The following is a 144179-nucleotide window of genomic DNA, read 5'->3' as shown; positions in this document are numbered from 1 at the left end:
ATAAATGTGGGGAAAACAAAATTTATGGTTTTTTCCAGAAAAAAATCTATACGTAGTAGTGTACAACTTAATGGGGTAAACCTAGAACAAGTTGACACGATGACGTATCTGGGGGTCACTCTGGATTGCCGATTGTCCTGGAAACCACAAATTGAGACCCAGCACCTAAAACTGTCCCAACTCACTGGTTGCCTTTTGCGGGAGCAAAAGAAATCGATCACCAAAAGGGTTGCCCCGGCTTTACAAATCTACGATGTTAAAATCAACGCTGCGACATTGTACGGGGCAGAGTTATGGGGCTTTATGGATCTCTCAAGTTTGTACAAAATCCAGTGCAGGTTCCTTCGTAGTTTGGTGGGACTCCCCCAATCAACACCTCTGATCCCTCTTTGCCATGACATGGGTTGCCGTCCAATAACAGATATGGCACGCTACAGAGTAGTGTCCACCTGGAGGCGTTTGTGGACCACGGAGGAGTTGTCACTTTTTGCAAAGGAGGTATCTGAGGTAAAGGCTATAGGGGGCTCAGAGAGAATCCCATGGCTACAGATGGTGAAAAAGACCCTGGTTGATATGGGCCTTAGCCACCTGTGGTTCTCGCCAGATATTAGTAATTTTCCCTCAAAAAAGGATTTTAAGAGTCTATTCTGGGCCTCTATCCGCTATTCCCTGGTCCAGGCATCCGGTTCTGAAGATCTGACAGGGCGTTTTTTAAGATTTAAATTGGATCCGGCTCGGGAGTTATATTGGGATCTTATTTCTAAGCCCCTAGGGAAAAAATTGTATCATCAATTTCGGGTGGGCACTTTACCCCTCAATTCCTTCACAGCAACATGGAATAATAAAACTAGTAATCTATGTAGCCATTGCTCTGGGTGTAAGGAATCAGAGGGACATTTTTTGTTTGTTTGCCCGCGATATAGTGAACCCCGTTCAAAGTGGCTAAAACCCATTTTTAAACGTATAAATTGCAATAAATCTTTAGACGCAATATGGGTTTTAAAAACAAACACAACTGATTTTATTGTGATATGCTTGGCTAAATACCTAGGTTGGGCCTGGGTAATCAGATCACGCAGGAATCATACTGCTATCTGACAGAGTGTAAGCTGCATAGTGCCCACCATTAAAACCTGTTAAACCCACTTTTAGAGCTTTTTAACTATTATGAAATGTTATTATATTTGAAATATTTAATGTCTTGATTATTGTCGTTGATGGTTTAATAACCTTTTAACCTTGGACTTAAGTTGGATGTACATTGTTGATTTTATAAATATGTAAATGTATTGCTAATTTGTCTTTTATGATTTCAATTATCAAAATAAAGACATTAAAACCTGAAAAAAAAAAAAAAAAAAAAAAAAAAAAATAAGTTTGTCTGATTCGTTATTAGTCTGTGCAATACTACTGAGAGTGGCTGAACCGAACAAAGGAGGGTTACTCAATAATTTCTTGATATGGTCTTCGCTATATGCGAAAGTTTGATCTTCTGACATGGTAGATAAATGCTCGAATGTTCAATAATTATCACTCCACACATGACATTCAAAAATTCCGACTCATTCTCTGCATATTCACAAACAAACCAAAATTAACAAACAAAATGAATAAGAAAGGTGAAACGGAAAAAGTGAATCTAATTAAGAAAAACTGGCAAGTGATAACAAAGATACCACTTGTCGTGACAATGACGCACTGAAGCATCTAATTCAAAACCTCGCGAGCGTGCGCCTGCTAATTTAGTAGAAAACAACGAGGGTTTGGCTTACGCGCAGTAAGGCTACGCTAAATTTATAGTCAACAAAATAGATGCCAGTACTGCCCAACAACTCAAAAACTCAACAGAACAATGAGCTATAAATTGCTCATTTCTACAGACCACTCTTTCAGTCAAAGAATCCATCTCATGAAATGATTTCATTTTTAAATGCACCTTTGGTGTTTTTTTCTTTTTTTCTTATTTCTAGTATTACAAAAAGGATTGGAGATATTTGGCTTTTTACTCAGTCCAACATATCTTTCATTAATACATAGGAGAGGGAGAAGGACCCCTAGTGCTAAAATTTAAAAGAGAATGTTTGAGGGGTAAAAGAGGAAGGTATTTAAGGGTGAAGAAAATTAACGTGATATTATTCAAAAAAACACTCAACTGTTACATACAAAACTACATTCAGACAGACAAAAGTGAAAGGACTCAAAAGAAAAGAAAAGGAAGAAGTAAAGTGTATGTTGAAATGCGGTGGCCCTGCACTAGTCCTATTTGTAATGGCAGGTGAAACCAACACAACTAAATTGAAAGAGATCTTTTTTGTACAATCAGCAATTAGACCATCAGAAATGTTTCCATTTCAACAATAATACAAATGATTGGCCTAAAAGTTAAGGTCAAAAAGGTTGACGCGTTTCGAATCCCCAAAAGTCGTGGGATTCTCCTCAGGACCATGTGACAGTGAATCTGAAAAACATAAATTTAAAAACCATACTATCAGTCATATTCTCAGGCAACTCTCAACTTAAACATTCAGTCCAAAACACACCCAGATCGTACCTGAACTTCTACTAATGCATTGTCTGTCAAGGAGCTGTGGGAGAAGGAAAAGGAAGCTGTCAGCTTTTAATAATCATGTGTGATGCCTTTAAAGGAATGAGAGGGCTTTGTACTCACTGAATAGCTTCTTGAATGGCCTCAAAGGGCAGCTGTAATCTAGTCACGCATTGGAAAATCCGGCGTTTAATGACGCTTTCGTATCATTTCTGAAAAAATGACAAAAGGGGTATGTAAAGACAAGGGGCTTAGCTATTCGTGCTTCCAACATGTCCGGTCTTTGTTTATTGAAAAAAACATTTGAATGTGCAAACTAGATGCAGATTGGGCATCTCGTTACGTGAGGAGCATCGCGAGTGGGGTTACATATCTTTGTTTTAAGAAACAGGTTCCTGTGGTGCGAGAACACTGCAGTTTACTTCGCCTGGCTACACTCACTATTGAATTGTGGAAAGTTGCGCAGAGTGCATGGTAAATGAAATACGGCAAGTGCTTGTATGCACGGGAAAGCTGTAAAGGATTACGCGAGCCCTCAATGCACATAACATATGTTCTAAGTTATATTTGTTAAGCTTTATTTATGCAAAAATATTGTTTTAAAAATAATTATTTTTACGTGTGTTTTTATGGTTGATTTAATTTTAAATTTTGATATAATGTTGTTTGTGTCTATTTTTTGTTTATATGTTTAATATTTAAAAATATTTTAATATTTTATTTAGTCATTTATGGCATTTGAATTTAGTATTTGAGTGCATTAACTATAGCTATGCTTTTTATTTGTTGGCAATGCTATGTTGGTATTTGGGTAGTGTTCTACATATATTAATGTGCTTACATTATTGTGCATTTCTTTATTTTTAAAGTAATTTGTTTGGTGGTCGATATTTGTGCTTTTTTGATAAACCATAGGATGATGATATTTTTGTCATCATTATTTTTTGGAGGATAACTCTATATTATTGTTCTCAATATTGTGTCATACAATTTGGACTTGGATAGGAAGAAAAATAGCAATTAAACGAATAAAAACTATATAATAAAGTACTAATAGTTTCATTTAAACTATGCTGTGACATATTGGAAATTTCTTTTCATGGATTTGTTGTTTTAAAGCAGTTAGGGAGGGGGCAAAATGTGCTGTCTGTAAGGAGAAAAACCTGCTATGACTATTTGGCACAATACACTCAAAAGTTTGGAACACCATCCGAAAAAAATTCCCACAAATGACTGAGAGCTAGTGGTCAAAATAGAAGCTCATTCTCAATGTAATTTTAAAGGCAGCATGTCTTCAGTAACGACGCGTGAGCATTCTTCCTCGTTGTTACCCTATGCTTTCCGTTATGTGTTAGCAACTGTAAATTCTTTATGTAGATTTGTGTAATAACTGAACTGTTTGATTCTATTGAATGATGATTGATTATGAACAGTGATTATAATTGTAAACATAAGGACTAAAGGTATTGGAGGCAAAAGGTAGAATATTTCCCTTTTGGTGGCAATAGTTCTCTTACATTAGCATCTTGAGAAACCGATTTCAAGCAGATAATCCATTGTTGAACTTGATATGGTGTAAGTTAATGTAGAAGTATATCAACATTAAAGAGAACAGCTGGTTCAAATGCCCCTACCACAATAAAAGAAAATTCAGATCAACATATATGGCTATACCTATTTTAAATAATGTAATTAAACATTTATTTTCTACGTTTTTTTTTTAGGTCTCTATCTAAAATGAAAGCATGTAGATAATCTCCCAGTACTCACAGCTATCAAAGCTAAAGACTTTTATTCCAAGCCCCCATCAGTAAGGCAACAAACAGCATCTAAACCCACTGAAAGGCTGTTAAACACTGCACAAATCCTTTCCTATAACTCACAATCCCTGATTCAGTTGATTAATGCAATATCACCAATCTCGTCTTCATCAAGAAGATCAACAAAATCAGATCCAAGATCATTACTATTTCCACAGGCCTCCCCCCCAATTCAGGCACTCCCGCTCCTCACCACCAAATAGACCTCCTTTAATTCAGTCTCAATATTTGAACTCTCTCATGGCAACCTCTTATGATGACTAAACCCTCCTTTCTTCTTCTATCTTCAAATTCTTCCATGGAAATACCCGTACATCACTTCTTCACATTGTCACTGCCTCCCTAAGCCAAGGAATATCTAAAGACACCTTTAAGATAGTTCAGATCCTTTCTCTGCCTAAAAAAGCATGCCTGGACCCAGCCAACCTCACAACTTCTGCCATGTTATCCTCCTTACATTTATAGGAAAAATTGTTGAGAAAAAAGTTACCACCTAGTTACGGAGCACATCTGCATCATTTATATTCTATAGGACTACCAATAGTGCTTCAGACCACTCTGCAGTACTGAGACAGTCACAATCCAAGCAGTTAGTGACTCCCTCATTCTCAATTATATGAATGACCCAGTTTGACCTCTCTGCTGGGTTAAATATAGTCAACAATCTATCTTCCATGATCAACCTACGACCATGTGTATATTTTCAGGCATTCTCTTGAAATGGTTCAAGAACTACCTCAGCAAGCATTGCCAGATCCGGTTAAATAGGTGGTTCCGGAAGATCATAGACATGCCACATCTCCTGTGGCATATCACAGGGCTCCTTCTTTTCTCCCATCATCTTCAAAATCTACATGGGATCTCGGGAAGCCATTCAAGAAAACATCACAATAGGATCCATCAATACACAGATGAAATCTGTTGTGTCCTCCCCTGGTCTGGAACATGCAAATGGCCATGCCGCATACCGAGCTCTGTAACACACATCTTTTTCTCTTCGACATTCAACCATTAACTGAATGCAGTGAGTCATAAACTTTATTGGCTAGACCCCGACACCCCCAGAGACCTCTCAACTGATTACAGAACTTTGTAAGGTGTTCTCCTAGGACCACACAGGTCCTACTGAACATCATCTCACAACACTACATCTTCCCCTTTGTTAAATAAAAAGTACAGACAACATATGTACTTTAATTAGGTTTCCTTTCCTCAATGAGTTGTCGAGGTGCTCGCACCGATCTTCCAGATCGATTCATAGGAGGAGTAACATCAAGAAGATGCTTCAAATGTGATTATTGTCTCGTAAAGCAATTTCTGGGATGTTGAGCAGTCACTATATCTCCTTTACTTGTCACCACTCTCAATGGATCAGCAGCAAACGCAGCATCAATCCTGTGTTTTCTTTGTTGTTTGCTAGTACAAGGTCTTCTTTTTCAAAAACCGTGTCCCAAACACATCTGCACTTATATGCATATGCCTTCATCTTACTTTTGCAAAAAGTGACTGCAACACAAATCTCATCATTCTCCATTACTCAGCTCATGGTGGTAGCTTTTTCCCAAAAGGCTCTTCCAAACAGCAAGGTAGCAGGGTTTTCACCTGTTGTAGAATGGGGAGTTGACCAATTGACACGTAGGGCTGGGCATAAGGCTGACCTGATATTAATTTGGCCAAAGGTGTGCTTTTCTGAGGCTTGACGTACAAGCGATTAAGAAAGTCCTTACACTCACAGCTGTTGAAGGGTGTACCATTGTCAGATTTGAAAATGGAGGAAAGACCCAACACTGCAAACATATCATCCAGCCTCTCAATGACTTTTTCATGGGTGGTTGATGACAAATCTTCTACTAAGAGAAAATGTGAGTACTCATCATTAACAACCATGAGATGATGTCCGTTATTTAAGGATCCAAAAAAAACAATAACATTTTCTCCCGTACTGGATGCTTTCAGTTCCTTCTTGAACTGTTCATCATGGCAATAAAACCACAATCGAGAGGGCTCTCTTGGTGGCTGCAATGCCACAATGTCCTTTGCCTGCCAGTTCAATGACTTGTTGCCTTAAGCTCTCAGGTCTGAAAATTCGCGAACATCTTGGTACAATGCCTTCATGGGTGATGCAAAGTTCTCCCAGCACATTTTTGAATTTTTTGTCTGTGAGAGGTCGAATATGTTTTCTCCATGATTGCGTTGCAATGATGTCCTTGAGTGGGAGAGTGTATCTGTGTTGGTAGCAGTAATGATCTGCTCAATGAATAGAGCTGCCGGGGTGATAGACTGTACCATGAAATTGATATATTTTACAACTGCTTTAGATATTGCACTGTAATAGCATTTTTGAGAAGTAATCTGTGGGATTTTGATACTTCCCTGGCTTATGCACAATAGTGTATTCATACTCTTGCAATCGCAGCCCCCACTACTCAATACTAGTGGATTTCTGAAAATGGTGAGCAACACCTGGTAGTCAGTGACAAGGGTGAAATGCTTTCTGTACAGAATCACATGAAAATGTTCACAAGCCCATACTACAGCCAGGCTCGCTTTTTCCGGCTGAGAATAGACACATTCAGTCTGAGAAAGTGACTCAATTATGCCACAATGTGTCTCTGAGCATTTAGATGTCCATTGTGTTGAGCAAGGATCGTACCCAAATCCAATGGGCTTGCATCAACTATGATCTCAGGACCTCATCTACAGGTAAATAACAAGGTGCAAGCCATTTAGCTGCGCCCTGCTGCATCTCTTTCAAAGCACAGGGATGCATCATATTAACAACAGTACAATGCATCCCTGTGCTTTTCCTTGTGCTGGCACACAATTTCCTGCCACGCACTAGTGCAGGCACCCTTGCATCATTTTGCAAGAGTGACTGCTCTGCGGAGAGGATTTTTTGTGTGCAGGAGGGAACACCTTTCTGCACAAAAACAATCATTAATGGCAAAATGCGGCACTCATAGAAAGAAGAATAAATGAGGAGAAATAAAACAATTTGCCTTGTTGCACCATTCCTACACCTCCCCTGTGGAGGTGTACAGTCCTGATGCATTCCCAATTTCACAAAATGATGCAAATCTGGGAATGCATATTTCCATGGATGTTGCATGGGAACACCCACAGCACTACCAATGGTACTTCCCTTTCATGTAGAGGAATGCATGAAAGGTGCCCATATTTACAAGGCCATGCAAAGTCACGCAGGGTGACTTTACATCGCTTTATAAATAAGGGAAAGCCCATGGCTCCACTGGTGTTAAAAAATACTAATAAACCATTACAATGAAATTGTTTATAATAATAAAATGGAAAATACTTTGCTTTACCATTCCATGACTATGGGGGTCATTACGATGGTGTCCGTCCGCCACCGTAGGGGTGCCTGGGACCGCCCACCTGCAACGCAGCGGTCCCGCACACCAGATCAGGATGCGACCGCCACCGTTGCTGTTGCATCTTGCATGGTTAACATTGGTGCAGGTGCTGCTGGCTGCAGCACCCGCCGCAATGCTAAACATGCAGGTAATGCTTTTCACTGCACAACACAGCAGGTACCTCCCACCCAACACAAGGGGAGCCCACAACGGGCCCCCGTATGCATTCTCCGCCAGCCTTTCCATGACGGTTTACCCGCCATGGAAAGGCTGGCTGCTGCCAGCATCCTAATCTGGCAAATGGTGCCTGCTAGGCACCGCCACCATTTTACGGGTGCTGGCCTCTCCACCAGGCAATCGTAACGATTGCCTGTGGTGAATCCGTGGCAGGCCGTCTTTGCGCCAGCCTAATTTGTGGTCAGATTTCCCCCACCATCATAATTTTTCGGTAGAAAATTGCTTTCCGATGGTGGAGGGCCTGCCACTGCACTGCTGGCGGTGGCGAGCCTTCCGCTATAATAATGACCCACTATGTTACCCAAAAATTTACTATATTTTAAAAATGTATATTATAAAATAGTATGTATAAAAAAATATTGTTTGTTTAAAATGTACACACACAAATTGTATGTTACAAATATGTTATGTTTTGTAATAAAATATTAATACCATAAAATGTATGATTATTATTGATATATTTTAATAAAATTTCTAACTTAATAAAATACAAAGAATTTAATAGTGTATGAAAATATATATGCTTTCACATAAGGAAATGTTAAAAACATATATATATATATATATATATGTACTTATTATTATATACATATAAAATATTTGTATTATAAATAATAATAAAAAATCCTGTATAAAATTTCCAAATAAAATAAATTCTGAAAAAAATGAAAATAATACTCCCCAATTAAAATCCCACAAACAAAAATAACTACACTCAACAAATCTACTATATAATAAACCATAATAATGTACTATTCCAACTGCAAATCCAAATAAACTCAGGGAAAGTGCTGGATAGTAAACCATAAGAAGTTACTATTCCAATTCCAAACCCAAATAAACTCAGGGAAAGTGCTGGATAGTAAAACATAAAAATGTACTATTCCAACTCCAAATCCAAAGAAACTCAGGGATAGTGTTGGATAGTAAACCATAATAATTTACTAGTCCAACTCCAAATCCAAAGAAACTTAGGGAAAGTGCTGAATAGTAAACCATAATATTTAACTATTCCAACTCGAAAAACAATTTAACTAAAGGTAACAAATAAATACACACCCTCCCTATATTATTCTTTCAAACCAAAAAAATTAGGTTCTTATAATTAAAATATGTGAATATTTTGTACTAATTAAAATTAAAAATAATTTTTAAAAAACATTGTTAACATTTACTATTTTTAAATTGTCTATAACTTCTAAAAATACACAAATAATGAAAAAAAGTTACAATTAATTTTAAATATCTAAAAAATAAATGAATTTCAAATTATTCATAATAGTTATACATATGTTATTAAATTATTTATCTACATTTTTAATTTACTCCCCACCCTTATCCCTTATAAAACCAACATCCTGCTCCTAAAATATATACAAATGTAATCAGCATTTTTAATTCACTCCCCATCCTTATCCCCTATAAACCTAACTTTCCTCTCTAAAATATATACAAATTGATTTTTTCTATAAAAATATATTCAGCATTTTTAAATTACTCCACACCCTTCTCCCCTGTAAACTCAACATCCCGCTCCTAAAATTTATATTAAAATAAAAAATAAACATTGACCATAAAAAAATGATCTGTACATTATAAATTCACTAATAAAAATGTCATTAAAATACAAAAAATATATAAAATTATAACATTTAGAAACCACAAAATTGATATTTACTACATCGATATTATTACCTTTGATATTTACAATTTCGATATTTCTAAAAATATTAAAAACAATATTTTTAACATTGATATTCTTGCCTCGATATTCTTGAATGTCAATATTTTTGAGTAAATATTCTTTCCCTGCACCATTCAAGGGCGTTGTACAAGCTAGAGTGGTGCTTTGACTCGACATATGTCAACTGTAGACTGGTTCCTGGAGTGGAGGCAGCTTGCTGGACCATGGTAAGCTGTCAGAGGGAGTAGTCTTGTTCCTTCAGGACACTTATCACTGACTCATCATCAGTTGTCCCATCCTCTCCAGCTCTTTAGTGCACAAATGACCACACCACACATGGAGCTCTGTAACACACATCTTTATTCATCTGCATGCAACCATTTACTGAACGCACTATGTCATAAACTATATTGATCACACCCAGATACCGCCCAACTGATTACGTAACTTTGTAAGGAGTCCACCAAGGACCACAAGAGTCCTACTGCACACGATCAAACAACACTACAATATTAAAATATACTTATTCCCACCTCAAACACATCAAATCTTGGATATCATCAAACTTCCTGAAGCTAAACTCTACAACCATTGAATTCCTCATGTTTCACACCAGCATCAAATAACTCCCGATTTAATACTGGGCCCCCAGCTCAAACCTACCAAGCATCACCCTCATAGCTGAGAGAACAAGCAAAATCTCCTGGATTCATCGTAGGCACAGACCTCGCTTTCGTGCAATACATTGCAAAGATGATAGCTTGATTTAAACTCTCCCTTTTGAAGAAAATACTACTATTGCTGCCGAAAGATGACTTCAGAATAATCTTATGACCACTTGTCCTGGACAGAGGCAAAACCCTGCTAAGCTGTTGCTCCAATACCTCCCTAGAAGCCCTAAACGGTATCCTACCTGCACTTTTATGACTCATCAAGTGCTCACAGTAATTCAACCACATAAACTCCACATTAAAATACCTAAAGCTGAAGTTATAATCTTCTTCAAGACGAGTTGCATCACTTATAAAGCCCTCAACAAGAAGACCAAAGCTTACCTAGCATTAACCTAGACACATTAAGGGGAAACACTTGATCAAAAATGGAGACAAAACATTGAAGAACTGAAGAACCAGAGGTAAACTACCTCTGTTCATGCAACCAGGATTGCGGCCAGCATCCCTATCGGTCTCAGATCATCACCAACTCTACTACAATTGAGAACAATTCTAAAGACACAACTCTTCCAAAAGTAGTTGCACTGACTGACAGCCCCATCTTGACCTTAGTCTGATAAGTGTATTTTCCCAGTGGCAATAGCTCGTTCTAAAAATCCGTTTCTCTCAACCTAAGCTGATGCTAGCAAAGTCAAAACATAAATACATGCAAACTCTTCCAAGTTACTATGGGGCTCATTATGATGGCGGGCGGAACTGAGTCTGCCCGCCATTGTTGCGGTGTATGGGACCCGCCGCCAGTCATGCATCGGTCCCACCACACCAAGGGCTCCATTAGGATGACGGGCGAACTTTGCCCGCCCGTCATCCCATCGTAAATCGGGACCGCCCGCCATAAGGGCGGGGGTCCCGGGGGTGCCATTAGGATGTGCCCGCCACAGTGGTGGGCACATCCTGTATTTTCAGCATTGTGGCGGGCGGTGGTCTCTGCACCACCCGCCACAATGCTGAAAATGCACTTTAACATTGTCATATGCAAAGCAGCAGGCACCGCGCGGTGCCTGCCGCTTTGCAAATGACAATGAAGGGGGGTACCACAGGTACCCCCACGTGCACCCCCCACCTGTACTTACCTCTGGGGGCCCGCAGGGGGCCCCCAGAGGGAAGACCGCATGCCTTTCCGTGGCGGCATCGCCGCCGCGGAAAGGCACTGCACACCACTCATCTTAATATGTCTGGCGGTGTCTATTAGACACCGCCACCATATTATTCCTTTTCCGCCCTGGCCGCAAGGCGACCGGGGCGGAAAATTGGCGGGCGGTGTTTCTCTTCGTTGTGGTCCCCCCCGCCATTGTAATGTGGCGGGGGAAAAGGGTGGCGGGCGGGCATTTCTGTCGGGCGGATCGCCACCGCCACCATGGCGATCCGCCCGACATCGTAATGGAGCCCCAATTACGATGTGCCCGCCAGTATGGCGGGCGTATCCCGTGCCATTAACATTGCGGACGGTGCTGCTGGCTGCAGCACCGTTTGCAATGTCAATATGGCATGCACTGCATTTCCCTGTACCACGCGATGCCGGCTACATAGTGCTGGGGGTATCATGGGTACCCCTCCAGTGCACCCCTCCTATACAGAGGGGGGCCCCCATGGGCCCCCGATTTCATTCTCCGCCAGCCTTTCCATGGCGTTTGCACCGCCATGGAAAGGCTGGCTGTAGCCAGCATTGTAATAAAGGGGGACAGTGCCTGCTAGGCACTGCCACCATTTACATGCTCCTTTCAGCTCCACCAGGCAATCTTGACGATTGCCTGTGGCGGAAGGGTGGCGGTCGTTCTTTACGCCTGCCATGCTTGCTGAACAATTCCCGCCGCCATTATAATGTGGCGGGGGAAAATGCCAGCCAGATGGCGGAGGGCCCACCAGCGCACGGCTGGCGGTGGCGGGCCCTCCGCCATCCTAATAAGCCCCAATGTTACAGTGAAGCGCAGAATGAATAGGTAAAAGGCACTAGCTTTGGCAAATATATTTCTGTGCAAAACATTAATAAATACACTTTCACCTAATTATGACCTAGAAAGAGAAACTAATACTGGCACATAAAAAGATGTTTTCGCTATGCATCTATACATTTCTTAACTTCGATAAGTGCAAAGGAGTAGGAGGCAGCTGCACAATGGTTGAACTGAAGCACAACCATTCCGAAAGAATGCTGTATAAGACGTATCACAGCTGCAACCATTTAGCATTTTCGACGGGTGCCGGAAGGGGCCCCATGAAAAGCTCCATAGATTGCACAGCCTATTACACAAGGGGCTGTTAGTCACATAAAACTATCACAGGTCAAATGAAAGGTCTCACTGGTGGGTTGAGTAAGGCTTGTGCTTGATGGATTTAATTCCATGCTGACACAAATGCATCAGCTTAATTCATGGCTTCCAGTTTTTGACAGCTGGGTGGTAAATCATTTTGTCATATTCCATGGAGAACAAAATTAAATGATGCAGTACTTTCACTCAGAGCCTTATGTTAAGGTCTGTTGATGCGTTTTGTGAATTTTGAATCTTAAGTTTTTAAATAATGCCTAATAGTTTCTTGATTCTTTCTTGGACCAAACATTACGTGTGGGTATTTTCACTATTTGTCAAAATTACTCGGTCAAACGAGTTTTTTACTAAAAATAAATCTTCAAATTAAACTCGAATTGTGAAATGTTTTAAATTGTGGGTTTATGAGAGTAAAAAGTGTATTTACATTCTGAAGAACAATGACTTGGACTACATGCTGTAGGGGCGTAAGTGGGGCCATGTGCACGCTTTGGAGTACATGCTGTGATCAATGGTGAGTTGATACAAATGTGATGTACAGGCCCCTGGTGCATATGCTGCAATATGTGGGTCTTTTATGTAGATACTGTAATATATGGGCTTTTGGTCGTCAGGCAAAGGTGTCGCAAGAGTATTGTGGGCTGCAATGCAGATCAGGAAAATGACCCCCACCCTCAGGTATGGCAGTGAAAGACAAATACAATTCCTGTGCAGTGGACCCCTCTCACCTCTTGGTCTCGGTACCACCGCATCTGCTACACTCTGCTGCACTATGCTACACGTTGCAGACTGAGATGTGCACACTTTTTTCCTATTAAGAGTGAATTATAGTTTTTTGCCACAGAAGGTATGATCTATGGACTCATTGGATATGTTGTATGATCTAGGGGGGCCTCTATGAACATGAGGTGATGGATTGGCTCTGTGTATACATGCTGTGTTGCAACAGGACATAAAGTGAAGACCCGTCATGCAACCGTTTTATGTAAGGAACTTGGTGACAGATGTACTAAGCATTGTCCATGTCACAAATAGTCTGATTGGGTGTTTAAGTCCATTCATTGGCGTTGTCCTATTCACAAATTCCATTTCAGCAGTCAAAAAATGTTTCTGACTTTTGAAATTGGAATGTGAATGGATGCGGATTACCAATTCACTTTCTAGAAGGGGCCTCATGAAGCAATACCCTCCAAATTCTGACTCAGAATCCAATATTTCAATGTTTTTCAAGTAAAATCTGCTCTCAAAACACTGATATTTCACTGATACCTCAAAGGAGGTGGTAACCCATTCGCAAAGGGAATGTTTAAAAACTAGTTTGTTTAAAAGGAGGCAGTGGTCCAGGCGACTGCTTCCTCCTCTTAAACAATAAATAAAATGTTCTTTTTTAAACATTGTCTCATTTCCTCTGAGAAAAACGGAATGTACTTGAAAAAAGGTTTTGCTTTATTAAAATGCAATTACAGACATGATGGTGTTTTGACGCCAGCAGGCCACTGTCTCTGTTATTACCTTCGATCAGGGAATCAGAATTTGCGACCTATTAATATATAGGTTGGTTCTTAAAAGTATTTACTGGTCGTTTAAATACTGGTCACAAATTGTGATAGCATTGTATAACAAGTAAATAGTACATATTGGCCCCTTGTCTATGTTTACTATTGCTGAAGCAGGAATTATCCTACAGATATTAATTCCAACAACTACTCAAAGTGAACAGTCTGACCGGACTTACTAGAGTCTAAAGCTGCAGCTCACTGACCAGACTAAATAAGGACCAGAAAGGTTTAACCCCTTCGGTGCTCATGACAAGACCAGCTCGTCATGAGTCACGGTGGAGCTGTGCTCATGACGAGCTGGTCTCGTCATAACGGTGTCGCTCTGCCCACATGCAGTTTATTACCCACCTGTGCTGGTGAAATTAATCAGTGGGTGGGGTTGTGACGAGACCAGGCCGCCATGAGCACAGCTCCATCGTGACTCATGACGACCTAATCTCGTCACGAGCACTGCGGCGTCGCGCTCACCCCCCCGCACCAAGGTGGAATTACCCCCGCAGGGAAGGGGTTAACAGTTCTAGTGAGTACAATGACTTCATAATTTTCATTCTCTATTGTCTTCCTGAAAGGATGAGTATTGCCAGACATGAAACCAATGCTTACATTCCGAGAGATTCACACCTCTTCTGAGGTTGTTATGTATCTAGGTCGCTTATTGCCCCCAAAAAGTCATTATGTCATTCAAATTCAGGCCGGATTTCTTCTTTCGGCACCATCTTGAACGTATTTACATTCGGTTATAGCTCAGACAAGATGAAAGACTTGTAAATACTGCCTGTAAAAAGTGTTTCTATACTTTTATCAAACCTCTCCTGTGCATTTTGCTAATACGTTCTAAGGCCCCTATTTAGTAAACTTTGAGGTAATAGAGCAAGGAAAGGTACTGCGCTGCTTTGCGTCAAAGGAGGAGAGCATCATGATATGGTGCAGTTCTGATCTCTCGTAGTGCTGGCGGATGTCTGGCTGCCTAGGGCAAATGTTAGCACCCTTGTGCCATGACCCAAGGGTGACTCCATTGTGGTCAGCAGTGCTTGTGAGCCTGGGGTTGCCGGTGGGTCCCATAGTCCCACACTTTTGGGCCTGGTGTGGGCCAGCTGGCACTTATTTTTCCATATCAGATATTCCCCAAGAGCAGGAAAGAAGAAAGCGCACAAATTGGAGACAAGAAGGAAGAGAAGATGGAAAAACTGTCGAAAAGGGAGAAAGTAGGAGCCTGAAAGAGTGAGATAAAGGGCAGGGAGTGTCCAGCAATGGAATAATGAGGCATGAAGTGGATTCAGGACTATGCAGCCTTGGTATTTGCCACAGAGACATTTATTGAAATCAGCCACTGTCTTTTAAGCAGTGCTTTTGGCACTGGCACTCATTATGATACAAATTAATCACAGGACTGGTCAGAATAGGTGATCAGGACAGTTTTTGTGTAGGTAGGGATACATTCCTGCACACAACCTTTTCTCAGAAGCTTATTCCTTGTGTGCATGCATGCTGCAGGATGCAACAGACATGCAAAGAGAAAGTAACAATGAGAAATAGACATATTTCTCCTCAATAAACCTGCTCAGGTTAGGTGTGCATTTGTAGTGCAAACCCATTTTTACTGACTTTAGTAAATATGGGTTTGCTTCAAAGTTCATGGGTAGATGCATTGTAATGCCCATTCGACTTCCATGTAACTCCTCCCCAGTGCCTTGTGTTTTATTTTTGTTTTTTTTGCAAAGCCACACAAATCAGGCTTTGCAAGGCTTTACAAATCCCTAAATATATTATGTTCCGTGGATGCACCAAAAAAGTAGAACAACCCTGATGAAAAATCTTAGTAAATCTGGGCCAAAGTTGATAGTTTTTCCCACATTGTTATTACTTACTCACTTCAGTAAAAAATATATTCTGACTCTTGTGGCAGCAAATAATTTTCTTTTTACTTATTTTTAAATCAGACAATCCACACTGTGAAACAACCTTCACATTATTTTTTAAAACTTTAGAGTACAGTCTACATGCTGGGGAGGTTTGCCAAACTATAAGTAAGATATTTATTGCATGGAGTGGATAGAAGCCCAACAAAAGTAATAAAGTCACTGAGATATTAGCTCCAGTCAAAGGTTTCGGTACTTTAAACGTAATTTCAACCCCTGGTTGCTCTGGCACAGAGTAGACTAGCTTAACTTGAAGAAAATTATAAACGATTTAGAGGTACAAAACTGATTAAAACATCAAGGACACACCACAATAAAAAAATACTCCAATTTATGAGAATAAAGTAAAATGTAATAAGCGAAATGACAAAAACTAAATAAGGGGAGCAAGAGGTTTATTGAAAGATTTAAGTGAAAAAAGTACAAAGAAAACTAAGGTACTAACGAAGTACATATCAATGAGTGACTGGGATCAAAGCATGATATCAGGTCTACCGCAGAGTGCCAGTGGCAAACACATAGGGGTCTATTAGGATGGCAGTCGGGAAATGACCCCAACCGCCATGGTAGCGGAAAAAGACCGCCCGCCAGGATAATGGCATAATCGCCGGTCCAATTAGAGTGCTCTGCATTCGAAATCCGACCGAGGCTCGCAGCCTTTAACATTGCGGCGGTTGCTGCTGTGATTTCAAAATGAGCATGTCCTGCATATCCCTGCACCTGGCAGTGCCTGCCACCTGGTACAGGGACCCCCAGTGCACCCACACCCCCGCCCAACACATTGGGGGCCCGCAATTGGCCCCTGGAAACATTCTCTGAATGCCTTTCCTTGGTGGTTCCAAAGCAGAGGAAAGGCTGGCTACCGCCGGCATCATAATCATGCCAGCGTAGCTTGGCCCTGCAATTGCCCCATTTTAGCGGTCCAGCTCCACTCGCCAGGCAGGCTTGCAGACTGCTACAGGCAGAGAAGTGGCGGGCGGAATTACTCACCGCTGCGATCATCACCGCCATGCTAATGTGACTGGCGGTTTTCCGGGTTTCGATCGCGGACAGATGTCCGGCCCGGCTGTTGCCACCGCCAGCCCAGCGGTGGCCATCCATCCACCATCCTAATCGACCCCATAGTCTCAGTAATGGAAGCTGAAATCCTCCATCATGGCAAGGTTGCAGACTGTATCCTAAAAGAGTAACAAGAAGCTGATAGTCATTGGTCAAGGTGCCACTAAGCCTGTTGTTTTGGGAGGGTAACGTCCCAAGTGGAAGAATTTGAATTTCATGCCCAGAGAAATCTCTCTCTGGTCAGACATTTTTGGTGCCTTCGCTTGGTCAAATTTCTTCGTTTGGACTTAGAGGCTGATTTAGAGTTTGGCAGATGTGTCAGTCTATCACAAATGTGATGGATATCCCCTCCACTGTATTACATGTGCCATAGGAAATATTTAACTTGTAATAGGGCGGATGGGATATCTGTCACGTTTGTAACAGTAAGCCATCTGTCAAACTCTAATCAGGCCCTTAGTCTCTTTCAGAGTGCTTAATACTCCAGGGGGACAAGGTTGCAGGCTGTATCCAAATGTGTGTTCCACAAGTCCAGATACCATCTTGCAGAGACCCCGGTGTAATAGATTTTCTGATGCAGAGAGGGCTCCAAGTGGGGCAAATTGTTTCCTTAGCACAGCAAGGTCCAGCCTTGAGCAGATTGGCTTGGGTGTTTGGTACTGATACGCTGGAGTTCTGGAAGTCCAAACATGTTTTAATTCCCAACTTTTCAGAGGTGTTAGGAGAAGTCCAATTAGACACAGCCAGCTCCTCAGGAACAGCATTTGGGTGACTAAAACTCACTCGAGCAGAGCTCACCAGTTGAGTCAGCTCAGGACAAATTACTACTGTATAGTTAGATACTCCATGGAAAAGACTTCTTGCAGCTTGCTGTGTCTCTGAAGCCACAGAGGAGGGAAGCCAACCTACTCTTGGAGTCCACTTGTTCTACTAGATAAAACTGGGAACAGGTACAGCCCTTCAGGTCCCCTCACAGGTCTCAAATAGCAGGTGCAGTCATTCTTCTGATCTTCCATAGGTCCAGACAGTGTTTCAAGGTGTGTGCCTTGGAGCATCAGCTAGGGCATTGGGTGAATAATGTGGTAAAGGTTCCCATAGAGGCAACTCTACCCTCTTTTGAAGCTGTTCTTGTTTGCTCTACTGCAAAGAATCCCACAGAACACTTTACTCCCAGAGACCAAGATGAGGATACCCTTCTCCCCCTGTGCAGAGCCTGTGTGCCCACCCAGTGGTGTAGCCAGAGTAATAAGCATTTACTTGCTACATGGTAACTCAAAATCAGTTGTTACTGTGCCTCTCCTCCCCAGGCTTTCATGTCACCCTGCCAAGAGGAATAAAGGCTGGCCTACACCAGGTGTCACATGACATATACTTGTAACAGGGCAGACCCTTCCATTTGAAGTTAATTAGGTTCCTTGGCCCACACCAATTCGTCTTCCTGCAAGGGTGAAGAAAGCACCTTCCTATGCCTGGGCCATGGCCCCTCCTCTGGAAGCAGTTTCCTGCATCCTTAATGTCAAGCACTTGCTGGACATCTGGTGAAGAATGAATGTAAATTGGCTTACTTAAATTTCAGTCAGGAAAAAGGTAACTTTCCAACAAGTTACTCTTACTACATATTTGCAAATCTAACTTCACCAATCAATTGGGTTTTTAATACATATTAAAAATAGTGACTTCTTTACTTTTCTAGCTGGCCCCAAACTCAAGATAGCAAATTAATAATATAGGGGCATATTACCAAGCAATAGCGATAATTATCGCTATTGCTTGGTTAGAGACAAAAATGTACTGCTGAGCTGAGGCGATTTTTACCGCAAATAAACCTTGGTATTACCAAGCTTTATCGCAAATGCGATAAAAATCGCCGCAAATGAATGAATATCGCTGAAAAGTCAGCGATATTCATGCATTACCGAGCTAATGCTGTTAGCCATGTTATCCACCTCCCATTGGATAACATGGCTAAGAACTGCTCAGGGCAGGTGTTAGCTTTTGGAGATATTCACGCTTAGCGTGATTATCTCCAAAAGTTGGTAATAGGAGATAGCGATGTTAGCGACTGTTTCCAGTTGCTAACATCTTGGCACGCCCACTTTGCATGTCATTGGTGATAAATATCACTGACATGCAAAGTTGGGCCCAAGATGGTCGCTATCTCCTACTAGCTGCCGCTAACTGGTGTTAGCGACAGCTAGGTAATAGGGAGATGATTTTATCTCCGCTTTCTTGGCTTTTAAAGCCAAAAAAGCAGAGATAAACCCCCTTGATAATATGCCCCATAATCCTTACTCTAGTTTTCTCCTAGGGCTGCCAAGACTTTCCATAGTGAAAATGAGTTTTGAGGGCTTGTCACTACAGAAACATGATGACTTTAAATTCCTACATGTTCCATTTTTAAATAATACGCACCCTCCCTTATGGGCTACAAGAGCTACAGCAGGATGACTTATTAATATTCAAAAGAGATTTTTTCCTCCATCAAAAGTGTTATTTTGAAAGGCGGGTCTACAGGGTTAAACAGCAGCAGTCAGGTTACAATGGTAGACTTAAAGCCATGTTTCCTTGCCACAATAGGGGATGCCACAATAAGTGATGCAGTCCACTGGTAACATTTAACTCACTATGTCATAGGTGTATTTTCCACACCACATACTATTGCCTTATAAGAAAGTTAAAGAAGCCCTTTAGGAGGTAGAAAATGTAACCATGTTTTAGGGGGTCACATTACAAGCACTATGGCCTGGACAGCAGTATCTCCGTAAAGAGAGTAAAAAAAAAAAAAATTAAGGCAGCATCATTCTAAAACCAGCATTGGCAAAGCCAAAAGGTCTAGCTTTGGCAGCCAAACTTTGGCAATTCTAGTTTTATTTTAGCATGATTTTTGCAAAATGTTATTGTTCTGAAAGCTTCTGAGGCCTCAATAAATTTATAAAAAAACAAAGGCTAAAGGAAATAGGTAGGAGCATATGTATTAGCCCCTTGCACTGTCGGAGTGCCACTTTTGTGAAACAATGGTGGCACAAACTACATTATCAAATCTATGAGGTCACATAAAGCCACTTTGTGCGGCTTTGAATGGCCTCGTAGAACTGGTGTAAGACAATGCAGTGCATATTGCAGTGTTGCCTTACTATTCAGGAAGGGGCACTTTCCCGCACAAAAACAATCCCGAGAGGTTTTTTCCGCCATATCGAGGAGGAATAAACGAGGAGAAATAAGTAATTCCTTCTCTTTGCGCTTTACACCGGGAGGCATAATGTTATGGCGCTTCCCCAGGTATGCATTGTCTTTTTAATCTGGGGAACCGTCAAATCCGTGGATGTTGCGTGGGACCACCCATGGCAACACTTTAAGTGAATCAGCAAGCATTCTCTGTTAAGCAGAGATTAAGTGAATCAGCAAGCATTCTCTGTTAGAGATTAATATAACAAGTGTCGCGTTTTAAGTAACAGGTTATTCCACTGTTTTACCACTGGATGGCAGCATTTGACATGGTATAGCGACCGATAACTATATAGCCAAATTCACACATTTATTGAAGGTCCCAATATATCAATAAAGCGTTCGTCCCAACATCACGTATACCCGCAGAGCAGAAATCCCTGTTTATAGGTCTGGAAGCATTGAACTATGCGCCCCGACTCCCATACATGCAACATTAGTTAATGATTATTTTTTCGGAGAACCAAAAAGCGCATGCTTGTTCTGTTTATTGTCATTGATTTTTTTAAATTGTCAATTATTTACAATACCGCCATATTGATAACTGTACAATGATCATTACTAGCTGATGTCATTTTCTCATGTTAAGGAGCAGTAATCTGAATGTGCTCATTTCCGGAGGAACAATTTGACGGCGAAGTCACTTCTGTTAACCTTTGGTGTCCAAAATCGAGGTTTTGCAAGTTCATAATCCATATTAACAAATGGAATGTGAGTGTTGAACATCGACATTGCCACTACTTGTTGAGTCACTGGTTTGCAAATAGTCGTGTGGTTACAAACCACAGCACTCAAAAGGGACAGGTATGTGGAAGCAGTTCTAAAGAACCGGCTTCCAGTAAATGAATGTAAGTTGTGGGCATTTGTGACTACCTTGCAGCTGTTCCGGGCAGTGCTGATTGCTCATCTCGACATACCTTAACATCATGACAGCCCCCAGGCAAATTAAGCCATTTACCACACCACTAACAAAACGCCCAGTCCACCCTAACGAGTCTAACCCTGCTGAATCGAATTCAGGCCAGGACAGTTGGATGAGCACCCAAATACCAATATGAACTAGGTATGTGTGAAATGTTCTTCACACTCAGGAAATATACATGCTTAATTTTACGAAAAATGTGTGCACATCTGGAATTTCAAGCAGCAACTTTTTTGTGCAATTTGTGTCCTGCGGGAAACTGGTACAGAAAATGTCTAAGGGTGCAGAGGCTCAGTATATATATATTAAGTAGGACTTTTTTTCATCAAATCTCATTAAAACAGTCCACTCGTCAATATCATATTTATTTTTTAAGTGGAACCAAGAAGGTAAAACCCAAGCAAGCTAGAACGAGAAATAGGGATACAGTGACTCAGAGGAATAGTAGGCTCAGTGGAAGGTGGTGATACTAACGTCTAACATGTTAGCATAGTTTAATGCCATACTCCTTTCTACAGCTGACACCTATACCGTGCACCCAGCTACATGCACCACGCCTTGATCTTCTGCACAGTCAAACGCTCAGGGGCATATTCACTAAATTTTCACGCAAAGCAGTGTAGCAAACAAAGTTGCTGTGTTGCATTTAAGCGAGTGAGCAGAAATGCTCCATATTTACAACAATTTGGAGCATCTCAGTTCTTTTCTTGCACTGGTGCACTCTCTGTAGCCTAGCGCCAATGAGGGAACCCTTACAATATTTGAAAGGGTACCTGTGTTAAAGGCAAGAGGGCCTCAATTATGAAAAGTGACGCATCGCTGCGTGAAAACAGTGATGCGTCACTTTTCACTGCGCCCTCCTTGCGACACCAATGATGCGTCATATCTACAGTATGACGCATCATGGCGCAAGGAGTTACAGATACGTCAGTATTTCTGACATATCTGTATGGCGCAAAAGTGACGCATTGCTAGAGTGTGTCACAAAAGTGACGCAACTCCAGCAATGTTTTCTTTCACATGGGGCAAGCCCCATGTGAAAGTGCCTGCGTCAGTCTTACGCCTGCTGTGTGGCAGGCGTAAGAAGTTGACGCATTTGTGTCCTAGAAGTGGCACAGTGAAATCTTAGAGAATTCCCTGCGGCACTTCTATGAACTATTCTTGCGTCAGAACGCCCCCCTGCATACATTATACCTGGCGCAGGTATAATGTAGTGCAGGGGTTTACAAAGTGACTCATTTACCTAGATGCGTCACTTTGTAAATATGGCGCAACAAGGCGCATTTTTTACGCCACTGGTGCGTCACAAAAAGTAACACATCGGCGGCGTAAAAGTGACGCACAGCCTCATAAATGAGACCCAAGAGTGTTTTTATGCATGAAGAGACACCTTCCTGCAGAAAACAGCACACATAGCTGAAAGGCGTAGCGTTTTGATGCATTCCCAGGTGTAAAGGTTTTTGTAAATCTGGGAATGCGCCAAAATCCATGGGTAGTTGCATGGGAACACCCATACTCCAAGCATGGAATGTCTGTCAAGCTGAAATGTAAAAAAAAGCACCTCAGAAGTGAAGAAGATTATGCAGGTGCTTAATCTTTCAAACAATTCGCCATATGGCTACTGTATGAGAGCATGGAATCAAAGAATATTTTTCGTTAACCTTTGTTACACGGGCATGCCCCTTTCGTTTTTTGCTTCAAACTCAGTTATTTGCCTGACCTAAAATGCAAAGAGTGAATTCAGGTCAGGGTGATCCCTGCAATATCACTCGTGCTAACTTATTGTGTCCAGATAAGAAATTGTTAACAGACTCGAATGATTCTCTAATCAGATTAACAGGTGTGAGAAAAACATACGTATTTCCACATGTTTAGATGACTAACATTCTGGTTAAAATCCAAAACCTTAAAGCCACTGATTCCGTTGTTTGGGGAAGGTAGAGGAGCAATAGACGAGCTAGAATGTCAGAGTCCTGCCCAGGCGAATCATTCCGTTCTAGCCTAGAGTCCTCATTACGGACATCATTGTAATTCAAATGCAGACAGAAACAGGCGTTCCTTCCGCATTGTAACTGCCAGTTGTCCAACATCCAGCAGTTTTCGTTCTCTTGGGACAATTCGGCAGGTGAGACTTGCAGAAATTATCGTAGTAAAAAAGTCCAAAAGGTACGAAGAACAAGTGAAAATCAATGTAGACTCACCCGTTCCTACTGTTTTCAATATTGTGAGGGTCATACTCTAAAAGGTTTGCAGTGGGAATGAACAAGGTCACGAAACGTGAAAATAGGGTTTCCCAAGCTGGAACTCTGAGGCAATTGTCTCAGAATCAAGACACAAGTGTTTCGAACTTCCCCTGCAACAGGGGTTACACCTGAAGATGTCGATGATTTGAAGGGGGAAGGTAGTAGCCAGAGTCTCAGCTTACTACTAAGGTCACAAGAAGGTTACCAGACTTTGGAGTGGAGTAGGATGTTGCCAGAGTCTCAGATTGTTCGATTGCTCTTTTTCCTTCCTAGTCAGACACATTCTGACGTACATCAAATCACTGAGGGAATTTTCATACAACCACTTATGCCATTAATTTTTTTTCAAACATACCTCGGCCCCTTCCTGAAGATATTCACCAGTCAAGGCTGTCATTACCACTCATAAACTGAAGAAACATTTCTCCCATCCTTGCATCACCAAAGCAGAATACCTAAAAATGGAACGCTTCGGGTCAGATTCACCATGAAGTCATGGATTGCAGTGCAGCAACTACAGATGTTGCGTTGTATGAAAGGGGGATAGCAGAATAGTGCCAAGTCTACTAGGATGTGGCACTGCTCTCATCTCTTGCCGCACTAGCACACTTTTGTCAGCTATACGCAAATGAAGACAACTCAAGGCAGTAGTATAAGAATGTATGCGCTCTCTAAAGGGTATCCTTGGACTGGAAGGAGTCCCTTCCAGAACAAAAACTATGCTTTAAAGCTTTTCCCACTTTGCATGTTTACTGTACAGTGCAGTACACTTGCAAAGTAAGAAAAACAAGGAGAAATGAAAACATTTCTCCACATTGCGCCTGCCTCTAGGAGGCAGAGGGTTTTGGGACAAATCGCTGTCTATGAATCTTTGTAGGTAGAAATTTGCATCCAAACCTGTGGGTGGTTGCATGGAAACGCTCATACATGATCCATGTAAAGTCCACTGTGCAACTTTGGGTTACTATCAGAAATCAAATTTTAGTTGGATAATAAATCCAACCTTAGCACCTTGTATTAGGTTTGTGTTAGAAATGGGATTTCTGGTTGGCTAAAGCTTGCGCCAAAGCCAGGCAGAAACCACCACTCTAGTCAGGGCAAGGGAGTTACACGCCAAAGATAATCCCTGCTCACCCCCTTGGTAGCTTGGCACGAGCAGGCAGGCTTATCCCGGAGGCAATTTGTAAAGCATTTGTGCACAAACACAGCAACAACATCCCAGGCACAATACAAAAGGAACTCCACACAAGGTTATATAAAAATAACTTTTGTATTCTCAAAACACATCAGATAGTAATCACACAATATACATTGTGCCAACTGGCACGGGCAATATTCACAAGGGATTATTTACACAGGACAGGGCCATGTGGGCCACTGTTAGGATCAATACTTAGCAGAAATTGGTACAAGTAAAAATAGATCATAAACCTACATCCAGTAACTACTGGTAATCACTGTACTCCACCTCAACCTGTAACATATACTACCTTATGTACAGTCACATCAGGCGCAAATTACATCCTGCGCCAACCTCACCAGCATAAACACACTATGCCATCTCTCACTAGTCTAAACATGTTAGACCCTACCTCCTAAGTATAACTTACATTTAGGGGGATGAAGCACAGAGTGAAGTACAATCTCACTAACACAAACCTACATAGGTAAAACAACCTCATAATCATAAACCACAGTTTTAGAGGTATCAGATACAGGGTGCGCAAAACATACTGTACACAATACATTTCCTAGCACCACATTTATGAGCACATAATCACATTAGGGCCTTGCGCCCTATCCATATACCAGCCCCCCTGGCCAACTGGCCATCCAAGAAGGGTCTCAAATGCCCTGTTTCTAGAATGTCAGGGCGCGCTGCTAGTGCAGCGCCAGTCAGGAGTGCGCCATCTGTGCAAACCTAAACGTTGCAGCTGCCCACTACTTGCTGGGCAGCTGGGAGCTCGATGAAGGCCTAAACGGTGCAGCTGGCACTAAGTGCTGCGCAGCTGTGCAAGTTAGAAAATGCGGCATGGGCTCTCAGTAGCCCTTTAAACAAATTGCGCCACACCTGGGAGCCACACGGGCTCAGTAAATAACTAATGTGCCCAGGGAAGCCATCTGGCTTCTGAAAACAACTGAGGCTGGGAAAAGAGTTATCGCTAAATGTTTGGGGCCATCTAGGCTCTGGGAAATAATGAGGCAAGGTTGGAGCGGCCCGCTGCCATCCGGGGCCTCTCTGGGCAAAGGTATCGCTATGATGCCAAGACAAGTAGGGGGACACGGGCCCTGTAAACAATTATGGCCCTTAAAGCAAGATACGCCCCCAAGCCCCTCACATAGACTTTAAAACAAATAATGGCCACATTGGAGCGGCCCTCTAGCTGGCGGGGCTGCTAAGTGGATCAAGTCAGCACCAGTATTGCACAGGAGGAGGGGGAACGAAAACGTGCCCCGACATCACCCCCCCTTAAACAATACAGTATTTAGCCCATACTTACCGGGGCTCCGCAGGACTCCCTTCGCCTCCTGGTCTCCTCTTGCGTCGGTGGGGACAGGCTTCTCTAGCGCGGCACCTGCGGGGCTCTCCCTTTAACTCGGGAGCCCGGCCGGTCTACCACAGCGCTTCCCTTCTCGGCTACTGGCGGCGTCTCTGTTGGTGCGGGGCTTCCCTCAACCACAAGGGAGCCCCGCGCAGATCCACTCCTCTGGTGCCCTTCCATGAAGCAATGAGGGGTAGGCTCCCTCACTATAAGGGCAATTTAAGATAAAGTGCTTCCCTCAAGAAAATGCAGCGCAGGAGGAGCTAGGTGGCCCAAAACGAAGTTAGCACTCACAAGGTGCTGGATCAGCCCCCCAAAAGTCTTCCTGGGGTCCTGGAGGTAATGTAGCAAATTAGGAAGGTGCCACAAAGTCTCTAGGGCATCAAAGATGGAGCAAAACAGCTCCCAGCAAGGAAAATCCTCCAGGCATCCAGGGGCTGGGCAGGGCCCAGGGAGGCAAGCCTTCCCCTTGGCCCCAGCAGCAGCACGCCCCTGGTAGATTCGACTTTAGCACAAGAACATTTACTTGGGGTCACAGCCCCTCTTTTATACACAGAAACCCTTAGTTGTCGAAGGTGCAGGCAAGGGGCGAACCAGATGCAACTGGTTCTTGAGCACTTTGTTTTGCTCAGCCCCTCTTTCTATTCACAGGACATGCCAGGGTCATCAGACACACCACAGGGGGTGGAGCCAGCATTGTGGAGGGGAGGCCCAGCCCTATTAACATGCAGATCTCTCCATTCACCCCCGGGGCAGACCCATCTTGACTCCTGGAGCCAGGCACACCAGTCAGCTCCAGCCAATCACAAGCCAGACAGTCAATTCACATTCACTGCACAGACATGCCAACTTCAGGAAGTGGCACTTCCACACTAGACACAATAAATCAGCGTACATCATTGCTCAGCATTTAATCACACGAGTTTGCACATACTAAACTCGACCCTGCACTCCCCACACATCAGGAACTACCATGTTCACACATATTTCCCATGCTTTCCTATGGGAGGGCAGGCCACTCTCACCACACATACACAGAGAGCGCACACACTTTACCCTGGACCACAGGGAAAAGTGCGCAGAGGCCTAAAATCACCAGCACCAGGTTACAGAAACAGGCTAGGCAAATGCAAAAAGTTTCAGGGTGAACCTGCCAGAAGGGCCAAGTCCAACAGTTTGTGTTATAAAAGTAATGCAAATCTTCTGCATAGCATTAGTAAATCTGGGCACTCATGTCCATCAGTATATAAATGGGCACAACGACTGAAAATATGTTGTCTCCAAACGAGGTGCTACTCTTCATCTCCAAAAGAAACACTAACCATTTCACGAAGCTCATCTTATCTAACATCTTCAGAGAAGCTAGCATGACCACGAGCTTAGGGGTCAGACCTGATCGATGTTGTCAATAATACACTGTAGTGCCAGAATATGGAGTTTTAAAATATTGCATTCAAAATGTGGAGTTCTGAATGAACACATACCTGCATGGCATTGTGCTAGTCAGGGTTTTTCAATGCCATACTTTTGTCAGAAAACATTTTTATTGCCAACATTCTGATATACCACTCACTAATCCATGCATCAGGGTCTTGAGCTCAAATGTCCACGGACTCGATAATTCTCGCTTCGGTGCCTGCTCTAATCATGGGTTCTCACTCTGCAACTCTGGGCATTAAGCTTGCTTAATCTCCACAACGGCCCCCCTGCGGCGGGATGCCTGGCTTTCACCTTGGGGATGCCCTGTAGGGGCTATCTCACAGGGAAAAGCCAGGACGGGTTCCCAAGGCAAGCGCCGGGAAACCTCCGGGTAGCTGTGCGCTCAATAAATGCAATAATAATAATAATAATAATAATAACCACCTCCTGGAGTGTCTGACCCCCTTTATGTCCTAAAATAAAATGAGTGAAGTAGAGCCATCAGTATATTTTGTCACCCTAGGCATGGTTCATTTTGTATGCCCCTTTCACTCTTTTGTCATGCATGCAGTTCTATAAATGTATTAAAATACTACAGGGCTAAATGTGTCTGAGGCGTACCAAAGATGGAGGTATTATCAGTAAGTCCCTATGTGCCCTATGCTTAGCAGCTGCTCTGAGTATAATTGTCAAGCAACATAAAATCCCAAATGGAGTAACTGAACTATCTCTCTATGCATCTGTCAAAATACAACACATTTCATCATTTACAGCCAGATTCATGAAGCATTTTTGCGGGCGCAAACGGTGCAAATCGCAGAATTCGGCCGTTTGCGCCCGCAAAAATTGCATTAGAAATTCATCATTGGGTCATGTACTCGCAAATTGAAAGATCGCAAAAAATTGCGATTTTTCAAATTGCGATCACATTTAAGGAATCTCAATTTGAGATTCCTTAAATGATATTCATGACCCAATATAAAATTGCGAATTCGCTATTTTTGGACGCAATTTACCGCGAGGTCAAACCTCGCAGTAAATTGCGAAAACTCAGAAAAATGCATTTAAATGCATTTTTCTGAGTTGCATGTTACACACACACATGTCCTTTGGACATGTGTGTGTGCAACACCTGTGTCAGATTTCATTTGAGGGGTGCTACAGGGTGTCCTGTGGACACCCCTGGCACCCTTCAAATCGCAATCTTATTTGCGATTAGCTAATTGCTAATCGCAAATAAGGAATACTCCCCATTCATTCCTATGGGCCTTTTGGCCCACAGGAATGAATGGCGAGTTATTCCTTATTTGCGATTAGCAATTTGCTAATCGCAAATAAGGAATCAGTAGGAATCGCATTTTATTATACGATTCCTACATGAATGCCGTTTTGCGAGCCCCTAATAGCGAATCGCTATGATTCGCTATTAGGGGCTCGCAAAACGGCCCGTTGATGAATCAGGCGGTTAGTCCTCCAGGAAGGAGCAACTGTACTCCTAACTAGCCAGAAACTCCGGCACCCAAACATAAGAGGCTAAGGCTGATGCCCGGTCCACAGGGAATGTCTGATTCTTTTTAAAGACAATCTTCATCATCTGTAAACCCAGCTCTTGACAAACTCAAATATCTCAGTGTCAGGACATTTTTATTAATATAGGAGGGTAGTTTCTCTAAAAATTCATAAACACACCCTGGTTAGGTCACTACCTAACTCTAAACGAATCTCTGGTCAACGTGTGGTGCAATGGCACAATCCTCAGGCACTTCAATGGAGAAATACATGTTATGTTCTAGCAGCAGCAAACTGAAATAAAAATCAGAGCACAAAACCATAGCATTTCAAATCCAGTTTAGAAATCTAACAAATATTTAATGAGTAAAATAAGTGAAAATAAAAAAAATGTGATAAGAACAATCAGAAATAAGCAAACACTCTAAGCGCCAATTAAAAGTCACAGGGGCATATTATCAAGCCCCTTATCGCCGCATCATTGGCACTTTTCTGCCGATAACGAGCCGATATTTGCATCGCCCTATTATTAAGGCAGCGTTAAGTCAATTAAGTCAAGTCTCTTTGCCACTTTGTTTGTAATATGCCCCACAGTTCGCTACTCACCTGGACATGGTTGTGATTTCAAGTCTGTAACAATGGGGCAGGTGTCAGGTAGGCTAAACAGGATGCAAGCTTTTACATTGGTATTTGGAAGAATTTCTGGTTCTCAAGGTCCCCTCATGGGGCAAGGACGGATGCTTAAACCAGTGATGTTCCCTTTAATACAGATCGTTGTCAAGCTCCAATTGAAGCCTTTCAGTTATGGCGTCAAAGTTTTGAGTAGGGGAAAGTGGGATTCCACAACCACCAAGGCTGCTTCACTGTTGGGCAGATTTGTCACCTTACATACTTTGTAAATTTATCAGTTCTTGAATTCTTAAAATTCACAAATAGTGAAGGCTTATTGCCATAGTAAACAAAATGGCTTCATAGGGCTGGATCCCTTCAACATGAGGGCCCAAATAATCCTTTTTCGTTACAGCAAAAACCACAGAGTGGGACAAGTCAGGATATCTTTCCATGTGAGGGTGTACCTTTCAACCAAAAACCTCCGAACTTTGGGGCATATTATCAAGAATCGACGTTAACATTATCGCCTCTTTAGCGGCAATAATGGGCTAGATAATAGGCCCTTGAGAATTCCAATAGAATTCCAATAGAAGCCCTTGTTCTGGTGTCTACATGGGCTTCTATTGGAATTCTCTACTGCATATTATCAAGCCCATTATCGCAGCTTTAACAACAGTTTCCTGCCGCTAAAGCCGCAATAATTTTAACGCAGTGCTTGATAATATGCCCCTTTTATCCTACTCCTCCAGAGGTTGAAATGACTAAGGCCTACAATGATCATTTTTTGGGCCACGCATCCTGGTCTCTCCTGCGGGTGATTGTTTAGATCAGAGAAAGTTTCTGCCTTTTGTGGGTGTGCGCCCTGAATATGGAAGATGAAACATCAAGGTATAGGAATATTGAGGGCAAAATATCCAAAGACAGGTAAGTATTGATTCTCATACCTAACTCTGCATACATAAACATTGATGATGTATTAATATATCTTCAAGGTACATAGGATGTAGAGTTAGGAATACTAAGCCTATACTTACTCTGTATACACTTACCTTTCCATATTTTGCTCTTCGATATTTTGTCCACAATATTCATATTCTCGATATTCAGTTGTTCAATGCCTTTTGTTTCCCTGTAGAAGCAAAATGAGGTCAACCACCTGAAGCTAGGAGCGCAGTTTCAACCCCTGAGTTCCAACAGGGGTCAGAATTAATTGGGTGTTCTTTTCCTCAATAGCTAGGGTGAGTATTCTAACTTCTTGATATTTATTCCCAAATCCAAGAGTGTATTGAGGAGGTGCTGCTAATAAGTTAGGCTTATTCTGCACACTAACCCAATACTAGAAAAATCTCTTAACGTAATCATATATTGGGCTCGGTTATGGCGGACCCCGGAGCTCTCAAGGTATCTAGATGGTTTGAGAGAAGTTATGAATCTCCATGGTGCCCAGAAAATTAGCTGGAATCATAATATAAAGAAGCTCTTGCTCGAATCTGGCCTGCCAACTGATTGGGAGCCTGGGGTGTCTTTATCCAAGGCTGAAACTAAGCGAGCCTACTGGACATGGGTTGATGATCAAGAACAAAGGGACCCAAACCAAGGTAGGCTAACTGAGGCATTTAGACAACATAAATTAAAGCCTCACTTTGTGCTTTTATGATATTCTGTATATCGAAATAAAGCTTTGATGATGATAATTATGACAACTTTTTTGAGGAAGCTCTACCTTCTTTTTCAGCATTTCCTCTTTCAGTTTACAGCAAACTTCACTGAGTTCTTCATCTGAAATTGCCCAAGTCTTCCTCCACCAACAGGAGACGTGTCTTCTCCAACAGCCGCCCCAGAGAGATGAGAAATCATTTGCTCTTCAAGTGCTTCCTTGACCGCACCAGGTAGGTCACTCCCCCTCTGCACAGCACCGCCTCTGTCTTCCTGCCCCAACTGCCGCTGCTGAGGACGTTCGAGGCCCTCCACCACCCAGGCTACCACCTGCGCCTCATACCTGGTAGCCAGTGGTAGGCCGTAGGTAGGTTTGTTTATCCTCCGCTTTATTGCTTTTATTGTATTGCCTGTATTTTTATTCTGTGACTGCTGTTGTCTGTCTTCCCCCCTGCCTGTATGTGGTCTGTGCCCCTTTGTCTTCACTTTTTTCCCCTCGCTGTCCCTGTGCTCTCTCTGCCCGGTCTTTCCTTCTGTACCCCTCGCTGCCCCCGTGCCTCTCTGCCCATCCTGCCCGTTCTGCCCTCTGTTCCACTCATTTTCCCTCGCTTTTTGTGCCTCTCTGCCCTCTGTTCCACTCAGTTTCCATCGTTTTTGTGCCTTTCTTCCCTCTGTTCCACTTGTTTTTCCCTAGTTTTTGTGCCCTTCTGTCCTCTGTTCCACTTGTTTTTTTTTCGCCCTTCTGCCCTCTGTGCCACATGTTTTTCCCTCGTTTTTTGTGCCTTTGTGCCCTCTGTTCCACTCATTTTTCCCTCGTTTTTTGTGCCTTTCTGCCCTCTGTTCCACTCGTTTTTCCCTAGTTTTTTGTGCCTTTCTGCCCTCTGTTCCACTCGTTTTCCTGTGCCTTTCTGCCCTCTGTTCCACTCGTTTTTCCCTCATTTTTTGTGCCTTTTTGCCCTCTGTTCCACTCGTCTTTCCCTAGTTTTGTGTGCCTTTCTGCCCTCCGTTCTATTCATTTTTCCCTCGTTTTTTGTGCCTTTCTGCCCTCTGTTCCACTCGTTTTTCCCTTGTTTTTTGTGCCCTTCTGTCCTCCGTTCCACTAGTTTTTTGTGCCCTTCTGCCCTCTGTGCCACTCATTTTTCCCTCATTTTTGTGCCCCTTTTGCCTTCTGTTCCACTCGTTTTTTGTCCCCTTTTTTCTTTTGTTTACGAAAGACAATGGTCCCTATATGTGGACAGGATAGCAAAAAATAATAATCATACACCTAATAAGTAGTATGTTTCTTTGTCCAGCCGGACAAGAATTTTATTTTAAATGATCAAGTTCATAGAGGGAGTTTTAAGACCAAGATAACAAGTGGGCACAGCTGTGACCCACAACATTTAAGACAAAACAACAAAGAAATGGCCAAAAAGGCAAAGCGAAAATCTGTCTGTATACTATTGTTCAGTGCTACAGACTCAATCTCTTAAACATAAGCATACCATTGCATCAAACAATATAGCATTCATCATATTGCATATGGGGTTTTTGGTCGAAGACGTTTCAATACCTTTTTAAATTATGACATCATCATCAGGACAAGAATTATCAGCATTATTGTTTTGTTCAACAATTATAAACACAATGCCTATTATCGCATTAATGTCGGTTTACTCGCTGGATGCCTCGTTCTGGGTTACTGATGAGAAACCGCGGGGCTATTGGCATTCTTTCAAAACAATTCCGGGGCTTCCATCAGGGTTGTATGGAATCGCCAGGAGTGGAGCACGATGGCTCAATTTGTATTGGCAGGAGCACTGTGGCTAATACGGCAGTCTGATGGGAGTGAACTTCTGAGACCATGAGGCTTGATTAGCTAGCTCGCATGGTTGCTCGGAAGTTGATACTGCCCAAGGTCCCTATGATATACCTTTGGGGTTCCCTTGTTCTTGTGAAAATATACTTTTGCCTTTTGTGCCACTCATTTTACCCTCGATTTGTGTGCCCCTTTTTCCTCCTGTTACCTTTGTTGTCCCTCACCGCTCTCGCCACTGAGTCCCCTGCGGCCCGCCCCCCTGACTTCCCACTACCCATTCGCTGCCCCGTCTCCCAGCTGTTCTTTCCTCCCACCTCCCCATATAGGCCATCTGCTGCACAGCCGCGCCGCTGGCATGTAGATGGCACGCCTAAGGCGAGCCCGTCTATGCCCGTCCGTGCCTGGACCGCGCCCAGTGGCAAAACCTCTGGCCCCCTCCACGACGACCGCCGCCACTACGACGCCAGCACTCTGCACGCTCTCAACTCCAGACGGAGCCACACCTGCTGCCACCGATGACATCAGGACCCTGCTGGGCAATGGCGGGACCGCAGCACTCATCCTCCTAGACCTCTCTGCCGCCTTCGACACCATCTGCCACTGCACACTACATGCATGCCTCCACGCTGCAGGGATCCGAGACAAGGCTCTGTATTGGACCACCTCCTTCCTCTCTGGCAGAACCTAGAGCGTCCGCCTACCCCTATTCTGTTCCAAAGCCTCCGAGATCATCTGCGGCGTACCCCTGGGATCCTCCCTCAGCCTGACGCTGTTCAACATTTACATGGCCCCGCTTGCACATGTTGCCCGACAGCACGACCTCAACATAATCTCCTACGCCGACGACACTCAGCTGATCCTCTCCCTCACCAAGGACCCCATCACAGCCATAGCCAACCTCCAAGAAGGAATGAAGGCCACTGCCGACTGGATGAAGACCAGCCGTCTGAAGCTAAACTCGGACAAGACGGAGGTCCTCATCCTCGGCTTCAACCCTTCAGCCTGGGATGACTCCTGGTGGCCGACGGCACTGGGGGCAGCCCCGACACCCACGAACCACGCATGCAACCTGGGATTCATCCTCGACTCAACGCTCTCAATGACCAAGCAAGTCAACGCATTCTCCTCCTCCTGCTTCAACACCCTCTGCATGCTCCACCAGATCTACAGATGGATCCCGAAAGATACAAGAAAGACAGTCACCCAGGCCCTCGTCAGCAGCAGACTCGACTACGGAAATGCCCTCTACGCGGGAGCCTCGACCAAGCTCATTAAACAACTACAACGCATCCAAAAAGCCTTGGCACAACTGATCATCAACGTACCACGCCACAGCCACATCACCCCCCTCCTGAGAAACCTGCACTGGCTCCCCTTCAACAAGAGGATATCCTTAAAGCTCCTCACCCACGCACACAAGGCACTCCACAAGACTGGCCCAGCCTACCTCAACAGACGGCTCTCCTTCTACATCGCCAACTGCCAGCTACGCTCCGCCGACCTCTCACTAGCCACCGTTGTGCGCATCTGAAGAACAGCCACCGGTGGGAGATCCTCCTCCCACCTTGCCACCAAGACATGGAACACCCTCCCACTGAGCCTAAAACAGACCCAAGACCTGCTGACCTCAGTAGGATACTGGCTGTTCGACCAGTAGAGTCCCCCGCCTCCCCCCCAGCACCTCCAGATATATTGTTGGGACTTCCACTTAAAACATTTCAAAGTATTATTATCGGATGATTATCACCCGAGGAGGTCCTACTACGGAGCTCTAAGTGGGGGCTTGGCAGACCAGAGTTCTGGGTTTCTTTTCAAGTTTGGGCATCCCAAATATTTCAAAGAGGTGCACCTCAGGGTCTTGATCACTGCATGCAGACGATAGTCATAGGTCAGAAGACTTCTTGGAATTGCCTAATATTGTCATCTGGCGCCAATCTGGAATTCCCCGGGAACCCCCGCATGCCTATTGGACTCATTGTCATCACCTCTTATTCAAGCTGGGATAGAGAAATAGGGCCAACTAGTAGGGGAAAAGAAAACATTATCTCTTGGGACCACCTTGCTCAGGAGACAAACAACAACCTATCAAGGTTCAAATATGTACAACTAACAAGTTGGGCCCGTGATCAACCAGATGCAGGACAGGCCATGGATTGGGTAAAAAAAATCTGCGATACTAACATACAAAAAAAAGAGATCTCAACCTGGTATTGGATAATGAGCAAGGCAGAAGATGGCCCCAACACTCTACCAGAAGAACGATGGAAGAGAGATCTTCCTACAGCCGATATACCATCCTTGTGGCAAGTATCAATGGTTACTTTATGGTCCTTTGTCAGGTACGCTTCATTAATAAAGAACCATCTGTTTACCTCCTACAGGGTATATTAGTCTCTTCTGAAATTGTCTAAAATAGGAGAAGGGAATGAGCTTTGTCCAAAGGTCGACAACGGCAAGGCTGATGACATTCACATGTTTTAGCAATGTCCGGCAGTTCAACTCTATTGGCAAGAAGTGGGTAAGATACTGTCCACGCTATTGAAAAGAAGAATTGAGGTAAGCCTACCCCTTATCATTTTTGGGGCTTTAGAAGATAATGACCTTGTGGGGAGAGCCAGGAAATTCCAAGAGCAACTTTTACTTACTCTAAAAATTATAGCACGTAGGGAAATTTGTATTAGGTGGGTCTCAAAACTACCTCCGACCTGTGCTGAATGGTTAGCAACTGCAGAATGCATAAATAACTTTGATCGGCTTAGTGGCTCATCAAATAGAATAAAAACCTGAGAGCCACTAGTTACATTTATAAGGGGACTAGCACACACATAGTCGTGGCAAGATCGGGGTCCAATGATTAAGTCACTCTCCTACAGAGAGAGATCTTAGGTGGGTGAACCTTATATCTTTCGCAATGGAGCAGAAGATACATCAGGAGTAAATTTGTCCAGCAGGCTGCGGGCATGTGGCGTTGGTACCACTTAACACCTGATCACATACTTTGCAAGATTTCGCATATGAGGACCTATTAAAAAAAAAGAAGGCAGGATAGCATTTCACAGATCATTGACGCAATTGTAAATCTTTAGTAGTATGTTGTTTGTTCTGAGGTAAAAAAAGGTATCATCAGGAAGGAATTAAAGATGCTCAAATTTCAAACTCTGTTGCAACCTTCTCTTCAAATGAGAAGGGCTGCGAGTTTATTTAGTTTGAATGTTGCAGTACTATACAAATCTTTTCACTCACAAACACTGACAGGTCCAAAGCATCCTATATGTACCGTTCGAATGTATCATTTCACTCTTCCCTTTACTACTTGGGTTGTACAGAGTATAGCAGGCATACATATGCACTTTACCAGGCACGAAAAACAACAGGCATTATTTGTTGTAACAATACGCATATTTTTAGAGGGGTCCTCTTGACCATGCTGCAAGGAGTAACTGCAGAGACATTAACCCACGTGTCTATAACAGGTGGAATGGAATCCACTTTATGGCCAGTGCTGTGATGTGTATAAGCATCTCTTGATTTCTGAATGAGATCAATATTATGCAGAAGTGGATCTTTTGATATTATATTCTTGTATGTGTCCAATATAGATAATCTATAGCTCAGCCTTCTCCAAGGAGTTGCTCAGAAGCTACTGGTTGCTCACCACCTACCTATAAGATAATGTCCTTTGTGCAGTCTGCTAAATGCTAAGCTTTGCTTGGTTAAATTATTGTATGTAACCAAAATTGAAAAGTGTATTCAAGATAAAAATGTGTGTATTTGCAGAACTAATGTTTGGATAAAAATGGCCACATTTCCAAAATGTATTTATTGCTCATATTTGAGAGCTCGTATGGTGTTGGAAGACGTATTAATAATAAAATTACCTTGGTGCCAGGGCATTGAGGCTTTGGCTGTTACACATAACCTATATAGAGGCTTTTCCCCATTGCGAAAGACATTTTTATGTTACTGCTAGCAACCATGTCTGATGAAATGAGGTGAAATCTGGAAACCTTGTGGTGGCCACTAATGTAATGTTGTTTGATGTCGTCAATATTACAACATTAATAATATTATTAGCACCGGATGATTTTCAGTGAAAATAAATGGTACTTAATTCAGAAAAGCAGCATTTTCTAAATGCTGTTAATAAAAATACATCACAGAGGTGAAAAACATAACTTGATTTTTCCTGCCTGCTGTGACTTAAGAATGGTCACACAACAAGAATCATTTAAAAGACACCGTAGCGGATTCCTGAAAATTATCCAACAGAGTTGTAGAATTGTAAGGCTCAGCTCCAATCAATGACTAGCAGGGCCACATTCATATAAATGAAAAAGGAAAAATGGCAGCCTTTACAAACACCAAGACCGGACCTGCGTTTTATATACCGCAGCCTACCACACTTCATGGCACCAATTCAAAGCCTTTGTGCACTATAATCAATCTTATTGGATCAAAAGCAAGTCTTTCCATTTGTTTAACGCTGGAGCTGGAGCCTCTTTTTCAGTTCCTGTTTACTTACATGTTTAAAATACCACAAATTGAAAAGCATATATAATATTTCACATGCATGGGCCCTGTATACAACATATAATTGTAGCTAGGAAACTATGATTAAAGGTGGTGTTTTTCATTTCAGTATTCTGACACCACATACAATTCGAGCTTCACTCTTGTGTAATGCCACTCAGAACTCCTGGGTGAAAAACATCCCTGTTCTTCATAGTTACCCATTTATAATTCTGTATCATTTATATTTTTGATCTAAGAGATTCTATCATTTTCTATTTCAATGCATTGTGACTGAAATTAAAAACATAAATAAGAATCTGCCACGAAGAATATCTTTAAATCTTGTCACAGCAAATATAGCTCCATAATTTTCATTCCACTACCGTGGAAAGATATGAAACAAAAAAAACAATCGCCATGATTGAAATCCTGCAAAAAGGAAGATGAAAAATATAACTTTCCAGACAACATAAGAGAGAAACCGCTTCATCTCATCTTATTTTGTTCAAATGATTAAGAGCATATTGCCATGGAGTATTTTAACAAGACAAGTGTTGGTTGTGTAGAGCTGAGAATTTAATCAAAGAAGTCATCCATACACAAATTATACAACACACAAAAATACGGTTGCGAAAATCGACCTCCTTTAAACCTTTGGTAGGCACATTAAAAAAAACGAATAATCATTAGACTTTCATTTGAATGACGTATTAGTTACTAAGATATGTACATATATTTACAATTTTCTCATGAGAAATTCATGCATGCAATTACAAAGGTGCCAGATTCGAATGTAACTAAGTTTTCCTAGTAGGTGACATTTATGTAAGTATTAAAGAATGCCTACGTGCTATTGTGATATATGTAATATCGGAAGGGTGCATAATAAAGATAGCTTGCTTTAGCAAGCAATTGTAAGCACTATGAATATACTGGGTTAATGTAAGTCAGTTTAATTGAACCTAATTTACTAACCCTAGAAGAGTAGAGTTCTAAGTTTACCTTGTCCGGATCCAATCGTGCCACCAGCAGATGACACCTGATGTCAGAAGTAAGCATTGAAATGAAATATTTTGACAGTGTTTCTGTGCATAAGAATATGATTTAGTATCCATAAGTCAGGGCGCCAGGCAGATAAGAAATATGTAGCTAAATAAGTGGACCTGTTTGCATTAATAGCAAATACTGGATGTATGTTGGAAAAAGGTGTCAACCAAACAGCAATGAACGCAGGGAGTGACAGGAAACTGCAGTAAAACAGTTTTAACAATGGCGTTAAGATAGCATAATTAAAATATGTTCCCAACCACAGGCACAGACTGTGCTCCTTCCAGACAAACATTAGCTAAAGGAAGCGATGAATGAACCAGGGATTATTGACAGTAATCTCTGGACAGCCCAGTTAATATGTCAAAGAAGTGGTGCGGTGAAAGAAAAGGGAAATCATCACAGTGTAGAGTAAAACATGCTCAACATGCCTGCAAGAAGTATATAAAGCTGGTTAGATTATTGTCTGTTGAAGTACCTCCACACAGTAAACTCAAGGGAGAGGCACAGGGAGGGATCTTTTAAACTGGTCCAGGCACACATCTACTTAACAAAGGCTACTAACCAAATTGTGTGCCCGTTCCAGACAGTGCCGTAATGATAATTGAGGTGGGCCCCCTGCAAGGTACGTGGAGGGCCCCCCTCCAGACTCTGTCAGGAGCTCTCCAGACGAAGTGCTGTGCTGAGGAGGCCCCCTGGAACTTGCCCCCCACACTGCGGGGGCCTGCGGGGGCCTGTGTTACACCCCTGGTTCCAGAATCTCGTCTATTGTTGAAGCAGGTTATCGGAAGGAGGAACACGCCCTGGAGGTATCAGTCATATGATTATGGAACCCTCACACCATCGAGCTTTTTTTTGGGAGATATTTTTCTTATGTGAGCCCACTAAGGATGCCTAATCCTATAGTGAAGACAGTGGTCAATGATGCGGTGCAGGGCATGGTGAAACCTTATGAATTATAATAGGCTCCAACTCCCCGGGCACTTGTTAATTAGATTCAGCCAAGGTAGTTCTCATTCAAAACAAAATGCAAACTAAATAAGGCCTAATGTGTCAGAAGTTTGGTATACCAAGGGAAGGTCGACATGTTTTATGCCACTTTTGACCTCAGGAAGGGATCCATGGCATTTCATCAGGACCATATACAAAGTACCTCAAGGCACTCTCAACAATGCCCCAGATTGCTGGATTCAATATTAACACCAAGTGGTAAGTACAAGCAAAGGTAGCTATTGCCATCTCTTTGGTGGATCAGATCCTGGTTAAGTCTGGGCGATGAACTCCGCTCCGCTTGTGGAGTTTGTTGACATTTCTGCTCTCGGCGTTACGTGGAGCTCGCAGAGTTCTGAAAAACACGGAGCATAGTTTTTTCCCTCACTCGCATTAATCAAAGTCAAGTTGGCGAGCACAAACAAGGAAAATCCACCTCCCAGCGAGATTTTTCCATGTTCGCGATCGTCAACATCAAGTTGGCGAGTGCTAGCGTGGAAAATCAACCTCCCGGCGAGATTTCATAACGATGGCGGTCATATTTCTCATTGCGAGAAGAACTCTGCAAACTCTGCCCAGGATTAATCCTGGTACTGTAAGAAGGATAAGCTGCGTACAACACGTATATGAAACAAGAGACACAGATTACAGTCTTAAATAGGACAATTCACACATTCATGAGACGATTCCCATTACTAATTGCTAATAAGTATGCCACAAACACAGCTGCTCAAGTGGTCAGCGTGTATTGTAGTGGTATTTTACTTGTGCACAGCCAACATGCTGTATCCCCCATTCAGCATCCAAAAAAAAACAAGGGTAGCCCACTGAAGATCGTGGTCACTAAAATGAGCATTGGTATGTAAGGCATCAATACAAAGTAATACAGGAAATTGAAAAAGGTTTTCTTACCCAGGGCCCTGTAAACTGGCACCCCATCAGCTGCACATAACACTATGCTTATGATTGTATCTAAGAGGTTAAAAAGATAAACAAAGTTGGAGTACAGGCTGTTCGACATAAAATAAGACAGATAATGGAGCGGGTATAGATAAAATCTCGCCAGCTCTAGTGAGCCATATTCAAGGATGCAACGTACTTTCAATGTAGTGGAAGCCCAGTGGTCCTCCTATGCAAGTCTTGGTGCATCTGTAGAATGTACTGAAGCCACCGGGACCAGATGTTCAAGGAGATCTCAATTAGCGGTTAGCCACTGGGATGATGCTGGCCTTGAAAATAGACCTAAATGAACTTAACATAAAAATAGCTGAGCACAGAGCATATTTACAATGCCAATGGGTGATCAAACTAGAGAAGGATCTAAAGAAATTTACTATGGATAGAGTTTATGCATACACTAATCCAGACCATTTTAAGGACAAGAAAAACTATTGGGATTCAGGCTCCTACACCAAAGCAAGATCACGAGGAAGTAGGATACCGAAAAGGAGACTATCCTGGAACTTATTCGAACAAGTGCAGAAGTGAGGACGAACAATACCAGCACTTTAACCAATTTGGTGTTTGGATCACATCTTTAACTCAGTTTTTATCTGCTGTTTTTCAGGGAATTTTATGTTTTTTACATTGTACTTAATGTCAAGACCAGTTTTGGCCAATAAATCAAAATTTGATGCAATTCTATTCAGAGATTTTTTTTCTGCATTGGGAAACAAAGATGTTTATAAGAGTTAAAGTAGAAAAAACACTATTTTTCAATGCCACATCATTACTACCCTGATGACGAGCCTTAATCAAATAAACATTTTGTAAACATTTGTTCATATTCATCAAATAGCAAAGAATGGGCTTCAATGAAAACTGTAGAACAACAATAGCTATGCAGTCACTATTTCTGACATTGTAATATGCATACACATACCCATCTAGAGAGAGAGATAGAGAGAGCACATTTATTTTTACTTGTGATGGTTAGTTATGGTTAATGTGAATACAAACAAATGAAACCCATGAAAATTGCCAACTATGGTACATAATATGTAACACTAAAAAAAAACTCCCAACATTTCTTGAATATCGTAATCATATTTTTTCCATGTGCAGGTGACAAAGTGGTGTATTCACAATGGTGAGTGTTGAACTGTGCTTTATTAGAATTGATGAGTAGGGACCTACCACTAGTCATAAGGCCAAAAAGTAATAAAGGGTTCAGTGAAGTTCTCAATAAATTATTCCCTTTCTCACCCCATGGTGGCTAGCAATGAGTCGGCAAGCTTAACTCAAGAGACAGGTGTGTAAATCATTTAAAAACACCAATACATTAAATAACTAAGAGACAATACACAATAAAATTCCAGCACCAATTTATGAAAATAGGAAATATTTTAAAGATTAAAAGTAAAACTAGCATGTAGAACGAAATACCGCTCAAAGGGTTAAAAAAAAGGTCACTCTGGACCGAGACAAAGTCCAGAGTTCAGGACACCCAAAATATCAAACTTTTATGATTACTTCCAGAAGTGTTTCTTGTTGCAGAAAAGTGGTCCACAGCACCAGTCAAGGGTTCCGATGCTCTTGATGGCTCTTGGGGTCAGAAACTTAAACTCCCACAGTGCACCTGGAAAAACATATGGAGCATTTTACAAACGTTGCTCCGAACTTCTCCAAAACATCTGGAACTTCTTCCTGAAATTCCTCTTGAGATTCCACTGTGTCACCAACACAATTTCAAGGGTTTAGAAGCTCTGAGATGGTCCTTGGGATGTTGCAACTATGTTTCCCAGAATGCACATGGCTAGCTCCTTAACAGTCCCTGGGACACCTTCCAGCTGTGATATTCTTGGTGGAGATGGTGCAGGTGGAGCCCTTTTAACCCATTGCATACAGGGAGTCCACTCTTTGGCTGCTTGGAACAAGGCAAAGTCCTTAGGGCTGTAGTTACAAGTGTGCAGCAGGTGCAGTTATTCGGAGAGCAATCTTTGGGGTGCAGGTTAAGGTAGTGTAGTGTAGTGTAGTTCCTATATTTCCAATAGCGCATTGGAATTATATATCCTATAGATTAGACGTAGGACTGAGGTCGACTAGGTCTCCATAGAATCTATTAAACTAAATAGTGAGTGCCAGCTAGCTCAGATGTCACTAGAAACTTTCTCGAATGCACAAAAAAGGGATTAGTTTCTGACAACCGCATAAACATGAAAACGTTGTTTCCCAAGAATAGGAAATATATCTCTAGAGTCACTGAAACAATAGATAAGTATTTCACTAAGTCAATTGTGCATGCTTCGTTTCAACAGAGCTTGTAGAGAAATAGAGAGACAGGCGTTTTCAATAATAAGGTTTATTGAACAGTCTTCTTTCTCAAACAAGAGAAGTGAACTGCTACAATCGTAATGCAGACTGCAAGGTATGAAGTGTACAGCAAGAACAATATTATAAAATAATACTGTAAGAGCATTGCATGGTTTCTAAGCCATATAAAAATACATACATAAATAAATTTGACTAAAAATATTCAGCTGGTGCTTTCAAATACGCCTACCCCAATGTACCTAACCTAAGTCTAGAACGCGGTAAGAAGTACATTTTGTGTAGCATAGGTTTAATTTTCTTTGCAAAGAATATATCCAAGATTTCTCTAGGTTCTAATCAGCTCCGTACCTTAGTTTAGAATGAAGGAGGTCTGGTATCTCAGTCTAGGGACTTGATTTCCCAATACCCCGCAAGGGGAGCTTGAAAACACTGGAGCTGGATTCTTGCTGAGAGAAATGCAGCCTCTCGATCAGTGCGTTAGCTGGAGGGTTGACTTCCTTCGGCACTTGCTGTAGCGAGCTGCGTCGGGCAAGTAGATAGTCGAACTGCTCCGAACCACAGTGTCTTGCTAGAGCAAGTGAAGGCATACTTATACCTTGAAGGTGTCTAGTTTGACTTAAAGTCAGGCATAATAACGTCAGTAAAGAGCCCCTAGGGAATAGTAGTTCTTTGTAAAGTACATGAGTTCTTGGACAAATCAATATTCAAGCAAGGGAAGGTCCCTGACTGCTTAAGCCGATTTTCCAAGAAATCGTTGATGACATTTGGTACGGGTGGAAGTAGCCATGCCTGTATTTGGTCTGCATGGGCTATGTCTAAATAAGGAATTGATTTCTATGTCTATATTAGGGCAATGTGAATTGTACCTATATAAGGGCATGAATCGGGAAAATTCACTCGGAACTGTAGAGGAAAGTTGGACTACCTCATTAAGCAGATCAACCACACATAGATGAGAAGCATCGCCGTCAGCATGAGCTGCATTAGCAATGTTCGAAGTAGATGGTACCTGTGTGCCTCTTGCTCCACGTAACTCACCGTCTGCAATTTGCGTCTGTGAGATCTCAACGAATGCCGTCATCAGGATTGGTAGCCACTGGAGACAACACAGTGCATGAGCCATTACCAGTTCAAGCAAAGCATCAACTGCCGTTGGCAGGACTGATGGGAGTGTCAGACAGATGTCTAGCACGCATTCTTCTCCACATAGCAGGCATCATAGAACAGGTAAGATGCAATCTTGCCAGTTTAGTCTGAATGATAGAAACCAGTTGGTATTCAAATCCCTTAAACGAGTCAATTCCAGTATTTGTACCATGCGCTCATGACACGCATTGCCAGGAGGGTGTTCTGCAGGGTGCTTTGGGTGTCGATGACGACTTGGCTTGCCATATCGGAGCAGAAGGAGCAAAAATAGTATTCCTGCTGTGAGTCCCAAAACAAGAGGTAGGCCGCCAAACACAGAGTGCACGAAGTTTGCAAATATGCCTTGGACTGCTTCAAAGGGTGCTAACAGTCCCGAAAAAATCGTCTTAAATACATGTACAATACCACTCGTATCAGACATGTTTAAGAAACGACTTAACATTTCTGAGAAATGTATAGGGCAGTTTGTCGATAAAAGTGCATATATCTCTGCAGAAGTACTTGCAACCTGCAGATCATACGTCTCTTTGGCCGAGGTCAGTGGCACAGTTTTTTTTTTAAAAGAAGTGCTTTCATTCTGCTTAAAGTATCAATTTGTAGAGAAGAGATGTTCAGTGAAGGCCATAATGGCGACTCCTCGTCTGTTTTTGTTTTAGGAAACAATGCTTGCATAGAGCAAATGACCCTGGCTGACACAGTTACGAGATAGGGGGTTCCTGGCAACATGCCACAACAGCTGTGATCATTCAACATAATGTAACTTCCATTAGAAAGCTGGCTAGAAATTGGATCTATCACTGCAGCCAGAGAACCTTGCAGGTGGCAGGATAAGTTGTTTGAGGAACCATCGCAGGCCCCGTGTAAATGAATACCGTGACATAAGAGTGAACTGCTTAGTGTATTTTCGCAATTTGTACCACTAAGAAACACTTCTTTTCCCCCGCTCCAACATTTGTGTGTATAAGGTAAATCCCAGGATGTCTTGATGTATTCTTTGCCCAGCATTTCATATACGTCTGCTGGTATATGCTCCAAACAATACTAAAAATGGAAAATTGTTACAGGGAGAGTGATTGTACTGTGCATTATCCATTCTGTGGCTGGTTTCGCAGAAACAGTTAATGGTAATCTTTCCAGTTTTTCAATGCTCAGCACTGTATAGTCTGCCCCCTCTGTGCCATAATGATTTGTTTATCTGTAAGGTTAAATTCAGAAAACAATGACGTGGTGTTGATTAGACGCCATGGCACATAGCCAGAACAAAGATTTTGCAACGTCCAGCCCAAAAGCATCATAGAACGCAATTGTGATTGACCAAGTTGTAACATGACCAAGTCCTGATCCATTATGTCAATGGCAGATGATACTATGCTGCCCAAAAAATATATTCTGGATGACAGAGTCGTTCACACATTGTCAACTACAGAGAGAGATTTCTCTAATTTAATACAGTCAATTTCTCGTATGTGTTCTGCAGTCTCTGCTTGCGTTGTTTTCCATGCTTCATTATAAATGGCATAGATACCAGTGAATATAAAACGTTTATGACGCGGTTTTCCAGGTCCTTGTAAGAAGTCCCCTAAATTAACGCCATCTTTAAGTAAAGATAAGTGTTGTTTTACTTCCTTTAGTGTAGATTGTTGTAGCCACTCAAGGCACGGTTTGCCCAAACTGTATGATGTTCTTATCCCTGGTTGTTGTCTCTGGACATATTTTGGATCTGGCCTAGTGAATGTAAACCCTTTTGTGTTTTTCAAGAATCTATATTGACAACTGTTTGTGTCTGTGGGCCAGATTAACCCTTTTTTCCAATCAGGATCTGTTCTGTTGTAAAATAAAATAGTTTTTACGTCAACAACCCCCTCTGAAGTGTAGGTACTGATGGTTTGTTTAAATCTTTTATCTTAGCTAATCCAAGACAAGATGTCTGTTTAACAGTGTCATTCAAAACATTATTTTTTCTGGGATAATGCAGGCTCTAAATAAAGCTTCTAATCCCTGCACTTGTCAGTCTTTTGTGCCCCAGACAGTTTTTGTCTCAGTGGTGTCTTTCCAAAAGTCAAAACCTAATGTAGGCAGCTGAGCATAAAACGCAGCAGAATAAATTTGCTTTGTATTTGTCAACATACTTTTCATTCCTGTCCTATTAACATTTTTAACGTAAAATATTTCTGGATTTGAAACATTCAAACCTGAAAAGTATGGACATTTGTCATAAAATGTTTCAGAGCTACCCTTTGGTGGCGTTGGACAATGTTTCCATTGGTTATAAAATAATACATTTCTAGGATTTGCAGATTTATGCAAACAATATGACCATTGTGATTATAACAGTACATTTGTTCATAATCTGATGAACCTTCTAAGTATTCATGATTTGTACATTTTGCAGACATTTCTAAGTCTGAATTTATATTATTAACAGTCTCAAAGTCTCAATCATTAGAAAAGGTGTTGGGTGAAACAAAGTAACACAAGGAAACCTAGACTTGGTGTGGAATTTTCAACAGCTCTGCCGGACCAAGAATGTCATATTCAGTTCTGTCCCAAGCTATACCACCAGGTATAGGAACTGCTGTGATGTTCACTGCTGACAAGTCTCTTTGTTCACGATGGGATGATTTGTGTGGCTTAAGTAGTAAGTTGATGTTCTTTCTTACTGTGTCGTTTGTACTATATTTTCCATTGATCAGCATTCCAAGGTAAATACCAGAGTCAACCAAAGTAGAAGAAAAAGTACACCTAAGACAATCCATTCTTTAACCCATGGTGAAACCAGATATGTTTTTTCCAGTTGGTGAAAGAGTTCCGTTGGTTGTTCTTTTGAAGTGTTTTTAGCTGGCGTTCTTTCAGGTTCACTTGGATCCTCGGAAAACGTATTAAATTTAATGAAGTAGGCAGAGGCAGTTCTTTCAATTGTAGGAATTGCTTCAGGATTTGATGAAACCACTGGAACCACTTGATCACTTGTCATATTAGTATACTTTAATGCTATTTCATTGTAGACAGGTGTTTCTTGACAAACTGTTATTTGGGTCTCAAGAGGTACAGGTTCCATGGCTTGGTTGCATAGTCCTTTATTCTGTACTGCAGAGTCTTCGAATGTTATCAGTCTCTCAGTTTGAACCTCTTGGATTGTAGCCAGATTTGGGTGACTGCTACATCTATGGAGTCCACTTGGCCTACATCTTATGATTGGCCATATGATGTGGTTTTACCATGTCGATGGATATGAACCTGTTTTCCTTTCTTCCAGCAAGGGGCGGCAGTAACACTGTTCTTGATCCGTGGATTGCTAGCACAGGTACTAGTTGTCTGTAAGAAGGCCCAAATTCCTTCTTGCTCACAATCTTCTCTGACTAGATCCCCAATCTTTGGAATCCAGGCAGGCCTTGCTGGGACTGGTGTTTTTTCTTCAGTGGTCGTTTGCTTCTGCATGAGTTGCTTTGACTTTTTCTTGTTTCATTTATGTCCTGCAAAACAGCCAAACGGTCTTTGATATCAAAAGGTTTTTGTTCTACCACTGAAGTGTGACGATCAAGGTCCTGGACAATCATTCTAGTTCCATAAAGGATTTCATATGGAGTGATTCCCCCTAGAGAACTTTTTGGCAAATTGTTAAGACTATGCTGGACACTTATTAGATGTTTGACCCACCCTCACCCGAGCCTAGTACCCTAGCAGTTATAGATTGCTTTATGTCCTAGTTTTTTCTCTCCACAACTGAATTTCCCTCAGGATGGAATGGACTAGAATACCACAATGCAACACCCATATTGGCCATGCCTTCTGTGTATGTTTTTGAGCTAAACGCAGGACCCTGCTCAGAATGTAGCGTGCCAACTGCATATGTGCCGATAAAGACTCGCAAATCTTTTATAACAGTTCGGGCGTCAGCCGAGTGCTGGGGCCATATCCAAATGAATCTTGAGAACGAATCCACTGTGACCATGATATATTTATAGTTACCATTCCTTTGTAAGAGACCGCAGTGGTCCAGATAAACACATGCTAATGGTTTAGCTGAAATTAACAGGGGCATCCGCGCAGGACGTTTTACTGTCGACACTTTCAGCTTTTGGCAGATCTCACATTCCGAAACATAGTTTCTGGTTTGCGTCCTCATGATCGACCACCAGTATCTCTGTTTTAATAACGATACTGTAGCAGAAACACCTGCGTGTGCAAAAGCGAGTCCTTTGTGTGCTGCTAAAATTAGTCCTAATCTATGTTCCATGTTTGGAATTACTCTATCCCCCACTCCAGGGATTCAAGCAAACGGAACATTATTTGCATCAGTTATGTATGAGTATTTGAGTGGAAAGCCTTTTAATAATGTTTTACCACTGTCTTTGCTTGAAGCATTGACAGCTAGCATTATTTCACCGTCTATTTTCATTTGTGAATGAGTGATTGCAGCTATGGAAGCCGTTTGCACAGCTCCCTTCGCGGCTTCATCAGCCAATGAATTCCCTGCATCGTTAACATCACATTGATGACTCAATGTATGGATCACGTGAGTTTTTTGTAGTTCTTATCGTAACTGAACTACTTGTTCCCAAATCAATTTATGCTTGATTGTGCCACCTTTTGCATCTTTGAAACCGTTTTGAATCCAGTTCTGCAAGTATTCATTGTAAGATTAAAAGTAATAATAGGAATTGCACACTATGAGTGTTGGGAATTCGCAATCAGTATTTTCAAGTGCCATCTTGAATGCTTGTAGTTCAGCTCGCTGAGCTGTACTATCTCCTAGAGATTGCGTTTTTGTGACCATAGGTCGGAATTTACCATTGCGCCTGCGACCTTTAACGATTGTCCACGCAGCACTATAAGCTTGTTTACCCCCAATTGCGGGTTGTGATGATCCGTTTGTATAAATTATACATCCATACTGTTCTAGAGGCAGAATCTCAGTGGGCAGAGGACATTCTTGTTCGTATTGCAGAAATTCTTGTGTTTTCAAATAGGGGTAAAAGCGTATTCAACGTCTGTTGCAGCAAGAGAATTAACCCATTGTATCCATCTCGTATGTAAAGCTTTTGCATTCGGAATGCTTACTTTTGTCACTGCCTCTATGGTAGGTACAGGAGTAACGACCATTATGCGTTTACCCTGTGCGAGGGCTCTCTCTTTTGCTACTGAAGTTTGAACCGCTGCCAGAATTGTTTCTGTTGATGTGAATTTTATTTCTGCTTGTGTGTACAAGTGTGATTTATAAGCATTAGGTTCTTTTCCTCCTTCATTAAAGGATAAGTACGTGAATCCGCATCTTCCTGGAATGATTCGGATCACTAGGTTGCGTACGTTTACGCATGTCTGTAAATGTGTTGTTGCTAACATGTCTGTTTGTACCGAACGTAACATTTCTGTGTGTTTTTGAGTCCAATTTACTATTTTGAAATCAGGTTTGATTAATTCGTAGAAAGGTTTAACTCTTTCTGTGTAATTTAGAATGTAAGTTCTTCCGAAATTTAGGAAACCTAGAACCGACTGTAAGTTTTTCAGCGTTTTTGGAGGTTGGAGCAGCGCACATTTCTATAGAAAGTTTGCTGCCAGGCTTTTGCCTTCACGTGATAATTCATATCCTAAGAAAAGGGAGTTGAGATGGGCAATTCTTGATTTCTTGAAATTTAATTTATACCCTTCAGAGGTGAAGCCAAGTCTTATGGTGTTCACCCTGTTCAAGTGCCTATCCAAGTCATCGTCTGTTAGATAGATGGCATCCACATATGATAATACCTCATCATCATAGGTTTGTAGTAACTCTGTTACTCTGGCTGAAAATAACCCTGTACTATTCTTGAATCCCTGGGGGAGACAACAGAATTGACATGTGTCCCCATAATTGACAAAGCGGTCAAATACCTACTTTCTGGTGCAATGTTCTGACAGAAGAAACTGTTAGAAATATCTAATGTGGATTTATACTTTTTACGCACAATGTTATACATTAGTGCTGCACTATGTGCATTTTGTACTGCAAAGGTTTTGCAACAGGAGTTTAAATGTCTGTAATCCAAAACAAGACGATATGTATTGTCTGGTTTGGAGAAAGGAAACAAAGGATTGTTCATGGACGAGGTGCATGTTTCAATCATCCCTTGGTATTCAAGTTGATCTAATATCTCCCTGACTTGTTTTGTAGCTTCTTGCTTAACTGGATACTGCCTTTGTGCAGTTGGTTGATTTTTTAACTGGATTTTATGGTGAGGAGAATCCTCATCCCCTCCTACACAATTTTTATATAATGCAGGAGCCTGGGCTACTGCCCATTTCCTGGCATAAGTATATTTTTTATGAATTGGAATATGATTGGAGAATGCTGGCATAATGATGTCTTCGCCATGTGAACACTCCCTGACAAACTCAGGTGGCCAGTCTTGTTCAGCTAATAGAATGTCATAACCCTTAGAGAGCTTCTCCCAAAACAGTGTTCTTATTTTTCTAGTTATATCCCCCTCCATCCAGAGCTTTACTTCATATAACTTGTATGGGACACTAACCCTAGTATCAGCAGTTTCAACCTTGATGTACTCATTCAGGTCTACAGTCTCCAGATGATCCTTCAAGAGCTTGTGAGCTACAGTTACTTCTGCTGCGCTGTCCAACATTGTCTGAGCCCACTCCCCGTTCTTAAGTTGTGTCCCCAAGATCCTCAGCATGTCTGATATTTAGACCTGCTACCTTCTTTTTGGTGAATTGGGTTTTCTTATTTTTGGGAATGTGCTGATCGTCTTTGGACTTCACACGTTCTTCCTTGTGTTCTGATCATCCTCTTCTTTCGGATTTCTGTGATGAAGTCTGAAAGGTATGAGAGGAATGTGTATCAGTATCTTGATATCTATCAGGTTTTCTAAAATGATCCCTATTCCTGAGGTTATACCTCCTTTTAGAGGGCTCCTTTTGAGGAGACCTACCTCGGGATTGGGAACGCTTCTCTTTAGAAGTTTGTTTAGTGTTTTCCAACTTCTTATTAGGAAGAGTGAGAGTTTTTTTAATAAATACCTTTTAAGGACTTTCAGTCAGTTGTGGTTTCACTGGTTTACCACCCAAACTGTCTCTACCTAGTTCTTCATAGGATTTCTCCATTATTCTGGCTAGTTCCTAAGGTTGTTCAGTTACATCAAATTCTCTTAGCTTTTGGCGGATCACCACGGATGGTGCTTCACCTTTAATATAAGCTAATATTATTGTTGAGACCTGTTTGAAATCTTTCAGTAATTCATACCTAGATTTAAAGCAGGTTCTGCCCCGTATTCATTTTGAATCTGTTTCAGGACGTCTAGTATTACCACCATAGACGGAACACCATGTGTTTTGGTGTAGATTGCAGAAAATACTGTACCCCAAGTGTTGCATTCCTCCAGGTGTGGTGCAATCCCCATTGGTAAACAGATTGTTAAAATCCTTTGTTACTCATGAGGGGTAGTATCAGGAAGTACTGCCTCGATTTGAGTAATTTTTTTAACTATCCAGAATGGAATTTGTTCCCTTTTTGCTGGCAATTTACCAATGACTGATTATATAGTCGGTGGTGTAATTTTATTTGTGTTCCCCTGGTAAGGGGTGTGTTGTGGAAGCCTTATAGGAGGTTGGACTGTTAGGGTCCGCATGACATATTGAACCAATTGTCTGTGTATTTTTATTAGTTGTTTTATTTGAACTAATAGTTTTGCACCTGTCATTTCTTCAATGGCAGGATGTGGTGTACAGCTGGCTAATACCAGCCATGTTGCTCCAAGTCTACCTAGTGGACCAAGCCTGGTAATGTGATTTTTATGTTGTATGGTGCCTTTAAACCAGAGCGCATGCTCTTGGCACAGTTAGTGGAATTTCAATTTCCTCGAAAGGAATGTATTCCGTTGGATGTTCCTCTTCTTTGTAGAAGTGAAACACATGTGATACTGGATTTGCTTCAGGGAAGATAATCCATGAATAGAATACCTCTGTCTGACGATATTCATGTGCCTCAATCACAAAAATTACCCTACCACCTCTCGATGATAGGCCATTTGTTATAAGTTTTCTAGTGATGGCTTTCCTTAAATTTTCTGGGATGATTATAGCATCCCGGTTTTCTTCATTAAAGTCTGTAACGTCTTAGCCTGGCAGGGATGCAGCTGCTGCAGCTCCACCGGTTGCATTGTTATCGTCTTTGGTCATTTTTGTTTAATGAAAGTTTGCAGAGCAAGTTTCAAGGAAACAAAGATGAGGTGCACAATATTTTGGAACACTGTATCCTTCAAAGTTGAACAAACCAAAAACTATTTTTTCGTCCCACTCAGTTATGGCAGATTTTTTATCCTTTTTACCCACTTCAGACGTCTATTGGAATATTTTACGGGAAAAAAGGGGTCTCTGAGAAAGGCACGACTGAGTTACTTTAGTATCTAGCGTTAAATGAGTGCCTTACGTTGGGCACCATGTAGTGTATTTCCTATATTCCCAATAGGCTCTGCACATTGGAATAATGTATCCTATAGATTAGACATAGAACTGAGGTCAACTAGGTCTCTATAGAATATATTAAACTTAATAGTGAGTGCCATCTAGCTCAGAGGTTACTAGAAACTTTCTCGAATTCACAAGAAGGTATTCATTTCTGACAACCGCATAAACATGAAAACTTTGTTTCCCAAGAATAAGAAATATATCTCTAGAGTCGCGGAAACATTAGATAAGTATTTCACTCAGTCGATCATGCATGCTTCGTTTCAACAGAGCTTGTAGAGAAATAGAGAGACAGGCGTTTTCAATAAAAAGGTTTATTGAACAGTCTTCTTTTCTATACAAGAGAAGTGAACTGCTACAATTGTAATGCAGACTGCAAAGTATAATGCGAACAGCGAGAACACTATTATAAATAATACTGTAAGAGCATTGTATGGTTTCTAAGCCATATAAAAATACATACATAAATAACATTGACTAAAAATACTCAACTGGTGCTTCTAAATACACCTACCCCAATGTACCTAACCTAAGTCTAGTACGCGTGAAGAAGTACGTTTTGTGTAGCATAGGTTTAGTTTTCTTTGCCAAGAATCTATCCAAGATTTCTGTAGGTTCTAATCAGCTCAGTACCTTAGTTTAGAATGAAGGAGGTCTGTTATCTCAGTCTAGGCACTAGATTTCCCAACGACCCGCAAGGGGAGCTTGGAAACACTGGAGCTGTATTCTCACCAAGAGAAATGCAGCCTCTCAATCAGTGCGTCAGCTGGAGGGTCGGCTTCCTTCGGCACTTGCTGTAGCAAGCTGCGTCGGGCAAGTAGATAGTCGAACTGCTCCGAACAACCGTGTCTTGCTAGAGCAAGGGAAGGCATATTTATACCTTGAAGGTGTCTAGTTTGACGTGAAGTCGGGCATGATACATCAGGAAAGAACCCCTAGGGAATAGTAGTTCTTTGTAAAGTACATGAGTTCTTGGACATATCAAAATTCAAGCAAGGGAAGGTCCCTGACTGCTTAAGCCGATTTGCCAAGAAATCGTTGTGACGTTTGGTACGGGTGGAAGTAGCCATGCCTGTATTTGGTCTGCATGGGCTATGTCTAAAAAGGGATTGATTTCTATGCCTATATTAGGGCAATGTGAATTGTACCTATTTAAGGGCATGAATGGGGAAAATTCACTTGTAGCCCAAAACGCCACACAACACCAGTGCAGTCCTTTTTCTCCTTGCAGTTTCAGGCAGGGATCTAAGTTGCTCGGCAATGCTCTCATATTAATTCACAGTTCCTGGGTGACAAGCATAGGGGCACCCCTCACCAATGGGGTGCAGGGTGCCACCCCCAGGTATGACCGCTTCCTACAAAGTGTGGCATATTCTTGACCCAGAAAGCACTATTGTTATCAAATCCAAAATTGAGAAATGTTCTACGGAGAGTAAGATCTGGCTAAGCCATCCCACCGGCGTGACTACGTATCCCTAACCCTTGGGGGCTGAAACTCCCACAGTGCACCAGGCAAAATATATGGAGCATTTTACAAATGTTGCTCCGGACTTCTCCAAAACTTCTGGAACTTTTTCCTGAAATTCCTCTTGAGATTTCCACCGTGTCACCAACACGATTTCAAGGGTCTAGAAGCGCTGAGATTGTCCTTGGGATGTTGGGACTACGTTTCCCAGAATGCACCTGTCCAGCTCCTTAAAAGTCCCTGGGACACCTTCCAGCTGTGCTCTTCTTGGTGGAGATGGTGTAGGTGGAACCCTTTTAACCTGTTGCATTTAGGGAGTCCACTCCTTGGCTGCTTGGAGTAAGGCAAAGTCCTTAGGGCTGTAGTTCCAAGTTTTCAGCAGGTGCAGTTATTCAGAGTGCAATCCTTGGGTTGCAGGTCTGGATTCCACCAGTACAATCCTTCTTCTACTTGCAGTTTCGGGTAGGAATCTAAGTTGCTGGGCAATGCTCTCATATTAATTCACAGTTCCTGGGTGACAAGCATGGGGGCACCCCTGACCAATGGGGTGCAGGGTGCCACCCTCAGGTATGACCACTTCCTACAAAGTGTGGCATATTCTTGACACTGAAAGCACTAGTCTTATAAAATCCAAAATTGAGAAATGTTCTACGGGAGGGTAAGATCTGGCTAAGCCATCCCACTGGTGTGACTACGTTTAACTAACTCTCCTCTTCCAGCCCATCTGCTACTCTAATTACAGGGGCTCCTGTCCAACTGGGAGGTACAGGAGGTGGGGGTGAGCCTGTATTGCTCTAAGCTGTCATTCCCTCTTTGAAGACCATTTTGCTACTCCACCCTCATCCTGCCTTTTGCCCTGCAGCTGCATGTCTCAAACACCAATATGTCCTATGTTTCTGTGCAAGCCAATTCACGCCTCATTAAGAGAGCTTGGCTTAGCCTGGCAGAGGCTGGCCAATAAGTAGGGGTGGGCAGAATTTTGTGAAGTAGCCCTACGCAAATTATCGCAAAATTGCTCTAAATCTCTGCGAGCACCCTGAACTTTTGCGAAGATGCATAGATTGCTTTTCCCACCTGTGTTTTTGCGTGCTCGCACGGAAATATATCTCTAACTTGCCCATACGGTCGCTAATAGGCGTGGCCATCTAGCTTGCGATGCTTATTTCCTGTTCCGGGTGGAATGACGTGTTCGTGATCGCAAACTCTTGCGGGATAGCGCGACCGGCAACCAACAATCCCATATCTCGTGGTGCACACGAACAGATCACCAGTAACTACTGGCAGGCTTGCACTTAGCACAAAGCATTAGGCTTAAACATCATAACGGTACTCAGCATGGCACATTATGCAAAACATCAGCCTCAGGACACCATAGTACACCCTTACAGCCAGTCATACATCATACTACACCTTTATGCCCACAGTCACTGACTTCCCTTGCATAGGCTCCTTGGATACCTGCCCGCCTACCACAAGGAATGTGGGGAAATGGTAATCAGGGGCCTCTGTTGAGGTCTCACCCGAGCTGCCCAAAACACAATGCCTCCGAATAGCAGATAGGGTGCAGCTGTCCACGACCATGCGGCACAGCTGCAACAATGTCAGGAATGTGGAAGTCACTGTGCCCCCAGGCACGTTGTACTCACAGCGTTTGGGTGCTCCTGAAGCATTCTATGCTGTTGTTGACTCCCGCTGCCGCGTACGAATTCCCCTGGAGCACTGCACACCAAATACGGGGGTGGGGCGTACACACACATCCGGCCTCTGCCTCCCACAAGCAGATAGGAAGGCAGCCACCCGCGACCTCGCAGCGCAGCTGCAAAAATGCCAGGAATGCCCAGCAAGGCTGATCAGGGACCTCCCGCCCCAGCTCCTAGAACCGGATGCCCACAACCATGAGGTGTAGCCCCTCAGCCAGGAAATGTGGAAAGTGGACAGCAGGGCCTGGAGCGAAGCCTCCGTTGGCCATACCCACAACCAGACTTCACCTTCACCTGACTTCTACTCATGGCTGGGGGCTCCACCCACAACCAGGCTTCCTCTGCCTGACTTCTGGAGACTTCTTGCGGCCATGGAATAAGGAGCAAAGTCTCAGTCAGATGTTCAAGTTTCGGTCCTCCCAGCACGGCGACCCATCCTTCGTACCCACCGTATGTGGAGGATTGAGCCTGCTCCTGGGCTCAGGAACACAAATTTCGAAGAACCAACCACGCACGTCTCATTGGGGCTCACCAGCAATGGGACTTTCAATTAGTCCTCACTACGCTAGGAAAAGAATCAAAAGCACTCAACACGCGCTGGGTTGAAAAAGTCCCACAGGACAGAGCTGGACACAGGTAGGCCGGCACACAGGGTCTTCCAGCAGAGGGAAGAGTCCTTTCAGCCCCCACAGCAGGCATCAGGTCAGTCAAGTGGTGGTTCTTCCTGGCGCACTAAAGTTCATGCCGTATCTTAGTTCAAAGCAAGTACAACAACATGGGGTCATCGCCCCAATATTTATGGTACACAAAGTCTTAGTTCTGCCCTTGTACATGACCCAGTTTAAACGAGCTCTGGGGGCACTTAAAAAGTATCTTTGACAGTGCACAACACTCACGTTTGTAAGTGTAAGCTCTGACCCCAGATACACCGCAAGGGAGTGGAGCTATTATTATGGAAGGCAGACACAGCCCTATTTAGGTGAAGGTACTAATCCTCCCACCACTCCAAATGCAGACCAGGCCTTTTCAGCCTAGTGCGGACTCATCCAGCATCTCTGGAGCCACTGCATTGCCCGGTCCCTGTCACTCCAAAGCCAGACAGTCAATACCAATACACATCCTAGCAGAGGACCTAAGACACATAGCACACAGAAATGCCTACTTCTAAAAGTGGCATTTCTAAAATGGTAATAATAAATCCGCTAATACCAATACGCAGCATTTATCACCAATATTCCAAACATACCAAACGTGATCATGCTACCCCTCTCATGTAAAGAATTACCACTGAAGCACATATCAGGGAATCCCCAGTGCATCCCTCTCAGAGGGTAGCCTCACAGCAGTGAGAAACCAATAAGCAGGCTGTTTGTCACTACCAGAACATGCCACACAGTTAAGGTACATGTCCTACCTTTTACCTAAACCACACCCTGCCCATAGGGCTAGCTAGGGCCTACCTTAGGGATGACTGATATGTAGTAAAAGGGTAGTCATAGATGTGGCAACCATTTATTGTGCCTCACCACAGCTGCAGTAAACTGCGCGCACAGGCCCTGCAGTGGCAGAGGCCTGGGATAGGTTTGAAAGGCTACATTGGTGCGGGGCGCAAGCAGCGCTGCAAGCCGACCAGTAGCATTTAATTTACTGGCCCTGGGTATATGGGATACCACTGTACATGGGACTGACATGTAAATTAAATATGCTAAACAGATGTAGACCAATCTTACCAAGTTTAACATGGCGAGCACATGCACTTTAGCACTGATCAGCAGTGATAAAGTGCCCAGAGTCCTAAAACCACAAACAACAGGTCAGAAAAGATACCAGAGGAAGGCAAAAAGTTCTAGGATGATCCTGCAAAAAAGTCTAGCAGTAGGTATGAAAAAAAGAACAGGTATCAGCATTTGACTCATTTCTTAAATCAAGTAAAAGGTAGCGTGCAAAAGTCCATAGAAGGATATGTGTTTTCTGAGGTTTTTCAAGTCAATTGCTGAGGACCCAAAGCAAAGGACAAACTGAAGTAGTTAAAGATATATGTGAAAAACAAAGCAATCTGTCACCTCTAAAAATAAAGGGAGAAACACCACAGGAGAAGCGAACTACTCCTAACCACAGGGCATAAAAAGAGGAACTGAGAAGGCTGTATGAGGTGATATACTGCCAGGGACTTACAACTGATACAAAGAAATCTCTGCACCTAGCTCTCTCCTCTTTTTGAACACAAAACCCAAAGCTTAATTAAAAGAGCAGATTGTATTTTGACCAATCATGCACTACAGTCCTCAAAGGCTTCTGAAGTTACACACTAAGGATATTGAATAGTATCCCTGAACATGTTTAAAATGAAAAGAAAATTCATCTCATTAAGGAGCAATTTAACAGCTTTAAGAAACCTCAAGCACTCCCGCCAATCTTGAGAACAACTTCCACAATAAAACCTGTGCACTGTGGTTTATCCCCGACCAGGATTGTTCCCTTCCAAATACTATCGAGTTCATTTAGAGTACAATGCTGAACGTGAAAGCAGTTCTGAACTTTAATTACCGGTTTTCACATTTGGAAGCAAATTGAATTTTGGACCTAACTTTGTGGTCAATTAGGATGGCAGACGGACTTGCGACCCTCCGCCACCCCCGAGGTGGAGGGACCGACCACAGGGGCAGCAGCGGTCCCTCTGTAGCAATTAGGATGTGACCGCCACCCTGGCGGTCACATCCTGTATATTTTACATTGCGGCGGGTGCTGCTTTAAGCAGTACCCGCCGCAATGTAAAATATGCTTGTTTAACTTAGGCATGCACAACTTGGCAGGCACCGCGTGGTGCCTACCATCTTGTGCATGCCAAAGCAGAGGGGTACCATAGGTACCCCCCATGTGCACTCCCCACCCCCCCAACACCCTGGAGGCCCGCAACAGGCCCCCAAACACAAAAGACCACATGTTTTTCCATGGCGGAAAAGCCGCAGTGGAAAAGCATGTTTCCGCCTGCATCCTGATATGGCTGGCGGTGTCTTGTAGACACCGCCACCATATTTACGTACATACACCGTGGATCAGCGGCAGATGGACTTGCCGTCCGCCACTGATCACACCGCCATCCTAATGTGGCGGTGGGCATTTCCAATGTGCGGCGGTGAATCCGCATCCTCCAGGCCGGCGGTGGCTCCCGCCGGCCCGGAGGATGCTGATTCACCGCCATCCTATATGGCCTCTTTGTTCTTGCACAAAGCCATCGTGGTATACCCTGAAGAAATTTGCAGTGGAAATATATATCCAAAAGAGAGGTTATGTCACAATATTGCTTTCGGAAGTATTGCCTGACATAAATATTGTGTTCTAAATACTATGTTATGGACGTATTGCCCACTTGTGAAGGTTTTCTATTAACTCCAACGCGGCAATGTTTTTGCAAATTATATAGGGCATAATATTTATGTTAGATGACTCACTGAATATGACAATCTGAATCACCCCAAAAGTGTCACGTGCAGTTTTAACAATAAGTCACATTAAAACTGCGCATGGACCTTAATGTATAATCCCCATTGCAATTTGCTCACAGATGGCATTTAATTGTGATACACACAACGAGTACCTTGCATCACAAGTGGCCTCTTTGAAATAGGCAAGTCACATTGTGCATTCTCTTTTGAGTTGCTCGTAATGTAAGGCTGGTGGCAGCAAGGGACAAAAATACAATCATCCCTCAATTTGCATTTCACGAAGCAGCCCAAGTCCATGAAAGAGTCAGGTTCTTCTTTAAAAATATGACCCCGTTTGAGATGAGCCTTCAGTAGTCACAACACTGCCTGCTCCCATGAGACCATCAAACACAATTCACAGTGGAAAAACTTCCCTATTGGAAAAATTCCCCTTTGTACATCATTTACCACACCTACCTGAGAGGAGGCAAACATTTGAACGCAACTGCAATTGAAGTCTTGAACCATGAGTACATTATTTTTGTCACTTGCAAAGCGGAGGAGAAAGCCTCTGTTAGACCTGTCCCTTTTGACAGGTTTGTCCCCAAAGTGTTTGCCATTTGCCTTCTATTTTCTGACCCTGTTTTCGTTGCCTATAGGATTCTGGACACGTACCACTGCTTACCAGGGCTAAAGTGCATATGCTCTCTGTATAAATTGTGACAGTGATTGGTTATCCATTATTGTGTTTTATTGGTAAGTCCCTAGGAAAGTGCACGGTGTGTGCGAGGGCCTGTAAATCAAATGCTACTAGTCGGCTTGCAGCACTGGTTGTGCCACCTACATGAGTAGCCCTGTAAATTAAATGAATCTCAGACCTACCACTGTAATGTCTGCGCGCCAAGTTGTGAACTGCCATGTTGTCCTGGCAAGTGCACCCACTTGCCAGGCCAAACGTTTCCCTTTGCTTACATGTAAGGCACCCCTTAGGTAGGCCCAAGGTACCCTCATGGGCAGGGTGCAGTGTAGGTGAAAGGTAAAACAAGTGAATGTGACATGTCCTGATAGTGAAATACAGTATATTACATTTTTCACTGTTGAAAAGCTATCTGTCCCATAGGCTTATATTGGGTGCACTGTTCCATGTTTACATGGGTAACTTTCCCTAGGGACAAAATAAGAAAATCATGTTTGGACACTCTGGACTCAGAATTTATTAACGCACCTTTTGGTAAATGTGTTTTTTAAATCCTGTGTTTGAAAATGTAACTTTTAGAAAGTGAGCATTTTCTTACTTCACCGTTGTGTGTGTCTCTCTCTGACTGTTTGTGGATTCAGTGTCTGGTGTGTGAGTGACAGGAACTGAGATATGCATTCACTCTAGACAGTCAATGAGGGGGGTTTAGGTGTGCCCTTCCTTGTCTGGGTGATTCAGGGCAGAGTTGAATACACCTGGTCTGCACTTTAGAGTGGTGTGAGGAGTGCTACTACCAGTGTAAATAACAAGGACCCCCTGTTCGGAATATTAATTCTTAATACAGGGCAATAGACAGTGTAAAAAACATGGCATAATATTGACAAAATACTTGGGAGAAAATGCACGAAGGAACCACAAAAACCAATAAATTATAAAAAACTATATATCATTTAATAGGTATACAAATATTCATATTAAAACCAATTGGTAAAAAACATAAATTCAAATGAGTTATATAGAAAATAGACATACAATTTTCATACAGTACATAAGAAATATATAGAAGGGTATTATGACAGTGGCAATCAATATTGTGCTACTTACACCTGAAAAGGCTGGGTCTGCTTTTGTACAATGCTGTCTTTGTCCCCTGTGGTCATGCTGCAACAGTGAATGCAGAACTTGCTTGGACTGGGTTCAGAGACCCTTGAGGGCAGCACAGGTTTGCCGCTGCCCCGCAGGCTGCTCAGTCTACATAATAGGGCTCAATTTCCTAGGGCGCACTTTCCCTATTTGAACACAGCGCACCTTTTTGCATATGCGCCATGACGCAAAACAGGGAAAGTACGATCTTCTCGTAATCCAGGCCAAGGTATGCCAAGGGGCCGTGGGCTGCGTTCAAAGATGGAAAGGTTGAGGACCTCTGAGCCCACTGTCAAAAAACATTTCTGAAGCTGGAGTGCACAATTTCTTTACAGCCACAAAATAAGATTCAACAAGTTAGTATTTAGAAATGTGGTTAAACAACATGGCATTGGAACCAATATATTTGGAAAGCTGCGATGTGAAATGAATCATTTGGCTCCACACTTAGCTGCATTTCGGTATCATGGAGCCCACTTGTGCCAAATCTCAAATGCTCAGTATCGCGCACAAATAGAAAATCAGTCAATAATTGTGAATCGTATCCTAGATCAGAATTTCCAACACTTGGTGTTACATCACACCCTGTTAAACTCCTGCAAGACATCGAGGACATCAAGGAAAATATTTTGATTCTGCGTGCAGTAGTCATTCTCAGATATATATCCGCAAATCACAAGCTCCGATGGCGAACATATGTCGTCGCCGTAATAACAGATGGCATGCCACAAATTTTTGACTACTTTCCAAATAGCTAAATCCATTTTAATTGATCAGACAGTTTTATCATCGTACAGTCCTTCCTGGGTTTTATGGTGTTTTTAATCAGAACGTGCTCCCCATTTTAAATATATTAACAATGTTGTGATTGTCTACACAGCACGTTCATTTTACGGGAAATGTATTCTTTTGCTGTCAGCTTCTGCACTAAGGGGCAGATTTACAAGCCCCTTGAGCCACTTTTGCGTCATTTTTCCCATGTTAAAAGGGGCTTGTAAATCTGCCCCTAAGAGTTTAAATACTATGGCATCTTTTACATTTTTTTAATTCACTGCCTGGTGGTGGCTCGTTTTACGGGTTTACGTATTATCGGAATATTCGCTATTAGGAAGGGACGAGGAAAAGGTAGATCTGCCCAGGTTGGTTTTGACTGGACCATATTACCACCAAAAGCTAAGAGCATGTCGGATGGGGAGATGAACTGATGGAAAATTGGTTACATGTTCCTCTTTTCTCAACACAGATTCTACAGGTTATGTTATTCATATTCGCGTCTTTCACGTGCATTGTGAAAGTCTTTAAACCGATGGCATTCCAATGAGGATCACTTGTGCACAAGATGTAAAATCAGTTAAACTATTTTTTAAATATTTGTGGCCCAAAACAGTTTGATTTCTTTTGACAGCAAAAAAGTCAGACCGACAAATACTTAACTAATCATGATGGAAAAACACGGAGGGCCTTATTTATGAGGCCTTGCGACAGTTTTGCGCTTACGTTGCGTCACTTTTTGTGACGCATCAACGGTGTAAAACATTCCTCCTGTTGCACCCTATTTACAAAGTGACGCATCTAAGCAGATGTGTCACTTTGTAAAACCCTGCGCTACATTATACATCCGTCAGGTATAATGTATGCAGGGTGGGCGTTCCCACATAAGTAAGCCTCGTAGAAGTGATGCAGTGAAATCTACCAGATTTCACTGCACCACTTCTAAGGTGCAACTGCATCAATATCTTACGCCTGCCTCACAGCAGACATAAGACTGACACAAGCCCTTTCCCATGGGGCTTGTCCCATGTGAAAGGATACATTGCTGGAGTTGCGTCACTTTTGTGACACACTCCAGCAATGCGGCACTTTTGCGCCATACAGATACAGCAGAAATACTGACGTATCTGTTATTCCTCGTGACATGATGCGTTATACAGTAAATATGACACATCAATCATGTCACAAGGAGGGCCCACTGAGAAGTGACACATCACTGCTTTCACGCAGCGATGCGTCACTTCTCATAAATGAGGCCCGGAGTATATTAATCCTTTGCCTAATTAATGCACATTTAACAGTTTTTTCCTGCAATCCTAAAATATACTTCATGTAACCAAATACCACGATATTTAGCATGGCTATAGGCTGCTTCTCAGACCAACCTTTGTAAATAAAAGGAGCTCCATCACAGTGTACTGTAGTAATGGACAACGGAATGTGCCTTGGACATGTGTACAATGTACAAATTAGCAGAAAAATTTGATGAATTTATTAGGTAAAACAATAATTAAGATAATTGTTCACTACTGAGAGCTGGTGTGACCAGCGCGTACCTTGTTTGAATGCCGGCGAAATGCAGACCACCATCTTTCCAGGGTTGATAAACTGAATACCATTATATTGGGCAGCAACAAAAACTGTTATCTGTAGGGATAGGAAAACACAGCTGTGATAAGGTCCACATATAAAAATAGCATTCAGTCCTGGCAGGACAATTAGGGTACAGGTTTAGAAATCCACCACTTTCCAGCCACTACTCATGCAGTCCTTAGCGAAGCTAAATACCCAAACCCAGGTCTAATGAGATGACCGCCTGCCATGTCAGAAGGTAAGTTGGATGTGAGGAAGGGAGAAAGATGTCTGTGTGGCTGGATGTGTGCACAAGTGAATGTGAGTGTATGTGCACATGGATATTTCTGAACATATGTGAGTTATTACATGCATGTCTGTTAGGGAATAGATTTCTACAGGGTTATGGGAAAAGGTTGGAGTGTCCCTCACAAAATGGGGTTTGCGGGATATGCTGCACCCTTGCTTATTTATAATATATTGATAATCATGGCACAATGGTGCCCTACTTGGGCTATTTGTTACATACATTACATTTTTGTGATTATCAAACACAGAAAAGGGGACAAGAGGATTGCTCCCAATAAGTCTAATCATTAGCAATCTCTCAGGCAGCATTCTAAACCGTTGATCTTTTGCCAAACATGCCACCTTAGTTTGGAACCAGTCTTATGTGAATCATTCTTGATCCTTCTCTAATAGGAACAAACCACACTGTCCTCCCTAAACCAGAAGGTAAGCAAACAAAGACTGATTTCACACTTATTAGGGATCTTCAGTGGAGTGCAGCTGACTCCAGCAGAGTTAATTGTACATTAGTCCCTTTCATCCAGCAGATGTTGTCTTCCCAGGACCAGAAATGTTCTTAGAAGGTGGTGGTTGAGGGTCCAAAATTATCCTCTGCGCTAGCCAAAGTCAGAAAAATGATTCCACTCATTTCTGTGTTATCACATTCACCTATCTCCTTTTCCAGCTCTTCCTTTTTGCCTTACTGTAATATTACCTGGGAGTCCGTGTTTTAATATGTCAGAACTTTCTACCACCAGCACTCTGTGCCATTTCCGTATTTATATGCACTCTCCTCCTACCTGACAGGATCCAAATCGGCTCAATCACTTTTACTGGAACTTGGCTGGATTGGCGGCTCCTAGAAATGGAAAGGAAAAGTATTCCTTGACATTTTCAAGTCAAAAGATGTACAGCCTGATTCATCAAGGTACCGTTTTGCGAGTCTCTAATAGAGAATCATAAGGAATCGCTATTAGAGACTCGCAAAACGGTATTCATCTAGGAATAGCAAAATAAAATGCAATTCCTACAAATTCCTTATTTGCGATTAGCAAATTGCTAATCGCAAATAAGGAAAAACTCCCCATTCATTCCTATAGGCCAAAAGGCCCATAGGAATGAATGGGGAGTATTCCTTATTTGCGATTAGCAATTTGCTAATCGCAAATAAGATAGCGATTTGAAGGGTGCCAGGGGTGTCCAAAGGACACCCTGTAGCACCCCTTAAATGCACATTCGAACAGGTGTTGCGCACACACATGTCCAAAGGACATGTGTGTGTGTAACATGCAAAAGAAAAAAATGCACTAAAGTGCTTTTTACTCTTTTTTCGCAATTTACCACCAAGTCAGACTTGGTGGTAAATTGCGACCAAATATTGCGATTTCGCATTTTCTAATTGGTTGATGAATTGGATTTAAGGAATCTCTATTAGAGATTCCTTAAATCCAATTCCTCGCAAATATACGATTTCGGTAATAGCGATTTTTGCATTTGGGATGATGAATCCCAAATGCAAAAATCGCACTCGCAAAGGGCCAGATTCTGAGAATCTGGCCCTTTGCGAGCGCATATCAGCTTGATGAATCAGGCTGATAGTGTTCAGGCTTGTCAGGAATAGACAAGGGGTTTCAGATCAGGATTTGGTCCTGGGATATAGTAGGGAACAATGATGCATTTTCCTGCAGGATTGTGGCAGAGAATACTACAGGGCCCAGAAGCCCTTTACACAGCCAGGGGAGTGGATTCTGCCTTCTCCCCCTTCAGATAAGTCCTCTATACCTCACTGCATAAGTATAGGAAAGTACGGCAAAATTATGTGAATTTATTTGTAATTATGCCAAGTCCAAATCATTTATTTCACAATATATTTTAATGCTAAATGCACCCCTGCATCAGTTTTCGGCATAAGGATGTATTTGAACAAAAGCAATGCAACCACTGCAGTTTGTGTTCTCTTATTCTTGTCCATTTGCAGTAAATGTTGAGTACAATAATGTGGCATAATGGTGTAATTACATGGATTTCTCATAACACGCATACACAATATTTCTAAAATTCAGAGAATCATGTCATACTAAGTTAAATTTCACCCAGACCTACTCACATTCACCTTTCCCTTCAGTGTCTAGTTCTTTTTCTATTATTTTATCATGTACTTGTATGACCTCATTTTCGGAGCAGTTTGTCATTAGACCCTTCTGGTCAACATTTCAGAAACCTGAAAAAGTTTGCTTTTTTATGCCAACAGTTCCAGTGCATAATTTGTCCCCAAAAAGTCCGGGACCCTTGTCAGGAGGCCACTGTCGAGTGCACTACCCATTTGCCCTTGCAATCACTACCAATGACAGTACTAACACAACTACTAACAATCACAATCTACAAGTGTGACAAGTCAGACTATTCCAGGTCCCCTAAGCTATAAAAATCATTCTGGCAGCAGTCATTAGTAATTTTTAATATATATTGAATGAATAAACAACTTTTTGTTTTACTCATCTCCAAATTAGACAAACAGGTCACTCAGTCACTGATTCCTGACAAACATACAAATCACATAGGGGTCCAGGGTAAAAATGTCCAGACCCCACTAGCCCTTGTGTGGGGTTAGGGGGGTCTCAAAGGAGCAAACAATCCCTAAAAAAAAGCTTTGGATCAACTCGGTCCCCCGTGTACTTCTGCGGGAGTTCAGTGGGAAAGAAAGAAGTTAAAAACAAATTAAAATGAAAGGTTAGGGTCCATACCCCCTGGCTCATCGAGTGGTTGGCTGTTCGCAGCGAGGGGTTGGGCGCAAATATATTGCTATGTGATAAGACTTTACGTTAAAAAAAACTGAGCACATTTAGTGAACAAAGGTTAAAGTGAAGTCATACATCATGAAATTAATACGATTTTAACCTACAATAGACAAACTCTTTGAAATTCACTGAAAAAGCACTGCAGTTAAAACAAAACATAAAACCAGGAAAAATTGCTGTTATACATAGCTGAAATAGGTTTAGCTTGCTGCTAGCTCTGTCTCGTTGCTGATAATACACGTGTCAAATCAAGATTTTACACTCTGCTTGCTGTGGAGTTTAGGGAAATCGGAACTAGCAAATTCAGTAGAGACTTTAAAAGGGAAAGTCTGTTTTTCATTGGCCCTCTACTTGGCTGGGAACTGGAGGAAGTGGGGCTTTCACGGTATACAACGTTTACAACAGAATTTTTACAACGCACTACCATTAGAACGCAGGCATTACCACGCATACCATTACAACGCATTGCGCTGGGGGGCGCTCTAGGATAGGGAATAAGTATAATTTTATATCCAACACCTTCCCTAGTGTCCACGGGGACTGGAGTTGGAATATAAAATTATACTTACCACTATCCAGCACCTCTAAGCGCTATGCGTTGTAACGGTATTCGTTGTAAATACCGCGTTGTAAAGGTATGCGTGGTAACAGTATGCGTTGTCACGTCATACATCCGGCTTTCACCTGCCTTCCCTTGTATCATTTGCAGCAAAGGAACTACAAGTGTCCCTATGAATATCCAGTGAACACAGTTTATTACCACTGAAAATGCAGGAGATCAGGCTACCTGTTAAAATCAACATAGAGCAGCATTTAGCTACTCACCAGCATCACATCCCACATCCCAGTCACATTATTTTAAATCTCCACAAATATATACACCCTGAACTCCCACCAACCTCTTTCAAAGCCTTGAACCCTGTTAAACTTCTACATATTGTTCCTGTTCAATAGAGAAATAAATGCCTTCATAATTCATGCAATCATACCGGGGAGCCTGCAATCCCTGTATTGAGGTCTATCCCTAATTTTGTGAATTAAGTCCATATGTGACCGCTCAAATCACCTGTAACAATGAACTGAAGTAGCTGCTAAACTGTAAAACCCTATTACAGCTGAGTTCTAAGTTGCAATGCATTCTGCCATAGCCAGCAGCCACAGGGAAAGGCAGGACACAGAGCCTAATTAAAGCTGCAGTTAAACAGTGGAAACAAAATCTGTATGTTCCTTTTTCTTCTCTGTTTTTCTAGATGAACAGTGATCAGAAGAAAGGAAATATATATGATAACGCTTACTTTTTTGCATGCCGTAGGTGATTATAGGAATTTCTCTACATGTTTCGAAACATTCTGAGCTACAGATGTTTTCATCTGACCTGTATTAAACTAATTATAACATATTTTTGCAACACTTCTAACAGCTTTTTATTGTGTTTCAATTTGCACTACAGATTGTAATGTTATTCTTCTTATTCTTCATTTCAGCAAACATTCATCATATGAAAGAGCAACACACCTCCTGCCGTACATTATAAAAATATATTGCATGTCACCCAATGCTTAATTTGAGCTGGGGGTTTCTGATGAAGGCCACCAGCACTCTTTTTTGTGAACCAGCACTTATGTGTCCTGATTAGACATTTCCAGAGAGCAAACAGGGAAAAAACATGCAAATGGAAAAGAAGGAGGAAGAGGAAAACGGAAATCATGCACAAAGGGAAAAGCAGTAACTTATAAGAGTGAGAATAACGGACAGGGAGTGCCTGGTAGTGGATTTAATAATCCCATGGGGAATTCAAGACTACGTAGCATTGGTTATTGACACACTGACATTTAATAGTGTTGACTGCCGCTTTTAAGAATTGCTTTAGGCACCAGCACTCTTTATTTCCCAAAGTAAGCAGTACTGTCAGCTTTGAGTTCCATCACCTTATAAAAGAAATCAGCCTTAGCCTTATTCCTCTATATGGACACAGAACTGATCAGTGGCTTGCGATATCCCTATAATGTATGGCAGAGGGTACTTTATTCCATATATAATAGAACAAACCAAGAAACGCTTTCCAGTATGTCAGTGTCTTTCCAATGGTCATTGGCCACCAATATGTAATTTTCACTGCCTGGTGCTTTTTTCGTCTTCATACTTCTTCTTTCCATAGCAAACTTCTGAGAATAACTAATCTGAGCTCGCATTGAATGGAGTGCTGGGACTATCAACACTGGTGAAATATGAGGTTTATAAAGATTCTAAGTTATGAGTTTACCTTCTCGACTTAGACAACAAACAATCGGTAACCCAGGTCAAGAGGGCGCTCTGCAAGTAAGGGAGTAGTATAAATTTCCAAGATATCTTATTGGTGCTCCTAAGGAAGGGTGTGGTCACCAACACCCCACACAACCTATCCAGTAGGTCTACAAAACAAGTTAATTCTCCTGAGCACTCAAAATGTACAGTTCAATATCCAAAATAAAGTTCCGCTGAATTTATCTGAAGCAGTCCCAGGTTGGTAATCCAAAATAAATCATCAACGAAAGTCCTTCAAATCACGGATAATATTTTATTTTCCTCTTTTCTGGATTCAAATTCTCCAAATTCCATATACAGAAGTCATTGGATTATTCAGCCAACACGTGTTTCGTCATGTTAATTATTTACACATCGACTTCATCAGGGCTGAAATCATAATACAAATAAACATCACTATAATTTATTTGAGATAACATATAAATCTAATAATTTGTGGAATCCCGTGATGAGCAGAAAAGAACCCGGCAAGAAAAACCAAGAAAAACATACACCCGATACGTGCACGTCTTCATTAAGCCACCACCAAACACTATAATTAAGTTTCAAGCATTCAATCCAAAAGATTTTAATATATGTAACCTAAAATCCTCTTCCTCGTATCGAAAAAACATTTGCTGGTTGAGTTACCCCAAATAATGCCCCACAAGGGATCTACTATCTCATATTTTTATATATTTTAGACAATCGGCCCCATCATGAGTAATGCCTCATTTAAAACTACTAATCGCGTGTTACTCTATCTCATGTTTTTTAGAGTAATTATAGACTCTTAGTCACCACCCAAAGCAAGAGTCAACTCGGGTGCTTTAACACAATATTCCAAGAAATTAAAGGTTCTTTACCGTAATCCACATGTATCGATAAGTTCCCTGTTGAACTAATCAGTCACTTCGTACTTCCAATATGAAGTGAAGTGCAGTGAAAATTTGAGGATGTAATTATATGTCTCACCTTAACTCCCACTTTTCATTTTCATCTACTACTATGCTGTGGAATGAATGAGACCTCGTAATCTTTGCAAACCCAAGATGAGAACTAAATATTGATGTAGATAGATTTAAGTAAACACTAATTAGATTGAATAGATAGTTTCGTATTGTAAGGGTAATATTCATTTATATAACACGGTAACGAACCCACTACGTGATGGCGCTTTAGGAATAAGAATACTAACAAGAGTCCAATATGGCGCCCGGATAGGACGCCGACCAGAAAATATGTTCGCGCACTAACCTACTAAGCCACTACAAGATGGCGTGTGATTTGGGGGGATATAAATAGGAACTCCAATTTGGCGCTGGTGCAGAACGCCAGACCGGGGAACGCGTTTGTGGATAGACGAACACAAATCTAGATATAGGTATGTACGAGGAGCAGTTTACCTGTGAAAACTATTAGTTAAAACTGAATAGTTTTAAATACATATTTATAAAAATACAGAAATATTTAATCTTACACCCGATCATTATTACAGATCGTGAGTGTGGTAACTCGATTACGTTGGAAGATATGTGAGGACTCCTGTTCAGAATATACTTAAAGAGTGGGGTAAGTTTCTGATGGAGAACTACGGGTGTTATAGGTTGGTTTATAAGTTATCGTGAGATATTTTTCTAATTGGAGGTTTTTGGGGTTGCTTAAATTGCAGGGTCTTTTGACTTCATATTGGAAGTACGAAGTGACTGATTAGTTCAACAGGGAACTTATCGATACATTTGGATTACGGTAAAGAACCTTTAATTTCTTGGAATATCGTGTTAAAGCACCCGAGTTGACTCTTGCTTTGGGTGGTGACTAAGAGTCTATAATTACTCTAAAAAACATGAGATAGAGTAACACGCGATTAGTAGTTTTAAATGAGGCATTACTCATGATGGGGCCGATTGTCTAAAATATATAAAAATATGAGATAGTAGATCCCTTGTGGGGCATCATTTGGGGTAACTCAACCAGCAAATGTTTTTTCGATACGAGGAAGAGGATTTTAGGTTACATATATTAAAATCTTTTGGATTGAATGCTTGAAACTTAATTATAGTGTTTGGTGGTGGCTTAATGAAGACGTGCACGTATCGGGTGTATGTTTTTCTTGGTTTTTCTTGCCGGGTTCTTTCCTGCTCATCACGGGATTCCACAAATTATTAGATTTATATGTTATCTCAAATGAATTATAGTGATGTTTATTTGTATTATGATTTCAGCCCTGATGAAGTCGATGTGTAAATAATTAACATGACGAAACATGTGTTGGCTGAATAATCCAATGACTTCTGTATATGGAATTTGGAGAATTTGAATCCAGAAAAGAGGAAAATAAAATATTATCCGTGATTTGAAGGACTTTCGTTGATGATTTATTTTGGATTACCAACCTGGGACTGCTTCAGATAAATTCAGCGGAACTTTATTTTGGATATTGAACTGTACATTTTGAGTGCTCAGGAGAATTACCTTCTCGACTTGCGTGAAACTCCAAACTATAACTGGCCATGTGCATTCACAAGTCTCATTGCTTCAGACCTCTGTACTTCTAAAAGGATATTTTGACCATTCTGTTTAGGAAAGCAATAGTTCCTATAACCTTAGATGTTAACACTCATTCTTATTGACATGTATTGAAACATTTTATTGGAACTCAGTGAAATTAAGACTCTGTCAATGAACAAAGGGAGCCACTGTTCCTGAAGGGCAGGGATAGGTTGTGGTCAGACCAGGTGGCGGACAGTCAACAAGACTGTTTCTTGTTGCCCTCACACACCCTAAGAGGTCTCAAGTGTTATCATTGGACTGGTGCTCCTCATTGAGCCTTCGCTGCAATGCCCTATGGTTCATCCGTAGGGTCACTTCAAGAGATCATCTTATTCCAAATGCCTTATGATGAGTGTGATGTGATGTGATAAAGGTGAGATAAAATTGGCTAAGGGTTGTCAGATTCAGGCTTTTATTCTGGTGGTTCCCCTGTCAAGATCAAAATGTTAGTGCTAATTATGAGGTAAGATGATGTGCCCAAGTAGCTCATTAAGTGAAAATGCAGGTCGACATGTTTTGCTCCTAATGGTCAGACTTCATAATGGAATGTGCCATTATTGCCTTGAAAAATAACTTCATCAAGTGTAAAACACAACTATATCATCAAATACAAGGCACTTTAATGGGCAAGTCTCTCCTGTTTGTATATGGTGCATTTTGAAACACAACTCATAATTACTCCTTCCAACCACTACCGGAACAACATAATCTCTTGGGAACGATATGTCGATGATATCCTAATTTTTGGGAATGGGGAACACAGAGAGTGCCAAGAACTCAGTGAATGGGTCAATAACCTGAATCCATTTCGTACATTTACAAAGTCACACTCCAACCAAGAGATGGCCATTTCTAGAGCTCCATATATCAAGGAGTTTTATGCACAGGAACTTAAAGAAAAACTACTGATTGTAATAGATTGTTGTCCTTTCGACAGACATCATCCAAACGCCTTCTGCGTGAACTTACAGTTTAGTCAATTCCTACAGCTATGAAGAAACTGCAGCACTATTGGAGATTGTGACATAAAGGCAAAAACTCTGAGCAACAACGTCCTGCCAAGGAACTATCCACAAATTGCGATAACATGCACTGAGAAGAGGGCACATAATAATAACTTCAAGGCCCTTATAGAGAAAACAACTATACCCACAGATGACATCAATATGTGTGTCACTATTTTCACCCCACAATCCAACAAGATTAAAAACATGATTATTAAAGACTGGGGCATTCTGAACACCAGCTCTATGAATCTTGAATGCCCTCTGTTTGCATTCAAAAGAACCCAGAATTTAAGAGACCATCTGGTGCACACCAGACCACAGCCGACAAGAGACCTTAGACAATCCACCCTATGGACACTCCCTCCAGTGCCTGTCCACTAGCCGTGTAGCTCTTGCAGCATCTTCCCACTAACATCACACTCAGAAACCCTTTCCTGGGTTCTGACTTTATATAGACGCAAAGACAACAAATAATTTGCAACACCAATAATTGTACACATCGCATCACCTGCCCATGTGGCCTTCACTAAATAGAGATGAGAAGTAGAGCCGTGAAAATTGGGATAGAGGAACACAGGAGCATGATTCGCTGTGCCCTCTGTGATACCAAGATGTGTAACCATTTCAATACCTTGAAACTTTCACCTGACAACATGAGGTGGACTATCCTGGAAGCCAAACCAAGTTGGAATACAACTTCGATTTTCAGAAAAGAACAATGCTGGGTCTTCTACCTTCGCACAAACGAACATGGTATAAATGATGGCATTCCCTGGATTGAATTGTAATTCCACATACCACGTTCAATCTTAACTACGACATGAAGCATACATCTGCATGACCCAGACAACCACACTCACAAAACATCATGACCCATCTAGCCAGCAGCATTACCGGGGCTATCATCTATTTCTACTATATGCCACCACTGAAATGACATAATTTATATACAGTACTTGGCTTCTTCTTTTCCATATCTACAAAGAACTATGACCCGTCTAGCCCAATAAATATCCGGGGCTATAATCAAGATCTATTGTGTGCCATTTATGGACACTATTCTCACACCTTGATTGCTCCTCTCATCATGTCATTTTTAACATATATCGGTATTTGCCCTACACCGTGCATCTCCTTCAATGTTTATATATTGTCACATAGGAGCCTTGATCATCTCTGGACTAATATGGCTGGTATCCCCTTTCTCTTTTCTACTGCAACTTTACTAGTCAGACTGAGGTTCCGTGACGATCGTAAGTGGTGTTTTCGACTCGCACGAATATGGTCGAGTCTGGTATCTATGAACCGCAAATGACGAGTTTAGTGGGTGTGCGCAGTTTCGCTGTGCTAACCTGAACCGGTCGTTTGTTTCGTGGGTTTCTATCTGTACCCACGGGTTCCATCTTAGATACGGCATCCATTTTGTCTCTTGCCCTCAAGTAGCCAGCGAACGGACGCTGTCCGCTTCGCGACCCTGGGATTCCCAAGACTCTTGCGGAAGACACGTTTCCTTTGAAAGTGTCTTTATGATGAGGGGGGTGATACTGTAAGGCAGATGTCCCCGCTCGAGGCACATCTTGCCGTGCCGGTCTATTGTCTTAGCCGTGCATCTCATTAGGCACGTCCCTTTGATGCCTGCAGCTCGTGTTTCCCGATACTACCCCTTTTACACCCTTTCCGATCTCCCCACTGTTTCTGCCTTCTTTTGCACCTGTCCTTGTTCCTTCTTCGATCTGTTTACTGCCGATTGGAATGTACTAATGGTGGGAAGATGGGTTTTTACAGTTGGGAACCACCGAATGTTTCTGTATTTATGTTCCGGACCTTGAATACATCAAAGCGACCCCTCTTGGGGATAATGATGGGAACCAAGTTGTAAACCTTTGTGTACCATGTTAACCTATGAGAGAAAACTGTATAAAAAGGAGCGATCCACAGTAGCAATTTGAATCAGATCCCGCGAACTCACATGCTGTGTACTTCATGTGACTTCTGTGTTCCCTGCAGTAAATAAACCTCGAATCTTTGATGCCGAAGGAAGTGTCCCGTGTCTCTGTCATTTGTATGCCGGAACAGGTTACCCACGAAGGTTTCAGGTGTTGTCCCCTGGCACCGCTGGGTCTTAAATAACCCAGTCCTTCAGTTGGCGCCCAATGTGGGGCTGCATCAGTGGTACCGGTCCAAGCCCGACGATCGTGAGGAACTTCATGTGAAATCTCCGAGGGAAGGTGCACCCCGCTTCATCGATCCTGTTGTCGAAATAAGTGGCCCAACGACTTTTCCCGCGAAGATTCCCGCCTCCTGACGGCTGCGACGGACTGCTGCCCTGACTGTAGACCTGTTTTGGCGCCTGGCGTAGACCTTGGTACAGCGAGACGATTGATGGGCCTTCCTGGTGACGCCATCGATCTTTGAGTTAAGTATTTGTGGGTCGCTCCCAGAATCCTTGGTTGTGGTTGCTTAGTTGTTGCATGGTTCCATTGCATTTGTGGTTCTTCGTACTTGGTTCTTTGTTGTAATATTTGACGACTGCAGCCGCCAAAAACCGAGGGTTTTTGCTCTTTGCAGGGACTTGGTAAATCCCGTAACCCTTGAAGTTTGTGAAACTCGGCTAGTGTGTAAGATGCCTGGTCGTAGTACTTTGTTCAGTTGTTTCAGACGTTGTGGTACGGATTCCCGACTGGAGGACTCGTGTCCGATACCTCCGGTTGGAACTCCCACTTATGAGCTTTACAGCAAACACGGGTTAGGTCCGATTACCTTTAATGAATATTGGATCCGCTATACCAAAAAAGATGGTGTCCTTAGTTGGCCACCTCATGGTAGTTTTGAGACCCCGATTTTAGATAACCTCGAGGCTAAATTGTTTAAGAAAAAGTCAAGGCCGGCCATGTTTGATGCCTTTCGGTTATGGCGCAAAGAAGCCAGACAGAAAGAGATCAGACAGACAAAACGTAACCACAGAGATGGTGTTGCTACCATTGTAAAGAAAGCAGAGCAGTTTCAGCATGATAAGGAGGAAAAGGAAAAGGAAGTTTTTGATAGGCTTCAGCGTATGACTATAGATAAATGTTATCCCGCTTTGCCAACGGAGTCGGATAAGAAGGAGGAATTAGTTGAGGATCCCTTAATGTCCTATCTTATGAAGTCGCCACCTCCGTACGCACAGGGTACCGCAGCTCCTGTGGTTCCTCCTGTACCTGCTCCTGTACCAGCTCCTTAACCCGCTCCTCCGATTGTTCCTATTCCTTTGCCTACTTCTGTTCCTACTGCTCCTCCGCTTGTACTTCCCCATACTCCTGCTCCCGCTACTGCTCCTGTTCTACTTACTCCTGCTGCTTCTTCTGTTCCCGATTCTTCTCTTGTTACTACTCTATCGTATACTTCTCCATCTACCCGACGTCGTACCCCTTTAGTTGCTGCTAACTTTGTTAATTCTCTTGGACCTATTCCTGAGTCCGCTGGTTCGGACGGTCCACAAAGACGTAGTCAGCTTCCTGGTAATAGGGAACGTGCAGCGCTGTACAATATGGCGATGGCATGGATGCTGCACCCCTATAGGAATCCTCCACGTTCGGTACTGAATACGTTTAGTCAATTCAACATACCGACACAAAGATACGTTTTTTAAGAAATGTGCAAGGCTTTACGTGATCAAATATCGGCAGATGCATCGGACGATGTATTAACTGCTTTGACCAACCTACAACTCCAGTTTTCGAGCGGAATGATTGTAGGTACTAATGTTCGACGTGCTGTTGAGCAATTATTGGCTCTTCGCCCCTCTATGATGCCTGAAGCATTGTTCGTTGAGGATATTGAGAGACCGTTAGATGCGTCTGGTCAGTTTCCCATGCGCGAAGTTCCACCAGTGTGGATGCCAGGTAATGCTGCAGCTCAACCTCCGATCTTGCCACATTTCCAGAGAGTATGGATACATCTCCCATGGAAACGATCAGAGGTTTTACAGGTGAAGCAATCTTTGCCTGACCCTCGCAAAAATCCTGCAGGGTATTATAAGGAATTGTCGCAGCTCGTAGATGCTACGATAATGAATCTTGCCGATATCGATATGCTGTTTGGCAATGTCGTACCGCAACCGGTATGGGCCAAGATTCGTCAGGAAGATCATGCAAACGAATTAGGTGCTGATTGGGCTGCTCTTACTGCAGCAGATACACGACAAATTGGTGGGGCTAAGCCTGAACAGATTATTGCCGCTCTCCCTCAGAGAATTATTACCCTAATGAAAACACTTATGCCAGCAATGAGGGTGAATTGGGACAAATTGTCAGCTTGTAGACAGAAGAAGGACGAGAGTGTCTCTGACTTCTTTACGAGATTTGAGGAGGCATTTATCGATCACAGTGGTCAGGATATGGGTACTGAGGGTGGTCAGCGGTTGTTTGTGGATAAATTTGTCTCAAACTTATTGCCCGACTTGAGCAACAAATTGAAAAATTCTGAGAGTGCGTGGGCTGTCTCTACATCTGCTCAAATATTGGCTACGGCACAGTATTATGAGAATAGGGAGAAAGAAGAGAATGACCGCGCCGATAAAAAGACGAAAGAACTCAAAACTAAAGTGTTGCTGCAGCAGGCGTATCCTCCGCATTCGAATCAGAATGATTCGCAGCAACGTAATCGATCGCAGTCGCAATCTAATAGGTCGCAATCGCGAAAGGACTCCTTTTCACAGAGATCTTCGTTAGGGTACAATCAGTGTGCCTATTGTAGACAGGAGGGTCATTTAAAATTCAACTGTCCAGTCCTCAATGAGCGTAACAGTGGTAACATATCTAGAGGAGGTCGTGGTGGTGCTCAGCAGACATCACGTGGTAGGGGTCGTGGTGCTCAAAATGATCGTTCAGACAATTCGTCAAATTCCAATAATTGTTTTGATCAACGTGGATCATCGCAAGGACGATCTGCGCAGTACAATGTTGATGACTATTACGTCGATCAGGGAACTGACGACGGTAATTACTAGGACAGCCATAGACAAGGAGAGGGAGTAGTATCAGTTCCGGTTGATCAGAGAGGGCCTTACGTCGCAGTTGCCACATCGGGCGTCGTTGAGCCTTTTCTGTTGGACACTGGTGCAGCGAAAAGTTCCATCATGCATTCGAAACTCCCTGGCGCACCTTTGTCTGGCTTAACAAATGTTTCTGTTGGATTCTCTGGCGCCCCTGTTAGCAATCCGGTTTCGTGCCCTTTGCCACTTACAATTGGGCCTTGTGAGCTGAAAGCTCCGTTGATTTTGACCACTGGCTGTGGTGAAAATCTTTTGGGCCTGGATTTGCTAAAACGTTTGTATGCGACTTTGTATTGTTCTCCTGCGGGAGTGAAGCTTACTTTAGGTGAGAGAGTTATCTCTCCAATGTACTTGTCTCTCGATAAGCTTCCACTGGAATTGAGTTCTCTTCCTGCATCTTTGTGGGCAACAGGTACCAATGACGTGGGCCTGCTTGACATCTCCCCTTATGTTGTTCACTTGAAATCTAATGTGCGACTGCCACGTATTCCCCAGTATCGAATCTCTCTCGACGGTGAACGGGCGCTGTTGGCGATCATTTATGATCTGATCGAGAAAGATGGTATTGAGGAGACCCGGGGAAACGTGTGCAACAGCCCTGTACTGCCTATTTTGAAACGTACTGATCCTTCCAAACCACCTGTTTATCGTTTTGTTATCGATTTACGGGAGGTAAATAAAATTGTGATTCCTCAGTTCCCTGTTGTGCCTGACATCACGGCGTTACTGACTCTGATTCCAGCCTCGGCTTCATGGTTTTCAGTGATCGATCTGAAGAATGCTTTCTTCAGTATTCCGATTGCTGAAGAAAGCAGAGACCTTTTCGGTTTCTCTCTTGGTGGTCGTAGCTTCCGGTTTAAACGTGCTCCTCAGGGCTACTGTGAGAGTCCATCGATATACAGTCAAGCCTTGAAGGGCCAACTAGATGCATTTGTGTTGCCGGCTGGTGCAGCCCTAATCCAATACGTCGACGACTTATTGGTGGCCGCAGATACTCAGGACATTTGCAAAATTGCTACGGTGTCGTTGTTGCAACATCTCTGTAACTTACATCACAAGGTGTCACCTTCTAAACTTCAATATTGTTGTCAAGAAGTAACCTATCTAGGTCACTTATTGTCAAAGGAGGGAAGAAGGTTGACCCCAGAGAGAATTGCAGCCATTGCGCGAATGACTGTGCCAACAACCCAAAGAGATGTGCGTGCCTTTCTAGGTATCACGTCATACTGCAGACAGTGGATTCCAAATTTTTCATTGTTAGCGAAACCATTGGTGGCTCTTACGTGCAAGGATGTTTCAACTCCTTTACCATGGATGGAAGAATGTCAGAAGAGTTTTTCTGAACTGCGTGACGCATTGTGTTCGGCTCCTGTGTTAGGTACTCCTGACTACAGCAAGCCGTTTACATTATACGTACACGAGAGGGAAGGTTGTGCGTTGAGTGTCTTAACGCAACCCTTCGGTGATAAGCAACGTCCATGTGCATATTTTTCCTCGACCTTGGACCCGGTAGCTAGAGCATTGCCGAGTTGTTTGAGAGCAACAGCGGCAGCTGCGGTGTCCATTCGACAATCAGCAGGATTGAACATGGATAATATGCTTACAGTGATGGTTCCACATGCAGTTGACACTCTTTTGAATCGCACGAATCGTCTGGGTACGAGTTGACGCTGTTGGCAAGTCATATTCAGATAAAATGTTGTAATGTTCTAAACCCGGCGACCTTATTGCCAATCAGTGCAGAGTCAGATGAAGTAGCAGCGCATGACTGTTACTTAAGGACTGAGGAGGAAACAAAAGGTCGAGTGGACCTTAAAAACACTCCTTTGGAAGATCCCGATGGAACTTTGTATGTGGATGGTTCATGTTTTAAATTGCCAAATGGTGATGTGACTACTGCATATGCTGTGGTAACGTTGAATACTGTTGTGGAAGCTGCGAGATTGAATCAGAACTCTGCCCAGGCTGCAGAACTGATTGCTTTAACTAGAGCGTGTGTGTTGGCGAAAGGGAAACGAGTGAATGTGTTTACCGAAAGCCAATACGCTTTTGGAGTCGCCCATAGCTTTGGACGGTTGTGGAGAGAGAGAGGTTTTATGACGTCGCATGGTACAAAGATTCAGCATGGACAGCTTGTGAATGATCTTTTGGATGCACTTACGTTGCCTAAGCAGGTAGCGATTGTTAAATGTAGTGCGCATCGTAAGGTGACGGATGATGTTGGCCGTGGTAATGCGTTTGCGGATGAGACTGCTAAGGAGACTGCCCGGAACCTTAGCACTAGAATGTATGTGAAGAGTTCGGTTAGGTGGCCTACAGAGACTGGTATGTGTGAGGATACTATCCAAAGTGTGAAAACGATTCAGAATGAGGCCACTGATACTGAAAAGACGAAGTGGAAAGAGAGTACGGGAAAGTTGGATGCGAATGGTTGTTGGGTTGATTTGTCGGAGCATAAGAGATGGATGTTGCCAGATGCGTATGTGCTGGCTGTTGTGACGATGGCACACGGGTTAGCACATATTAGTGCGAAAGGTATTTGTAAGTTGTTGTCTCCTGTGTGGAAGAACGATGGTATCACTAAATGTGCCGAGAGATTGGTGAAGAATTGCATGATATGTATGTTGTACAATCCTGGTAAGGGGACCCCCACACCTCCTGGCCATTTTGCTCCCCCTTCATATCCCTTTGAAGTGATCCAGCTAGACTTCATCCATATGGAGCGATGCAATAACCTGAAATACGTTTTAGTTGTGGTTTGCGCATTTTCCCGATGGATTGAAGCCTACCCTCTCAAAGACAATACTGCCCTGTCTACTGCGAAAATCCTACTGAAGGAATACTTTCCTCGGTATGGAATGCCCTGAATTGTATGGTCTGATAACGGAAGTGAGTTTGTAGGGAGTGTGATGAAGAGTGTGTGTAAGGGCCTTGGAATTAATCAAAAATTCCATAGCGCCAATCATCCCCAGTCAGCAGGTTTGGTTGAAGGGTATAATGGCACCCTTAAACTCAAACTAGCGAAGATTCAGGCTACGACTGGTCTTTCGTGGCCTGACGCTTTGCCCTTAGCTTTGTTGTCAACAAGGGCGACCGTACACTCCCGAGTAGGGCTCAGTCCCTATGAAATAGTGTTCGGCCGTCCTGCAAATGTTTTGGGGGTCCCTAGACCAAGTGTGTTTTCTGATCTTGAGTACCCAATGTTGATTGACTATCTTCATGATCTGACTGCTAAACTGAGGTTAATTCACCAACAGGTTTACGAAGCACTGCCGACGCAGACGGAGGGTCCAGGCCACCAGCTCCAACCAGGAGATTGGGTGGTTACTCGAAACTTCGCTCGCAAAAAGAATCTTGAACCCCGCTTCACTGGCCCTTTTCAAGTCCTCCTTGCCACGAGAACTGCTGTCCGTTTGGAAGGGCGCAAAAACTGGGTGCACGCCACCCATACGAAAAAGGTACCTATACCTTTACCGGCGGACTCGTGGGTGAGGAAAGGCATTGCTTCATCTGAAACAGAGAAATTCCAGACCTTTGTACCTTTTAGTGACGCTGAACCTGCTGGAGAATCCTCAGTGCAGCAGAACGACATTGCTGAACATTTGTCATCAAAAGACTCAAGATCTGAACAATCGACTGATCAACAGAATTCTGTTCCTTCATCGGATCTATTGTTTGATGAACAGACACGTCCTGGGAAAACTCGATACTTTTTGCGATCCAGCACCAAAGACTAATAAATTTTCGTTTTGTCCCTCGACATCTACATTATCCCATTTGCCACGATCAGTCTAAACACCCGTATAACTGTGATTATTTTTGTAAATATTGAGTTTCGTTCCATATATGTGTTTTTACTTCCACAGCTAAGAGACTTTATATATATTTGCGAATAAGATACCTTGCATCCAGGTGTACCGTAGGGCCGCGCGTGTACTTCCTTCTGGTTAGTAGGTCTTGACACTAGGTCAAAGACCGTCGGTTCCTGGGAACTCCTAGGGATTGACTACTGCTACACAGAACGAAGTGCGTCAAGAAACGTTGCGGACGGTCTTAGGGGATGGCGTTTTCAAAGCTGATGGATTTGGAAGAAGCTCAGGCGCAAAGATTCAAACTACAGCAGATAACTCGTACCAAATGTTTTATGTTTCAAGTGTTCCTTCTGTTTCTGGTTCTTTCTTCGTTATTGGCGGGTGGGGTGTATTACATGATACCGTACTTCCTACCCTCTGCCATACCTACTCCTACTTCTGAACCTAAATCTACCTCCACTGCATCCCCTCATTCTTTCCATATCTTACCTGAACACGAACAGGCTAGACATGCGGAATTCCGAAATAATTCCTTTATTCAGCTCCTTCACCAGCATCAGTTAGTGGTTAACACTACTAATTGTTGGGTGTGCGGGTTAATGCCACATACCACGGATAAGGGAATTCCATATCTGGTCCTTCCTTATAGTTCCCAGGGTTCAGCTCGAGCATTTCAAACAATGTTTCGAAGTGCACTAGATTCTTACCCCAATCGAGAGCCACATCCTTCCCACTCTGGTCCTGGTTCGTACCAAAAACCTTTGACTATAGCGATAGATGATTTAGATAGGGATATCTATGAACCGTCGCTCATCCCAGAGGAAGAGGTACAAGCCTATAGGGTCCTGAGTAAGGTCGAGTATAGTGCGCTCACTGATGAAAAACAGCTTAGAAGCTCGCCTCCGATATGGGTCGTACCCCACCTTGGTAATTTCTGTCTACTGGGTCGTGGCCGAAGATCGAGAGCTCATCTTGGAGAGAGTGCTTGCTCCGAGACTTATATCCTGCCGATGCTCTCTTCCCCTGTGTTTCTGGCTGCCAAGGGTACGTACTTTGTCTGCCATGATCGTGCGTATACATGGTTGCCCTCCGACTTTGTGGGCTCATGTTATATCGCAAATCTGTTGCCTCCGACGTTCACTGTTGATGCAGACTATCACAAGACTAGAGTTGTGAGAGGCGTGATTAGCGAAGAGGACACTGCCGGTCAAGAGGCAGGAGACTTTTTCAAGGGTTTCCTTCCGTTTTGGGGACCTTTGGTCAATAGTAGGAACCTGAGACAGTTGACTCGAGTGGTGGAATCGACAGCTAATATCACTGCCAGTGCCCTTGGTAATATCACCACAGAACTTCAGGCGGATAGGCTTATGACGTTACAAAACCGTATGGTTTTAGACGTGGTCTTAGCAGATCGAGGTGGAGTATGTAAGGTGATCCATTCGAGCTGCTGTATTTTCATTCCAGATAACGCTCCAACTGTCTATCAAGCCATCTCAAAGTTGCATAAGATCTCTGAGTCCATACACGTGGACGTAGGGGATTGGACGCTACTTGGGTGGTTTTGGGGCCTGATGTCGACTTGGGGTTGGAAGATTCTGATGATCATCGGAGTTGTTGTAGTGTTTCTGTTCACGTGTTGCCTTTGTGTGCAGTGTGGTCCTGCTTTATGTGGCCTCTGTGCTACGACGTGTATAAGACAGCCGCCTGTTACCAAAGGAGCTCAGTTGGACAGAGTTATGTTGCAGCAACATCTAGATGGTCTGATGAATATCGAGTATGATTCTGACTAGTGCTTGCCTACATGAGGGCAAAAGGAGCGTCTGAGGTTCCGTGACGATCGTAAGTGGTGTTTTCGACTCGCACGAATATGGTCGAGTCTGGTATCTATGAACCGCAAATGACGAGTTTAGTGGGTGTGCGCAGTTTCGCTGTGCTAACCTGAACCGGTCGTTTGTTTCGTGGGTTTCTATCTGTACCCACGGGTTCCATCTTAGATACGGCATCCATTTTGTCTCTTGCCCTCAAGTAGCCAGCGAACGGACGCTGTCCGCTTCGCGACCCTGGGATTCCCAAGACTCTTGCGGAAGACACGTTTCCTTTGAAAGTGTCTTTATGATGAGGGGGATGATACTGTAAGGCAGATGTCCCCGCTCGAGGCACATCTTGCCGTGCCGGTCTATTGTCTTAGCCGTGCATCTCATTAGGCACGTCCCTTTGATGCCTGCAGCTCGTGTTTCCCGATACCACCCCTTTTACACCCTTTCCGATCTCCCCACTGTTTCTGCCTTCCTTTGCACCTGTCCTTGTTCCTTCTTCGATCTGTTTACTGCCGATTGGAATGTACTAATGGTGGGAAGATGGGTTTTTACAGTTGGGAACCACCGAATGTTTCTGTATTTATGTTCCCAGACCTTGAATACATCAAAGCGACCCCTCTTGGGGATAATGATGGGAACCAAGTTGTAAACCTTTGTGTACCATGTTAACCTATGAGAGAAAACTGTATAAAAAGGAGCGATCCACAGTAGCAATTTGAATCAGATCCCGCGAACTTACATGCTGTGTACTTCACGTGACTTCTGTGTTCCCTGCAGTAAATAAACCTCGAATCTTTGACGCCGAAGGAAGTGTCCCGTGTCTCTGTCATTTGTACGCCGGAACAGGTTACCCACGAAGGTTTCAGGTGTTGTCCCCTGGCACCGCTGGGTCTTAAATAACCCAGTCCTTCAAGACATTTGATTGTAAGATAACACACCATGACAAGATGGCTGCCAGTCATGCACGGTCCTCTATGGTCTGAAATCCATCGATAGAAGTGACACACCCCCTACACTCGTCCTTGACCCGGGTGAGCAGAGAGACTGGGTAGGTTGATTGGTGAGGGAACGGTGGCATAACTGTGAGTAAGAATACCAGCTTTAACTTTTTGAAGAGACCGGAGCCCACCTTCTGACTCTGACAGACTCCCTTTACCATGCCGGGATGGTACCAACAATATTTGACCCTAAGTGTTTTTTGTCCCCCATTAACTCTAAGTAGCCTGCAAATAGTGCACGACCTCTGTGTCGACTGTTAGAGCATAGCTTTCTAACCATTCGGTAAGACTGCGCTGCCCGGGCTTGGGGAGCACTATTGCATGCCAAATACGCTATTGCATGCACTGATCACGCCACAAATGATACAGTGATGAACATATAAGACACCAATTTGGCAATTTCTGTTATCACACCATTTGTATGTTCTTTGATGCTTGTTTTCATGTTTTTAATTCGTATGGCAGGCTTAATGCTGCAAAGTACTGACCCTTGGCACACATATGTGTCCACTACAAGGGACTTTACTCTGGTTTTAAGAGTTCCCATTCCAGAGAGAAAAATGTATCTATTTCTTTGTTACTATTCTTAATGTGCTCTTTTTCATTCCTATTTTCTTCTTTTTCAGGTTGGACAACCGTTTTTCACCACACAATATACAGGTACCACCCACTGCTGGGTTATCTAATATATTATCTGTCTTAGTGGGGTAGACAACTGAGCCCCGCTTTTGGTCCTGAGGAAGCACCACAGATATGTCTCACCATTTGGAGCTAAACATGTCGACCTGCATTTACAATTTATGAGCTACTTCAGCACATCATTTTACCTGATAAGGAGCACTAACTTTTTAATCTTGACAGGGAAATCTCTAGAACAAAAGCCTTATTCTGACAACTCCTAGCCAATTTTAGCTCACCTTTATCACATCACACCTATCACCCTACATTAGGACACCCTCACATTCATCATATGGCCTTTGGAATAAAAAGATCTCCTCCAAAGTGACCATTTGGGGGACCCATAGGGCATTGCAGCTCCAACCCGGTGAGGAGCACCCACCCAAGGATGAAACATGGCACCCTTTGGGGTGTGGGAGGGCAACAAGAAACAGTCCTACTGACTGTCCATCCCCTGGTCTGTCCACGACGTATCCCTTCCTTTCAGGAACAGTGACCCCCTTAGTTTATTGACCATATATTTTTGGAACACGGGCACTGGACCTTCAACCGCTCTGAGTCCCCTGCCCCTCTCCATTGATGGTACTTGAAATTCAGAATCCCCAAGTAAGGGAATAAAAGTTCAAAACGTAGCTACTTTGTGAAGTGGTGAAGGATGTCAATGTCACTCTACTTTCCTGGCACTCAAAATGTATTTGCTCTCGCGCACAATTTTGTTTTCCATTAAATTCACCCTTTTAATATACCATGTTAGCAGGGTACATTGAAATTGGCACCATGAGTTACTAGGAATGTTCGCTCATGCGTCACAATACGTGCAGGAATCATGACTCATGCGTTTGTGTTGACAGCCGTCTTCCAATGAAAACTCATGGCGAAATTGCCGACCTTGCATTTTTATGCGTGCAAATGCATCATGATGAATACTTATGAATGTGGCCAGGCAGGAACCATTAGCAAAGCCAATGGCTTGGTCTTTAAAAGCCAATACCTATTGGCTTTACCAATGCGTTTGTGAACTTGATGTTTATGATGTTTAAGTACCTTGAATTCTGGTGTGGAATCGGATACTACAAGAGGCTTGAGGATGTGAAATGGACATAACACTATCAAAATGGCTCTGTTTAAGGTATTGTATCAAAAATGTTCCTTCTCATTTTGGATTTTTGCATTATTTTCTTTGTATACCCCCGTATGGATACTGTAGAGTTGGTGGGCGTTAGACCCACATAATTGCATAAGAAACACACAGACGCAGATATGTAGGGTGCATAACTGGCCCAGAGCACATGCGCGGCCCCTTTTAATGTCAGGGTCACTTGACTGGTGACGCCTGCGGTAGGTCGGTGTTCAGTGTGTTTTACAGCACAGGCAGAAAACACTAGAACGTATCCAGCAGCATACTACAGATGCAATTGCCCTACAGAGTACAATAAATACTAACACGCACTGTTCAACTAGAAATGCTTTTAATTGAATAAGTAGCGTTCTCCTCCTCATTTTCCTTTGTTTTAGCAGAAAAATTCTGATAAGGGAGAAGAGATTATAGAATGAACGAACAAATGAATGCACGTGGATTTCAAGAAGCAGTTTATTTAGTGAAACATTTACTAGTTAGTTGCCCGAGTAGCGAACACTTAATTGAGGGGATAGATGCCAGCATATTCATAGAGCCCACCATGCCATGTTGCAGTGTCGTTGTCAAAAGGGCAGCAGATGCAGTTTTTCTTTGTCGATAGCTGCAGAAGTGAATCCCGAAAATGGCAATTCACCCAGTGAACTGTTTTCTCGCATGTGTCAAACAGAAATACAAATTACTTGCCCACCCCTACCTGCACACACTTACGAAAAATGCAGTTTTGCGCATGGCCAGCACAATATGACGTTCACGGCTCAAATTCATAAGATGCACAGCTGTAGGAGTCGTTCAAAATCTAGACAAGTGAAGGACAAAGCTATAAATGCCAGATCACCCGCCAGAACGAAGAACATGAAACAGAAATGCAAAGAATAGTAGAACATTTTATATTTCGTGCTATTTCTTGCAACATTTGCAAGTTGATTCCTCCACAGAATGCTCGAAACTTATAGACTTGCATTCATTAGATGCATTTATTCAAGTGCTAAAAAGAGCCGGAATTCTGCGTTCTGCTCTAAACACTTACAGTCAATCTCTTCCACTAAGCAAACCGAATAACTTAAGTAATGGTGGCTAATTATGATAAGCTTTTACTGTGAGTAAAAAACATTTTCAGCGCTCTGATGGCAGCAGTTTGCAGAAATTGTCACATTTTGTTCAAGCGTTCATTGCATGTTGAGAGGCGGCAGTAATAAGCCGACATAAAGGAACACATATTTCCGTGAATAAAACACATGTACACTGTTGTGTCGTGGGCACTAGCCCCACATGTTAATGAATGAATGACACGGACACCGATTTGTGGTACACTCAACTGGTCACAAGCACGTGCTTTTTTATCAACAGGGTCACCTGATTGGTAACGCCTGAGTTGGATGGGTGTGGGGTGGGAGTAAAGGCCAGCCCTCAAGGAGTGGCTGGTAAACTAGTATGCGCAAGAACACACATATGTGTCTAGCAGGACACTACATTCCTCTCAAACTCTATTGAAAAAAAAACAAGTCCAACCTGTTGGAATAAAACAAAAACACACTAAACGCCGCTTAGTCTCACAGCCTCACGAGGCAATCCGCAGGATAGAACGGCCAGATGCAGTTGTGACCTCCCAGGCTTCTCTGCACATGTCTATGGATTAACCAGATACCTCTGGGCACAAAACTTGTGGAGATGGAGTCCGGATCCTCTGACAGCATGTCAGTTGAGTTGGTGTCCACTCACGCACTGGTGGTCAGTACTGTGCGCTCTCACAGTGTGATGGTGTTGGTGTTATCTGTTCAAACTTGGTGCATAAGGAGCATCGGTAGAGTCTGCTGCAGACCTTACTCTTGGGCGTGTTTTGACTCAGTGAAGGTCAAATTTGTTCGGACTGGGACAGCAGTGCTCATGTTTTGACGTCTTACTCTGATGCCCCAGTACCTTCCGGTACCTTGTCGGTAGATCAGCTTCCAGACCATCTCTCGTGCAGAAATCCTTGAGGCCCTTTGCAATGGGCCACCATGGAACTTCATGGACTGGGCAGGGCTGTTTGTGGGCCTTCTGAGGACCACTGCAGTATCGTCGACAGAAACCACAGCCAAGTCAATCATGTAACTGCAAGGGTGGATGACACATGGTGGGTGTGCTTGCCAACAAGTCACAGGTGTGGGTGAAGCCAGCAGATTGTCACTAAACAATTGGTTGCCCACGGTGCCAAGAGTTCCTACTAGGTCTCTTGATAGCTTGTGGGCGTGAGGCTCCACCCCAGTAGTGAGATGCTCCTTCGTTGGTCAGTGTGATGCATATGGCACTGACCGGCTGGTTACCATTAGACAACATGGACGACAGGTGAGCACTTGCAGGATCCAAGGGTGAGTTTTGGGACATTATTCCATGGTGCTTGTTGTGCTTGCTGGTGCATCTCTTCTCCTTCCAGCATGTATGGCAATTCGCAGGGATGCAATCTCTCCCCAAGCAGCTAGTGACTGTAAGCAGGATGTTACCCTGGGGACCATGGAGAAGAGGCACAGTTGGCATTTGCTAATGGCTTACATTTGGTTCTCTAGCTGAGCTGTCACCAGGGACATCACTCCACATTGGTGGATGGCTTTCTGTATGTTTGTGCACTCTCCGGTAGGGGCATGAGTACTCTGTCTCTTCACCCTTTGATCTTCTACTCTTGCGCATCTGTGGTCATCAGCTACATCAGTGCTATAGGTCTGGTCACATGCTCTCCCCTCCATTACAACTCTGATTTGTGGCTTCCTGGAAAAAGTTGCATGTGATCTCCTCCTCATCTTGTGCGAGATGGCGTCAGGCCACATGTCATCGGTTCTCAACACATGAACCTCATGTCAATCAAATGTGTCCCAAGGACTGTGTATTTTCTCCTGTCCCGGACAACTTGCTGATCTTGTCCTGTCTGTAGGACTGGGTGTCTCCTCACAGGTGCCTCAGCCATGTTGTGGACGGTGAAGGGGGTAGAATTGCCTTCATGGATTTGGGCTCTTCCATACCTTTCTTCTCTTGGGCAAGGCAGTCGGGGGACAACTCAGGATCATCATGGGAGATGAGGGTCTCCTTGTGTTTGTGTTGTTGGCAGCTTGCCACTAGGGAGCTTCTGACTCTCCTTGTGCATGTAATGGGTCAACGGGTGTCTCAGACTTAAGGCAGTGTGGAAAGGACACTCACTGAACAGTCTCTGGCCAGCAGCAGGGCAGTGCTACTGCAGTTGGGGTGTAGATACTCTCCATCCTACATTCCAGCTACTCTGAGCCGTTCCTCATCTCTTGTCTCAGGGGAGATCTGGTGATGCTTTACAAGTGTGTGAGGTAGATGGCAGACTGCTCCCTACTTGTCTTGCTGTGGGGAGTAGTGCAAGGCTTCCCCCTCCTTGTATCAGAAATGGTGTCTCTTTTGCGGATACCGGGCAGGTAACCCCTCTATTACTTTGATGCTTCATCAGTCAAAGTTTGTGGGGACACTCCTTTGCCCCTTTTTATGAATTGCTCACTTATAGCTCGCACCATGGATATGTCTTGGCCTCTTCTGTATTAGGGTTACTCTGGTGGTATTGGGCTTCAGGGCACCTGCTGCTCTCGTTCAGGATTGAATTCAGGCCAGAGTTGGCCTTCTTGCTATAAGCATAGAGCCTTTGCATATCTATGCTTGTATGTATGCTGAGTTGAATTTTTGTTAATTTTATTGTTTGTATATTGGTGCTGGCCAATGCAACAGGGATGCTGTTAGAGGCACATAATCTCTTCAGTCGGCCACTAGGGGATGCACACTGTGTTCTGGCTTGCCCTCCCGCTTCCTTTCTAACTGGCAACTAACCGCTGGTGCTCTGGGGACAATCTCTTCACTTCACAGGCTATTGGCACTGCCTGAGTTGCAGTCAGTCACATACCTTCAGGGCATCGCAAAACGCAGCAAATACCTGGTTTTGTTGACAGAAACAGTGCCGCCCTGCCTTCCCATGCCAGAGCCATGGTGTGGAGCAGTGCACAACGGCTAGTTGGCGGTGCACTGAACTCCTTCCTTGCTGCGGCAGCTTCTCTCTCTCTGCTGGTCATCTGGCCATGCAGGTGCTGGCGGTACAGGTCGGGTGATTCCAGCTCAGATGTGTTTGTCATTCTACAGGCATCTGCTGTGGGGAACAGATGCAGCAGCTCCTCACCTTTCTCTCAAGGTTGAGTTTGCAGTGCACTGGGGGCTATTTCTAATAGCAGGCGACAGGGAAGCTTTGTCATTTGCATAAATGTTTTTATTGCACCGTTGAGACCGCCACTTTGTATCCACGTACTCAAAACAATCAGGTTGGTTGCTGTGCATCAATCGACCTCTAGGTTGCACTATGTGGTGCTGCAGCCGCTGCTTCTCTCAGGACGCATCACATTTCCTGATACTGGAGGCCTTGCAAAGCTCTAGAGATGTAGGTGCAGGGCTTTTCACAATGCAGGGGCAGCCTAGCTCTCTTACTCATGGAGACAATTAAGGCTCAAGGCCAGCCAAGCTGCTGCAGGAGATCTCTCTTACTCACGGCAGCTGCCCACCAGGGGCACACCATACAATTCAGGCCCACCCGTGCTGGCAGTACAGCGTCGGATATCAGAAACCACATTCTCCCTCCTCCTGTTATGGCCTCAGTGCCTGCCTGCCTGTGCTCTTTACTCATGCCGGGGCACAGGGCAGCTTTACTTTTGTAAAATTATTATCACTATTGGGCTGACTTCATTTGTGAGTCACCCCTGGCTCATTGCTCTGTCATGTGCCACATACAGTGATGCTTCCTCAGCCACAGAAGCCTCCCTGATGCTGCAGGACCTGTTGCCCATGCTGGCGGTGGATATGCAGAGGTGTTATTGCTGTTTGTGTTTGACATTCGCTTGCACTCTCAACCGTACTCGGAGGAGGCAACAACCTGGGAGCCTACCGCTCGGACTCTCTCTACTATGTCATATGGTTACTGCGTTTCTATATATTGTAATAAGTTAGCATGAGTTTATTAAATGTTTAAACACCATATTTTCCTTCGGCTTCAGTTTGCACACAACACCTAATTTTTATTGTAGCTTTCAACCTAGACGAAAGATGTGATTTATTTGAGAATAATATGTTATTGCTCTGATATCAGTTGTGCTTGGTACACTTGGTACAACTGTCTGCACACTGAGAACTGCACCCTCTAAGAATAACCTAACACAAGGTTGCTGAAGGCCTGATCCTCGCACCACATTAGACATAACACAAATAATGTTGCTGCCAACATTGGGCTCTACGCGGGTTTAAGATAGAGTTACAGGGAATGAATCGAGACACTTGATGCTTCGCATGCAGAGAGCTGGTAGCTGTTGATGTGATCTGCTCCTACTGACCATTAGAGGTATGGGCCCGCCCTGCTAAAAACCCAAATGAGACCTTCTTAGATATAATATAATATGCTAAATAGGGTGCGCGAAATATAGGTGATACAGATTTCTATAGATTTTTGCATTATAACATGCTATCACCTTTTGCTTACTATGGATTAGTGACTATGCTGCTGACTCTGATTTTTATAATATGTATGTTGATATTATATAAGATACTGCGTTTGAGAACCTTGCATTGAAAAATAAACATTTCAAACTTGCACGTGTGTTCTTTGACTGCCAGTTTTGTTTTGCAATGATTATATAACGAAAGAGTGTTCATGTGTTCCACGATACCTGAGGTACCCTAATTTCATGTTCTGGATTGTCTAAGTCATTGGGAAGTTGTTAGTACCAATGAGACACTGTAGCTAGCTTGGTAAGGGGATTTCTGATACTAAGGTGAGTTTTGGGTCACCCTAACTCACCCAGGTTCTAGATCTCTGTGCACAGTTCTGTGGGAGAACGGAAACCCTGCTACATGGCGCCCATATGTTGTTGGCCTTATATCATGACACTCGAGTAGTATATCATTGAAACCGAAGCCCCTTCATTCCCGTTTCCGGAAAACGGTGGTGTCGGAAAAACCTACCTATTTTTGAAATAGGTCTTTTCAAGCTTGAATCTATCTAAATACGGTTTCCTTGAATTACTACCCAGTTGTGCTACAAAGTACTATTTGTTGTTTAGACTTCCTGTGCTAACATGGCACAAGCCGTGGACATCCCGCGGCATAGTCGCATTGCGGTGCGTGACCACTTGCGGGCTTTTAATGTCCCTGTGGAAGGCTTGGCTGTGGTTCTGGTGGTGAGTGCGGAACATGCTTACCCGTACGAACTGTTTTATTCGTGGGTGTCACGCTAATTCTGGAGTGTTCCATTCATACACTGCTACAGCTGTACCGGTTGCGTTTGCTCCGTACAGGGCACTGGAAGTACCTATTGATGCTTGGCAGCATGGAGTTTGGTTTGGTGGCGCGCTACCACACGCTTTAACCGCTCCAAGGTTGGGTCCTTTGTCCATTCCGGGCACTAATTGGCCGGCTTTGGCTGGATTCACTCCTCACCCTAATCGCGCCACTTGTAGTGTGGCTGATTTGCGGCAACTTCATGAGGTCGCAGTGTCTGTGATTAGAGCGCTTGTTCATTACACTAGCCGTAATGTTCAGGACGCAGCCCCTAGAGGTGCGCAGCTTCGTGCAGAACAGGCTGGTTTGAAAATCAATCCCGTCATGGTAAATTCCGTGATGGGCAAAAAGCCCCAGGGCAAGGATGATTTTCCTTTCTGGCTTGCGGAGAAATTCGGCCAGCTGGAAGCTGTGTTTTCTAATACGAATCCTGGTGACAAACACCGGATTCTTACGCTTAGTTTACCAAAAGATTTGGCCCCTGAACTTGTTGACTGTGAGACCTGGGGTAAGACTTTTGCAGCGGTCTATTCGAGGTGCTATGGCACCCCGTCTGTGACCAATCTGGGTGCGGTCCTCAAACGTGTTCAGGACGACCACGGACCGGAGTCGGCGGTTGAATTGGGTATGTGCCTGTGTGGCACCTTTGATGTAGTTTGCGATCTGATCCTTGCAAATGTCAAGGGGGATGCAGTGAACTTTCAGGTTGCTAACGCTTTAGCGTTAATTCCCGAGGCCGAGAAACCCCATCAGTTGTCAAGGATTATTGTGGCTGCTTATAAAACGGTTGGCCGCAATGCTAAGGGGCTTAAGGCTTTTCCTGATAAAGAGAAAAAGCAGCCCCAGGGTCAGTCTTCGGAAACTAGTGGTCAACCTAAGTCCAAGAAACAGAATTGGCCTAAAAAGCAGAATCAGGGAAAGCAACAACAACAACAAACACAGGTTTCTGCTCCTGCGTCTCCGTTGCCTGCGCAGTCGGATCGTGTTTATGATTTGCGCGACCGCGCGATGATTAAATCACCTGAAAGGTTTCAGGCTTCTGACCAACGCTCTCCTCGTTCCTTTCAGGACTCATCGGCTCCGTCAACCGGTGGTGGAGGGGGCGGCAGGGGCCGGGGTGGCCAGCAAGGACGTGGTCAGCCCCGCCCGCGTAACGGTGGAGAGCAGCAGGAAGGCGCTACGCCCAAGAGACCACAGTTTGCCACGAAGAAAGTCGCCGCCCTGACAGCGCATCGATATGCCCCAGATAGTGAGAACGCGGCTTCGGAATCTGACGTGGGCTCTGACCTTGCTGGACAGCGCGGCAGAGATTACCATAGTGAGAGAGGCCCTCCGTCCACTGTTGAAGGTGACAGCGACTGACACTTATGTTGTAATTGAAACTGCTGATACGCATGTTGCTCCCCCTGAACCTCTTTTTGAAATTGTCCTGTTAATCGAAGGTGACATGCAGCGAACTGTAAAAGGGGTATTTTGGGAAAATCTTTCGTCTACGTATGACATTTTGCTTTCGGAGGCTGACTGGCCCCCACCTTTTGTTCTCGCAGCTCCGCGAGGGGAGGAGGTGATCCTCCCCAGTTTCGCGCACACTGTATCGAGAGTGGAGGCACTGCATTTTGCAGAAGAGTGGGCTCTGGCGCTTGCGCCGGCTGTGTACCGCAATCAGTGTGGCTGGGATAAATTGTCTCCAAGCCATGAGATTCCGTTACGGTCTCAGCCGCAGCCTCAACCTCAATATCCCATACGGCGTGAAGCCAAAGCTTCAGTCACAGCTATCCTTGAACAATTGGAATATCAAGGTGTAATTGAAACGTTTGTGTCACCGATGAATAACCCCCTTTTTACTGTAAACAAGCTGGACGGCTCATATCGTTTGGTTTTGGATTATAGGCATTTAAACTCGCATTGCCGTAACTGCGCAGTACAGAATACTCATGGCTCTGCTTTAGTGAATAGTCTTGAGCGTAAACGGTTCAAAACCACGCTTGACATTTCCAATGGTTTTTATGCCCATAGATTAGACGGTCTAAGTTCCCAATGGACCAGCTTTACATGCGGCGGTGTGCAAAAAATGTTTCGGCGTCTCCCAATGGGCTATAAGAATAGTCCTGGAGTATTTTCCGCCCGCATAGTCTCTCTTTTGGAGGGCTTCGACCCAGTTGCTTGTTCGTATGTGGATGACATTTATCTCACAGACGACGATCTTTGGGAGCATCTGTGTCGAGTAAATAGCATAATTTGTAACTTTGCAGACATAGGTTACAAGTTTAACTTTGCAAAGTCGCACATTGCAGAGTACACAGTGTTGTTTCTCGGCTACGAGCTTAACAACGAGGGAAAGGGGTTGGCACCTCACTTCCTGGAGAAATGCGCACAGTTGCGCTCTCCGTCAACACTGAAAAAATTACAATCTTTGCTGGGTTTTTTGAATTTCGGGAGGACTTACATTCCGGAATATGCCCAGCGTATCAAGCCTTTGTATGCTTTGATACAACCATCTTTTTCCAAATCATGCTGGCTGCCTGAGCATTCAGCCATTCTGCAGTCTTTGCAGGCTGATTTGCTCGCTTCTGAATACTTACAGACTCGTGATAACCAGACCAACCTGGTGATAAGAATTATCCCTGGGGCGGTGGGTTTCACGTACCTGACTTTTAATGAAGGAGATACAGTACCTATTGCTTACAAGTCACACTTGTACACTTCGGCTGAACTGCATTTTTCCACTGTGGAGAAGGTTTTAACGGCTGTACAGATGGCAATTCTTAAAGAACGTGCCCTGTCACAAGGAAAACGCATGTTGGTTGATACCCCGTGTCCTGCCTTGGAGGCGGTTACGAAAGCCAGTGTACCTAATTCCAAAGCTTTGCACCCTCGGTGGATTCAGTGGGCTGCATCCTTGACATCCCAGGATGTCACGTTTATTTTTGACGCCACTTTACGGTCGCAGGAGTATTTACAGTATGAATTTGTTCATCCTGCTCCTTTAGCAATGCGGCCGTTGGGGGATTTCCATTGCATCATTTACACTGATGGTTCGGCGCAGGTTGCGCATGGCTCTAAACATGCCTACGTTTCCGCATGTGCCATTGTGGTCGGTGCCATGGTGAACGATGAGTTCAAGTCCAGTGTCGTGCACACGCAGACGCTTGGGGACTGCACGGCACAATTAGCAGAGCTTCGTGCTCTGATGCTTGCATTGGAGTACGCAGATCCTAGTGTGACGACTTTGATCGTAAGTGACTCTTACTACTGTGTACAGTCTTACAATGAAAACTTGTTCTTTTGGATTCAGAATGAATTTCGTGATTCCAAAGGTAGCACAATAAAACATAAAGTGATCTGGGTCCGAGTGGCGGAACTTAAAGAGAAGTTGCCACTCGTGTTTGTGATTCATACTCTCGGCCATCAGCGCGTGGGGGTCCACGCTGTTGGTAATTCACTTGCTGATGAAGCAGCGAAGTCAGCGGTATCGAAATACTTAGTTGCAGCAGTCACGAGGTCCAAAAGCAAAATAGATGATGACATCTTGGCAGCTGTTGCTGCGACCGAGAAGGGAGGTAAATATCCTGCGGGGTTCCCTTCTAAATACACATACCACTTAAGTCCCGATAAGGTTCCTTATGTGAAAATTCCTGATGTTGGCGAACGTCTAGTTCCCAACTTGGATCGCAGGGCTGCTTTGATTACATCGGCTCATGAAGGTGTGGCGTCTGCGCATGCGGGCGTCTCAGCCACTGTAACTCAGCTACAACAAAGGTTCTGGTGGCGGGGACTGTACAAACAGACGCGCGATTATGTCCTTCAATGTGACATTTGCCAGCAGATTAAACCTTCGACTGCTGCGCATCCGCCTCAGACACAGTTGTACATCTCTAATAAACCGCTTGGATGCGTTTATTTGGATCACTGCGGTCCATTTTCTTCTGATACTGCATACAAGTACATCTTAGTAGCAGTTGATTCATGCACACGCTTTGTGTGGGTATGGCCACATCGAAGCGCTGATTCACGGACTGTCATCAAGGATTTGCGAGTCTTTATAGGGATTTTTGCCTGTGGTACCTTCCATTCGGATCAGGGTCCGGCTTTCGCCTCTAAGGCGTATAAGGATGCTATGGTTTCGTTGGGGGTTCAAGTCAAGTTTTCAAGTCCGTACAGACCCGAGGGTAACAGTGTAGTGGAACGAATGAACCCTGACTTAAAGCAATCTTTGACAGCCCGAGTTATAGGGACTGGCAGAAACTGGCTAACCCACCTCAATGGCGTGCAGCGTGCGCTTAATAATCTCCCTAGAAGGTCTCTGGGTGGACGGACCCCGTACGAAATGCTCTTTGGTATCAAGATGTACGTCCCTGACCTCGACGGTCTAGACTGCAAGGCCCAGGCCACGGCCTTTGACGTAGATGAACATTGCAATGTTTTACAGGATCTACAAAAGACCAGAGACAGTCTAGCAAAGGAACATTTGCCCTCCACATCGGATGATGCGTTGCAGATCCCGGTAGTTGGCTGGCTACCCCAAGTTGGAGAACTGGTTCGAGAGAAGATCGATAACAAGAAAGAGTTTGGTCCCTCATATCGTGCACCGGTTCGAGTTCTTGGAGTGAAGGGCATAAGAACAGTCATTTTACCACCACTTCCGGGTCGTAAGGAAAACAGATTTATTTCTATTGACAATGTCAAGACACACAGGGTGGCCGATTCTTCATAGCATGACACCGGCTGTATCCTGTCCTACCATGGTGAGGCGTTCTGTGCTGGCAATAACTTCTGGTGCAGAACAGGAGGTGTCCCTCGAGATGCCTGCCATATCCAATCCTTTATTAAATACTATTCCTGTTACTAACATTGATGAGCTGAACTACACCTATCCTACTGATTTATCGATGCCTGATTTGCAGACTCGTTTGGCCGACCAGTCCAGATTCTCTTTTGACTCTGTTTCGGAACTTTCAAAGAAACCCTCAACTATTGCAAAATATGCCACGTTGTTCAAAAAACATTTTTTAATTCCCCCTTGGACATACATTTGGTTGATCCTATTTTCATTTTACCTTTTTATGTCAATTGGTTTTGTGTTTTATTTTTTCCGCCTGATCGATGGTCACTACGTTAAAGAAAGAACAGGAATTCGGTACCTTAATGGAACATTGGCCCCTCTTTCCTCTTCACATTCAGCACACAGACTGAAACGAAACTTGAATACAGTCAACATTACTGCTTGGCCTGTCCTTGATGGTATTGTGTGGGATGCGGTTAGATTTCAAATACATGGGCCCACTGAAGTGATTAATGTTCCGAATGTGCTTAGAGTAAACATGGGGGATGTGATTAAACAAAATATACTTTCTGATGATTGGGATATTCAGGCCGTAGAAGCATTATTCTCTGATTTAAAATACCATGCGGCTTTTGATGCTGAAGACTTATATTTAGATTCAATTAATTATGGTGATTTGTTTTGCTTCCAACATTATGGTAATCATTTTCTCCATAAGACGAATTCCAGGAGGGTTGCTGTAAATTACACACAGTGGGAACATTGCCCTGCTCCATTAGGAGGCAGCTCCAATACATTTCTGAAAAAATACACTTATTTTACAGATTTTAATCAATCAAATCCTGAGTCATTTGATTTCAAAATGACACAGAAGTCCATGTCCAAAGTTAGACTTACCGATACAAAATTGCTGTATTCGAAGTCCTTTCTAGATATATTAGCTGTAGATGGCTACGAGTATTGGAAAGGAACAATTGACCTTAAATCGGTTTGGGGTACCAAAGATTGGCAGGTACAAGGCGCTGAGGCTTTGCACCGTGCATGTCTCATCCCGAATCACATGTTGTTTCTAAATTCTACCATTTTCCAGACAACATGCTTTGGTTTGGCTACTTCTAAAAAATTAAATACGCCAATCATCCCAGATTTAGAGGAATATTCAGGTTGGGGTAATTATACTGAATTGTCCATTCGTGAGTTGCAAGCTCTATTGCACAATTCATCCTTTAACGTTTCCCGTTTGGATTCCAAGGGTTGGCTGATGTGGCATAGGAGTGCTGATTCTTGCCAACGTCGTTTTCTGGGTTTGGCTGAAGGGTTCACAGAAGTCAGACCTGATCCACGTTTTGAAGATGATTATACTGTCACAACTTATTCTGTGGGGAAACTGTGTCAGAATTGGTTACAACATTCCACATTAGCTGCGGTTAAACTACATCTGTCTCAATTAACTGAAAATGTGGATTTGAATGATTTTATAAAAGGCCCAGCAAAAGGTAGATCTAAACGGTGGATTTATTTGTTTTACAATGAAATTTGGAAAGTTTCTCAACTTGAGACTGCTAAGCGCCTAAGGGCAATTGATCAAGCAAATTTAGAAAAAGTGCTTGCAGTTGTCGATAACAGTATTAACACGCTTTCTTCCTGAATTTACACGTTGAACAATATTGTGTCTTCTGTTGTTGACATTGTACATGATGAAGTGTCTGTATTGTATCATGGTCAAAATCAATTGCGTTCTGTTATGCAGTTTGCTTGGACACTACAGACTCTGAAGGCTGGTCGAGTGCCTCGGAGTTACATGACCGACTCATCACTATTTGCCCCATTTAATTTGACTGACAAGCAGCGCATGCTTTCCATGCGAGATGCATCATTTTCTATGTTACATATTGAAAAATTAGAGTCCCTGCCCTTTTCTGTGGCTGAGGAAACTGCTGCTACATGGCTTATCCATGGTATTATTACTTTACCATTTGCTCTGTATAAATTTACAAATTGTATGCGATATATTGCTATAGGGCGATATGAACCATTGGGCAGTACTTTCCTCCATGAGACATGGTCTTTGCCATACACATACAGATGTCTAAAGGAGGGGAATGAAGTGAATCTGAATGGTGAAGAATGTACCCAGTCGCCTGACCGCTCACTAATATGCAGACACATCCAGTTGCATGGTTCTTGTAATCAGGACAAGCCAAATTTAGCCTGTGTTTTAAAAGGCACACCGGTTCCTGCAATAGTTCCCACATTCACTTTATTGTCAAACGGTAGTTATTTACTTTTGAATACCGAGATGTGTTGTGGGTTAATAGTCGGTATCGCCTATGTGGTTACTGTATCAGAACGAGTTGCAAGAACGTGTTATATCAATCCACGCATGGGAATTCAGATGTTTCCATTTGGCAGCGAATCCCAACCTTGAGAGCGGAGTTCAACGAATTGAGCCGAATAAGAGCCCTTTTGTCTCAAAAAGAAGTGGCTCTGAGCTCAGCCCGTGAAACTTATGTCCTTCACATAGCTAACACACGCACAGAGGTGCAGGCACTTTTAAATACTGACTTGCCGTTTCATTTCTGCGAGCTGGTTCATCAAATCTTTAATGCCTCCTCCACGTCTGGACTCGCACATTTTTTTAAATTGGTTAGCAGTGGTCTCGTGACTACGTTTGAAAAAGTATTCGGTATTATCCCTGCGTTCTTTCATTCTATATTCGCAAGTTTGTTTGGCGGATTTCCTGTTTTGCTGGCTTTGGCTGCAGGCGTTTTGGTGATATTTTGCTTTATAAAACATGGATGCCCATCCTGCGCAAGAAAACGCTCAGCCCCTTCTGACACTGTTTCGCAACCGGATGCTTGATTACTATGGCACCTTACCGCTTGCGACTTTAAGCACGGCATTTGGATTATCATTTCGATTTTCCTATTTCACATGTGTCCAGCCTGTGTTTCATTGCCTGAGCTGTGATTTCGACTGGGCCATTGATTTGTATCTCTGCTTGATGACTTCTCCTGACGTCGATTTTGATCAGCTGATGAGCCCCGTAGTTGCTCACGAGTTGGTTTGTTCTGGCGAAAGGGTTATGGCCGTGGCAGCGATGCATGGACTAATGGGTCAGTGGGACATATCCGCAGCGGCGCATGACTTTCTGGCACATAGCGTTCTCGAGAACCCACTGAGTTGTCCTCTGATGTTGCTAGAGGATTCGGTGCTGGAGGAGCACGTATGTTCTTTCCCATAGCTTAATTGGATGGCTGAACTGTTTTCGGATGATGACAGTGATTTCATGTTGGAAGCTGTGGCTACCTATTTTGCATATTCTATCCACCCATGAGTGGCTTTGGAGACTTTCACTATTATGGCACGTGACTTTTTAGTAATTCTGAATGGTGCCTTTTCTGTTACGAACATTGGACTTTTAAATGTTCTGGGCCTATGAATTTATAAATGGCCTCAAGTTCAAGTATTTTTTTCTATATATTTTGTGTGGCCACTATAGGCATTCATACATATTTTTGTAATATTGAATTTTATATACATTTACATACATTTAGCTTGGCTCAATATTGTTGAACTCTGCTTTCATGTTTTGCCTTTCTTATAGTATTGGCTTGTTTTTTTCCTTTTTTGACCGTCCTCGGATCATTGGGGGGGTGTCATATGGTTACTGCGTTTCTATATATTGTGTTAATTTAGCATGAGTTTATTGAATGTTTTAACACCATATTTTCCTTCGGCTTCAGTTTGCACACGACACCTAATTGGTATTGTAGCTTTCAACCTAGACGAAAGATGTGATTTATTTGAGAATAATATGTTATTGCTCTGATATCAGTTGTGCTTGGTACACTTGGTACAACTGTCTGCACACTGAGAACTGCACCCTCTAAGAATAACCTAACACAAGGTTGCTGAAGGCCTGATCTTCGCACCACATTAGACATAACACAAATAATGTTGCTGCCAACATTGGGCTCTACGTGGGTTTAAGATACAGTTACAGGGAATGAATCGAGACACTTGATGCTTCGCATGCAGAGAGCTGGTAGCTGTTGATGTGATCTGCTCCTACTGACCATTAGAGGTATGGGCCCGCCTTGCTAAAAACCCAAATGAGACCTTCTTAGATATAATATAATATGCTAAATAGGGTGCGCGAAATATAGGTGATACAGATTTCTATAGATTTTTGCATTATAACATGCTATCACCTTTTGCTTACTATGGATTAGTGACTATGCTGTTGACTCTGATTTTTATAATATGTATGTTGATATTATATAAGATACTGCGTTTGAGAACCTTGCATTGAAAAATAAACATTTCAAACTTGCACGTGTGTTCTTTGACTCCCAGTTTTGGTTTGCAATGATTATATAACAAAAGAGTGTTCATGTGTTCCACGATACCTGAGGTACCCTAAGTTCATGTTCTGGATTGTCTAAGTCATTGGGAAGTTGTTAGTACCAATGAGACACTGTAGCTAGCTTGGTAAGGGGATTTCTGATACTAAGGTGAGTTTTGGGTCACCCTAACTCACCCAGGTTCTAGATCTCTGTGCACAGTTCTATGGGAGAACGGAAACCCTGCTACAACTATGCTGACTCTTCCTGCATTGTGTTTTAGCAAAGTAGGGCCTCTTGTACAGTCTCTTTCTGTTGTTTCACTCAGGACAAGGTCATGGGGCATTGCATGCTCTCATGCTAGTCACTACTCATCAGTGCCAGAGTGCCGTGCAGCTTTGGGAGGGCAGAAAGGGGGGCAAGCATCACCGACTACCATGTGTGTGTGTGTAAACAGCTGCTTTATTAAAACAGGTGCACATCATACTTTATTAAAACTGTAAATTTGCCTTACAAAACAAAAACCTCTCTAAACATCAAATTACCTGACCCCCACCCCTATGATCCGCACATGATAAAAAAAACACCCTGCAACATACAATACATAACTTGCAATACATTAAATAATACACAATCTTATCACCTAACATTAGAACTCCTACCCTCCCAAGATCTCAGGAACGTGCACCCCGTAAAAAGCAATGTCATGGCGCAGGCAACTCAACACAAACACCCTCAGCAATTTCAGCACCTGCTCATTACTGGCGGACTGGTGATTCACCACCTGCACCACCGCCATGTTGTCCACCTTGAAGGTCACACGTCTGTGGACCAAAATCTCCCCCCACAGCGAGACCGCCACCACCAGAGGAAAGAGTTCCAAAAACATGATGCTCCTTCTACCCCCGCCCATTCTAGGAGCCACTTCTCCGCACACCACCGCCCGTCCCAGTAGAGCCCAAATCCTTAGGCCCTGCCGCGTCTGAAAAAATCTGGACATCCCAGACCAGGTCATCTCCCCTCTGCATGGGGACTCTGTTGAAAGGCTGCAGAAAAAACTGCCACATCCACAAATCCTCACATATGCCAGCGGACAGCCTCACCTGGTGATGTGGAGGTCCCGGCCACGCCAAGTCCCTGCTCAACCTCCTACAGAACGTCTGCCCTACCCAGACCACTCTGCAAGCAAAATTGAGGTGCCCCAACAGCACCTGAATCTCCAAAACCGTGACCTTGGGCCTTGCCAACATGACCTCCAGCAGCAGTCCCAACATCTGCTGTAAGCATGGGCGGAAAATCCGTTACGCTCGCGGATTTTGCGGATTTTCGGTAAATTCGCAATACGCGAGATCCGCGAATTTCCCGCAAAATCCGCAAATTCGCTCGCAGCGGATTTTTTGCTGCGTGCAGTGTAAGTTCGCAATTGCGAACTTACACAAAACCCTCGCGAACTGGCAGAAATCCTTGCGAACTGGCAGAAATCCTTGCGAACACAAAAAAAGCATTCAGCAGGTTCAAAAGTTCAAACTCATCATTAGTAACCATTCCCTGTAGTGCTTCCTGACAAGGGCCCCTCCAGAGTTCAGTTGCTAGTTGCAACAATTATATGACCCTGCTCTGACCCTCACAGCAGGCTCATAGAATAGCTACAAGTAGGCCACAAAAGTCCTGGAAAAAAAATTGCACTCCAACAGAAAGCAAATTACAGATAAGGAAGCAGGTGCCAGACTGGAATTTTAAAACAGTGACACATTAATAAATCAACCCCAAATTAATTCATGTCAGTTGAAGCAGGCAGGTGTGCTTGCTTTTCCCCCCCATAATCTATAGTGATGATGAACCAGAGGGTGGCATTGATGCACCAGAGGATGGCATGGGTAAAACAGAGGGTGGCAGGGGTGAAACAGAGGGTTCTGGGAACCTGTGATGATGAACCAGACGTAGAAACAACATAATCGTGACCGTTGCGAGCCGACATGTAAGTTTGCAATTGCGAACTTACACAAAACCCTCGCGAACTGGCAGAAATCCTTGCGAACTGACAGAAATCCTTGCGAACACAAAAAAAGCATTCAGCAGGTTCAAAAGTTCAAACTCATCATTAGTAACCATTCCCTGTAGTGCTTCCTGGCAAGGGCCCCTCCAGAGTTCAGTTGCTAGTTGCAACAATTATATGACCCTGCTCTGACCCTCACAGCAGGCTCATAGAATAGCTACAAGTAGGCCACAAACGTCCTGGAAAAAAAAATTGCACTGAAACAGAAAGCAAATTACAGATAAGGAAGCAGGTGCCAGACTGGAATTTTAAAACAGTGACACATTAATAAATCAACCCCGAATTAATTCATGTCAGTTGAAGCAGGCAGGTGTGCTTTCTTTTCCCCCCCATAATCTACAGTGATGATGAACCAGAGGGTGGCATTGATGCACCAGAGGATGGCATGGGTAAAACAGAGGGTGGCAGGGGTGAAACAGAGGGTTCTGGGAACCTGTGATGATGAACCAGACGTAGAAACAACATTATTGTGACCGTTGCGAGCCGACATGTAAGTTCGCAATTGCGAACTTACACAAAACCCTCGCGAACTGGCAGAAATCCTTGCAAACTGGCAGAAATCCTTGCGAACACAAAAAAAAATCCGCAAATTCGCGAGAATTCGCGGATTTTGCGGATTGCGAGTTCGCAAATTCGCAAAATTCGCGAACGCCAGATTCGCAAAATTCACCCATGCTTAATCTGCTGCTTCTTCTCCATTGGTAAACGGGACTCCATGGTCGCCGGGTCCAGTAAATGCCCAAGAATGACAGCGCCGTGACTGGCCCCACTGTCTTCTCCGGTGCCAATGGGACACCCAGGTACCCCATGAGCTCCTGAAACCTGTCCAGCGCCACTTGGCAGTCCGTGGAGTCAGGGGCCCACACCAAGAAGAAGTCATCCAGGTAGTGAGTAACTCCTTGGTGACCCATCCGTTCCGTAAAGAACCACTGCAGGAACGTACTAAAACACTCAAAAAGTGTGCAAGAAATCGAGCAGCTCATTGGCAATGCCTTGTCCACATACCAGCGGCCGTTAAACTGGATCCCCAGTAGGCCCCAATGGTCTGGGTGGACCGGAAGCAGCCGGAAAGCCGATTTGATGTCACACTTGCCATTTTCGCAGTTGCGCCCACAGCTACCACCAGGGCCACAGCAGCGTCAACCGACGAGTAAGACACCGTAGTCTCCGGCTCATCAATGTAGTCATTGACCGAACGACCTTCAGGCCACAACAGATGTTGAATGAGGTGAAACTGCCCCGCCTTCTTCTTTGGCACCACCCCAATGGGGGACACAATTAACTCTTCCAACGGCCAGTCTTCAAAGGGCCCGCCATGTGGCCCTCACTGACTTCTTTGTCTAATTTGTCTTGCACCACCTCCGGGTGCTCCCTAGCCGACCTCAAATTGTCAGCCCATCTCCTCAGCCATGGCCCCTCATAGCCCAAACGAAATCCTTCCAAAAACCCGGTCCGTAACCTATCCGTGGCCCCCCTATCCGGGTAATCCTGCAGGGCCACTAACAAGTGATCCACCTTAACTGGAGTACGAGCCCTTCGGCCCAGACCCCTTACCTCCTCTACCACTTCCAGATTGCTGGGTGCTCCCCAACCCCACTCCCCCAGCCTGCCCTTGTTGAGTCCCATGCTGCTGCCCCAACACTCCCCAACATCGAACCACGGGTGGCAGAACTTACAGCACCCGGAACATTCATGCTTAAACTGGCAATGTTCCCTAGCGCACGCCCCCTTATTGTAGTCCCAACAGAACCCCACCCACCCGACTGATTTTTGGACCCTGTCCCCACCCCTCCACGGCTGGGGAGACCCTGTAAGGGCTGGTAAATAATGGGCAGCCCGCTCACCGTAAAAATAGTTTTTCCCAACCCAGCCAGCCCCATAGTTTGCTGCCATAAAACAGAATCCAACTCACCCCATTTTGCCTGGGGGTCCTACGCCATACGGGCCCTGAACTCCTCGTCGTACTGCCCCCGGTGATCTGGGCCTTCCTGATGACGTCCATGTACTTAAAAAGCGAAACCGACCGCTCCGGAAATTTCTCACAATAAACGCTGGCGAAAATTAAAAAGGCCGCCATCCAATTTTCGATTGTGAGAGGCACTTTCGGCCTCTTCCAGAGTTCACATTCCTCCTCGTTGGACCCCTCCTTCGCCCGCACCTCCCGATGTAAAAGCTTTAACAACTCAACATACTCCCCTTTCCATATGCGCTCCTTAGTTGACTTCATTATTATTATTATTTATTATTTAGCGATTTATAGAGCGCCTGGTGACCCGGAGCCATCCCCGCGCTATAATACTTGTGGAGACCAGGGGGGGAAGGGGAACTATTTGGGGAAAAGCAGAGTTTTCAATTTTTTACGGAAGAGAAGGTGGCAGGGTTCCAGCCGCAGGCAGCGGGGGAGTGAGTTCCATCCTGAGGACGCTTTTACTGCGAAGCGTCTACCGCCGGTACGTGCCTTCCTAAATCTAGGGACATTGGCCAAACGCTCGTTATCCGAGCGCAGGAGTCTGGGGGCCTTGTATGGGGTGACCATGTCTCTCAGGATAGAAGGGCCTAGACCATTGAGGAGTTTGTGGGCGGTACACAAAGCCTTAAATTCTACCCTCTGACGCACTGGAAGCCAGTGTAGGGCCTTGAGCGCTGGTCTGGCAGAGTCTCCGGAAGGGAGGCTCATAAGGAGCCGGGCAGCCGCGTTTTGAGTTCGCTGGAGTTTTGCCAGGGTAGATTCAGGGGCTCCAAGATAGACAGCGTTGCTGTAGTCTAGCCGAGCAAGGATCAGACCTTGAACCAAGAGTTTCCTTGATAGGGGCGGAAGTAGTGGAAGGATCTTGCGGATGGAGCGCATGAGTCCGAAGCAGGTACCTGCTGTTTTGGCTGCCTGGGTCTTCATAGACAGCTCAGGTTCAAGCCAGACTCCCAAGGTCTTGATTTCTTGTTTCGGGGTGGGCACCTCGCCGAAAACGTCTGGCCAGACCGATGAGGGGATGGTGGTCCATTTCTTGCCCATGAGCATGACTTCGGTTTTCGATCCGTTGAGCTTAAGTGATGACTCGCACATCCAGTGGTGGATTTCCTGGAGGCAGTTCAACAGATTGTCTGGGTGGTTGTCAAGATGTGAGAGTGAGACGACCAGTTGCGTGTCATCCGCGTAGCTCACTATCTTGATTCCGAATGGGGCAACGACATCCTCGAGAGGGGCCATGTATTCGTTAAACAAAGTGGGGCTTAGCGAAGACCCCTGGGGAACTCCGCTAGAGAGGGGGAGAGGGGCTGAGTGGGAATTGCCGTCCCATACCTGGAACGAGCGACCTGATAGGAAAGATTCTATCCATGCGAGCGCGGTGCCCGCGAGTCCTGCCACGGCCAGCCAGTGGAGTAGGACACAGTGGCTCACCGTGTCATAGGCTGCACTGAGGTCGAGGAGGATCACTGCCACTGATCCTCCTGAATCCAAAATGCACCTTGCCTCCTCGATGACAGCGAGGAGGGCGGTGTCTGTGCCGTGGCCCGGACGGAACCCAGTTTGGGACCGACGCAGAAGGTTGTTTGATTCAAGAAACTGGGACAGTTGGACATTGACCAGTTTCTCGGCCATTTTGCTGATGCTAGGGAGAAGCGAGATTGGCCGATAGTTAGCCAGATCGGAGGGGTCCAGTTGAGGTTTCTTAAGAAGAGCTTTGACTACAGCACTCTTCCAACTCGGAGGGACAGAGCCTTGGGATAGCGAGATGTTAATCAGCTCATCAAATGCGTGCCCAACGGTTTCGTAACCCCCATGTATGGCAACCGCTTAATCTTGAGTGCCTTACTCTCTGGCTTCACCGCCCCTACTGTATCTGCCCCGGCCGTGCCATCCCCACTCGCTGGCCCCACCAGCAACCCCGTCGCCAGTGCTTTCAATCCCAAACCCCAAGGGCCCTACACCTGCCTTCGTGCTGCCATCTCCCAACACCTTCCCCTGGGTTCACCACCCATCATCTGGGCCCACTCCTTTGTCCACCACATACTTCCCCCTCCTCATGTGATCCCTCCCATGCCCCACCTCCCCCCATCCCCATCGATACCATGTGCGCACCCGCTCGATTACCTGATGCCGAGGACGCCGCGCGCTGCTTATCGACCTTCTGATCCATAGGCGCTGTCCTCTCCAGATACGATGTCCGGGCTGTCCTTTCCCCCGGCCCCGTGACACCTGCAAAACACCAACACCATTAGAGGGACACCGCCACCCTCACCATCCCTCAGCTCCCCCTCTTCCAAACTGTCCTCATCGTCAATTCACCGCACCCCGCCATACACATAACCCCGCCCGACCGACTGCACCCTGCTAGATACAGCAACCACATCCCTTGCCACGCCCCAATCCAGTAAAAATATCCGAAGTGGTGCTCCTCTTCTGTCGGTGTCCCCCAAGCCGTATAGGACCGGTGGGTGGAGGGGTCAGCGAGCCCGTTACGGTCCTTCTTGTGCCGGCCGCGACTGAACTCTCCCTTCACCCCCTTGTTTCTGTGGCCTCCGCCAACCTCACCCCCGCCCCCTCTCCCCCCTTTGTGCTTGGTGCCCCCTGGGACCCCACCGGTATCACCACTGCTGCCCCCTTGCTACCGGGGTGGCCAGACACCTCCTTCTCCCACTGCGTGGGGACGCCCTTCCCCCCACCTCGGCCGCATGCTTAGTTCCCGTGCCCCCAGCAGATCGCTCGGAGGCCCGGGCAGAACGCTTCGCTACTCCACGCCCCATCCCGCCCCACCCCACCTCCATTTTCTACTGCTCCCGAGGTACTGGGCGGTCGCCTGGCATTCTCGCATGCGGCGGGGAGCTGCCAGCAGCGCTCACCCGCCACAGCTTTCTCCTGCCGGCAAAGCGACTCCCCACATCTCCCGCCTCCACCAGACATGACGGCGGCGGGGAGCCGACAGCGGCGGGGTACCGCCAGTGGCGCTCCCTCATCGCTCATTCTTGCCGCCTGTCAACCCGCCTCCCACAACCCCCCGACTCCACTATCAGGGCTGCGCCCCCAGCATCAGCGCAGCCCTGCACCCTTACCTGCACTAGTGCCGCCTTCCTGGGCAGTGAACATGCCTGAACGGCCGCTGCCACCCGGCAGCCGCACGCCTCACAGGGTGCACTCCGCCCTGGGGGCCCACCAGTAGGTCCATCCGCCCTGCTTCGCTAAGCAGACGGATGGCCTCAAAAACCCTGATATCTTCACCGTCCATGACTAGAACAACAGCCCACACCGACAAAAATCTACCACAAACTAGCAAGGTCTGACAGACAAAAAACCCTGTCTACAGTGCTCCCAGCCACCAGGTCACCAAAACCTAAAATGGTGGCTGGGCAAGTGCAAAACCACTACTCATACCCTTTGGGCTGTTAATTCAAATTCGGCTGCCTTTGGGGTATTCCCCAGGCAGCCCAAAGCAGCAAAATGGCTGCTCCCTGCTCGCCCCCCTCTCCCTCCCAAATCTGCCCGGGAGGGCAGACCTCGCGGTGCTCAGCTGCCCCCAAACCCCCCTTCCTCCTGCTGCGGGCAGCGTGGCACACACAGGAACTGCAGATTCAGGCATATGACGCTGAGTGCCGCATGCAGTTTTGGGTTAAAATATAGCTCTCTCCTCTTTTTGTCATGGGGCTGGGGGTGCCGCTGCCATTGTGATGCCGGAATTGTTTCACTGCTGCTCCTGGGCAAAGATGGCAAGCAGAGGCAGCAGGCAAACTCCGCAACAGGTGTCAGCAAGTTACTGCATGAGCTTCGAGAGGCGGGAGTGGGAAAAATTAGGTTTTGCAAACCACATTTTCCCCATAAATGTTTCCATAGGAGCTTTAGACACAGCTACAGCCTAAACCACAGAACGAATTTTCACTTAATTTGGCAGAAAGCAGAAAGCTAGATCTAGGTCAAGAAGGAGCACTTTCTATGTTTTGCTCTAAATCAGTTCAGTAGTAATGCTAAAAAGACTCTTTGTTTATCTGCAGATGCGTTTGCTCCATGGATCCCGACAGATCTCAAACTGAGATCAGATTAACTGGCATCACCTTAATCCGGAAGTGGTGCCAGCCATATTAGATCTCAGGACTCAATTCTATGTCCTAAAAAAAAGTTTTAAAAAAGACACAAGGCAGCAGGGTAGAAAGAACCTGACCACCTTGGCCTGGTAGTGGGGCCCTACAGGGACACACCTGGAGTCAAAAATACATATTTTTTAAAAGCGTTGCTGTGGATTCACGGAGGGACCATGGCAAACAGTTTCTTTTAAGTGCAGTCCTGGTGCTTTGTTTTTTAAGCCCCTCAGGTGGGCACGGTTCAGGCAGAAAACCTATTTATAGATTGGAGATGGGGGGGGGCACCTAGCCCCCCTCCCCAGGCAGGTGTATCCATCATGTGTGCTACAGAGTAACCTGTCTGCCAAACATTAAGTCAGTTTTAACAAAAAAGGGGTGACCCTGTGTCCCTCAGAACCTGGGTATATATGATTAACAAACAATTGGTTCTGTTGGGTGACAAATAAATTGCTTTAAGTAAGGCTGAAACAGCTCAAGAGACAAAAAACAAAAAACAAAAAACCTCTCTGAAGCAAAGTTGTTTTAGATAAATTAAAAAACAAGGAAAAAACATACATTGGAATTACTTCATTCCACTAAATTCATGATAGATATTTCAAATTCATGAATCGTGACTGTGGTGATCAAAGTGACTAGTGCAAAGCATATGGTGACACTTATATACAAAATATATATACAATAAAATCACAAGGGGGAAGGAGGGGGCAGGACAAAGCGAATTGTTCTTTGTCGTTATGTGGCCAGTATTATAAACATGAATGTTCCAAGGAAAGCAAATGGTTGATGTCCACGTTCCTGGAATTAGCTTGGCCAGAAAAGAGCGTCGACGTTTCGACCCTGATAGCGCCCCAGTTGGTGGTCGCGGCGGGTCTTTATCAAGACAAGGGGGAGGGGAAAGGGATGGTAAAATGATGATTTAATCCAAAGAGTTTATGAAACGAGCGTTTTCCTCGGACAGCTTGGTGTTGGCTGCCATATCGGGACCGCTGTTTTTCCGTGTGAACTAATATCACATTGAGGGTTGACCAACGGGCTACTCTTTGGATTAAATCATCATTTTACCATCCCTTTCCCCTCCCCCTTGTCTTGATAAAGACCCGCCGCGACCACCAACTGGGGCGCTATCAGGGTCGAAACGTCGACGCTCTTTTCTGGCCAAGCTAATTCCAGGAACGTGGGCATCAACCATTTGCTTTCCTTGGAACATTCATGTTTATAATACTGGCCACATAACGACAAAGAACAATTCGCTTTGTCCTGCCCCATCCTTCCCCCTTGTGATTTTATTGTATATATATTTTGTATATAAGTGTCACCATATGCTTTGCACTAGTCACTTTGATCACCACAGTCACGATTCACGAATTTGAAATATCTATCATGAATTTAGTGGAATGAAGTAATTCCAATGTATGTTTTTTCCTTGTTTTTTAATTTATATAAAACAACTTTGCTTCAGAGAGGTTTTTTGTTTTTTTGTTTTTTGTCTCTTGAGCTGTTTCAGCCTTACTTAAAGCAATTTATTTGTCACCCAACAGAACCAATTGTTTGTTAATCAAACATTAAGTCAGGCCATAATTCCCAAAGTTGAAATCTTCATGTGCCTTCGACCCAAGGCTCCTCGGCGAGAATGTTCCCTCCTGCAGCATTGCCCCACTGAACTTTACTTTCTCATAAACTCATTCTTAATAGTTCTTCTAAATTCCAAGGTTAGTGTCAACTCGCTCCAATCTACCTCTTGTATCCAAACCGCATTCCATTGCAGTTGGCCATATGTTTCAAATTTGACCTGTTCTCTCATGACTACACATCCTCGGTTGGAGCTTTGATCTTTTAGGAGCTAGTTTTTACTAAAAACGTCATACCTTTGGTTCTACTAATTGGAATGTTGTTGTTTTGGTGTCAAATAATATATTATTTTTCCAAATTTGTATGGGATTTTTACTGTGTTGTTTTTTCACTTAATTACTTTTTGTGGGCTACATAAATACTTTATACATTACCTGTAAGCTGGGCCTGATTGCTATTTTTTGCCAAGCTACCCATGGTTAAACATAGGTTAATTTAGTGACTTTTTGTGGTTCACCCTGCAAGGGATATTGGCTGCTGCTTGACCAGGGCTCACCCTCCAGTCAATGAACAACTCAATTTCACACTCAATCAGATACTGCCTTCTCATCAGCATGTATGGCAGTAGAGAGCAAAGTTAGCACATTATACTGTGGTACAATATATAAAGAAGTATTTTCAAATGTATAACTTCAAAGCTACACCTTATAATCTATATTCCTGCTGCACTACATCTGCAGCTGTTCACTCACTTTCAAACTACATCTGTTTAAACTGCCACACTCCACTTTACAGCAGTCCACTGTACGCTATTCCACTGCTATGACACTGTACACCAATCCACTCAATGCCACTCCAGTCTAAGCCACTCCAATATGCAACCCTCCACTCTATGCTATTCCACTAAATACCAGACCACACTGTGCCACTCCACTCTAGGATTCTCTCCTCTATTCCACTAAACTCTACACTATTCCACTGTACACCAGTACACTTTACCCACTAAACTCTACCCTACTACACTCTACAGCACACCTCTCTATGTTATTCCCCTCAATTCTATTGCACTCTATGGTACTTCAGTCTTCGCCACCCCCTCTATGCCATTTCAGTAGGTGCCACTCCACGCCACTAAAGCCTATGCTATTCCACTGTACGCAACTCTATTGTGTGCAAATTCCACTGTACACAGTTCCACTTTATAGCAGTATATTCTTCTGCACTTCACTGTAAGCTTATCCATTGTAGGCCACTCCACTATATGGCAATCCACTCTCTGCCACTTCAATCTACACCACTACAGTCTATGCTATTCCATTCTATGCCACACGACTCTTCGCCACTCCAGTCTATACAACTCCACTGAGCATCACAATATGCTACTTCATTGGACCCTATTCCACTGTGCACAACTCCATTCTACTTTACTCTTCGCCAGTCCACTCCACTCTATGCTATTACACTCTATGCATCTCCACTCAATGCCACTCCACAGTACCCTACTCCACTGTATGCTGTTCCACTCTATTGGAATACACAGTATGATACTCCACAGTCTGTACTGTATGCTATTCCACTCTATGACACTTTATGCTATTCAGCTGTACCACACGCTGCTGAGTGCCACTCCACTGTACATCACTACACTGACTTCGCTCTATGCCACCCTACTCCATGCCCCTACAATCTATGCTACTCTACTCCATGTTATTCCACTACATCCAACTCCACTCTATTCTGCTCCACTCTACTCAACTGTGCTCAACTTCACTCTGTGCCACAACACTTGTTGCTATTGCGCTCCACTCTATGCCACTCCACTATAAGCTATCCCACTGTACACTTTTCCACTGTTTGCAGCTCCACTGTATGCTACTCCACTATATGCCACTCCACTATACGCCACTCCACTCTATGCTACTCTACTCTATGCTATACCACTCTATGCCACTCCACTCTACACTATTCTACTGTACACCACTACACTCAATGCTGTTCCAATCTACACCAATCCACTCTATGCTAGTCCAGTCTGCACTACTGCACTTTACACTATTACTCTGTACGGCACTCCACTCTTCCCCACTCCACTATACAACACTCCATTCTATAACACTCCACTCTGCGCTATTCCACTCTACACCAATTCACTCTATACCACTCCACTCTATGGCACTCCATTATACCCCACCACACTGCATGCTGTTCCACTCTATACCATGCACATGTATTCTATTCCACTTTATGGAAGTCCACTGTACACCACTCCACTGTACACAACTCCAATATACACCACTCCGCTGCTCAACACTCTAATGGATGCTATTGAACTATATACCACTCCATTCTACACCACTCCGGTTTATGCCATTCCGGGTTATGGCACTCCAATGCACGCCACTCCACACTGCACTACTCCACTCTGCACTATTCTACTGTACACCATTTCACCCTACACCACTCCATTCTATGCTACTCCACTATATGCCACTCCACTCTATTAGGCTAAACTTTATGCCATTTCACTCTATGCGATTCGACTCTTCGCCATTTCAATCCATGCCATTCCAATCCATGCCACTCCACTCTACGCAACTCCACTGTGCCCCATTCCACTGTATGATGTTCCAATGCAAGCCACTCCACTATATGCTATTCCACTGCACTCCACTGTATGCCCCTCCACTGTAAGCCACTCCCTGCTACGCCACTATACTCCACACTATTCCACTGTATCTAACTCTACTCTACTCAACGCTATTCCATTCCACTCGGTGCCATTCAAGTCTATGCCATGCCATTGTACACTATTCCACTGTACACACCTCCACAGTATACCACTCGACTATGCGCCACTCCACTCTGTGCTCTTCCATTGTATGCCACTTCAATATACACCACTCCACTCTTCTCTATTCTACTGCATGCCACTCCACTCTACACCACTCAACTGTACACCACTACACTCAGTCTATTCCATTTTAAGCAACTCCAATTGACGCTGCTCAACTGTATGCCCCTCCAGTATATGCCACTAAACACTACACCATTCCACTCTAAGCCACTCCAGTCTCCACAACTTCACTTTACACCATAGCACTATACACCACACCACTCTACCCCACTCCTCTCCACTCTGCCCCTCTCCATTTCAGTCTACCCCACTCCACTATACTACACTCCACTCTAAGCTATTCCACTCTAAACCACTGCACTCTATACCAATCCACTCTAAGTCATTCCACTGTATGCTATTCTACTCTACGCCACTCCACTATATGCCATTCTACTCTGCACCATTCCACTCTACACCATTCCACTCTACACCACCACAAAATATCTCACTCCACTATATGTCACTCCACTTTATGCCACTGCACTATCTGCTATTCCACTGAAAGCCACTCCACTGTACCACATTCCACTGTACACCACTGCACTCTATATGACTCCACTATGCTCCATTAACACTGTACCTAACTCCACTCTAGACCTCTCCAGTTTAGGCCGTCCACAGTACGACACTCCACACTATGCTATTCTCCTATATGCAGCACCACTGTAGGTCACTCCTCTATATGGTATTCCACTTTATGCCATTCCGCTCTATACTATTTGTTTGCATGCAACTCCACTCTGCACCACTATAGACTATGCAATTCCACTCTACCCCACTTCACTCTACAAACTCCACTGTACACTACTCCATTTTAACTATATTCCACTGTATGCAACTCCACTCTACATCACTCCACTCTTCACTATTCCACTCTACACCACTCCAGTGTATGCTATGTCACTCTATGCCATTCCACAATATGCCACTCCAATTCTCCACTTTATGCTACATACTGTTCACCACTTCACTGTACCACAATCCACTGAACGTCACTCCACTGCATGCTATTTCACTGTACACCACTCCACTCTACGCCACTCCACTCTAGGCCAATACACTCTATGCTACTACACTCTACACTGTTCCACTGCAACTAACTCCACTCTACATCACTACACCTCACCCTATTCCACTCCTCTCAATGCCATTCCAGTCTACACCACTGTACATTATTCCACTGTATGTTACTCCACTGTACGTCACTTCAGTATTCACCACTTGACTGATCAACACTCCCCTATACACTATTCTACTGTACACAACTCCAATCTATACCACTCCACACTACGCTTTTATATTTTATGCCACTCACTATGTGCACTTTACACTATGCGCGCTAAGCGTAGCTAGCTACGCGAACTGCGTAGTGCGGTAGGCAATATGCTGTTCAAATTGATTGCACAGTGCCAGATGCTTGTCAGCACTGTGCAGTTATGGCAAACGGAATTTTGCCCCGTGCAAGAGGTCGTTTTCTGCAGCTCAAGTAGATTTGTAGTCGAGCGGCAGCTTTCTCAATGCGGACTGGTAGTTTCTCATTGCGAGCAGTCGTGAGCATACGCGACCACTCGCAATGAGAAACCTGACCTCCCTGCTGAGAATCTCACTGGGAGGTTTATTTTCCACGCTTGCGAACGGCAACTTGATGTTGCTGATCAAAAACGGGGATGGTGATTTTGCTTGCTCGTGGTCACCAACTTGAATTTGAGGACTGCGAGCTAGCAAAAAATGCCCGCTACACTACGCGTTTTTGTACTGTGCTACATGCAATTCGCGTAGCGTGTAGTTACGCAAACTATGCACACTCCGCAAGCGTAGCATAGTGTTCCATCCAGGGTTAGTATATGCCACTAAACTGTGCAATTTCACTCTATACCACTCCAGTCTACACCACTCCACTATATTTTATTCCACTGTATGCTATTCCACTGTACGCAGCTCCACTATACGCCACTTCACTATGTGCCACTCCACCCTACTCTATTCTACTGTCTGCCACTCCACTCTATGCACCGCCTGTACTCCACTACACTCAATGCTATTTCACTATAGACCACTCTATTCTACACTACTCCACTGTATGCCACTCAAGTATACACTACTAAACTCTGCATCATTCTACTTTATGCCTATAACAGGGTACAACACATCCCTCCACACTATTACACTGTATGCCACACCATGCTACTTCACTCCTCTCCACTCCATACTCCACATCACACAACTCCATTTTACCCCACTCCACTCTATCACACTCTACGTTTTTCTACTCCACACCACTGCACTCTACTCCACTCTGAGGCAGTCCACTGTATGCCACTCCACTATATGTTATCCATTCTCACCATTCCACTTTGTGCCAGTCCACTGTACGTCACTATAAAATACCTCACTCTACTGTATCACTCTACTCTACACCACTCAAATATATGCCATTGCACTGTGCTTTACTCCACTGTACCACATTCCTCTGTACACAACTCTGTACTCTACACCATTCCACTGTACGCCATTCACACTATAAGCCACTCCACTCTACTCTACTCAAGTAAAAGCAACTCCACTCTATGGCAAGCCTCTATGCCACTCCACTATACGCTGGTCTACTGTACAAAATGACATCTATGCCACTCCACTCTATACTAACTATTCCTCTCTCTGCCACTCCACTCTATAGTATTCAACTGTACGCCACTCCACTCTACGCCACTATACTATAGTGTAGTTCCTATATTCCCAATAGGCTCAGCGCATTGGAATAATATATCCTATAGATGTGACATAGGACTGAGGTCCGTATGTCTCTATCGAATATACTAAACTTAATTGTGAGTGCCAGCTAGCTTAGAGGTCACTAGAAACTTTCTCAAATACACAAGAAGGGATTCGTTTCTGACAACCTCATAAACATGACAACTTTGTTTCCCTAGGACTGGAACAAATATATTGAGAGTCGTGGAAATAATAGATAACTAGCTCACTCAGTCAATCATGCATGCTTCGTTTCTACAGAGTTGCAGAGAATTAGTGAGATGGGCGTTTTCAATAAAAGGTTTATTGAACAATCTTTGTTTTCATACAAGAGAGGTGAAGTGCTACAATTGTTAGACAGAATGCAAAGTATAATGCATACAACGAGAATAGTATTAAAAAATAATACTGTAATAGCATTGTCTAGGGCTATGACATATAAGAATACATACATCAATGACACAGACTAAAATTCTCAGCTGCTGCTTCTAAAATACGCCTACCCCAATTTACCTAACCTAAGTCTAGTACGAGGAAGAAGGAGATGTTTGTCTTTTAGCATAGGTTTAGTTCTGCCAAGAATTGCCAAAGGTTTCTCTAGGTTCTAATCAGCTCCATACCTTAGAATGAAGGAGGTCGGTATCTCTGTCTAGGACTCGATTTCCCAACACCCCGCAAGGGGAGTCAGAAACATTGTAGCTGGATTCTCAGCAGAGGAGGACAGCTTCTTGTCAGTGCATCAGCTTGAGAGTCGGCTTCCTTCGGCACTTGCTGTAGCGAGCTGCGTCGGTCAAGTAGGTAGTCGAACTGCACCGAACCACACCGTGCTTTGCCTTCCCAACATGGGTTCAGACCGGGTCACAGCACGGAGTCCGCTCTCCTTACCTCCACAGAACACCTGCGGAAAATCATGGACACCGGCAAATGTGCCGCGCTGATACTGCTAGATCTCAGCGCGGCCTTTGATACGGTCTCCCATGCCATTCTACTAAAACGACTGGAAAACGCAGGGATCATAGACTCAGCACTAGAATGGTTCCGTTCGTTTCTCACGAACAGATCCTTCCAGGTATCGGCCCACCTCTTCATTTCCCAACCCCAAGAAATAGGCCAAGGAGTCCCGCAGGGCTCTGCCCTCAGTCCATCCCTTTTTAATCTTTACATGCAACCTCTGGCGGAAGTTGCTAAAAAATGGGACCTCACAATGGTGTCGTACGCCGACGACACACAGCTGGTCATCAGCCTTAATGAGGCTCCCTCCCCCGATGCCACTAGATTTAGGGATGGACTGACCACCGTCGCCAACTGGATGACAGCGAATTGCCTTCAACTTAATGGAGGTAAAACTGAGGTGTTGCTCATGGGCAAAAATTCCAACAGCTGGAGCAACCTGTGGTGGCCCCACTCATTGGGCCCAGCCCCCCCTCCTAAAAATCTGGCAAAAAACCTGGGAGTCTGTCTGGACTCGACACTCAGCTTCCAGGCTCACACAAAAAAAGTTGCCGCGACCTGCATTGGACTACTGAGAAGCCTTCATCCCATCCTAGGCTTCTTCGATTCCAAAACGAGACAACTCATCGTATAATCGACCATCTTGTCCAGGCTGGACTACACGAGTGTCCTGCTATTAGGAGCTAACAAAGCGGAGATCAAGAGATTCCAACGAATTCAGAATTCCGCCGCCAGGGCTATAGTAGGTCTGCCGAGAAGGTGCTCCGCGAGAGCTACCATCCACAGACAACACTGGCTACCGGTAGAAGCCCGTATCCAATTCAAGGCCCTCATCTTTGCCTTTAAAATTCTGAGTGCTGAGGGACCAGAGCTCCTTCGCCCGTTGCTAACGCCCTACAATCCCCAACGCAACCTCCGCTCCAAAGGGCAACACTTGGTACTGGTCCCCTACACGAAGTACTGTCGCATAGGAGGACGCTCCTTCAGATTGCTAGGGGCCAAATTATGGAACTCCCTCCCCCTCCACATCCGCTGCATTGACAACCTACTGGCTTTCCGCAAAGCTATCAAAACTCTTCTCTTCCCCCCATGTAGGTTTTCTCCCTTCTTTTTCTCCCAGTTGGTTATGATGGTTCTAGCGCCGGGACGCCCCGTTGCCAGGGCAGCTGTTGCGCTTTACAAAATTGCTAACATAACAACATAACATAGCAAGTGAAGGTATATTTATACCTTGAAGGTATTTAGGAAAGCCAGCTTTGGCGTAAAGTCGGGCATATGAATGGATAAACCCCTAAGGAATAGTTGTTCATGTATAATAATGGTTTCTTGGAGAAATCAATATCCAGGCTAGGGGAAGTCCCTTCGGCTTAAGAGTCTAGTTTTCCAAGAAATCGTTGTGACGTTGATGAACGGATAGAGGTAGCCATGCCTGTATTTGGGTAGTATGGGCTATGCCTAAATAAGGGCTTGATATCTATGCCTATATAAGGGCAACGGGTATTGTACCTATATATGGGCATGAATCGGCAAAATGCATTTGGAATCTAAAACGCCATACAACAATACACTATTCTATTACACTGTATGCCATTCCACTCTACATGACTCCAATGAATGCTATTCCACTGTACGCAAGTCCACTGTATGCCACACCACTGTTTGCTACTCCACTATACCCCACTCTACTGTATGACACTCCATTGGATGCTTTTACACTGTACACTGCTCTACTCTACACCACTCCAGTTTACACTGCTCCAGTGTAAGCCACTTCAGTCTATGCTACACCACTCTATGCCATTCTACTGGTTACCACTACACTCTGTGCCACTACACCCAATGCTTTGCCACTCTACACCACTCCACTCTACGGTACTCCACAGAATGCAACTCCACTCTATGGAACTCGAATCTACGCCACTAAACTCTACACTATTTGACTATAATTCACTTCCATCTATGCCACTCCATTCTACACTATTACACTGTACCTGACTCTACTCTACAACACTCAACTTTATGGTATCCCACTCTTCGCCACTGCACCACTCGACTGTGCACCACTCAACTCTAAGCTACCTCACGCTATGCCATTAAAGTTTACGCTGCTCCATTCTATGCCAAGCTGCTCCATTCTATGCCACTCCACTCTGCGGTATTCCAATTTATGCCACTCCACTTTACGCTACTAAATTCTATGCTATTCCACTCTACACCACTCCATTCTACTCTACTACACAACACTCCACGCCACTGAACTCTACGCTATTCTACTCTATGCCACTGCAAACTACGCCACCCCACTGTGCACCACTCCACTCTATGCTACTCCACTCTATGCTACTCCACTGTACGCAACTCTGTTGTGTGCGATTCCACTCTACACTATTTCACTCTATGCCACTCCTATCTATGCCACTCCACTATATGGCGCTCAAGTGTATGCTATTCTACTGTTTGCCATTCAACTATATGTCAATCCACTGTATGGCACTCCACTCTACAACCATCCACTCTAAACTACTAAATCATTTGATGCTATTCCACTCTATGCAACTCCATTCTATGCCACTTTAGTCTATTCCACTCCACTGTATGCTACTTCACTCTGTGCTAGTCCACTGTATGCAACTCTACTGTATGCAACTCCAGTCTACGCCACTCCAGTCAATGCTATTCCATTCTGTGCCACTCCAGTCTATGCCACGCCACTGTATGGTATTCCTGCCACTCCAGCCTATGATATTCCACTGTACACCACTACACTGTATCTCACTCCACTCAATGCCATTCCCCTCTATGCCACTCAACTCCATGCCACTCTACTCTTTACTATATCTCTCCAAAAACCTCCTCTCTATGCCATTCCACTCCGCTTAATTCCATTCTGTACCACAATACTATAGTCAATAGCCACACTACATTCATTATAACTTGCCACCCACTGAATCTGCACAAATTATGTGATTTCCAGTGTCATAAGTGTTGTCATAAAGGCTAATATTTCAGATGGCATAAGTTATATATTGTCAAAGGGTATCAGCAGTGCATAGAGAAGTCGTGAGTTATTGTCAGTGTAGCATGAGAATTGAGTTCAATATGCTGTACATGGAGATGAGCGAGTTAGAATAATTTGAAGATGGTCCACAAATTATGATAATATAATATTACTTTACGTATAGAAATCCATGGAAATAATTGAAAAAACCAAAGTTTAAGGTGGTTTTATATTTAGGTGTAGATGTTAATTCATAAATGATCTAATCACCAACCTACATACTAACAAAAAATATTAAACAACAAAATAGACTCTCTGCTAGATGCCTGGTCACCCACATTTTTATCATGGTGGGGTAGAGCAGAGACCCTAAAGATGATGCTAACTCCTCTTGTTAATTATCTTATCAGCATGATGCCCATGCTCCTATCAGAATTCCTAAAAAACACTGATAACACTTTCAGCAAGTTCATATGGCAGGAAAAGAATCCCAGAACTTCAATGATAAAGCTCAAACACGCCAAATATAAAGGGTGCATCTCCCTACCCATCTTCAGAAACTATCAAACGACCTTTCGTTGCAAGCAGGGCACAAACTGGTTCATTGATAACCCATCATACATGCCACCCTGGGTGTTGATAGAAAGTTCCTCATACATAACATCCCACTTGTCACAATAGCTATGATGGACACCTCTCATCTACCGCACTCTAGAACCATCATACAGAACACCAAAAGAGCCATCCTACTCCTTGACTCTCACCTCGAGATCAAAATAAAACACACCCACTTATCCTCACTATGGTACAACCAAAGACTCAAAATTGACAGTTCCTCATTCTACTGGCCAGACGGGGCATGCAAAGGCATTAACCTAGTGCAAGACATCTTCAAAAACGCTTCCCCACTATCATTTTCAACCGTGCAAAAGCGGTAGATACAAGGGACTTACGTACAAATTACCATGAATCACCTTATGGCTACCACTCCTTCACACTTCCTCCTTATAATGTGTATAATTTTTCAATACTTCTCAATGCTTCCCTATGCCTGGCCATACAACCTCTCTCACTAATATCCACCTGCATAATTGTGTAACAAAATCTTTCTATTCACCCCTGTGCATTCTGTATGGCCATAGATGCCATAATGTATAATTCCACCGAATAGTATTCTACACATCTCTAATCCTCAAGATGACAACACTACTGTTATGTAAGCCTGGGACACAATTTGAATACATGGTATTACAGCCAATACCATATGTATTGTAATGTCATTTTAGAATGTCATGTCATGCTTCCCATGTGTTATCTAGAATTATGTGTCAATGTTATATCCTATATGCATTACACGGATGTATGTTGTTACAACCCATACTTTTACAACGCATACCTTTACAACGCATTTTTTACACCGCAACATCCATTACAACGCATTCCATTACAACGCATGTCATTACAACAAATTCTTTGAAACTATATTTACAATGCATTCCACTACAACGCATACTACATTTACAACGCATACCATTACACTGCATACCATTACATTGCATGTATGGTACGTATTGGATAGTGTAGGGGTAAAAATTACTATTCTAACTCCAGGGGGGGCAGCAGTAGGGTAAGTTTTGGATAGTGTAGGGGTACAAATTACTATTCTAACTCCAGGGGGTGCAACAGTAGGGTAAGTATTGGATAGTGTAGGGGTAAAAATTACTATTCTAACTCCAGGGGGTGCAGCAGTAGGGTAAGTGTTGGATAGTGTAGGGGTAAAAATTACTATTCTAACTCCAGGGGGTGCAACAGTAGGGTAAGTATTGGATAGTGTAGGGGTAAAAATTACTATTCTAACTCCAGGGTGTGCAACAGTAGGGTAGGTGTTGAATAGTGTAGGTATGTGTTGTAATGGTATGCGTTGTAATGACTGCGTTGTAATGACATGCGTTGTAGTGGTATGCGTTGTAGTGACATGCGTTGTAATGGTTGCATTGTAATGGTATGCGTTGTAATGGATGTTGCGTTGAAAAGGTTTCGTTGTAAAGGTAGTGCGTTGTAAAAGTTGCGTTGTAAGTGTTGTTTCCTGCATTACACAGTTCATTTAATATTGCAGAATGTCCACTGCATCATCTTATGCACAGCCTAATCCCCCTTCCTTTCATGTATCCATCCTTGCCTACTGTGTATTTATTTTGTTTACCACTGCCTAACTTTTTGTAAAATCTTAATAAAATACTTTGAACTAAAAAAATGCCTTTTTAAATATGTAAAACAACTGACATTCACCAGTAGCAGTCATCTCAAGTAAGTATAATTGGTGCCCTAAGCTTAGTATAACTGGCACCAGCAGGCACTGCTAGTTGCCCCACATATTATATGACTCATGACATGTTCTATGACATCATTGATATTATCACTGCAACATTAGCAATGAAATTGTTTATTAGAAAACTGTGCATGGCATGGCACAACTTATAGTTAGTTGAGATAATTATAACTAAAAGTTAAATTACTATCATTTGTGTACTACTAATGAGTATTTCCTTTTTTTAACATAGTTTATGTGAGTTGCTGTGTGACTTTGTTTATTGGTTTGTGAGTGGGTATCTGAGTGACTGTACAGGTGTGAGAGTGGCTGTATGGGTGTATAGATGGGTGTCTGAGTGACTAAGTGGCTGTGTGAGTGGTTGATTTGTTGAGTTAGTAGTTGTGTCAGTAACTGTATAGGTGAGTGAATAGGTGTCTGAATGGCTGCACAAGTGTGTGACTGTATGTGTGAGCAGTTGTATGGAAAAGTGAATGTCTGTAGGATTTTCCGAATGGGTGAGTGACTGGCTGTGTGAGTGGTTGCTTGGACATGTGAATAGGTATGTAAGTGATTGTGTGGGTATGTGAGTTAGTGTATGAATAGTTGTATGGGTGAGTTCATGGATCTATTGAAAGGCTGTAAGGGTGAGTGAGAAGATATGTGAGTGGCTGCATAGGTTAATATCTGAGTGTGTCAGTGGCTGTGTGGGTGAGGGTGTGGCTTTGTAAATGGCTGTATGGATTAGTGACAGGTTGTATGATCACCCTCTATGTGTGAGTTAGTGGAATGATGTGTGAGTGGGTCAATATATACATGCATGGTTGTGTATGTTCTTGTATGGTTCTGTGTATGGGTATGTGAGTGGTTGTGTGAGTGGGCATATTAGAGGTTGTATGGGGGTGTGTGTTTTCCACATGCAATTTACTATAGGGAACTTTAAGTGAGGCTACAGCCCGAACTGCTGAACGGAATTCACCAAATTTGGCAAAAAGGTAGAGTTCGGTTTGCAGATTATGCTTTCTGTTAAATGGTGTAAATCCGTTCAGTAGTTTCTTAGAAAATCAAAAGTAAAGTCATAGATATATCTATAGACAAAGTACCATATGCGTACAGTATGCGTACCTTCCTGAGCACAAGCTTTATGCTAATTGGCTGTCAACACTCCAAACCAGGAAGTGTCGGCAGCCATCTTGTGCCTCAGTAGAACCGAGGCACAAGAAACCAGCAAAAGAAATGTTAAAAACACGCAAAGGGGGCAGGGTAGAAACACCCTGACCCCCTAGGCCTGCTCAGGGTGTCCCACAAGGACCCCCAAGGCCCAAAAATGTATATATATATTTTAAAAATCATGGGATACGCGTGAGTACACGTACCCCGTGAAAAAAAAAACCCGTCTGCTTTTTTTTCTAATTAGCCCCCGGGGGGACAAAATGCCGGGGGCTTTATAAAAAATAGTGTGGGGGGCCCCAATCCACCCCACACTGCCCTGGGGACTGCCACCCCCGGGGCAAAGTAATAGCAGGGGGACACACGGCCCCCGCAGCCCCGGGGACTGCCACCCCCCTGGGCTTGGATATGAATGATGGGGGCCTCTAAGTCCCCCGAGCCCCGGGGACTGCCACCTACCGGGGCTTTATTATGAAGTATGTGGGGGTTCATGGCACCCGCACAGCCCCGGGGACCGCCACCCCCGGGGTTTCCTTTTAAAATACATTAAAAAAAAACATGTCTGGACCGCCACCTCTCTGGGGCACTATATATTTAAATTGGGGGGTCCGTGTTGGATCCCCCAGCCCCAGGGACCACCACCCCCGGGGCTTACAAATGACGGGAGGGGGCTTTGTGGCCCCCCTCCCGGAGCCTGTGATGGCCCTGGGGGCCGCCACCCCACACCCCACAAGGCCGGCTTTTGCAGTGTCCCGGGTGCCCACCCCCGGCCCACTGCTGTTTGCTATGGTAGGGCAGGAGCCTCGAGGCTCCCGCTCTACCATAGCAAACTGCTTTGGTGTTTGAAAGAGAGAGCAGGAAACCTGCTCTCTCTTTCAAAAACGTAAGCTGATTGCTTTTCTAAAAGGGGAGCAGCATGTTAGCTGCTCCCCATGCAGAAAACCAGTGCTGGCTCCCTCAGGATGCGGGGAGTCGACAGGGCCCTGGGGGGCTTGGGGACCCCCCCACGGCCCCCAATGAGCAGGGCCAGGCCCCGGGGGATGAGGTCCCTGGGGCCAGAAGTGTCCCGTGATGGGGCCCACGCGGCCCCCGAAAAAAAAAAAAAAAAAAAAAGGAGGCAGGCCGGCCCGGGGGATAGGGTCCCCTGGGCCTTAAGTGGCCTGAGGAGGGTGCTCTGCAGCCCCCTCCTTAAAAAAATGTGGCTATGCCCCGGGGGAAGGGGTCCCCAGGGCATGGATTAACCACAGGAGGCTAATCCGTGATGTCATGAGTGATGTCACTAACCATGTCATGAGTGATGTAATATGTGACGTCATCAGCAGTGCATTGAGGGCGCGCAAGTTATAGTTAGCTGAACTAACTATAACAGGGGAATTTCACTGGTTTTGTTTGAGTGAAATGTCCAGCTAACTATAACATGTGTGAAACCTATGTTTTTTCAGTGAATTTCTAAGGTTTTTTAAATGCTAATTCCCAACTATAACGTGACTGAAACCTATGGTTTTCTTCAGTGAATATATATATATATATATATATATATATTCACTGAAAAAAAACATAGGTTTCAGGCCTTATATAGTTAGGAATTAGCATTTAAAAAACCTTTAAAATTCACTCAAAAAACTATAAGGTTTAGGGGTGTTATAGTTAGCTGGACATTTCACTCATACAAAACCATTGAAATTGCTCCTATATAGTTAGTTGTACCAACTATATTTCGCGCACCCGCAATGCACTGCTGATGATGTCACACATTACATCATTCATGACATGTTCAGTGACATCACTGATGACATCTCAAATGACATCACTGATGACTCACTGATGACAACATTCACGTGACTATCACATACACCTTTTCATACACTAGTAAAATCTTTCATCACTCTTTGTAAAATACAGAGTATAATATTTGAATCCATTGTCACAGCAATACAAGTATCTAAAAACCCACTCAGTGTTTCATAGATGTATACACACATCTAATCACGTACCTGTAGATTCATACTCACAGACATTGAGAAGGCTATAGGGAAAACACTAATACCCTCAGCCGAATTGGCCCTCATTGGCATATCCAAAGATAGAGGTACTCTCAATGATAACGAGGAAATATTTGTGTTTATTTCTTGTACAGTTGCTCACTCCCTAATACTCCAAAATTGGAAATCTAAGGAACCTCCATCCCATCTAAAATGGTTTAACAAACTGAGGAGGTCCGGGAATTTCGAAAAAGCTTATGCCTGTAGAGTGGGAGCAATCAGAAGTTTTTAAAGAAAAAGGAAGTATTTTGAGAATCTGGAGGCAATAAAAGGGGGGTTAAGTTAGAAATTAGATTGAATACTAAAACTAAATTTATATGATTTTAAAAGCAGTCATGAAATGTTGCTAGACTCAATTAAACAAGCAAATTTCTTAGCACAAGCACTTTATTCTAGGTTGGATTGCACTGTATTGCACTTGCACTTTATGACCAAAGTTTGCGGATGTTGCACATTGCTTGTATTAGAAAATAAATTTGTATTTTTTTGTAATAAGGATTACAATAAGGACTGCTTTTAAGTTTTAAGTATTTCAAACTTCTCCCCCTTCTAACTTGGTTTTCTATCATGTTTTACTCTTGCGTGACTCTATTAGAAGAAGAAGCTTTTTAAAAAAAAATGTTAATCTTGGTTTCATTTCCATTGTTCAAATTGTTCATCCATGAATTGTACCTTAACTACGTTCTGCTCAATAAAAAATTTAAATTAAAAAAAACAAAAAAAACTTAACTTTAGATTCACTCATACATGCTGTCAATGAACAATAGAACACTGTCAAAAATACTTATACACCTATATCGACATTACACACCAGCACACATCCTATTCACATATGAAATCATCCTACTCACTTATGCAAACAATGGATCATACTTACATATTTACTTAGCTACACACTTATACAAACACAACTTCATCTATTCATTTAGATAGTAAGTCATACTTAGTGAATTATAAAATCATTATTACAAGTATACAGTTATTCAGACAGTCACTCACACAATCATTGAGTCTTATGTATACTTATTTATATACAACAACTGACACATACACTGCCTTTTATTTTTCTAGTTTGTTGGACATGTACCATTGAGAAATATATTTGCTCATCACCACACCCATAAAGATATTCACTCACTCAAACAACTGTTAGAACATGTAGTTGTAACTTCATATATCTAGTGAATCAAGTATTCACACATCTTTGGGCAGTCACACACCCCCCACCAAACCACACACACATTCACTCTCCCATACAAATACTCAGTTAACTAATCAATAACTAATATAGACTTTCACATAGCTAGTTACTAACTGGAGAACCAGTTTACACAACAACAACAAGTGCCATATTTGAAACCATTGACACACCAATAGAAATTTCTAAACACCCACTCAGTTATTCATAGAACTACACACACATCTAATCACTTACCTATAGATTCAGTGTTATATGCAGTGAATAACCGATTTAAAATCCCCATTTCCAACAGGTATGATGTCTTTTTTGATGAGGGTGGGTTGGAAGGGGTGGAATGACTACCTGACACAATATATAACCCTGCTCACAATGATCGTCTACTAGGAGACGCAGGACTAGGAAATGAAGTGCAAATCTATGAATTGCAAGGTAGTAATATAATGATGTTGGGTGCTGCGAACCAGCTAATTGATTTAACTAGTTCGCAAACTGATATAAATCCTGTCCCCTTTTTAGCTCCTACTAGGTATAATCCCGCGGAAGAACGGGTATGCTGTAGCACAGGTCTAATACCCCATAGTTCAGATGTACATGAGAATGTTGAGAATGTTGACATAACACAAAGAGTATCACAAAAATGTAATGCAAGTTTAATATCCTGGAACATAGCCGGACTCCATGACAAACTGAGTGATAATGGTTGGTTGTCTTTTGTTAAGGAATATCCGATAATATGTCTCCAAGACACTTGGGTGGTGGAAAAAAATGTACATATTGAGGGGTACCAAAGCTTTTTAATCCCCGCAGTTCCATCAGCCAGTGGTAGAGCAAAAGGGGGTTTGGCAATCTTTCTTAACTTAACACTTGTATGCAACAAAGTTGAACACTATTCTGGTAACAGAAATATTCAGGTTTTAGAGCTCAAGAGGGGTAAAACAAAACTTATGTTGATCAACTTTTATAATGCAGTGAATCAGTCTGGTGATTGCAATATTGTGTCTTTAAGAGAATTCCTAAGGGAAAATTTTGGTTCTTTGTCTCGTCAAAAAATAATAGTAGGCGATTTTAACACACATTTATGTGGGAATCCCAGTATGTTAACTGTCGGTCAAATGGGATGTAATAATATGGAAGGAATTCATTTTGATCATTCGCGGCGGGGAACAGAACTAAACGCCCTATTGAATGAAAATAATTTTTTCGTTGCAATGTCCACAGCATCAGATCGAACCGTTTTCCCTATTCCCACATCTAAAGGTCATGCAACAGGAACATACATAGATCACATTTTACTTTCGGCAGATTTTGTTAATATTGTTGAAGATTTTTCCATACTATTGAGCATTTATAGCGATCATAACCCCCTATGTATTAAAATGGGTGAAAATACATTCGAAAAACGCAATCCACGTGAGGATCGTGGGTCTATAAAATGTATTAACGGTAAGCGACGCTTAAAATGGTCAATGGTGGATTGTGAAAACTTTTACTCCTCTATTAATAATATGTGTAGCCATGAATTTTAAGTGCGTACATCTCCTGTATCAGCGCCACACCAAATCTTAGCATCTTTTATGTAGGTTGCCAAAAAGGTGAAGTCATTGTTAACGGTACCTATCAAAGGGAATGTAAATCCAAATAGTAACCCAAAATGGTTTGACAGTGATTGCGCCAAGGCCAGCCGTGAGCTTAAGAAAGCACTAAAAATAAAACCTAGAGATTCAATGATTATAAAGGACTTGCGGTTCAGGTATACGAAGTCCCTTGCCAATCGCAAGAGAGCATATGGGAGACATTGTTAGACCCTGAGACACTGAAAAACAGCTCGAAATTTCTGGGAGATTATTAACAAACCTATATTTGATCATTCTAGTAATCCCAATGTGGGTACTAACATTCCAGAGGAAGAAAGGATTAACCATTTCAGCTCTATTTTTAAAAGTAATGAGTCGCAGGCAGAACATATTCTAAACGATCGTAGAGAAAGTTTGCTGCTCTTCTCAATAGATGAGGTAATAAAGGGAATTGAAGGGTTTGTCAAATAACAAGGCCCCAGGGCCGGATGGTCTACCACCCGATCTCTGTAAATCTCGTATAGTACTCTGGGCTCCGGTTCTCACAGCAGTACTAAATGCGGCTGTGTCCTGCGGATGCCCAAAGTCATGGGGGGTATCTACCATTGTGCCCGTATTCAAGAAAGGAGACCGCAGCAGCCCCCTCTGCTATAGGCCAATATCGCTAATAAACTCCGTAGCCAAAGTGGTGGGAGGAGTAATCTTGAATAGATTGGTCACATGGTCAGAAGAAAACAAAATAATATCCCAAATACAATGCGGATTTAGGCCTGGTCACTCGATTTCACAATGTTTAAACTTATATCTAATCATAGGGAAGTACACTAAGGCCAGACAAGGAACAATCCATATGGCGTTCATGGACCTTTCCTCGGCTTTCGATTGTGTGAGTCGTGGGAAGCTCTGGGACGCCATGGCGAAAATGGGAGTGGACCAGAACTTAGTAAATTTGTTAGAAGATATGCATTCTGACACCAAAGCGAACGTTAGATACACACAAGATCTAAATGTGACAAAGGACTTTGGAGTGTATCGGGGTGTCCGACAAGGATGCATTCTGGCCCCATTCCTTTTTAATCTCTATATAAATGAACTGGAAGAGCACCTTTTAAGCACAAATACAGACTACCCGTACATTGGCCGTAAGGGACTGCCGGTTCTGCTTTATGCGGATGACGCAGTCCTTTTATCTAGAACCGCCAATGGACTTCAAATTCTACTAGATTCCTTCTTTACTTTTATGAAATCCAGAGATTTAAGTATTAATAATTCTAAATCCTACATAATGAAGGTTGGCCAAGGAAATAAAAAGATAAACCGCTTAAATGTAAATGGAGTACAAATCCCTGGAACAAATACATTCTCTTACCTTGGGGTCCTATTCGACAGTCAATTAAATTGGGGACCCGTGATTCAAAAAAAGAAGGGAGAGATAATCAGGGCAAATGCGCCCATATTAGACTTCTCCAGAAAAATGGGTTATAGTCCAGTTGCTGATTTACTCCAACTTTACCAGGCCAAGAGTGTCACTATGGCATGCTATGGTAGTGAGATATGGGGACATGTCCCTCTGGGAGCCATAGAGATAGTTGAAAATAACTTTTTGAAACAGATACTAAGGGTTCCCAGGGGAACGGCAAATTTCTCTGTGCACGAGGAATTGGGGGTTCCATTTTTATGTGACAAAATGGCAGTAAATCCCCTATTATGCTGGCTGAACTGCTGGTTAAATGATAATATACCACTTACCCAGCTTATACTGAGAGAAGCACTTACATGGGATAATAGGATGAAGGTTCCTTGGATAAAGTACTTGTTTATGTGTTTTACTGACTTAGGTCGTCCTGAACTTTTCTTATTTCCTGATTCCATTACTAAACTGGATGTTATTGCGGTCAAGAAGGCTTTTATCTCCTCTAGATATCATGATAGAGAGTCATGTGAATTAAGGAAAGACAGTGTACGTAATCATGTACTAATAAAAAGTACACTGTCTTTGGAACCGTACCTAACATGGCAAATCTCTAGTTATGACCGTTTTTTATTGACAAGGTTCAGGTTTAACCTATTTCATTTACTGCTGGCTGTACCCAAGGGATCTCACCGTGGACAAGTGTTGCAGGCTTGCGGCTGCGACGATAAGTCTCCGCAAGACCTAGCACACTTTTTGTTTTTTTGTCCTTATTATGTTATACCGAGGAAGTTATATTTAAAACCCTGCTTGAAAAAACTGAACTTCTCTCAATATAGACCAGCTCTTCATTTCCTTCAGCTGCTAAGAAGTGAATACACCTTGTACATATGTAGTTTTTTAAAACTGGCTATGAAATTTAGAAATAGTATGGAAGGATAATAGTATTGATAAATGAAATGTTAAATTTTTTAAGGTCTTTTTAAACCAGAATGACTAATGTATATTTCTGACTTGTTCATGTTAATTTCTTTTAATAGATTTCCTTTTTTTAATGAATATATATGTTAATATATGTAAAATGTAAATGCTTTTATGGTTGTCAACAAGAACAACCGAATAAAGTTTTTTTGACTTTGACTTTGACAGTGAATAATCAACAGAACACTATCAAATAATCTTATACGCCTATTTCAACATTACACACCAGCACACATTGTATTCACTTATAAAGACATCCTTCTGATTTATGCAAACAATTGATTATACTTACATTTACTCACCTACATACTTATACAAACACCACTTCATCTATTTATATAGATAGTTACTCACTCTTAGTGTGTTATAAAATCACTATTACAAGTATACAGTTATCCATATAGTGACTCATACAATTACTAAGTCTTAGGCACACTTAATTAGATGTAACTGTCACATACACTGCCTTATTTCAAGTTTAATGGAGATGTACCATTGAGAGAAATATTTCATCACCACCACACCCATACACATATACACTCACTGAAACAACTGTTATAACATGTAGTCTTAACCTCATATACCTACTGAATGAACTATTCACACATTTTTTGGCAATCACACACCCACCACCAAACCACATAGACATTCATTTACCCATATAAATACTCAGTTAGGAAACCAATAACAAATATAGTCTTTAACATAGCAATTAAGACAAAGCAATAAAGACTTTCAAACAGTTTAGTAATTACACAATATATATAGTGAGACTCTTCAAATTAGTCAAGGAAACAATCAATGACACTGTTACTAAATCCACCATCCACACTTTTATATTTATATATCCACTCATTCTTCAATGCAAATAGTGTATTTATAATACATATTTAAATATCAAAGCAAACCACATTTACTGGATGATGTCATCAGTGATGTCATCAGTGATGCCACTGACCATGTCATGAATGATGTAATATGTGACATCATCAGCAGTGGATTGCGGGCGCGCATGTTATAGTGAGTACAACTAACTATAATGGGGAAGTTCAATGGTTTTGTATGAGTAAAATGTCCAGCTAACTATAATATATATATATTTATATATACGCGTGCGGACGTGCGTGGACCTTTGCGTGCGCGAGATGCATGCTGATGGGCTGCCAATGTCTGTCAACACTCCAAAACAGAAATTGTTGGCAGCCATCTTGTGCCTCGGCAGACTGAGGCAGAAGAAAGCATAAAAACAAACATGCAGAACTCAAAAAGGGGGCAGGGTAGAAGCATCCTGACCCCCTAGGCCTGACCCCCTAGGCCTATATCATTCCCAGAAGTAATACATTTAGTTCATCACAAAACCCAATGCATTTCGGACCGGAGAAGTCCTTCATCAGGGGTAATCTGAAAACAATACAAATGCAAAGTTGATAGGATCTGCCAAAGTGCCTACACACGAACATAATTATCTAACATGCTCCAAATAAATCAGAGTGGTAGTAAAAAATAGCAGAAATAGTCCAGGTGAAACCAGAAGGGAAAATAAACCAACATGTGAGGTGCTGTAACCAATAAGGCTGTGAATAAGCACATAAACCCCGGTGTGAATAAAGTACCCAATTTACATATGCGGTGCGCGGAAGGTTGAAACGAAATAGACAGAATATGAGGTCGCTAGTGGATTAGCGTTGCTCGACATCATGTCGGAAGATGGCTAAAGCTGTAGTCACCCACGTGAATAGAATGCTAATAAGCAAAATATTAAGTCATGCGTTATAATTCACGAGAACTTACTGGTGATTTAGCGTAGAGCAGCAAGTCTACGTGGTGCGTCCATCGCTACATGAAAATGTTTGCCGGTGTTAGATAATTATGTTTGTGTGTAGACACTTTGCATTTGTATTGTTTTCAGATTACCCCTGATGAAGGACTTCTCCGGTCCGAAATGCATTGGGTATTCATCGGCGGATTCGGAAGGCTCTGCCGGAAGAGTGACAGTGGTGTACGCGGTGAGTCCAAGTCTTTGGAAGAGCGGAGGTGGAAAGGTTTCCCTGTTCTGGGGAATAGCGCATAACAAAAACGCCATTTGAACCAACTAGACATTAAGTGGTGTAATTTGCAACATTCAAAAGTCGGGTTAAGCAGAGGTCATGTCTGCGGAGGAGTTCCGTGCGAGGGAGGAGGAGGCGGAGTTACTATTCAATCAAGTCATGACGCCGAGTAACAATAGTAGTGCACCAGCAGTAAGTGCAGAGCCACAAGAAAAATCAAACGTGAAGGCATTATACAAAAGCATTGGAAAAACAAAAACGCCTTGAAGTAACGAAATGGTGGGAACATTATTCCCTTTCAAAGTATGCAGAAGTCAAGAGGGTGCCACGAGGGCTAAGAATAATGTTAGCGCCGAGTTTTGAAAATCCTAACCCATTATTGCTAAAAGAGTGGGTTCAAAATAACTTCGCGGCTTCAATGAATTTAGTTCATATTCTAATCAAATATGCCGCCATTGACAGAGACGCAATTTTGAAAACCATTGCTCAGCTCGAGGAACAAATAAATGCATTGGGTGAAGTGGAAGGGATCAAACAATTGAAAGAAGGAATGGATGACCGCTTAAAAAAGCACGCAGAGAAAATAAAGGCGAGGAAAATCAGCAAATTCGCCCGGGATGCTTTAGATTATGCGAATGGACAAATATTCACTTTCGCACGAAAATACAACGCAACAAAAAGACAACAATTCAGAGGTGCATTCAACACCACACCCAATGCACACCCTACAGCAGTTGAATACGAAGCCTGTGACGAATCCTCAGCTGGTGCTAGCACTGACACAATGTCGAGCTACAGTATGTCAAGCGGTTCAAGCACGGATTTAAATGCCACTAATCAAACTTTGCCCGTTTTTGATATTGATGAGGAGCTGGGTTTTTTAGTAGCAGAAAGACTACGCACACTTCGACCACGCCAAAGGGCAGCAATATATCCTGCCGCAACCAAAAACTCTGGGAAAGGCGGAGAAGACGCAAACAAAGGGGCAAAGAAACAGAAAAACAATCAACAGTGGAGGAAAAGAAACAGTAATGGATAGATCTATCATCAACCTATCTGATGTGGTCCTCACAAAAGCGGAGCAACAACTTCTTGCTTTAGGTTTAAACTACTGCCCTGACCAAAACTTTAACTATGCTTCCACCAGAGTGGATGTTTATTGTTACATCCGCAAATTAAAGCTACGCAAATTCTTCGCCTTGCAGCGTCTCAAAGCTACCGCCGGCACCAACAATTCTGCTATTCTGGATGTCACTGACACGGAACAGCTTTTGTCAGTTTCAGATGCGTCAGCACTTCTTGCCATCCATGATTTAGCTGATGTAGACAGCAGCGGGAAAACTAATGAAAGTGGAGCGTTGAGCACACAAAACCGACTCGAAAGAATTAACATATCCAAACTAGGAGTGGGCATAACTCCATTTAAGAGAAAATCTGAATTTGTACCAATCATGACTCGTGATGCAGTTGATGTTTTCCAGGACTGTGTCATTACAGAAATGAAAAACTGCACAAAACAAGTAATATCCATAAAAAAAGAAAAAAATATGATGTGAAACAGGCACAATATTATGTACTGATGAAGAAATAAAAGAACAATCCAGACATCATAATCAAAACGGCGGATAAGGGTGGAAACATCGTTATTTGGCCGAAAACAGCGTACATTCTGGGAGCCCAAAGACAGCTATCGGATCCAGCTGGTTATAAAAAATCAACAAACAAAGAATATACTAAGGCTAATGAAAGCTTAAGCAAACTCCTACAGAAACATCGCAGAGAAGGCCTAATCTCGGAGGAGGAATACAAATTTATGCTTAATGAACATCCTACTTTGCCAATTCTTTATTTAATTCCTAAAGTACACAAAGGACAGTCACCGGTGCCAGGCAGGCCGATCATCTCTGCTATAAACAGCTGTGGAGAAAGAGTAGGCCAATATGTGGATTTTTTCTTGCAAAAAGGGGTAAGCAGCCTGCCTAACTTTGTACGTGACACTGGAGATTTTATGGATAAAATAGAGGATCTAGAATGGCAAAATGATATGCTGCTTATCACTTTGGATGTTGAACAGCTATACACTAGCATTTCACACACTGATGGAATGAATGCAGTTTCTCATTTTCTGGGCCGTCAGCCGATTGACTTTTATGAGCACAACAAAGTGATTCTGGGCCTGATTGAATGGTGTCTATATAATAACTACTTTTTATTTGGCAAAGAAATTTGGAGGCAACTGAGGGGTTTGGCGATGGGGGCCTGCTTCTCCCCCAGCTATGCGTGCTTGCACGTTGGCTGGTGGGAGGAGCGGGTCCTCAACGTTACGCATCTAGTGTGGGTGCGAGAAAAAATTGTTCGATACCTTCGCTATATCGATGATATTTTTATAGTTTGGCAATGGGATGAAACAGAAGCCTGTGCTTTTATTGATGCAATCAATGACAATCCATTTACTCTTAGATTCACTTCTAGGATTAGCACTAAACAAGCAGAATTTTTGGATGTCACTGTTTATATTGACGAACATAGCAAGGTGCAGACAACTCTCCATCGTAAAAGTACGGCGGGTAACACTACCCTCCATGCCTCTAGTTTACACCCAAGGCACACGATCTAAAGTATTCCCTATGGAGAAATCCTCAGGTTGAAAAGAATATGTAGTGTTGCTACTGACCTTGAGATATGTGTTAATGACCTGCGCAGCTGTATGAAAGCCGAGGGTACACAGAAAAATGCGCTAGTGAAATCCCAGGGCAGAACACGGGCCAGTCTATTAAGTCAAGCTTCTGAGAATACCGAATTGCCTGATGAGACATCAGATGTTACCAAACAGGAATGTCCCAGAGTTATCACTGATTACAGTAGCCAACAAAACAAGATAAGGCAAATAATGAACCACCACTGGCCCACTGTACTAAGCGACAGTGTACTAGGTAGTATGCTTCCTGATAAACCCCTGGTCACCTTTCGTCGGGCACTCAGTATGGGTGCAGTGCTCGACCAGAGTAGTCCTGAGCTCAAACTCAAACCAAATTGGCTAATCAAGGAGGTATAACAGAAATGCTCGACCTGTAGAGCATGTAATTTCGGAATTAATAATACACACTACAAAACCCCCTTCAGTGATATTGAGATTCCAATTAAAGGTCAGCATACATGCAAAACGGAATATGCAGTATACGTACTGACATGTACCTGTGGCCTCAATTATGTAGGCAGCACTAAACAGCCAGTACATGCCAGGATTCTACAACACATTCGCGCCATTTTACATTCAGATCCTGCATATCCGGTGGCACGCCATTTTTTGAGCTCACACAACAAAGATATCAATTGCCTAACTTATTATGTAGTGGCCTCAGTTCCCAAACCAAGGCGAGGTGGCAACCGCGAGCTCAAACTACGTCAACTAGAGTCACGAATGATCCTCGAATATGACAGTAAATGGCCGAATGGGCTTAACATTACAGAGGATCTTCGCCATTTCTTGTGATATGCTAACCTTCTTTGAACACTGAGTTTTCAGCACACTTATTGGATCTAGGAGCAAATCCCTCTAGATAGTCAGGTTCCCTGTTATCTAGTAGGCCAAATATTCCCTCCTAGGTGACCAGAGATAATACATGCCCAGTCAGACAGTTGCGTGGCCAGTCAAGTTCCTTGTTGGCTACCCTTCCACTAATAGACTTAGCTCCTTACCTCCTCCAATTTTGTAAATATACACTGATTGTTATTTAACATCTAGCAAACACCTTTTATCAAATATTGTATGATATTTATTAGCACTTTTTTACACCAGGTGTTTTTAAGCTATAAGGAATTTTACATATTGTAGTTTTATGTTAGTATCAAATGTTTTTACAGTTTTTTAAGAGATATATAGAAGGACAGTGTCCTATCTCTAACTGTTAAGATTGCATTCATGCATTGAATACACAGGATACTTTGGAATATGTAGGTTTAGCACTTTATCCCCATTCCCCTCATTCCCTCATGCACTTTAATATACTCCACTTGACGCAGGGTTGGAACCAGTAAAATGTGTATATATTTGCACTTATGGATCAGACTAGGATCCTCCAGTCACTCCAATCAAATCATGTGTGAAATTTACGTTTTTTTATTAATGGATTTATCCCAGAATTGAGCATATGGAAAACTTGCAAATAATATTTGTAGATCTATATTATACAATTATTGCATAGTGTTGTATTTAGCTGCATGTTGCCTTGAATAATGATTTTTAAGTTGATATACACACTATTTGTTAATTTAAAAATTCCGTATTTTGCACTATACTCGTAGAGATAGGAGTAGTATGTCTTTCATTTTCATGACACTTTGACATCATGTGACTGGGCGGGCTGATTGGGTGTGCACTGCATTATAAAATGAAAAAATTCAAACTGGCTCACTTGCATGTGAACAAGGGCTTTTCAAGCCCGAAACGAGTAGTGCCCTCTTGCCTACCAACAATTTTGCAATAAAGAAAGAACCTGTGAAGTGCACTTGGTGGTCCGTCGCCTCTGTTGCCTTGCCGACCTGACTCCCGTCTGACTCGGAAGTGGTGTTGTTTGGAGTTTTCGCATACTTATATATATATATATATATGTGTGTGTATATATATATATATATATATATATACATACATAGATAAACATATATAATCTGCATATCTATATGAATACAAATATAAATGCATGCATACATATACATATATGCATACATATGCATGTTATTTACATGAAAGTTTGAAAAACACTAATAAAAGCAAAGCTAAAAAGCCACCTTATTACAAACAGAATGGCTTTAACTTAAACGAAGGCGAGATCTATTGCATTTTTAATGCTTGTTTACTTTGGTTCCATCAAGAAGGCCTTCAGAAATGTCACACATTTGCCATAAATTCTGAATGTTAGCACTCTAGTTGCTCATTAGATCACTGTAGTAAAGCTACTGCTCATCAGGGAAGTCTGCTGCTCGTTTTCAAAGTGCATATTTCAGTGTGCATGTCAGAATTTTTTTTATGAAATAGAAGAGGATTTGAGAAGTCACTCAAAATGTGCCCTAATTTTTCTTTCTGAAGCACTAATCATACTTTCTATGGCAAAATGAACGCCCTCATTTTGTTCCTTTTTAAATTAAATGTTTTCAGACCTACCACTTCATTCCAATCAAGATGGCTTCTGGTGTGCCATACTTTTGTCATAAGTAAGACTGTTAGTGCTCTAGTTGTTCTTTGGAACACTCTGGGACATTCTGTCATTGGGCTATACTTGGGCTACATCTGGGTGATATTTGGGCTACATTTTGGCTCTTGTGTCTCTGGTGGCCATCTTGGGAGACTGCATGTCAGAATTGTTTAATGAAAGAGAAGAGGACTTGAGAAGTCACTCAAAATGTGCCCTAATTTTTCTTTTTGCAGCACTAATCATTCTTTCTATGGCAAAATATACCCCCTCATTTTCTTCCTTTTTAAATTAAATGTTTTAAGAGTTACCACTTTATTCCAATCAAGATGGCTTCAAGTGTGCCATACCTTTGTAATAAGTAGGACTGTTAGCGTTCTAGTTGTTCTTTAGAACACTCTAGGAGGCTGCAGTAGAACACAAAGGAATCAACTGACAGTCTCTGTCCTTGTTGGATGTACATGTTTTACTGAGAATGTCAGACTTCATTCTCACATGACTGAGAAAGATAATCTGAATTTACTGAAAATATGCTTTCAGTTTAGCTTATAGATCCCCTTGCAAACCACTGTGGGAAAAGCATTAGATAACAGTTTTCTTTCAAACATGTATCATGATATCCCAACAGAAGGCTTTTTCACATGGTAAAATCACCTTAGAACACACCACAATTCCTAAAATGAGTATGGTACCATCAACAAATGATTTATAATGTAACTAAAGTCTTAAAACCTTCTATTAACTGCAATGCTTTTTAATGAGGTGCTATCATGTACGCGTACCCCGTGATTTAAAAAAAAATGCTTTTTGGCCTGGGGGGTCCTTGTGGGACCCCCTGAGCAGGCCTAGGGGGTCAGGGTGCTTCTACCCTGCTCCCTTTGCGTGTTTTGCACCTTTGTTTTTCTGCTTTCCTGTGCCTCAGTCTACCGAGGCACAAGAATGCTGCCAACACTTTCTGGTTTGGAGTGTTGACAGACATTGGCAGCCAATCAGAATCCAGCTCGTGCTCGGAATGGTACAGAGTACAGTAAGATTACAGTAAGCTGCTATAGATATATGTCTTTTTTCTCTTTTGATTTTCTCAGGAACTACTGGAGGGATTTACACCATTTAAACAAAAGGCACTTCTGTGTATCAGTTCCTACAATTTTTATTTTGCTCTGTTACTTGAAATAAATCTTTGGTAACAAGTCCCTGTGAGTGCGGTTCCTTTCTGGCAAAAGCCGTGGCGAAAAGAAAATGGAGCTGTTATATATATATGTATGCATTTGCCACTCCTTGAGAATAAAGGTTTCCTCGGTTTTCCCCCACAGTGGCCTCTTCTTTCTTTCTTGTGAAGGAGGTGTGTTGGATATATATATATATATATATATATATATATATATATATATATATATATATATATATATATATATATATATATATATATATATATATATTCAATGAAAAAACCATTGGTTATAGAACATATATAGTTAGGAATTTGCATTTACAAAACCTTATTTTACTCGCATAAAACCATTGAAATTCCATATATAGTTAGATGCGCTAACTATATATCGCGCACCCGCAATCCACTGCTGATGATGTCACATATTACATCATTCATGACATGGTTAGTGACATCACTGATGACATCACTGATGACATCTCAAATGACATCACTGATGACATCACTGATCACAACATCCAGTGACTGTTTGTTTCTGTAAAGTTAAAATATGTCTTACATATTGAAGAATGAGTGGATGTATAAGTGTCTGGATGAAGGATTTAGTAGGTGTATGACTGACTGTATGAGTGAGTGATTAAATGTGTCTCACTGAGTGCATGGGTTAGTGACTAAACTGTTTTAATTTGTGCATCATTATATCTGTTGTTCTACAAACTGCTGCATATGTTGATCAGTAGCTATATGAGTAACTGTATGGGTTATTCATTGGTTGTCCAAGTATTTGTATGGGAAACTGAGTGTGTGTGTATGGGTGGCTGGGAGGTGTGTGACTCTGTACATAGATGTGTGAGTAGTTGATTCACTATATGTATGGGTTCAAAAGTGCATGTGGAAACAGCTGTAAGGGCGGTTGACTGTGCATGAGTGTATTAGTGAGTGAATGGATATCGCAGTGCTACATGTCAAAGTAAGTACATATGTAAAACACAGTACATGTGAGAGTTGACATCTATAAATAACTGTGCATAAGAGCCAGTGAATGTGTGAGTGGCTGTATGGATCATTGTGAACACGTATCAGGGATTGTATTAGAGAGTAAAGTAAATATGTGTTAGTATATGTTTGAATAAGTAAGGTGTGTATAACTGTATAGTTGAGAAAATGGAGGTGTGATTGATCTTTTGCATAACTGACTAGGTGTGTGAGTAACTCCATGGATGAGTGACAGTCTATGACTGTCTGTTTACACTGATTGTATCTAAGGTTAGATTAGAGTCTGAAGAGGTTCATGGTATTATCACATGAATGATATCATCAGTGATGTGATCAGTCATGTCAAATGAGATGTTATCAGTGATTTTATCAGTGATGTCATTTGAGATGTCATCAGTGATGTCACTAACCATGTCATGAATGATGTAATATGTGACATCATCAGCAGTGGATTGCGGGTGCGCGATATATAGTTAGCGCATCTAACTATATATGGAATTTCAATGGTTTTATGCGAGTAAAATAAGGTTTTGTAAATGCAAATTCCTAACTATATATGTTCTATAACCAATGGTTTTTTCATTGAATTTTCAAGGTTTTGTAAATGCAAATTCCTAACTATATATGGACTATAACCTATGGTTGTTTCTGTGAATTTCAATGGTTTTTTAATAGCAAATATCAAAAGCTGTCAAATGTCAAGTACGTGATAGGTAAAAACGTTTTCGTGTTTATGCACGCTCATGTGCTTTGAACGCTTCCCCCCTCCCCACTCCCCTCTTTTCTCTTAGTAGTACTCTCTCTTTGCAGATAGTGAAGGGTAGTTAACGCAGACCTTTTTCCCCGTTGCAATCCGTCGTACCTGCTTGTCTCTCCATTTGATTGATTGTTATCCAAGCATTTACTGTTTTAGAATTGGTTCTCTTTGGATCATTCTCTATTTACAAACAAGCACAAAGTCGCAATACTCTGTTTAGTCTTTGCAGATAGTGAAAAATCGTGTAAAAAAATAAAAGTAATCGTGCAAAATCAGTAGACCACTAATTGGATCTCTTTTTGACCTCGCTAAAATACAAACATTAGGAACAACCCTTCATGAGAAATACGAAAATAGTGAAATGAACTGAGCTCCACACCATGAGGGCTGCAAGACAGCTCGGCTCCGTCACCCACCCCGCCCAGAATAACGACAAACCCTATGCAAATATTATAAATATAGACAACACACCAGCAAAGAAACAGGGTAAAACATTTTATTAAATAACTTTTTACATAACTATTTTATACTTTTTGTTGCCCGATCCGGCTAGCTCAATCGATCGAGCATGAAACTCATGCACTGATAGCAAGCGTTGAGAGTTTGTAGAACGATGGCTTCAGATTTTCTACATACGGTGTAGTGGCGCGAACTGGGAGGGGGCGTTTGGATCCTGCCCCTTCCCCAAATAAGATTTTCATACGTGAGTGTTCGTTCATGCTTTTGGTCCCTGAGTTGCTTCGATGTCACTGCCTTACACAAATGGCATAAGTTCTGGATGTTGAGTGCCATACTTCAGAGTTCTAAGCAGCGCTTGTAACACTGTCTAAACCTTATTTGCACCTGCTGCAGCTTCACTATTCAAAGTAAGTGGGGTCCGTTTGTGGACCTGACTGCATTGGAAAACAATGTGATACGGTGCCTCCCTAAACCGCTTGACGGAGGCCCCCGAGGGGCGGTGAGATGGCGCGGACTGGGAGGGGGCGCTTGGCTCCTGCCCCCTCCCCAAGTCGTGTTGCCCTGGTGTGGCCTGAGATCGACCCCAACATAGGCGGCCGGCTCCCGGGGTCCGGCGGAATTTTTTGCCTTTTGATGACTCTTCCATTCTGGACCTTGTCCCACAATCCGTTTGACCTGAAGACACGCTGTAGTGGGGTGCCCCTTTACCGTTTTAGTTGCCATACCGCCCGCTTTTGGTACTCTGTGCCTCTTCCGCCATTCAGCTGTTTACCGCCCGCTCTTGCGACTACAGCGTCTCGCTCACCATGTAGTTGAGTTGCTCCCGCTCTTAAGATTTAACAGAACTTTTTGGACTGCTGAAAGCGGTTGTATTCCGACCGCTGGTTGGTGAAGACATTTTGACTATATTCTGGACCTGCGTTGTCGCGTAATGCGTCATATGACGCGCCGCGTTAGCGCACCCGGAAGTGCTCCGGTGCGCAAGGCGCAGCTTCCCGGAAACGATCCAGAGCGCGCCGCGCAGCGCGTAACGTAAGCATAACAGGTCATGTGACTTGTTAATAAAACTTTTCATTGGTTCATTTTACTTTTGTTTTCCTAATGATGTAAGACTAGGTCATGTGACCTAAAAATAACACTTTTCATTGGATTAAAACATTTTTTTTCCCAAACGATGAAAGCCCCACCTTGTTTCTGGATGTTTCAGACTGAAGCTGGCGTCACCATGAGAGCACCACCATCTCGTAGCTCCGTCATGACCATTCCGCAAGCAATCATGGCAGCCGCTCCCCACCGGAAGCCTGCGGGAGTCGAGGGCCCCCAAGACTTTTGTACAATCTTCAAGGCTGAGGGGACGCTTTCGAGAATGGGACCCAAGCCCTGGCAGACAAGCGTCCGAGTTCCAAGGTGTCCCAGGGCCATTTTACTGGACCAGGCCCAAATCCGAAGAGCCGGCCGCCATTTTAAGAGTCCTGTGGCAGCCGCCTATCGCTGCACCGCAAGAGTGGGAGCAACTCAACTACATGGTGAGCGAGACGCTGTAGCCGTAAGAGCGGGCGGTAAACAGCTGAATGGCGGAAAAGGCACAGTGTAGCAAAAGCGGGCGGAATGGCGACTGAAACGATAAAGGGGCGCCGCACTACAGCAGAAGAGCCTCCGCCATGTGCTTCAAAACTGCATACGTATCTCGTGATATCAAGGTTGGGCAACCAGTACACAACAAGCAGTTACGAGTCCCATTTACACCGGCGCCATTTTGGGCGCGGCCGGGCAGGTCCAGGATCTAGTCAAACATAACAAATGAGGCTGACGTCTCTGAAGCAGTTGACGCACAGCAGGACATAGCAAATAAACATGAAGTCTCTAAAGCTGTTAACTCACTGCAGGACAAAACAAGTGAACCTGAAACCTCTGGAAAAATTGTCGCTCAAAAGAACAACACACAAAACTCTGTAGAGCCTGAAGAAAGAAAAACAGAAGGGCACTGTAGTTTCAGACACACTTAACACTAATGACTTAACAAGGATATCGTCTGTTTATGAAGCAGTTATCATGTTCACAGAATTGACAAAGAAGTGTGCAGACACCAATGCTATTAAGAAACACAAGGAAATCCCTAACGCATCAGCATTCTCGGAAGAGGTTGACACAGATAACATCTTAAGGAACAAAGAAAGACAAAATAAGGATGAGGAAGTTATCACTTTAGTTTTTTCATCAGCTAGCGACAGCAAGAAACATATTGTAATGGAGATTAGAGAGGTTACGGATGGATGAATAAATTATCCAAAGAAATGGCGACTCCCCCCTTTACCAGATTAGCTAAATCTTTGCGTAATTTGGACGTTAAAGTTATATTATTGTTGTTGTTGTTGTTATGGTTATAGTTCTGGCTAATTTTAGCAAGAAACACATTGTAATGGAGATTA

Source organism: Lissotriton vulgaris, chromosome 1_1 (genome assembly GCF_964263255.1).
Source record: "Lissotriton vulgaris chromosome 1_1, aLisVul1.2, whole genome shotgun sequence".
NCBI lineage: Eukaryota > Metazoa > Chordata > Amphibia > Caudata > Salamandridae > Lissotriton > Lissotriton vulgaris.
The sequence above is the reverse complement of the archived record's forward strand: the minus strand, read 5'-3'. Positions refer to the sequence as shown.